This window comes from Meriones unguiculatus, chromosome 7 (genome assembly GCF_030254825.1).
Source record: "Meriones unguiculatus strain TT.TT164.6M chromosome 7, Bangor_MerUng_6.1, whole genome shotgun sequence".
NCBI lineage: Eukaryota > Metazoa > Chordata > Mammalia > Rodentia > Muridae > Meriones > Meriones unguiculatus.
The window spans coordinates 22,861,576-22,963,891 of NC_083355.1; the positions used below are offsets into that span (position 1 = coordinate 22,861,576).

Consider the following 102,316-nt stretch of genomic DNA (forward strand, 5'->3'; position numbering starts at 1 on the left):
CCCATGGAGGAGACTCACCTCCCTCAAGTGATCCACCCCAAAAAGCACAGGGAATGAAGGCCAGCCCCTCAGCATCCTTTCTCCGTTCTGGTGAACTTAGGTAGGACCCTGGCACCAACATGTTGCAAATTACGTAATCATTGATGCTGGAGCGGGGGGGCTTTAATCCTACTGCACAGACAAACCATGGCCAAGAGAGGAAGTTACTTGCCCAGGTCACAGGCCAAGTGACAGAACGGAGATACTCCACCTCTTTCCACCAAGGCTGCAGCCCTTGGTTGGGGTGTAAGCACTCGGTTCTGAGGAGGGGTCCTCTTGCTTAGGGGGTCCTTCGGCTGCCTGGGCAGACGGTACTCAGGCTTCTTCACCTGAGAAGTATACTTGGTTGCCCAGAGAGGGCAGCTTCAGGATTCCTGTTGCTCAGCCTTGGCAAGGAGACCATGCTTGTCAGAGATGCCACCTTTTCCCGTTTTGCCGGGGCTTGCTCTTCTTCTCAGCCCAGTCCCGTTCTCCTTCCCCACCCAGACCCCTTTCTGTTCCCGGGGCGGCAGCCCCCGGCCAGGCTCGGCTCGGCTCCTCTCTGGGGTGCTTTCACCCCGCCGCACCCGACCGGCCGCCGCGGGGCGCCGAGGGCCGGTAGCCCGGCAGCCTGAGCAGCGGCTGGGTTGAGGGCCGGGAATGGGCCCCGCAGATGCCGCTTCCCTCCCCCTTCCTTGGCCGGGGCCCCCACGGTGTCGGGGAGCAGGAGGAATCAATCAGGATAATGAAGCCACAGCCTGCCACGCACCGCGGGGGCACTGAGGAGCGGGGGCCGGTGCCAAGTCCGCCAGACGGTTCGGAGGAGCCGAGCCCGACACGGCCCGGCGGCGGCTGCGGCGGCGGCTGCGGAAACCCAGCGCCCGCGCGTGAAGGCCGGACGCTCTGCGCAGGCCCCTAGCAACCGCGCCTTGGCAACCTAGGACGCCCGGGAGAATCTTAAAGCTGCAGCGCCACTTTCCCCGCCGCGGCGGTGGGAGCCTGGACTCCACCGAAAGGGTCCTACCGAGGAGGACGGCTGGTCCATGTCAGCGTCTGGGGTCTGACTCATACATTCACTCGCTTATTTATCAAATATATGGAGCCTGCATGCCCAAGCACAGTTTTAGAGACGGGGGAGGGAACGGGAGGCGATTAAAAATGAACAAGATCCTGCCTAGAGGAGTTCACAGTCTAGTACACAAGGGCAATCCAGACTGGCTGAGGTGAGCGGGAGCCTGTGTTATCCAGGAGGGACGGGTTTGGGCTGGAGGCTGAAGAGGTGTGACAAAATGTTCACGCAGTACCTGCAGTAATTAGGTTTCCTTTTCCGTGGGCTGCATTACTATTGCTGTCATAGTCCAATGATGGGCATTCCCATCTCGGCACCATACCTATTCCATTTTAAAGATGAAGAATTTAAGCCAAGTGTAGGGGTGCATGCTGTAGTCTCAGCGCTCGGTAGACAGAGGCAGGTGGATTTCTGTGAGTTCTAAGGCCAGGCTTGTCTACATAGTGAGTTTCAGGACAGCCCCGGCTATGTAGAAAGACCCTGTCTCAAAACAAAAACAAAACAAACAAAAGAAAGAAAGAGAGAGAGAGAAGGAAAGGAAGGAAGGAAGGAGGAAAGAAAGAAAGAAAGAAAGAAAGAAAGAAAGAAAGAAGGAAGGAAGGAAGGAAGGAAGGAAGGAAAGAAAGAAAGAAAGAAAGAAAGAAAGAAAGAAAGAAAGAAAGAAAGAAAGAGGGAAAAGACTGGAGGTCCAGAGGGTGAAGAGACTTGGCTTTTTGGAGAACTCAGCAGGAGGACTTAGCTGGCGCTGACCAGCTTTTATTGTTCTGGTCTGGAAGGTTAGAACTATGGACACCTATTAGAAATTGTGTAACAAGTGAGGAAGGAGAAGGCGGCTGAAGAAAGAGGTGGCCACCTCACCTTTCTGTTGCCTACTAGCCTCTGTCTCTGTCTTTGTGAGCTTGGCTGGGTATGGGCACAGAGCTGGATGAGGTGACCTCCAGATGTCCCTCTGGTCCTGTGATTTGATATCTCCTGCCTGAATTCTAGGCACTGTGCCTGCCTCCATTCTGGGCAGGAGCTGTTGGCAGGGGGGTACAAACTGGGAGGGGAGATTCCAGACTTCTGAAAAAAAAAAAGGGTCAGGGTTGGTAGAGGAGGATTAGAGAGGTAGTGAGGCAGCCTGGCAAAAGAAAGCCAGAGTTTATGCCATGGCAAGGCTGGGTCTCACCTTTCCTTTCCCTGCCCACCAGCTTTCTCTTTCTGCATGTCCATTCAACCAAAATTCTGTGCCAGGGCCCTGGGTACAAGCAGAGGGCTATTGGTGACACAAAAAGCATGTTGGCTCTAGAATCAAGCTCACCTGGCTCCCAGCTCTGACATCTAACCGCCATGTGACCTTTGGCAGAGGACTGGGTCTCCCCACGCCTCGTTTACCTCCTCTCTAGAATACAGAGACCTACACTCCAGGGTCATTGCAAGACTTACGTAGGCTGAGAAACAGTCTAATCATACTCATAAAGAGGTGTCCATGTTCTAGTCCCCAGAACCTGTGAATGTTGCCTTATCTGAAAATAAATAAATAAATAAATAAATAAAGGCTTCATAGATATTATTGCAGTAGAGATCTTAAGGTGGGGAGATTATTCTGGATCATATGGGTGGGTTTAAAATGTCACCATGTGTGTCTTTATAAGAGAAAGTCATGCCTATAATTACAGCTACTAGGGATTCTGGGGCTAGATTATCTCAAATTTGTGGCCTGCCTGGGCAACTCAGAGAGGCCCTGTCTCAAAATAAACATGTATAGTTCAGTGTATAGTTCTTGCAAGCGATCCTGAGATGCTGAGTTCAGCCCCAGGACTAGAGTGAGATCACATGTGGGAAAGACATTATATTTATTTGTGTATATGCTTTGTGTGGGTGCTCATGGAGTACAAAGGGGTTGGATGCCCCTGGAGCTGAGTTACAGGCAACTGTGAGGTGCCTGGTATAGGGGTCGGGAACAGAACTCAGGTCCCCTGCAAAAGCAGTATGCTTTCTTAGTCACTGAGCCATCTCTTCAGCCCTAAGATTCAGCTTGGATCAAGATTGGGAAAGGACAACAGCATATAGACAGTGCTCAGAGGCATTAAGAAGCAGAACGTCTTGCCATAACTGGGAGCAGAGAGGACAGCAAAGCTTTGGAGCTGGAGTTTAGCTAGGGGGAGGGCTGAAATAGAAAGAACATTCCAGGTAGAGAATTTGCATTTGGCACTATGCTTTGGATCAGAGAATCCCAGATTCTCAGACACCATCCAGTATAATCTTGCCATTTCACACATAGGGAAACTGAGGCTCACAGATAAGGGAATTGAGCCCTGAAGAACACAGCCATACCATATCTGAGTAGTCCCATGTCTTGGGATTTTCAGATACTACCTGGAGGTTCCTGTACAATCCACTGCCTAAGAGCATAGGCCTGATAGCCTCAAAACAAAGAGTATGCTATTTGCATATTATTTGCATGTTGCTAATTAGATGAGAAGCAGATTCATTCAGCTCCTCCCATTCATATCCTAGCTCACTCACATTGAGTTGTTTTCATATATTTCTTGACCTTAATAACTCCAGCCCAGGCCTCACTTCTTAAGTCCCTTTATGTAACCCCAAATCAACTCCTACTAGATTAAGGGTATGGTCCTGCCTGGAGAAGTTGCCTGGTGATCTTTAACATCTTGATGAAGGATACTGGAGAAACTTCCAATAGAATGGAAAATGAGAGGCTTTCCAGTTCAGCATTTTCTCTGGGGATGGGGAACAGTAAATTCTGTCTCCCTATAGCCCAGGAGCCATTTAAGTAGGACCATGGGCATGGAGGATGGTGTTCCTGAGGGATCTGGCTGGCAGATGCCAGCTGCATGCTCCAGGCCTGCCCCAAGCACCTTGGCTGGCAGCCACACTAGCTCTTGAGGAGCCAGACTCTTCTTCCAGGGAGGAGAAATCTTGGAGAAGGTCTGGGAGCATCTCTTGGCTTGGCAGCATAGGGTCAGTCGAGGCCACCAAGTGAGTTACGGCAGAACCTCTACTGGATACACCATATCCAGATTCCTGAAGTACCTATCAACCTAGAAAACCATGAAGCCTTCTGCTAACATAAGCACGTGGTCTTGAGGACATATACTCAATGCCTCCTAAATAATAAAATAATATAAATAAAATAATAAAAGGGCTATCTGTAAGAAAAGGAACTCATAGGGGCATGGGCTCTGCTGATGTCATCTCCATAGACCCTCTTCTAATGATGGACCCAGCTCCCTTCCCAGATGATATGCTTGAACCTGTCTCCTGGTCATCACCAGAGAATGTACCATTCTGTGGCCAAGACAAGTACACAGGATGACCTCAGATACCTCCTGCTCCACTTTGGGCAGAGAAGTTGCAGGGTTCCATCACCATGGCTGACTCAAGACAGCTGCCAGGAGCTGAGAAATGGGGATACATGGAAGAACCCAAGGCACAGTTTAGATTAGCAAATGGCAAAAGCTAGCATGTTCTGCATTAGAATGGTGATGGTCTAGGTACTGAAGAAGGACTGCTGCTCTGAGTGCTTCCCTTCCACACACCGGTGATGGGTGAACTGTGTGGACTCATTCTGCATTGGCCTCCGCAAGCATCATAACTGACCTACACACCCAGCTCTGTGCACACATCTTTTGTTTTTGTTTTGGAGACAGGGTGCTGGGATTACAGGTGTGTGCCACCACGGCCTGCATGTCTTAATGCACTGGTGCATGTTGCCCATCATCCCGGACCCTGCTCCTCCTCCTTTCTTCTCTGTAGAGCAGGCCTTCTCTTCATGAAAGATGACCTCAGTTTCACCAACCCCAAGCCTTTGAGAACAGAGTCCCTGCCTCCATTTTCCCATAGGACTAAGCAATGAATGCCTTCTTGGTTCTAAGTGGGGGTTCCCAGCTCCTTGACCCCAATTTATACTAATTCATCTGTCCTGGTAGCTCCCTCTTCCCCTAGCATGTCTCATGTCACTACTCCTTCTAGTGTCCATTTCAAAGGAAGGAGGAACTTGAGGTGATGCTGTGGGTATGGGGGGAGAAGGGGTAGATCGGATACTGTTCAATGTTGCCTGGGTCCCCTTGGAGCACTGCTGCTCATTTAAAATTCCGATTTAAAGCCGAGCGGCTCTTTAAATTTCCACATTAGCATGCTGCCCTGGTGCCAGGCCAAGGTGTTGGGATGGATTTGGCAGGAACGCCTCCAACAGCGGCAAGCAGCAGCATTTGCCAGCAATAAAACAACACATGAATAAAAGAAGGCCGCTTGGCAACGGCAGCCCAGGTAGTTCGGTAAGACCAGAGGGGCTTTCATGTGCAGGGTCTCAGAGGCATGCAGGCCTGTAAGGGCATGTGTAGGCCTCTGTGTCTGTCTGGGTCCTCACCCACAATCTATACCTGCAGTGGAATCTGGTGTGAGAGCCCAGGCAAGATCGGGGTTTCTCCCACATGCCTGTCTCACCTCCTCCCCGCAGGGTTATCTTTTTTGGAGAAGGACAGATGCTGCCTTTGATGAGGATACAAGGACTTGGCCTGCAGCCTGAGTTGTCCTGTTTTATTAGAGACCCAGAGAACAAGTAGGGTCAGAGAGAGCAACACTGTCCAGAATGGCTTCCAGACCCAGGACCCCAGATACCTGGGTACTAAGGGGGTACTATCAGGAGCCTGGCTGAGAAGCTGTGAGGGCTGGGAGTTGGAACTGAGCTGGCTCTGAGTGCTGTGGACTGGAAGAATGGTAACTGTGTGTTTGTACAAGGTTAGGAATATGGAATGGCCAGGGGGTGCAAAGAACCATTAGGTTTGGCTCAACTTTAACTCCCCACAGACAAGGGAATGTTGTTTGAGGTCAGACAGGCAGCAAATGAATCAGAAAAAGTCCTGGGCTGGGGGCAATACACCACCCAGAGGTGTACCTGCTTCCCAAGGTCTGGGAAGATCAGCGGAGTAGGATTGGATGTTCCTGAATGTTATGTCCCTGTGCTCCGGTTGCCTGGCTGAGGTTCTACACTCAGCCAGCTCCCATTTCAAGGAGCAAGCAGCTCCCGTTTCTGCTCAATTGTTTATCCTTCCTCCTTGGTTTAAGCATTCCCTCCAAAGCCCAGAGAAAGAGGACAGAAGCAAACAGAGGGGTAGCACCAGATGGTCTCTGTAGTCTTGGCTAATGCAGAAAACGGGAATTTTCTTAGGGCACCCTATCCTGATGAAACTCCGCTCCCTAAAGCTCACATGACTGATTTCAGGCCTCTACATGAGGGGTGGGGTGGGGGGTATTACCCAGCCTCTGGGCTCTCTCGACATCTAAGAACTCAGGGGCCAGGCGGGTGTGGCTATGCTCTGGCAGAGTGGAACCAGGACTAGTGTTAGTCTATCCTGATGGTATTGCTAGGGTAAATGAGGTGGCCTGACTCCTCAGGTACCCCACTTCTTGGTTTACATGCTGCAGTGCCTCAGGTCTGGAGAGAAGTTGAGAAGTTAAGTTTAGGTGAGAGATGTATCTCTTTGTCACTCATTCAACAAATGCTTACCAAACAACTGTGTTATGTCACATACTGTGTTAGGTATTGGGAACACATAGGTGAATCTAAACTGCTATTTTGGAATTTATCATCAAAGTAAACAAAGGCTGTCACTCATATGGCTGCACAAAGGACTAGGGAGATGGCTCAGTGGTTGAGTGTGCATATTGCCTTTGTGGTGGACTTGAATTCAGTCCCAAACACCCACATTAGGTGGCTCAGGGCTGATCAGTTAACTCCAGTTCCAGGGAATCTGACTCCCGCTTCTGACTTCTCTGGGTACCTGTACTTATTATATGCACAAACCCACCCACATACACACAGTTTAAAAAAAAATTCAAATGGCTGCACAACCAAGTGTGAACTATGTGGAGACCTCAGAAAACGTATAGCACCATGCAAAAGCATAAATGGGGGCGGGGAGACCTAATTGAATCTAAGGAGTAGGGTAAACATACAGAGGAGACAGAAAAAAGGACCAGCCTGGGGGTAGAAGACTGGTGGTAATATCACAAAAGCAAAGGGTAGTTGGTCAACTGTGCTGTGATGCTCAGGGCCCCTGAGACAGATCTTCTGGCTCCTCCCTTACTGGTTGAGTGCAGGTATGGAAATGCTCTGGCACTGTGCCTGGCTCACAGTTGGTGCTCTGTAATGTTAGTTCTCTCTCCCTTCCCCAAGCTGAGCTTCCCTCCAGGGACCCCAGGTTTCTAGAACAAAGATGCTGCACAGGCTTAGCCTCTTCTTCAACTTGGGTCCTTAACCCCAGCCATCTAGTTCTCAGTGAAAGGCCATAGGTCCTCCACATTAGTCCTATCACATGGGATAGGACTGACTTCCTCCTTTGCACCGTACTTCCATGAGGAGGGGCTGGGGTCTAGGTCTCAAGAGGAAAATGCTATCCTAGGCCTGCTTCAGATGCTGGGCCTGAGAAGAGAGATGGAATCCTCAATAGCAAGCAGGGCTGCCCAGGGTGAATCTGAGTGTCTTAGGTGGGGAGAGGGAGTAGTGGGGAGATGGGGTGGGGGCTGCCTACCAAGGCGGCATAGAGCCCAGAGCCTTTTCCATTGCAGACACCCCATCTGTCTCCCACAGAAGGCTCGGGTTGGAAGAGGTTTGTTGAAGGGGGGTATGCTGGGTAAAACTGTATGTCTGTGAGCTAGCATGATGGCAAAGAAGGTGCTGGCCAGGGAAAGGAGGGTCATGTGTATGTGCGTGCGTGCATGTGTGTGTGTGTGTGTGTGTGACTGTGCGTATGAGAGAGAAAAAGGGGAGAAAGAGAGAATACAATTATGGATGTTGTATTAGTCATTTAGACCAAACCTTGGACTAGAAGAGGTCTACGGTTGGGACTGGGAGGGGAGGAAAATAAAAATGATACCACATGACTTTCCTAAGGGCCCTGTGTTTGATTTGAATTTAGTGCCACTGACCAGAAGGCAAAGAGTTGTACCCTTAATGTCAATAAAGTGATGGAAGCCATGCAGTTTGAAGGGCTGTGTAAAGGGCTCTTCTAAGCCCAGTAAGATCAATTCAATACATTACCCTCTTTCCAGGAACCAGGTGTTCTTCCTACCTTAAAATAATACTTAAGGGTGTGTGTGTGTGTGTGTGTGTGTGTGTGTGTAGAATTGGTTCAGTGATTAAGAGCACTTTTTATTGTAGCAAAGGATCCAGGTTCGATTCCAAGCACCCACATGGAGCCTTACCACCTCCTCACGAACCAGCACGTGTGGTGGCACAGACACACATGAAGGCAAAGCATTCATACACATAAAATAATAAAATAAATCTAAAAAAATATTTGTTAGGTTTACCAGCTTTCAGGGTGTTTTCTTTCCTATATCCCTTTAATTGGTTCTGCTAAGGTCTAACAAGGTGAATGTTGCTATACAGATTCAGCAATAATGGTACACATTAAGAATAACCCAGAATATAGGAGAGTAAGAATAGGTGAACCCAAACCTTGGTCTTAACTCTTTGTGGAGAGCGGGTTTTGCTATGTACCCCTGGCTGGCCTGGTGCATAGGCCTTGCACTCATGGCAGTCCACCTGCCTTAGACTCTGGAGTGCTAGGGTCAGAGGTGTACACAATCACCCCCAGGCCTGACTTCTAATGTAACCCACCTTGAGCCACATTTTTGGTGATATTATATAGCTTCCACTGTCACATCAGTTGAAAGTTTTCTGGTAAAGAGCTCTGGTCTTTCCTAGTGACCAGAAAGCTTTGGGTGACTCCCAGGCCCCCTGAAGGACTTCCTTCAGCATAGCACCTCTGACATACCAACATCCAGACACTAGGATGAATCTCTCAGATGTAGAAATATTGCCAGGCATGGTGGCACAAGGCCTTAATTCCAGCACTTGGGAGGCAGAGGCAGGTGGGATCTCTGAGTAGTCTGAGGCCAGCCTGGTGTACAGAGCCAGCCAGGGCTACACAGAGAAACCCTGTCTCAAAACAACAATAACAAAAATATAAGAGGGACTTGGACTATGGTCAAGAAGCAGTGGTGCAGTGGAAAATGAAAAACTACCTGTCCGGGATCATAGCTGCTAGAGTCTACTCCAGGTCCTAGCGCTAACCCAAGAAATGGCTACCTCCTCCTCACAGTTGTAATTCTTTCCCTCTTTCCAACTATACTTAGAAGAATACAGTCCCAGAGCTTGCTTCCTTTTCTTACTCTTCCCTGTTCTTCCTCAGGTGTAACCTTCTACAGGCTGCAGCCTAATCCTAAGAGCTCTCTAAAACAGGTGCCAAGGGAACCCAAGACAGTGCTTCAGTTATTAAATATAAATAGACAAGGGAAAGGAAATGATATAGAGACAGATATTATATCTCTCAGTCCCTGTGAGTTATTAGGAAGAAGGCAGTAGTGGTTGCTAAGCAACAGGTCTCCTCAGAGAACAAGGCACCAGAGGGGGAAAAAAAAGCCTTCTTTGACTGAATATTGGGGTGGGAAGGTAGGGAACATAGGGTCAAAAGATTTTGAATTGGCGGGCCATCTAAGAGGAATGGTTGGTTGTCCTCTAAAATGAGCCCTTCCCTGGGCCTTGGCAAACTCTGTCTGTACAACCTTCAGGATTGGTGGAAGAAGAGAGGACTCAGGCACTCTTCCTTTCCTACCAGGAAGAGGAAACCTGGTTTCCATAGCAACCTAAAAACAATCCTGGCCCCCCCCCCCTTTTTTTTGGTTTATGGCTTCTCAGTAAAGGCCCCCTTAAAGCGTGGATTATACAGACCCATTTTTCTGCCCCCCCTCCATTTCTGATCGTGGGGAAGGGCTCACACAGGTTAGGAGGGGTTGCCACACAACCTCTCTTGGCCTTAAAGTGACCTCTATTAAGACTCCAAAGGGCCTGTGATGGGGGCTGGTGGGGGGAGGAAAGAGGAGAGAAGAGGGAAGGAGAGAGGAAAGGGAGAGGAGGGATAGAGAGAGAACGACTTTTAGGAGAAGGGGTTTCTGGGTGTCCTTCTAAGGGGCTGCAATAGGCAGGGCTAAATGGTGTGTGTCAGCTGCAAACTGGGTTTATGCTTATTCCTCTTCCCCCAAGCCCCACCCCATAGTTCTGGCTGTCCTGGAACTCACTCTGAAGACCAGGCTGGCCTCAAACTCACAGCTGCCTCTGCCTCCCGAGGGAATAAAGGCTGTGCCATCATGCCTGGCCCACGCTTGTTTCTAAAGGGAAACAAGAAGAGACGGGTTGGAGGTCAGGAAAGAAAGAAAGATAAAGGATAGGCTCCTCCGTGCCTCTTGGCCACCCAGGCCCATCCTCCTAGACCCAAGTCCATCATTGTGAAGACCGGAGAATGGAGATATAGAACATTAACGTATGTCAAGTATAAGTGAGTGGCACCGAGGGGCATAATCTGTTTTTCTAATATGACCACAAGCAGAGTGTTAGAAGAATTAGGCCGACAGCTGCTGGTTTTTCCCCCCTTTCTCTCCCCCCTCCTCACTCTCCCTCTCCCTTCCTCCTCAGCGTTTGCACACACCAATGGCAGCCGAGCCCCACTCTCGATTTCTCTTAATCTTCCTCCGCCATCCTGCGCTCTTTCCGCAGGCGGTGCTGCAGAGCCGGCAGAGCTCCGCGTCACACCTTACTGCTCTCTGAGATTGCTCCACAGAGAGCTCAAGGAGATGGCAATTCGGCGCTGATGCCGGCTGGCAGCAGTTGGGAGAGGAGAAGGAGAAGAGAGGGAGGAGGGGAGGGGGGGAAAAGTTGGCACGGATACCAAGTTTTTCCCTAGAGAGGTGTGGGGGGGTGAGTGAGAGAAGAGAGAAAATGACACAGAGAAAAGGAAACAAGAAAAAAAAAGAGGGAGGAGGAGGGACACACACACACGCATGCATACACACACATACACACACACACACACACACACACACACACAGAATATGAAGTTCTCTCAGACATCCACATGTGGGTCTGCCCAGCCACCTGAGTCATGACCCTCTGTAGATCAAAGGTTCGCTCAGTTGGGGGTGTGCAAACCACCCCCCCCACTCTCAGTTAACCTAGAAGAGCAGCACAGGCATGTTGTGTGTATTCCTGTGTGTGTGTGTGTATGCCTGTATGTTGTATCTGTTTTGGATCGCAGTAGAATGCAGTATGTAAATGAGATGGTTATTACCGCAATGTTCATCAAGCTGAGCCGAGAAGACATTAATAGCCTGATGAATATGCATGTGAATTTGTTAATTAAGTTAATTATTCTGCTGAAAATGCATTCGTCTTCCAAGGACATTTTCCCAATGATTTTTACATGCTCTAGCCATTAGTCATGCTATATTTTATCAGGGAAATGAGTTTGCTTAAGTTGTTAAAAAAAAGAGAGAGAGAAAGAGAGAAGAAAGAGAAATAGAAAAGATAAAAATGAAAGAAGAAAATTTGTTGAAGTTGAGAGGGGAAGGCATCTAAGGCTGGCCTGAAGTTGAAGGCCCAGCTGGGCTTTTGAAGCCTGCCCTCGATTTTTATGGGTATCTCACTCTACATTTTTTTGCCCTTTTTTTTTTGATGACAAACTTTTTTTTTCCAGTGCCAAATTTCCAACACATTAATTAATTGTTGTAGCCAATTAACTGTAGTTGTGCAAATGAGTTTAGCACTAATTACCATGCAGTGCCTGTAATCACATAAAAAACTTGCTGAGAGAGAGAGGAGAAGAGAAAGGAGGAATGGGAAGGGAGAGGTGCCAGAAGAGGAGGGGATCTGCACTAGAGGATCCACCAAAGAGAGGACACAAGCAGGACTTTGAGATCTCCCAGCTAAGCAACATCTAGGCTTCAAGGAGGCTTACCTTCCCAACTACATTCGGGACTCTCAGTAAGGGAGAGTAGGCAAAAGCCAATAGTGATCTGCTTTTTGCTAAGGACTTACAACCACAAGACAAAAAGCTCAGAATGGATAGCTATAGTCATCTCAGTATTGCAACAAGAGCAATTTCAGTATTGCAACAAGAGCCCTATATATCCCTTTTAATCCCTGGCTGTGGCCTCAATGTTTGTCTTTCGTGGCTGGAATTATTAGGTGGCGATGGGACACCACTGGGGGACAGGCTATTCCAGATAAGCCAAGGAAGAGAGGAAAGATGGGGGGGAGGGTTAAGGGTTCAGAGCTACTGGAAAGAGCAAGGGAGCAATGGTAACATCGCATCACTGGTAACAAGAGCCCCGTCACCAGTAGGAAGTGAGAGGTGGCAGCCTTGACCTAGACGGGGGCTTTGAGAAGCCAAACCTCCTCTTTTGCAAGTTGTCCTCTTTTTGTTTGTTTTTGTAGACAGGGTTTCTCTGTATAGCTCTGGCTATCCTGGAACTCACTCTGAAGACGAGGCTGGACTCAAACTCAGAAATCTGCCTACTCTGCTTTCTGAGTGCTGGGATTAAAGTCATGTGTCACCACCGCTCAGCCAAAAGTTGGCATCTTTTCTATCCATCATAGGTTTCCATTTGCCATCTTCTACCTGTGTCTAGAGAATCCAGCTTCTCAAGACATCCATGATACTAGAAGAGAAGCCCAGGGGTAAAGTCAACACTACGAGATAGACTGGCATTTTTGCTTGTCCCCTTGCCACAGTGACCACAGAAAGTGTGTATGTGTATAAAGGAACTATAGTTCCCTTGTCATTAAAAGCAATGATTAAGTGCTACCCTATAGAATTGAGCTCACTTGCTATGGGCCTCCACTTTCTCAGGTTGCAGAGATCCATTCAACTCCCTATTTCTGAGGACGCCTTTGACAGGAATTCAAAGGCTAGATCTTCCTTTCCCACTTCAGGTCCCAGGTCTGTAAGGACATTGCTCAGGGACTACATTTATTTCAGCCTCTAATGTCAAGGGTGTATGTCATGTGTCTTCACCCTGTAGCACAACTGCTCTCTGAATCTACAAACCAAGGTTGTACAAATTGGACTCAAATTACTCCAAGAATATCCTTATCTTCAACCTCTCTCTCTCTGCCAGTACTGCCCATACTCTTCCAAGAAACCTTAGTTAAGTGTAGAGAGAATTCCTCTCTGAGAATGTCTGGTGTGGTAGTATCCTGGAATCCAATTTCTTTGCCACTTAACAGGATGAGATCTTGGGAAAATGACTATGGGCCTCAAGTTTCTTCACTTGCAAAATTAAGATATTAATGTCATACCCAAAGGGTTAGGAAGTTTAATAATTGTGACTATAAAATATTCCACCAGAAGAAATGGGCTATTTCATTCATTGATAGTGGGTAAAACTTAGTAATGTTAAAAACGTTTGTTTACCGGGTGTAGTGGTATAAATCTTTTGATTTCAGCACTTGGAGGCAGAGGATGGTGGATCTCTATGAGTTCAAGTCCAGTTTGATCTACATAGAAAGTTCTAAGCCAGCCAAAACTACATAGTGAGACAGACCCTATCTCAAAAGAAAAAAAAATGTATATATATATATGTTCAGTGAAAAACATGGACACCAATGTTGAAGAAGCTTATTTGTAGCCCAAAAAGTAGAATTAGCCCATATGTTTATCAACAGATGAATAGATAAACAATGGTATAAACAAGATGTGGGGGTGCACATCTGTAATACCATCACTAAGAAGTCCAAGGTCACTCCTGGCTATATATATATAGGAAGTTCAAGGACAAAGTGGGATATATGAAAATGTCTCAAAAACTGACTGGATTAGAATAAAACGGAATAAATTAAAGTAGTGATGGTCTATCGACACCATGGACTAAATAAAAGGGATAAACATTGGTACACACAAATGTTTGGATGGGTATCCAGGAATTATGCTGCATGAAAAAAGCCAAACCTAAAATGTTACAGTCTCTTTGGTTCCATCTTTGAAGTGGTAAAGTTTTAGAAGAGAGAATGTTAATGGAACCAAGAATTAAGACATAGGTAGATGGGCTGGTAAGATGGTTCAGTAGATAAAGGCTCTTGCTGACTAACAAGATGATGATCTGAGCTTGATCCCTGGAAATCATATAAAGATAAAAAAGAAAACTGACTTCATATAACACATACAATTTGAAAAAAAAATGGGGGATAGGTGTGATTTTTAAAAACTCACAGGGAATCCTGTGGTGATAGAACTACAAAGCATCCTTTTTTCCATTCTTCCCTTCCCTTCCTTCCTGTGGGTACTGGAGACTAAACCCAGAGCCTTGCGCATGTTAGGGAAGCAGTTTCACTGTAAGCGTGGGTATACAAATGTAACACAGAACACAGGAAATAAAACTATATTCACGTCCACCAACATGCACGTGGTTAGTAAAACTACAGATATCTTAGGGTTAGCAACACAGCCCAGAAGGTCAAGTTTCTTTGCCACCAAGTCTGACGACCTGAGCTCCATCACCAGGACCCACATGGTAGAAGGAGAAAATCAATTTCCATAGTTATTCTTTGAACTTCATATGCATGCTATATACCCCACCTCAACACACTCACATATGCACAAACAGCAACTGAAAATGAAAGAAATCTTTGCAAGATTAATAGACTCCATCAATATCAATATTCTAGATTATATTTTATTACAGTTTTACAAAGTAATATCATTCAGGGGCCTCTTGTTTTTGTATGTATGTATGTGTATGTACATATGTATGCATGTATACACACACAAATATCTATCTCTGTGGGTACATGTGTGATCATGCATGTAGATCATAGAGGTTGATGAGTATCTTACTCTATTACTCTTCACCTTATTTTTTGACACAGGATTACTCACTGAACGAAAGAACCATCAATTGGTCAGGATGGCTGCTCAGCAATTCTGGGACCCACCGGTTTCTACTCTACCCTACCCCCTAGAGCTGGGATTACAAACGTGTTTGTGGAAGATGTAAACTCAGGCCCTCATGGTTATATGGCAGACACATCTGCTCAGTGAACCATTTCCCCAGCCCCAGCCCCCTTTTTTTAGAGACAGGGTTTCACTACATAGCTATGACTAGCTTACAACCATGTACACTAGGGTGGCCTCACACTCATAAAATCCTCCTGAAGGTTGTGACTGAAAAGGTGCACCACCACACCTAGCCTGTTTTCTTTTGCTTTGTTTTTGTAATGGCAGGGTTTCACTTTACCCCTGGCTGGCTATAACTCATTCTGCAGGCCAAACTGGTCTCAAATTTAGGTAATTCTCTTGTTTTAGCCTCTTGAGTGCTGGGATTACAAGAATGAACCATTATACCCAGATCTTGGTATTATTTCTTAAATTGAAAGTCAGTCCATAATTATTTCATTTAAAAATCTAAAAAAGCAAGATATGGTAAAACACATCTCTAACTTCAGTACTTAGGAGGTAGAGGCAGGAGGATCAGAAGTTCAATATCATCTTCACCTGCGTAACAGGTCTGAGATAGCCAGGTCTACAGGAGAGCTTGTCTCAACAAAGGATCATGGGAGGCAAAGAGGCAGACAAGACTTTTGAGTTCAAGGCCAGCCTGGTCTACAGAGCAAGTTCCAGGATAGCCAAGACTACAGAGAAACCCTGTCTTGAAAAAAACAATAAATAAATAAACAAACAAAGCCAAAACAAAGGAAGAGAAAAAGAAAGGAAGGAAAGAAGAAGCAACCTATCAACTACAATAAAGAATGTCTCTACAGTGCCTTGCCCTTTCGTCTCCATCGTAGAATTCAAAAAAGGAAGATTAAGGCCAAACATGTTGGTGCATGCCTTTAATTTCAGCATGTGGGAAGCAAAGGCAGGAAGAACTCTGTGATCTAGAGGCCAGCATGCATAGTAAATTCCAGGACAGCAAGGACTCAGAGAGAGACCCTGTCTCAAAACATACACACGCAGAAAGAGTAAGAAATATTCTCATTACAAAAAGCAAGATTAATATTAAATATTATTCTCATTAGAATCTATCAGTAAAATAATCATAACAATGGGGAGTGGATATTTGTATCTGTAGGTCTAGTAATTCAACTATTAAAAATGCACAGGATGAGGGCTGACAAGATGGATCAGTGGTTAAGAGCACTTGTTCTTGCTGAAGATCTGGGTTTGGTTCCTAGCACCCATGTCAGGTGGCTGACATTGCTTATAACACCAGCTCCAGGGTATCCTGGGGTCTTCTGACCTCTGCAGGCAACTGCACTCAAGCAGACACAGATGTATACACATAATTATAAAACAAATAGGGGACTGGAGAGATTTCTCAGTGGTTCGGAGAACTGGTTGCATTTCTAGAGGGTTGGATTCCCAGCACCCACTTGGCAAATCACAACCATCTATAATTCCAGTTCCAGGGGATCAATGCTCTCTTCTGGGATCCGTGGCCTCTTCTGGGGTCCCTGCCCTCTTCTGGCCTCCACCGGCATCAAACACCCAAGTAGTGTGCAGACATACATTCAGGAAAAACACCTGTACACATAAAATAATAAAAGAAAATAAATTAAAAATAAATAAACAGGGCTGGAGAGATGGCTCAGTAGTTTGCTTGCTGTTCTTCTACAGAATCTAAGTTCAGCTGCCAGCATCCACATTGGGTAGCTCCAACTACCTGTAATTCTAGCTCTAAAAGATACAATGCTCTCTTCCGGCTCTAGGCCATCTCTCTCAGGGAATAAAGGCACTTGCCTCCAAAGCCTAACAACCTGACTTCCATTCCCGAAGCTACAGGGTGAAAGGAGACAACTAATTCCCCCAAAATATGCACTCAGAGGCATGTGCTTGCACACACAGATAAATAAAACATAATTTTAAAAGATGCTCACACAAGTAACTGCAACATTCAGGAAGTAGAGGGAGAATTACAAATTCAAGGTCTTCTTGGACTATAGTGAGTTTGAAGCCGGCCTGGGATGCTTGAAACCCTGTGTCACAAAAGAGGAAAGAGGCAGGTGGATCACTGTGAGTTCAAGGGCAGCCTGGTCTACAAAGTGAGTCCAGGAGAGCCAAGGCTACATAGAAAAACCCTGGCTTGAAAATTAAAAAAAAAAAAAAAAAAGAAGAAGAAAAAGAAAAAGAAAGGAGGGGGAGAGGGACTATAAGATGTCAGCTGGTAAAGGTGCTTGCTGCCAAGCCCAAGGACCTTAGTTCAATCTCTGAAACCCACATGGTAGAAGAGAGCCTAGTTCCACAAGCTGTCCTCTAATTTCCACATGTATCCAGACATGCACATGTCTCCCACCACCAAAAAGTTCAAGGTCACCCAACTACATGAGACCCTATCTCAAAAGAACAGAAGCAAAAACAAAAGTGAAAAGTTGCAGAGTGCCAGGCACGCAGCTCAAAAGTAGAATACTTGCATGTGCTATGCAAGATCCTGCTTTGATCTACAGCTAAGGAAAAGAAAAAGATCATGTCGGATTGGGAGGGAATGAGTAAGGGGGCCATAGCTGGAATGCAAAGTAAACAAACTGTAATTAATATAAAAAAATAAAAATTTAATTAAAAAAAAAAGATCATGAAAAGAGCATGAGGGATAGAGAGATGGCCTGCCAGTTAAACACTTGTTACTCTCAAAAAAGACCCAGGTTCAGTTCCCAGCACCCACATGGCAGCTTACAACTATATCAAACTCTAGTTCTAGGTGATCCAAGGACCTCTTCTGGCCTCTAGGGGGACCTGGAACACACTTGGTACACACACACACACACACACACACACACACACACACACCCAGTCAAAACATTCATAAACTTACTTTGGTAGTAAGTACTCCTAACAACAAAGTCATCTCTTCAATCCAAAAGATTTAAGAATTAAATCCATGAGTGGTGCAAGACTTTCATTCCACTCAGGAGGCAGAAGCAGGCAAATCTCTCAGTTTGAGCACAGCCTGGCTTACAGAGTGAGTTACAGAAAAGCCAGGGCTACACAGAGAAACCCTGTCTGAAAAGACCAAAATCAAAACCAAACCAACCAACCAAATCTCCCTTACGATTCCCAAACCAAACAACAACAGAACAACACCACCACCAAACAGAAGTCCCAGGTTTGTTTCCTAGCACCTACATGGCAGCTCACAACCAATGTAACTTGAGTTTCAGATAATCTAACACCTTCTTCTGGCCCCTGTGGGTGGGTACCAGACATACAAGAAAACATAAAACAAATCACAAAACATACACATAAAACAAATCAATCTTTAAAACAAATGAAAATGAGCCCTATACTTCAGCATTTCTAGGTAATACAGTACTTTAGAAATATGTACAAACAGTACTATGCTTGGTGTACCGTAGGATAATATACACTAATATATTTGACAAACTGCAATGCCTTATAAGTGCTAGTTGCTATACTTCCCGATGGCTATTGCTCTCAGATCTATCCTGGATGAAGCTTTACTTGCAAGCACACAGTGACTAATGTGCTCTGGAACAGTGGCTTTTCTCTTGGTTAGAGAGGTACAAACTGGAGAACTGATTTCTTAAGGAGTCTGAAAAGAAACTGTGGTTACTTCCTCTTCTAGGGGACTGCCACCCTTCACATCATGAAGAAACGTCTGGACAATCTCCCAAGCTTGGATACACAGACACAACACAAAAATAATCTTCAGGGAATCATGGAATCTTTGAAGCAATGTTAGGTCTTCTGGTCATAAAATCAATAGAGTTTGGGTCTGGAGAGATGGCTTAGTGGTTAGGAGCACTTGCCATTCTTGCAGAGGACCCGGGTTAACTTCCAGCATCTATATGGCATCTTATAACCATCTGTAATTGATCACAGTTTCTGACTTCTGTGGGCACCAGGTACAGACATGGTACACAGACAGACAAGCAAGTAAAATGTCCATACACATAAAAATAAGCAAAAACCCAACAGTACTTCTGCATTAATGACTGTCAACTGAGACCTCTTGAGGACCAGGCCTCACATACTCTTTGACAAAATTCTCACACTCTTGAGGAATAATTTATTTTGTAGTTTGTTTAATTTGCATTTTTAAAAATTTGTCTTGAAACAGCAGAGCTAGAGATTTTAATGTAGATTTTAAGCACTAGAGTTAAAACAAGGGAACCTGGATGAAAAAGTAAGACATGCCCAAGAATGTAGGCTTCTCAAAGAATTGTTGTAATTATTGTCTTTTTTGTTTGTTTGTAGAACAGACTGGCCTCAAACTTACAGAGATCCGCGTGCCTCTGCCTCTTGGAGTACTGGGACTATAGGCATTGTACCTCTGTGCTGAGCTAGGATTGTTGTCTTACTTGCATTTCAGACTAGGAAATGCATAGCTTGGAGTATCAGGTAAGTAGTGGAGCCAGCACCAGAAAGCAGGAATGCCTCTGAAACTTGTGATCTAACCACCATAAAAACGATTTTTCAAAGTCTCTAGTACTGCACTGTGTGGAAATTGTACTGGGGCTATGTGGAGGAGTTCTGGAAAAGAACCATGTTTACCCAATGTTCCCTGGGTAGGCACAAGACTTAAATTCATCACAGGCAGAAGGACTGATCTGAAGAAAAAATTTCATTCCATGAGTAAATTTTTTTCATGTTTAACTCAACCCTTTCTGCTAAAATCCAATCCCTTTTCTTCTCTTCCATTTCCATGTGGATGATGATAGGTACCCAGCTCTCCTCACGAAAAGTCCTAAGGAGACAGTGGTGGAAGAGCGGGGTGTTTCCTCTCCCTAGCTCTGCTGAGATTATTATTAGGATGTTTGTCTCTCTTCAGTCACTTGAATCTAACCCATGTTATGAAACCAAGAAGAATGCAAGAGAAAATGAACCACGAAAGGCAAGCAGAAAGGAGAACCCCAACCAAATCAAGAAGGCCAGCTGGGAGAATGCCTAGAATCTCTTGGGACCTTAGCAAATGAAGGTTTTTTTCGACAGGCTCAGCAGCAGGCTTCAAGTCGAACATCAACCCCACTGTGGTGGTCTGGCCAGTATCTCCCAAGCTAGTAGCCTTTCACTCCATGTGACATCTACAGTTACCTTGCTCAGACAAGAAGGAAGGGCTATAGGTTTTGCCACACTTCTCCCCTTCCATTCCGATATTACCTTGCTGGATTGAGCAAGTTAGACAATCCAGTGAAGGACTACAGAGATGTCTGGGAAAAAGGACAATTTTGGCAGGAGGATATCAAGATCCTAAAGCTAGGTCCAGAGGAGCTCTTCTGGGACCTCAAGGCCAGATCCAAAACTCTTCTTTTCTCCTCATACAAGAGGCAGAAGGACAACTGGGTCTACGGCCATATCACTGACCTCACCTGATCTCAGAAACTAAGCAGGATCAGGCCTAGCTAGTACTTGGATTGCAGAACAACTAAGGCCAAAAGACCGGACACAGAACACAAGAACATGTCTCATTCCTTCCTCTATTCTTCATACATTACTCCACTCGGGGTCCAAAGCATGTCCACATTTCACTTTGGTTTCCCTTGACCCATCTACCCTATGGACAGGATAGAGTTAATGGCATGATATGGGCAAGCTATAAATTTCCCATCAGTGTGGAGAGAACAGGATTGTTGGCAGGGAGGGGGCTGGGCTGGGGGGAATCTGGGAAAAAGCCAGGAGGTTGTCTCTAGGTAACAATAAACACTGCAAGCAAGGAGCAGCTGTTACACTTACTCTCTCTGCATCACAATGCTGAAATAACACTAATAAACCAGTGTGCCCAATGCACAGGCATACATACACTTAGGGCCAAGGCCCAGTTGCAACTCTAGGGCTACCTCTGCTCCAGAGCAGGGTCCTTGATGCCATAGACATAGCGGTCCAGGCCTGGTGTACTTGCGGGGAAGGATAAAGCTAATGCATGCTTCCCAATTCAAAGGCACTGATTTGTGGAGTCAGGTTGGGCAGCCAAGGCTAAGAATACAATTCAGGTCTTCGATGTTCAGTGGTAGAAACAATTCAAATTCAAATGTAGGGAAAGATAATTACTTAACATGTCTGGTCAGACTGGTAATCAGTTGGCCAAAAATTGAGCTGACCAGTGGGAAGTGAAAGAAAAGGGAGCAGAGAAAGGAATTTGAGAAGGAAGAAGATTCTTCATTCTTAAGAATGAAGAATGTGTTATCTCTCTTGGGGCTAGAGTCCCCATACCTGCCTACAACCTCACTGAAAATCTAGGCTTCCCTTACAATACAAGTTTTATAACCAAGGCTAAGTGTTCTTAGTGTTGGTTTAGTTCAGAACTAAGCTTTTCAGTAAGGGTCCCAAAGCTCCTTATACTGCCAGGAAGGAGGAAGAGAAAAACTGATCCTATCTTCCTGAATGAAGAACAGTTCATCTATAGCCGTGCACCATGGCGCACACCTGTGATCTCAGCACTCTAGGAGGCAGAGGCAGGTGGATCTCTGTGAGTTGGAGGCCAGCCTGGTCTACAGAGTGAGTCCAGGACAGCCAAGGGTTACTACACAGAGAAACCCTGTACCAAAAAACCAAACCAACCAACCACCACCACCACCACCAACAACAACAACAACAACAGTCAATCTGTCTTTCTTCAACAAAGCCATCTCTGGATCACCAGGAGTGATGGATATAGGACCCTTGCTCTGGTTAGAACGCTAAGCTTCAAGCCAGCAATAAAAAGAACAGAACTAGACAAACAAGAACTCATGATCTAACATCAAACACCTGCCCAAGCCTGTCTTCTATGAGACCAGAAGTCAGGGTGTTTATTATCATGTGCCTAGATATACTAGTATCCAAAGTCCCTGTTGTTCTCTCTCTTTGCCAGTTCCAGACACCAACTGAGATAGGAGATACATACTGCCCACCTGGCGTCTGAGAGAGAAGAACAGCAGTACTTCTGAATGTCCGTGACTACAGCCATTTCCCACCGGACCAATACCCTGTTTAGCAGTTTAAATGTCTGCAGCTGCACCTCTTTGGTCCAAGGTGCCTGATTCTAGTGAGGAGTACACTAAGCACAATCTTTCTTGGTTCTGGTCTTATATTTGTCTTGTTTTTGTTTTTTCTTATTAAATTTATATTGGCGATGGAGAGATGGCTCAGTGGTTAAGAGCACTGGCTGCTCTTGCAGAGACCCATGTTCAGTTTCCAGCACCCACATGGCAGCTCACTACCATCTGTAACTTCAGTTTCAGGGGATCTGTTGTTCCCTTCTGGTCTCCACAGTACAGTAAACATAGACATACATGCAAGCAAAACACAAATACATGAAATAATATTCAAAAAAGAAATTTCTTGACACTAGACATGGTAGTACAAGCTTATCCTTCCAGCACTTTGGAAGATGAGGCAAGAGGATTGAGACGTGGAGGCCAGCTGGGGCTACATAATGAGATTCTGACTCAACAACCACCCCCACCCCGAAAACTTTTCTGTTAGAGCACTAGGCAGGCAACTGAGGCATAACAGTACCAGTTGTTTATCAGGAAAACTTCTCTTTTGGAAGGTGCCCAGGATTCCTGAGCTGCCTGCCACAAATGGGTGTATAACATTCTCTGTGTAGCCTATAGAGATAGTAGGGCAATGTCTCAATCTTTATTCGTAAGACGCCTCACGGGGAAAACCCAGCTACTCCTGCTCACTTCTTTCCCATCTCTCCCTTTCTTTTCATAGTTGGGGCATTTCCTAATCTAGATGAGAGATTCTTCATCTACAGAGCTCAGAGTGGGCAGGACTGGGGCAAAAGAAAACTCTAACAGACTTGATCCCCCTTCCCCTCTGTTGTTTTCATGAACCACCCCCATTGCTGTGAGTCACCAGAACCTCAAGCTCTGCTGAGCTGCCAGCAGCCTTTTTCCTCCCCCTCTCACAGACAGGCAAATATGTACCCAGTGAACCCCAGTGCCCACTAATCTCCTACCATAGGACCATAGCACTCTATTTCATCCCTAGGAATCTGCAACACAGACACAGAGATGAGTGAGCAAGAGAGACCCTAGCATATGCTCTGTGCTGGGGCAGAAAGCAGGCTGCCTGCACAGTGGAACAGGACCACCAGCCAGGCGAGCTGGCACACTTGGGCATATAGCCATAAGCATGTAAAAGGAAGAATATGGGGTATAAATAATGTTCAAAATTAGACAATCTCTTGGTTTCATCTCAGGCCTGTTTTCTTTTGGGGGGCTAGTAGACTCCATGGCACTGCTACCTCTGTCAATGTCTTTCTCTGCTTTCCTTTCTGCTTAAGGCTTTGGAAGATGCAGGAAGATCTGCACAACAGCTTTCTAAGTATCAATGTGAGAGGTTCAGATTTCCAGATCTACCCTCAACCCATGGGAAAACTGAATAGAAAAGGAAAAAAGGGCCCCATTAGAATAAAATGCTAGGCCAATGCTGACTTAATCCCAGAAGGCAAAGAATTCTGGTTACTGCTATCTCGTCCTGCTGTGTGCACTTCATATCTAAGTATTTCCCTGCAAAGAGTCTTGAGTTTCCTTTGGACTTCAGAGCAGACTCTAGACTTGAACTTAAGGTTATAGATCTGGCACTCTGGGATTTGCTCGGGAGGGAACGCAGCTCTGTTCCTCAGAGAATACCTACAATGTCGAGTGAATGCTTCCTTATGCCTCCAATACACTGGAGTAGGGATGAACCAATTACCAAGAACAAAAAGTAGCAGGCTTGCATATAGAAAGAAGCTACCTTCCTTCCTTCCTTTGCTCTGTGAACAGCAGCCACATATTCCCAAACAATGTTCACTATGGCTGTCCTGGACTACACTGAGCAGCTAGTCCCACACGTATAACTATAGGTCTCAGTTCTAAAATGTCAATACTTCTCTTCTTCTTCATCTCCCTGACAGGAAAGCTTTTGGTACAGTGTCCTGATAGCGACAGTCCAAGGCCTTTGGAAGCAGGAAAGGGCCTAGAAGGACTTTTTCCAGACTATCCTAGGGGATACGAGAGCCTCTCACCCCCTATGCAAGAAACAGACTGTGACGGCCCCTGACAGTCTAAGGCAGATCAAGATATGGCTGGAAGCTGCAGAGGTGGATCCTGCTTTTCTCAAGGCCTGGAGGTAAAAACAGGTTACTAAGGTAAAAGACAGTTCTAAGGGTGGAAGGAAGGTAAGGATAAGAGTTGGAAAGTGTGGTCAATTCTATCAGTATTGCCTTCAAACCTTGCATCCTATCCTGCCTTCACCTCAGTTTAGCCTCACCAAGCACAGATAAAAGAATGTTGAAGATTTTGAGAAAAGAGGAGAATGCTGAGAAATGACATTTTTGACAATCTAGTAGGAAATCCCTTCATTACCTTCATTCACCCTTCTCTTCCTGGCCCTAGCATATGAGCAACAAAGAAAGTTAGGGAATGGAGATATAGACAGCTGGCAATATGCCCTGTTTTACAGGATGAACCATCAATACAAGAGCCAGAAGGGATCTAGGATACTACATGAATTCAGGAACATTTCTATTTTGTAGAACCTTGTATTTGAACACTGTCTCTATCGTAGTCATGCACAAGAGGTGTAAACAACTATTGACATTTTGGCAAAACTGTTTCTAATTGCTTATATTACAGCACAGAAACTTGTTATGATAAGATTTTCTTTTAAAAAAAATTTAGTCTTGCTGGGCTCAGTGGTCAAACCTATAATCCCAGCATCTGTGGAAGCAGAGGCAGGCAAATCTCTGTGAATTTGAGGCCAGAATGGTCTACAAAGTAGGTTCAGAACAATCAAGGCTACACAGAGAAACCCTGTCTCAAATCAAACAAACAAAAAATGTAGTCTTACTTGAGAGATTTGCCTTTTGGTTAAATAATTGAGGAAGCTGGGACATTTCCTTCCCTTAGACCTTAAAAGACATGGCAAAATTCTACAAAGGGGTGGGAGGACCAGAATGGATAGTGACCCCTGGAACAGGCTGCACAAAGGGGATGTTCCCTGTCACATCTCTTATAGGATGTACCTGCTGGGCTTTCCTAAACTGTTTCCAACACTCAGGAAGACAGTGACGTGCGACTTCAGGCAGTGGACAGAACATCCTGCTTATGCTTTTCACTTGACTTTCTTCCCTCCTTCCCTACCTACCTCTCTTGCCCCGTGATCCCAGGAACTCTCAAATCCAGAACATAAAGCAACTTCAGGGATGGATTCAACTCGTTCCTCCTCTCTGGGTCTTGGCTTCCACATCTAAATAATGAAGGGGTCAGGCAAAATGAGCTCCAAGTTCCCTTCTTAGCAACAGTAAGGTTCTAAGATTCAGACCCAAAGTCACCAGCTTTCATTTGCGTGCCATTTTGCATGTAACCTCTATGGCACTTATTTCCCACAGAAATGTATAGAAATGACCCCAAACACTGTCTTTTTCAAATCCCCTTTCCCACAGTCCCATGTCCATGTCACTAGCTCTTATCCTGTCTCTTCAGGGACTTCAAAGTTCTTCCCCATTTCCCTTTCGTAACCTTACACTCTCTGAGATCAGCCCATCTAAACAGAACTGCAGGAGAAAGAAAACAGCCTTACCTACTATTCTGGCTGCATATTTAGGCTGCAGACCTGAGTCAATCAGCACAATTCCATCTCTTTTGGAGGTCCTGGCAGTTGGGGGGAAATCCTGGCACCTTTCCCCAGTGCCTCCCCTCCTCCTCCAACCCGCTATTCTCCATGCCAGAACGCAAAGTGGCCAGTGATTGATGGGCCTAGGTTCCCGGTAACCGCACCCAGTGGCCCAATCCTCCTCCCTTATCCAATCCCTCCCCTGTCCCTATTCAGAGATCAGATTGTCTCATGTTGGTCCCTGAGGTCCCATTAATTAAAAATACATCCAATTAAATGGCAGGTGAAAACGTGCTATTGGCGCTCTACACCCCCCTGCCCTGGCTTGGTCTTTCCACCCCACCCCCCTTTAAGGCTCAGCTGTGCTTTGAGCTGAGGAAAAAAAAAAAAAAGATGTGGAGAAAGGAAGAGAGCAGAGGAAGACATAGGGTATGAGCATGACATGGGGGGGTACTTGAAACTCTGCCAGGGTAGCATGTGCCAGTCTGGGAGGGTGGCACCATGCCCTGGTGTCTAATTTCTAGAGGTGTGAGTAGGTTAAGTCAGTTGAGTATCCACCTCCATTTCTCTTAAAGGGACAGAGGGCAGTCAGAGGGTATGCCTAGCTATACTGCCCTGCTTCTGAGTTTGACAGGTGAGGAACAACAGTGTAAATGCCAGAGGGACCTTTGGAGTGGGTAAGATGTTCAGAGGCAAGAAGGGTCTGAGTCATCTTGGTATACCCCCTTCTGCTATTCCTCAAACTAGGAAGATAGAGGGCAACTGGCTGGGACCCAGGTGACAAGGCATGGTAATGTTCTAGAGCTTGGCTAGGTCTACCCATGCCTACAAGAGAGATGAAAAATGAAGAGAGGAAGGAAGATGCCATAATGTGGGTGGGAGTAGATGGGTTAATAGGATTAAATACACACAGATGCATGTTCATGTGGACACCAGGTCCCTGAGCGCCTGAGGCTCACAGGGACCTGTCCTGTTGGCTCTTCCTGTAAGCAAAGATAGCAGCAGTAGCATCATGTCACCATGGCCTGGCTGTCTAGTAGGATTTGCACAGTGCATCTCCTTGAATCACTGACTGATCTCATTTTCTCCAGTTCTTATGGAGTCCCAGCATTTTGCCAGGTAAGGCATCTGCCTCCAACCCACGTCTTCCTCTGGCCGGAAGTGACACAAGTCAAATGGACACTGACCACTGTTAGAAAGGAGCAAGTAAAGGAGTGACTAAGGGTGGCACACAGAATCAGGAAGCAGAGAGGGTGCCAACTCAGGGTTTCGGCCTGGCTGCCTTGGCAGCCTCAGCACCTCCTCACTTCACTTTAACGCTAATTGGAGATTTTAATCTGCACTGCTGCTCTGCTCGGGGTGCTGGGGGGAGCACCAGCTGTGCAGTAATTCCAGCAGCACCGACTGTTTAATCAAGCTGTCCTCCTGGGGAGGGGCCTTCAGGCATGGGGGAAGGAGGAAAAGGAGGAAGACCCTGTCAGCTCCCTGAGCCTGTTCATTTTGACTGAGGGCAAACTGTGGGGTCTTCAGTCTCATAGGACCCCAAACCACTTGGCAGGCCCAGCAGAGCCACGACATGGCATAGGATAGACATGAGGCTCTTAGCCATATCAGTCCCTGTCATGCTGTTTTCTGATACTTTTTTTTTGGCTCAGAGGTCACTGGAGTCTTGGGTGTGCTTTGCACAATCAGACACAAATATCTATTAGACTTGAATTCTGTAGGTTTATGTTTGGGGCTGGGGGTGGGGGAGAGGTAACCTACTTTCTCAGTCTCCAGTTTCTCAATTCTTTCTCACCAACAAAGACACTTTTCTTTGATTACTTGTAGAAAATGTTTTCCCTTCCAAAATCAAACCAACCCTACCCTCCTGAACTGGAACACAACATCTTGGAGGCAAGGGGACAGCTGGAACCAAATAAACCTTAAAGGGAGAGCACCTGGAACGTCTAAGTTCAGTGGGCACCCACTCAATCAGCAGGCCTGAAGGGCATTAAAAAACAACAACAACAACAAAAAAAAACAACAAACCAAACCAAACCAAATCAAGACAAAACAAAAACAAATGGTATCAGTTATTTTTCTGGCTTCTGGGCCCTGTTCTCAGGCTCTCTGGAAGTGTTTTTGATCCTATCCCTGGAAAGAGTGCCCTCATCCAATCATTTCCTAAAGGGCTTCGGTTTTAATTGGTCTGCAGTGCCCTCATGTGGTAGAAATTAGCACTGCAGTTGTCCCACTGGCCAGACTACTTTGAGGAATCAGGTAAACTGGCTGACAAACAAGTAGCAGTTGTAATTGTTGGTGCTCTCTACGCCATCAATGAACTTCACCCATACGTACTACCTAACTACTTCCCGGGACATTTCCTGCTTCCTAACATCTGCTTTATCTCTCTTACCCAGTCTGTCACACATGCTCCCAGGGAAGTAGCACCTGGCTCAGATCAGGACATAGTGAGGCCTGCTGCTTCTGCTGTCTGGGTTGCAGAAGTGAGAGAGGCACTGCAGAGAGGGGCCAGAGAGCCAAAAGGATAAGGCAGTATCAGCTGGGTGTGGTAGCACACGATTTTGATCCCAACGCTCAAGAAGGCAGAGACAGGTAGATCTCTGGTCTACAAAGTGAGTCTAGGACAGTCAAGGCTACACAGAGAAATCCTGTCTCAGGAAAAAAAAAAAAAAAAAAAGGCAGTGTCACCTCTAGCATCCGGTAGGCAGGAAGATGCTCTAATCTCCTGACAACTCTCCATAGGTCTTAAAATAAAGCAGACACCATATTTAAAAGAGTAACATCAAGTGGTTAACTATAACCTAGAGCCATTCCTTTCCCACTCCCTGGGGTATGTGGACCGTTAGGGAAAGGTAAGATGCTAGTCCTAAGGAACAGACACTAGATAAACACTCTCAAACATCCAGGTATTTTCCCAGGTAGGCCTTCAGACTTTCAGCATTCAAGAGAGAGGATATGGGGGCTGGAGAGATGACTCAGAGGTTTAGAGTACTGGCTGCTCTTCCAGAAGTCCTGAGTTCAATTGCCAGCAACCACATGGTGACTCACCTTATAATGAGATCTGGTGCCCTCTTCTGGTGTACAGGTGTACATGCAGACAGAACATTGTGTACATAAATCTTAAAAAAAAAAAAAGGCTATTTTTTTAAAAAAAGAATTTATTTATTATTTATACAGTTTTCTGACCGCATATGTGCCTGTATGCCAGAAGAGGGCACCAGATCTCACTATAGATGGTTCTGAGCCACCCTGTGGTTACTCAGAATTGAACTCAGAACCTTTGGAAGAACACCCAGTGTTCTTAACCTCTGAGCCATCTCTCCAAGAGATGGTATTTGTTACTGGGTCATTCTTTATCAGTATCAAAGTCTATTTGTTCATTGGTCCCTTCCATACCTGCTAAATTAGGGAAATGGTTCTGAACTCAACAGAAAAAGATTATCATTTGATGTACAGCAGAAGGGCATCTCTAAAGATTAGAACTTGGAAATACTGAGACAAAGAGTTGAGTTACAAATGCCTTCCCTTTTTGGGAAGGGAAATATTCCTCAACAAAAATATTCCTTGAGAAGCTAGATGTAGGTCATGTAGTCCTAGCTCATCTAGGTGCAGGGGAGGGAGAGAAACAAATACAAGAAACAGAGAGAAGGAGACAGAGTTCATCATTTGTGAGTTGTGTGAATAAGCATACCTACCAGCAGGAAAGGAAGCTGGAGGTGCCAGCTCTGGGCATTAAAGACAGGAAGCAGCCTGCAGTCCTCTGCTTCTGGTGTCTCATGCAGTGTCTGGATATGTGGAATCTTCCACTGAACCTAGAAAAAGGCAGTAAGAGGTCAGAGGCAATGAGAAGAGACAGTATTGATAGTATAAGTCAAGACTGTCCTATTTTGACTTAAAGAAATACAAAACAAAACAACAGCAGTTTTGGGAGAAAGGTGTTTATGTATGAAGGGGTGTGGGCAAGTGAGATAGTCACCCTAAAGGAGGCTGAAAATAACTGAATAATAATGCCAGTACTCCATTGTAGAGGCATATCCATTAACAGAGAAGGAAATAACTACTACTGCTGGCGAGGGGCTCACTCATTCTAGCTGGAAGAGAGCTTGTTAACTAAAAGGTAGGACACCAGAACAGGGCCAAATAAAAAGCTCAGGAAACTCTTCTGGACATTTTGAAAAAGGGAGAAAAAATAAAAAAAAATAAAAAAGACCTCCCTGACCATGTATGGGGTGCTACTCCATGTGCAATCAGGCCAGTGGCTTCTGACATGAAGGGCTTTAAGTCCCTACCTGGCTTCAAGTTTTGTAAATGAGACTGACAGGCTCTGGATGCGAGGTAACTGATAGATGTCCCTGAGTTCTTCAGGGGCCATCCCTGCTGCTGCCATCTGTAAAGAAAAGAGGCTACATCAGACACAAGGCAAGGGTCCAGAGAGCAAAGAGGGTCTTTGGTCAGCGTAGATTATTGTTGTTTCTCCAGTTCTCTTAGACCTGAATTCCCCAAGTATCAAATGAATCTAAAGAGTTGACTGTTCCAGATATCTACCTCCAAGAAACTAGCTCCTAGGCTGATAAGTGAAAAACCATGGCCCTGATATGTAGACACATTTCAGGAAATTCAACAGAAGCTGTAAAACATGGAAATACTATAAAGGGCAATGTACGTTAGTGTTGATACAAGCTTAATACAAAATTCTACCTTGGAGGAGGCAACCTACATTTAACCAGATCACCAGTTTGGAATTGAGGTTCTCTTGCCCATCAAAGCTTTGGTTTTTTTGTTTGTTTGTTTGTTTGTTTGTTTTTTGAGACAGAATTTTGCTGTGTATCCTAAGACTTGTTTTGTAGACCAGGCTGGCCTCAAACTCACAGAAACCTGCCTACCTCTGCCTCCCTGAGGGCCGGGATTACAGGCGTGTACCACCACGCTGGCCTATCAAAGCTTCTTTAAGAGAAGTTCTAAGGTAGAAAATGGCCTTAATTATGAAGCAGAAAGGTTTTCAGGAGAGCAGACTTGTTGCAATTTGGGCAAGTAGGTCTATCATGCATTTCCTAGGCAGGAACAGAGTCTTTGTCTTCTATTCTGTAAACTATAGTGTAATTGACTAACTGTAAACAATGTATAATGGGATCTACCCTTTGTTATCCACAGACAATATCCATTTGGCAGATCCCCTAACACAGGCCATCACAATCTCCAAGTTGCCTAGTGTTTCCCTGCTTCCTTCAGCACTTCCCTTTTTGCTATTACAGGCTCCCAATGTTTTATGTCCAGAGAAAGCCAAGCACAGGAAAGGGCAGTAGACCTAGCTCCAGGATGAGATGACTTACAATACCTGTCCCACAGGCCAACCATCTGATAAGATTATTTTGGATTCTGACCAATGTGAAACACTTTTCCTTATTTGGTGTCCAAGAACACCAAATACTGTTTCCTGCTTCCCATAAATAAGAGAAAGGCAGAAGGTCCCCACCAATATCCTTGAATCTGGGAGTAATCTGTTTTCCCTTGAATCCCACGATTCCATACACAATTCGGAGACACTCTCTCCCAGCTCTATTTTGATTCTTTCCAACATCACTTTATTGTAATGTCACAGAACCTAAGCTGAGATTTGTATGAGCTTTTCACATTGCCTCTGAGCAACTTTTCCTATGATCAGTCCCCCTTGCTTGTGGCTAAGGATTCCTTAAAAATTTGGGTAACTATAAGAGCATTAGATAATCTTTGGCTGTGGCTACCACTTTTTCCCCAACAAATCAGTCCTTCTATGAAAAAAAATATTTATAAAATTTATATGTCACTGCTTCTTTTAAATCACATTACTTATTATATGTGTATGTAAGGGGTTTCTGTGCCCCAGTGCATTTGTGGAGGTCAGAGGACAACTTGCAGGAACTGGTTTTCTCCTTCCATCATGTCGGTCCTAGGGATGAAGCTCAGTTTGCTAGGCTTGGCAGAAGGCACCTTTACAAGCAGAGCTGTCTTACTGGCCCTGAATGAGTTTAACTTCTTTAAGACAGGCTCTCACTGAGTAGCCCTGGCTGGCCTCAAGATCTGCTTCCCTTCACCTACTGATCCCTGGAGGGTTAAAGGTGTATGTTACCACACCTGGTCACTAAGAGAGTATTCTTGAAGGTAAAAATACATAGTATGGTTCTGTACTAATAACTTTAAATCTACTTTCCCCCCTCAAATTCTGTCCTCCCCCTATTGAGTCTCAGTTTTTTTCTTCTTAAAGTAACTCATGTAGGTTAATATTCTGCCTCTGGGAGCTAGTCCTAGATGGCTCAACAGTCTCACTGAATGACTACTGTGAATAAGACACTTTCCTTCTTTAAGCTTCAGTATCTTGCTCTATAAAGACAGAGGCTGGATTACATGACCTATTTTCTAGCTCTAAAAATTTATGGTTCTGTAAAGTGCAAGAACCAAATGTTCCTTCCACCCCATGATATTTGGGTTTCTCACCCTTCTCTATTCCACCGTAGGAAGCAGTACCCCTGTAATATATGCCTTTCTAGTATACTTTGACTGAAGGGGCAAATGAATCCTAAGAGTTTTTCCATTAAGTGCCAAGCCCTTTCTCCTTAGAAGAAAAGTTAAGGAATGGATCTAACTCTGATCTTGACAAAGCAGATAGGAAATTGCCTCTTCCCACCCTCAGATTGCCACACTTGACTTTGCCCTAGGGAATCTCATAGAAGTAGTGGCTTTGAGTCCGAACAACTGTGTGTAGATGGGAAGAAAGGACACATAAATACACACACAGCAGACACATAAATATCAAAACGCACACATTCCTGTTTTCTCCTACTTTAGGTCTGTACATGTCTGCAAGAAGCCTTAGTAAGATGGGACATAGCATCCCAGACTTCCTTCTCCCCAAAGTCAGAAAGGAAGAGACAGTGCGACAAGAGCTACTTGGCTTCCTATAAATTGTTTTGTCCTTCCTCACAGCTGCAATCAGAAGCTAAGGGCTCCCGCAGGCCTTGTTCTGATCTGCTGCAGGCAATGGAGGGTTTTTGAAATGGAGAGGACTTGGCTGCGGCCCCGATTCAGCTGCCGTTGGGGCTGGCTAATGGGCTCATTCGGGAAGACCCCCGCCTGCTGCACTAAAGAGTCCCCTGCCGAACCCCTCCCTAGTCCCAACCCAATTAATAAATGGGGGCTCCCACTTTATGGCTCTGGGAGCAGGAACCAGAGATACAAATGACCCCCAGGGAGGGACAGAAAAAGGCCTTCCAAGAATCAAGCCAGAGAATTGTGGCACATATTGCCACAGGCTAGTCATTTCCCATTCTCAAAGCATTAAAGGGGAAGAAACTGACAAAAACAAAACAAAACAAAACAAAAGAAACACACACACACACACACACACACACACACACACACACACACACAAACCCCAAAACAAAAACCAACTAACAACCAAAAAACACCTCTATTTTCTTTCCCAGATCCAGGATGAGCTAGCATTCTTGATGTATTTGCTACACCCAAGAGACTTTGTCTGTTTTTTTAACCTGGAAAAGGCTTGGCAGGGTGCACACAGATAGGGCCTGCTCCAACCATCGAGCACTGGACAAAGGTACACTGCATGTGGCAAATAAGTACCTGCTTCTTAAAAAAGAAAGCTGACACCTCTCCCCTAACTTTCACCATTACCTCAACTGTGTCCTGGAATTCTTATCTGGAAACCACCTCTCACTCCAGACCCCCACGCACACCCATGCTGTCAGCAAGCCTAACCCTGAGAATAACCCTAGTTTCTTTGGATTCCCCTGGTCTTACTCTAGTGCAAGTCCTTACAGCCTCAAGTCTGGGCAAGAACAGCAGCATCCTAAAGAACTGTTTCCTTGGCCCAACCAGTAAAGTTATAAAAGGCTTCAGCATCATTTTTAGCCCATCCTGCTTTGCCCCCTATTACTACTTAACAAACCAAATTTCAAATCCTAGTTCAGGCCAGTAAGATTGGTTCTCCAAATTCATTTCCTAATACATCTTTCCTGTTCCATTCTATTCAGTCAATTCATGGCCCTCTGTGTAGAACATACATATACCCTCTTCTCCCCTATGTTTCCTCCTATTTTATGTCCACAATGTTAGTGAGAAGCTCTTTTATGGGGCACAGAACCCATCTTCTCTCTTCCCAAAGTTTCAAAGAATGAGATAGTGAGACAGGAGCTACGTGGGTTGCTAAAAATCACTTGGGGCTACGCGCTGTGTCCTGCCATCTTAACAAGAGTCCTTCTGATTAACTCAGCCTTTTCTGCTTATTTCTTTGCTTTGGCTTCTTGTTGGGGCTACACTTACTTCATAACCTGCACATCCATGTACAGACTTGTAGACTCTTAAGTCAGCACATACCCATAACCCCCAAACTCTTGAGGCAAACTTGAGGCCATCCTGGACTATGGGTTGAAGCCAGGCTGGGTGACACAGTAAGACTTTGTCTCAAATAGAAAAGCACAACAAACTAAACCAAAAATATAAATTCCCTATACCTCAGCCAAGTGTAAGACTCACCTGTCTCCCTGGGCTCAGAAGCTTCCTAAAGGAAGGGCCCTATCATAATGTTCTCAGTTGTCATGACTAATGATATTCCAGTTCCTCAGCGAAGGTGTTCTGATGGCCTAACTCTTTGGATACAGTATACCATTGTATTTTGGGTTGCCACCTACTCCAAAGGACATTAAGTCTTTCCAAAATTACAAATCCAGGACAGGCAGCGGTGGCACACACCTTTAACCCCAGCACTGGACAGGCAGAGGCAGGTGGATGTTAAAAGAAAACAACAACAATAACAACAACAAAAAACCCCACAAGGCTACACAGTGAGAGCTTGTCTTTTTTTTTTTTAAAAAAAAAAACAACTTATAATTTATTTTTATTTTATGTGCATTATATGTGTGAGGGTGTCAGATTTTGGGGCTAGAGAGATGGCTCAGCAGTTAAGAGCACTGGTTGCTCTTCCAAAGGACCAGGGTTCAATTCCCAGCATCCACATGGCAGCTCACAACTGTCTCTAACCCCAAGATCTGACACCCTCACACATATAATGAACCTAAAATAAAAATAAATAAGTTATTTAAAAAAATGGATCTGTGAATTCCAGGCCAGCCTGGTCTACAGAGCGAGTTCCAGGGCAGCCAGGGCTAACTAGAGAAACCTTGTCTCGAAAAACCAAATAATAATTAAAAAGTACAGATTTCAGTTTCATGATTTCAAAGTGTTAAAAGAAAACTTAAAAGGGCAGGCTGGGGGGAAGGGCGGCGCAGATGGAGAGATGGCTCAGTGGTTAAGAGTACTAGCTGCTCTTCCAGAGAACCTGGGCTTGATTCCCAGTACCTACAAGATGGCTCACAACTGCCTGTTACGCCAGTGCCTGGGATCAGAGATGCCTTCTTCTGGCCATACAGCAGGCAATGAGCAGCAGGTAACCCACATGGTGCAAACATACATCCAGGCAAAAAACTCATACACACATTAGAAAAAAATATCTCCTTGACCCATAGTATTTAAACATTTTCTTTAAAAACAACTCAAGGATGAAAACTCATTTATTACATTAAAAAAAAAAAAGGAAATCTCTCAGGGTGCAGTGGCACACACCTTTAATCCCAGCACCTAGGAGCCAGAGGCAGACAAATCTTTGTGAAATCCTGGTCTATATGATGAATTTTAGGATAGCTAGAGCTACATAGTGAGATTGTCTCAAAAAACAAAACAAAGACCTATCTCAAACTGGCCTTAAACTTGCTCCAGTATGGCCTTGAACTCCTGACCCTCCTGCGTCTATCTATCATGTCTAAGATTATGAACAAGTTTTAACTACCATGTTTAGGCCTTATTCCCTACAACAGCTAAAATTAATCCTGTATTCCCAGATAAATCTGATTTTTAGATTGAAAATCAACTCCAATGCCAAGTAATCTTGCTCCCTTTAGACCTGCCTCTGATCATTTTAGAATAGTGAAGTTATGTGCTCCTTTCAAATGCCTAACCTCACTCTAAAATGCTGATTTTTCACTTCCTCTAGATTAGCCTTGTAGTTAAAGAAAAAGTAATCTACTATTCCCCTTATCTCTTAGATACAGCTTGATATCTTAAAAAATATTTGCCTTTTATTCCTTCCAACCTTTGGTTTAAGGGTGGCCAAAAATTAAGATGCCAAAGCAGTTGTGGGTGATGGCGCACACCTTTGATCCCAGCACATGGGATGCAGAGGCCAAAGCTAACCTGCTCAACATTGTGGGTTCTGGGTCAGCTAGGACTAGTGAATCCGCTTCCTAAAAACAATTTTAGTGTATGTGCTGAAGCAAACACCACTTTCTTAAAAACAAACAGCTACCTTTCATCAACTCAACTGCAGGATAGAAGCTACTTGGGCTCCTAAAACTTGTGGCTACATGCTGTGTCCTGCCATCTTTTCGTTCAGAGTCATTTTGATTACCTCAGCCTTTCCTGCTCATTTCTTTGCTTTGGCTTCTTGGGGTCACACTCACTTGTGTCAACGTAAAGTTTACTTTACCCTACACTAAATGCAAAGCAATAGCACAGTGCCTAACACCTGGTAGGTATCTTAACATGAGTTGCCCTTTTATTACCTCTTTATCCCAACATCATAGGTTTCTATGCATTTCTGGGGTTGTTTTTTCAGTTGTCAAAGTTGGCACCAAAATAATCAAGCTATGTTCTTTTGTAGCCCATTCATTTTGAGTCTATTAATTCATATACTCTGCTCTTCCATCCACTGTTCATCTAAACCAAGGGGAAGACTAACAGTTTGAAGGTTGATCTAAAATATGTATCATTTGCAATTTGAAAACTTTGTGCCAGGTGTGATGACACATGCCTTCAATCCCAGCACTTGGAAGACAGAGGCAAATGAGGCTATGTGAGTTCCAGGCCAGCCTGATTTACGGCCAGGAATAGAGAGAGACATAGTCTCAAAAAACAAAACAAACAAAAACTTGGAAAATACAAATAACTTTTAATGTTACTTCCTTATCCCTGGATTCTTGAACCATGTAGACAGTATTGCTATGCAAATGTCACATATTAGCTATTTACTCAATATTTTTATTTATAGGAAAGGCATGGTGGCATGTGCCTTCTTTAATTCCTGTACTCCAAGAGGTAGAGGCCAGACTACTATAACTAGGGAAGTCAAGAGTTACATAAGACCCTATCTCAAAAAAACACAACAAAAAAATTATACATTTTATTTTGTTGATGTTCTTTAGACTCTCTGAAGAAATGTCTTTAAGCTAGTCAATAGCTTAATAGTCTTTAGTAGTCTGGGAGTTCTGGGTCCATCCTCTAACCCTAAAGGTACTGGTGTGACCAAGGGAAATTCTTTACTAACAGAACAACCTTAATGGGACCACCCTAAAATAGTGAAGCTCTAAAGCAAACATCCCTTAAATTTTACTATCTCAGTCACAACTTCCCCTTCCCATAAACCACTGCTCTTCCTGCCCTATTTCTACCACCTGGTTATACTGTTCTTTGGGTCTGTGGACAAAGTCTATAGGACTTTGAGTCCTAATAGAAGTTGCAAATAAATACTGGTCTGAAGCAAAAGCTAGAAGTTCCTCAATTAAACCAAGGGCCATTAGGTCTCCTAAGCATCTGTTAAGTCCTGGGAGTTAGTCTGTTCATTCATAACTGAATAAACTCAATTGTGCATTAGCTGGATGCAGAGCGTTGTCTAACATGGATCCTCATTTGGCACCCTGGCAGTTCTGGGATAGCCCGTTCTGTACAGAAAAGATCCTCCAAGACTCAGGCTTTGTTCTTCATTTAGCACTGACTGCTACACTGTATCCAGGCAGTGATGGCCCACACCTTTAATCCCAGCACTCAGGAGGCAGAGGAAGGTGGATCTCTGAGCTTGAAGCCAGTCTGGTCTACAGAGTGAGTTCCAGGACAGCCAGAGTTACAACCCTGTCTAGAAAAAAAAAAAAAAAACAAATTAAAAAAACAAAACAAAAAAACCCAGTTCTTCAGTCTCTCTCAGGTATAGTTTAGTTTAGATACATTGTTTTCCTTTACAACTATCAACCAGAATTTACAGCTATCTTAGATCAAGATACCAAAAAATTCATTTATGGGGGCTGGAGGGATGGCTCACAGATACTTCCAGAGACTTGAGTTCAGTTCCCAGTACCCATATTATGTGGCCCACAGTTGCTTATAATTCCAGCTTCAGGGGGATCAGATACCCATCCAATTCTGCCATTCTTGGGCACCTGCATACAATATGGTGCATATGCACACAGAAAAAAAAAATTCTTAAAAAAAAATCAATTTATTTCCAGGTCCTAAGTGAACTTTATATCTACATCCTTACTTCAGAGAAGTATGCTGAAGCTGAGGACTGAATAACAGGAAAGCACCAATGATTACTTATCTACAGCTTATGAAAAACCAACTCCATATTAGTCTTTCTCAGTATTGGATTACTAATTTTTGAAATAAGAGATATGAGGGCAACCTAATGACCAGAACAGTTTGGCACCCTAGTGAAAATCACCAGAGCATCAAAACAACCTTCATCTACTTTCTACTCTATATCATCACCTTCTTCTCATCAACCTTTATTCCCTATATAGATAACTTAGAAATGTCACCAGCAAAAGCAACACCCTTAGGACAAGGGAGAAGATGAAGAGGTGAAGGTTGAAAGAGTGAAAGCAGAGATACTGAAAACGCAAAAATTCCTTTCATACCTTAGCACTAACAAAGTATGGTTATTTTCACTTGTTACCTTCCACTCCGGAAGTTAAAAGTCCCAGCTATTCGTTCTTTGAATTGCCTGTAAAATTTTTGAAAACTAGGAAACAGTAATAACTCTAAATACTCAGTAGACTTAAATCATCCTGGCAGGATCCTGAGTGGAACATGAAAGAGAAAAAGGTGAAGGGAGGAAGCAAGAAAGTGAAAGGAAGTAAGCAGAAAGGTGAGTAACAGCCTAGTGAGGAGGGGTAGGATGGATAGCAACAATGATTGCCACAGGTGTCTTCCAACCTGGGCTGGAGGACTCTTCTATTTATCTTGAGTAGTCTTAAGGTTGTAGAAATACTTTGGAAGTGTTCCTGCATATGAAAACCTAGCCAGACAATAAAAATCAACTAGTGTCCAAGACATCTCACTTTACTTCTCAGTTCAACTAAAAGACTCAGCAGACTGCCTCTCTGTTGAGATGGTAGAGTATTTCTTCACTAAGGAACTCCTCATTCTCATTTCACCAAGCCCTTCAGAGTTACTGTGAAAAGAGAAGTCACTCACTAACTTTAAAAAGCTCAGCTCCCAGGCAATCTTGAATAACAGAAACCCCAGCTTACCATGAATAACACTGTTAACTCACTACAGGCATTAGCCTTTTAAAATTAAGGTTGTGTGTCTGGGAAAAGAATGCTTAAGAAATTTGAGCACTGAAAAGGCTTTCCATATGAAAATGGTTCTGTGTATAGAGAAAAAAGTTCACGCTATATGAGTCCTCAGTCTTTTAGATTCAAAATTAAGACAGCCGCCACTATTATAAAAGGGAAACAATAGTCTCTGGTAGCTTGAAATTCACACCTAGTCACAAACATGCAATGCATAATGACTAAAAACCAATTCACTGTCTCTGAAGAGACCTGTAACAAGATTCCTGGAAATGGAACAATCTTGAGATCTCCATTCTCCTGCAGGCAAGGGACACCAAAAATGGAGAATCTAGCCCAGGTCAGCAACCTGCAACAGCAGCTTTTTAATCCTTCATTTTCCATGTCCCGGGTGCCTCTTAGGCTTCTAAACTTGCTCATCCCTCATACAGAGTTCAAACATTTTTCTTCTTTCTCCTGATGGATTTTATTTGCCTTCTTTCTAGCTAGATTGCACTGCATATTGTCAAGGCCTCTTTAGTGTTCTAAAACATTTCTCTCCTCTGGTAGAATTGGGAAAGGTTTTAGGAAGAGGACAGACTTAAACCAATATATAATAACCATGCTTCACTTCTTGGTTTAGTACTGTATTAGGAAATCTCAAAGGGAGCTGGATACAGTGACCCCATGCTGGCCCTCTTCTGTAACATTGCAGAAACCAGATTGGGGGGAATGGTGATGAGGCTGGTTTCAAGAGTGTCCTTTGGGTCTAAACAGCTTCTTACCAACTTTTGATGGGTGTTGAGCTCAAACCCACTTACCTCTCCTGCCAGGAGGAGTCAGTCAGGGTACATCAAGCTCAACTCTTGATGGCTTCATACTACCATCCGTTTTATACTTTTTTCTTTTTAAATTCATGTTCTTATAGATTTCCCTAACTCAATTTTTAATTCTCTAGTTTCTACTCTAGCATTTTCAAGTACCTCTCCAAACCTGAGAAATTTTCTTTGTTTTGGTAGTTTGAGTCTATAGCATTTCTGAAAGAGAACCCATAAGATAAAGGAAAAAATGTCCTTCATATATTAGATATGCTCAGAAATTAGAAGTAAATGCAATGGAGCAAAGTGGTATATTAACAGGAAATATTTAATTTTCCAATCTCCACTTTCCATCTTTATAAACTGAAAGAAAAAAATTTAATATATTACAAAATATCTGTACATAGACAAGGTACACCCAATGGGGGTCAAAAACAAGAGAGAGAAAGGAATACAGTGTCAGGAACCTATAAATCAGGGAGAATGAGGTGGCAACTGACACTTTTCCAATGCACCATTCTCTCTCAAAACCTGCTGGTAACCACTTTAGCACTGTACCTATATATGCATATTACATACACACACACACACACACACGTACACACTCACACACAATGTTGGGTGATGATTATGGCATAAACTAACAAAAGTCCTACACACAAATTTGTGCTAACTGTCCTGTTTTAAATACACAGATCTGATGTTACTTGTGAATCCTTATCACCATAGACTGATGAAAAACAACTAAGGAAAATGTGTTAAGCAGATCTGCTTTTAAAACCACATACAAAAAATGATCATGGTCAAGCCAGTTTTGCCTCTTATTCATGAACAAAATGAATTTTCATTTGTTCAAAATAATGTATTTAGTAATGGTACAATAGTTAAAACCCAAACCACTTTTGAATTGAATGAACTAGTTTCTACTTTCCAAACAGTCAGGGTGAAAATTAAGCCAAATTTTTACTTCCATTATATTTATAGATAATACAGCTGAAAAATGACCAAATACCCTTTCTTCCTCTGCACAGATTTCAAGATATTTAAATGAGTTTTTTTCTGCTTTCAGAAGTAATCAAATTATAAAATATTTTTAAAGGCTAGACTCCCCAAATGGGGTGGGTGAAATGGGCTCACAGACACAGGTTCACATACACTCTCCCCATTCCCCAACCGGGACAGGGGAATGGAAGCTTATGGAAATTATTTAGACTATTTGGCATAATTAAAAATATAGTATGACAGAGGGGAAGGGAAAACATTATTGATGACTGTTGATAACCAAAATACAATGAAAATATATAGAGAAATTTATTCATATTTGATGGGAAAACAATTCCTTTTCACTGAACAGATACTTAAAGAAGTATCCCAGCTCAGTTTCTTTAATCAAAAATAGGGGACTAGGGCCCAATACATTACATTAAAATATTCTAAAATAAGGCCCATGTCTGAGGACTAAGTAGTCAGCAGACTGAAGGTACAAAACTTTAATGCAATCTATGGATAGCATGTCAGTGTGCCTAGGATATCTATCCAGACATCCTGGCATAAAAAGCTATCAAGCCAAATGGCTGGAAGGTTCACTTACTACTAGTGTTTGGCCTATGGCAAAGCCAGACCAAAACCCAGAAAATAAATATACACACTGGTATCTATTTCAGTACCACAGGAAAATAATTTTTATGTAGTTCAAGAGGGTTTGCTAACCTCTTTAAATTTTTTAAAAATTAATACACCTTTCTATATATTTTTAACATAAGAACTTGGTATTGAAACATGAAATTTCACTTGAGTTCTGAAAACTATTCTCCAAGATAAAGTACATTTGCCTTTCTTTGTAAAAGGGAGCTTAACCTACATTTTACCAATGCCTAAGTCTGTGCAGATCAGTTATATGACATGTATGTTTTTAAAATACTCAAAATGCTGATACTCAGAAACGGCAGCCATAATGAGAAGCCTCTAGAGTTACTCCACTCTGAAATCCTTCTCTTCCACTTCTTGTTTTGATAAGGCAAAGTTCTTGTCAGGAAGTCACCCTTTACCACAATCAAAATGATCCCTCCAAGATGCTGCGATGTATCAATACTGTTCTTTCTCATGGTAAACAGCTTAAGATTTTTTCTTTAAAGTTATCAGGGATTGATACACCTTCAGATATATACCCTATATATACTAGGTTAAGTGTCCATGTATTTTCAGGTTTTTCCTCTGACAGTATCACAAGGCTTTGTTTGAAAGTTTTTAACATGAAAATATACATGTAAACAACATGCTTACTGATCTTATTACCCCTCTAGGTATAGAGGTATCATCTCTAACCACAGCTCAGCAGCAATGTCCTATGCTGTCCATTTACAAATCAACTTCCCCATTAGACCGTGGCTTAAAAACAAAAATGAAACAAAACAAATTTTAGAATTGAAGAGTTACAGAGAACAATGTAGGAGTTTGAATTTCCTTTCCTTTATTTAAAAAAAAAGAAAAAAGAAAAAGAAAAAAAAAAGGAAAAAAAAGTATTCCAGGTTCTTGGGCATCTTTACTATTTCTTTTCCCCAAACAAATGCCTCAAAATGATACAAGGAAAGAAGAATAGCGGTGGGCACACAGAGGAGGAGGAAGGAAAAAGAAAAGAGGACAGAAGGGAGAGAAGGGAAGGAGGAGGAAAAGTAAACAAGCAGAAAGCAAAGACTGGGTAAAGTCTACCTACTTGCCCAAAAAAATACCACTCTCTACAGCCTGCTGTATGTGCAGGAACAGGGACATAAATTTTGCCAAAACTGAGCAAACTTAAGGATGATTTATTTGGAAAAAGGTATGTACAAGATGCTTTACAGGGATAAAGGGGGTGCTCACTGAAGCAAAAAATGTGAGATGGTAGAGAAGGAAACATTTAAGCCAGCCAGTCCACTGTTTCCATTCTAGCAAAGGCCTAAGAGGAGCTCAGATTTTGTGAACACTATTCTTTTTAAAGGGGAATGGGTGTTGGAGGGGAACTAAATAAAAATTCCAAAGAAACCACACACACATACACATACGCACGCGCGCACACAGAGGCACACACAGAGAAGGGGAAAAAAAAAACTTTGAAAACCAAAGCCTCTCCAGAGTCATCCCAAAACAAAACTCTCTTCTGCCCAAGTGCAGGCAATAAGCTAATTGCAACAATTACTTTTCGACTGAATGTCTCTTTTTCTCCATATTTTCTAATATAGCTCCTACATAGAGCAGAGTAAATATTCTGGCTATTGCCCATCCAGGAGGAACTGGTGCCAACATCATTGTCTCGCCTGCTAGTAGCAAGTGAGCAAGGAAAACAACAGACAGCATTGCAGTAGCCAAATGCAGATGATTACCTTGCTCTGGCAAGTGATTTCATTAAAGGTTCAGAGGACTAGATGGAAAGACGGATAGGGAAGGAATCTTTCAGGGCACTGATGTCTCTGTGTTAATAAGGAACTCCTCTCCCTCTTCCCCCTCGTGGTGGGACTCTTGCAGCCCCCCTGTAGAGTTTTCCATAAGCAGAAGACTGAGCTGGGGCCCCCCACTGAAGAGCTGTTCCTGAGCTGTTGGCCCCAGTGGCTCCTGGCCCCAGCTCCCCATAGTTTTGCAATTTGGTTTCTGCATGTACCACAGAGTTGCTATTTCCCTCAGACTTCAGGAATGGTTGCCCAACTACTGAGTGTAATGCTAAGGGGACCCTGGTAAAACGGAGGTCCTGGTCCCCTGGGAACTGAACTGACCCTGTGCCCTGGTAACTGTTGGATTCCCCAAGGTGGCTCACAGAGCCTGAGAAGGTCCTGTTCTTCACCAGGGTCTGGACCAAAGATTCTGTCAAGGCTGGACCAGAACTGCGTTCATCAGTGTCAGTGGCACTGAACCCTGTTTCAGGCCCATCAGTGTTTCCGTAAGTCCTGTTTGGATGGGATCGGGTGGAGTACTCCATTGGTCTCAAGGCCTGGTGCTCATGTGGCAGGTGGCCAGGAGGCTCTGCTTCAGGCTGGGATAAAAGTTGCAGCAAGGCGGCTGTCACGGCGGGATTCAACTCCTGGGGGGCGCTGGAAAGATCGCCTTCAACCAGAGGGGGTGGAGGTGGCGGCGGTGGAGGTCCAGGGGGTTCAGGGGGCCTCTTCTCTGGTGGAAGAATGTGAGGAGGACATGCTGTGGAAGGGTTACTTCTTTTAAACACCATCTTAAAAATCACATGTGATTATAAACACAAACAAATACTGCCCAACATAAATAAATACCAATACAAGTAACCAGATATATTAAAGAAAAAAAAAAAACCCTTGGGATCAGGAAACTGAAATTTATAAATAAAATAATCAAGTGATTAGAAGTAAAACCATTGCATTCTGGATCTGACAGCTGGTATAAAAAGATGTTATGTTTCAAATGACTGTCCTGAATATTTTTGTCTGAGATTTCCTTCCTTAAAGAACTGTTCTAATATGCAGGCTGTTGGCAACCTCTCCATCCCTTCTGCTGTTAGATGAAAACATTATTGAAAATAAAGCAGAGAGAAGGAAGATGAGAAGGAACAATATACAAGCTGTGGTCACATTTCTAGAACATAATCTTTCTGAACAAAGTGCAAATCTGACTAACACATTTTTACAATATTTGATGATTAAGATTAATGTGAAATACAACTTAAAGAATATACAGGGGAGATGCAATCAAGAAAAAAACTCAACATGTATAAAAAGATTCTTTGCTTTTCTAAATTTTAGTCATTTTTCTCTATAATCATATCCTCAAGAAAGATATTAACCAACCACATAGTTAGGCAGGTTCCTGAATAATTGCAAAGACCAAAGTAATCCTATTATAATTTTCAATTTTGTTTTCTTACCTTCTGCATATATTTTAATGCTATGAAAAAGATAAATCACTCTAGCAGTGTTACACAGAACTGGACTGCTGAAAAAAATGTGCTCATCCGTGTTAAGAATTTACCATTCAGAAATATAATAAACTAATACTAGACTCAATTATCACTAAGATCGCTTTCTTAAACCATGTCCTCAGGCTTTTGCTTTTTTCCATTGCTGTCTAATTTTGTCTAAAAAAATGCACCTTTACCAAGGCAAGAAATGAAATAGATAAAATGACATGAGGCCATATAAAATTAGTAAAACAAAAACAGTAAGATTAATGCCCTCAAGGATTCAGATTCAACCTGATAAAGAAAAGGTAAAATGTTCTGTTCTTATCTTCCAAACAAAACAACTTTTCTTTTTCCCTAAGGGAATATTTTAAAACATCTATATGGTCATTCTTCTATTTTGCTAGTCAGTGAAGTAATGTCATTACTTAGTTAAGCCAAAACCAGTTTTTGGTTACCATTTGGTATTTCTGTAGTATAATTATCTTGAGTAGACTTTGTAAAGATAAGTAAATACAATAAGTAATTAAGTTTGCACTGCAGATGAAAGCATTCTAAAAACAATATACAAGCCAGGCCTGTCGCACACCCCTGTGGTCCCATCAATTGGGAAGCAGAGGCAGTTAGATCTGTATGAGTTCAAGGCCAGCCTTGGTTTAAGGAGTGAGGTCAAGGCTACATACAGAGAAACACTGCCTCAAAAAAACCAAAAATCACCACCATAAAAAAAAAAAATAAAAATAAAATAAAAAAAAAATTAACATTGTGCAGTGAAAAAAGAGGCCGGCTATTATATAACACAACAAACAGGGTAAACAGCTTAAGAGTTTCTGGGATTGGGGCACAAGCCAGGCAGGCAAGAGGATACCAACTTTCAGTTCTGAAATGGAATAGTCCACTTTATAATATGTAACTCCAAGTTACTTGTTGATTGGCTGGTCAGCTGAGTAGCAGGAAAAATTGAATTTAAGGCAGAAGAAAATCAGCTATTGAAAATTTACCATATGGAGAATAAATAACCTGAAAGGATAGAATAATTGAAGTATATCCATATATTACATATTTCATAGCCTTTTACTGTCAATAATACTTATCTCTTTTTAAGAAGATATTTAAGTATCAGCAACATTAAAAAAAACAACTTTTTAATACTGAAGAAAACAAAACAAAACAAAAAAGCAAACAAACTTTAAAAGGCATGGCTGTGAAAGTAGCAGTTTAGATTCTTCCATTTATATTACTTTTTCATTAAAGAAGTACTAAAGTTAATAGCGCTTCTTAAAATAATTAAAACTAAAAATGTAACTTATAAATCATAGTGTCTTCACATTTAAAGTGTTGATGTTCTCACTCTGTAATAGTTTACTACTAATGAACAGAGGTAAATAAATTTAGAAATAGCTTAAATTTTTCTTTTCATTTATTAGATTTCAACCATTACCCTTTCTTATCAAGTGCAGAAAAACTAAATTTGCCCAACTAAGAGCATCACCTTTCTGGTTTATAGTCTGCCCTCTGCTGGAAGTGCTAAATGAACAGTGAAATGGCCAAGGAAGAGGCCCCCAGATATGGTGGCACAAGGAAGGAGGATCAAAGTTTTGAGGTCAGTTTATGCTATAAAAACTGCAGAGGCACGAGATAATCTAGGAATGACTATAATTAGTTGAGAATTTTGGTTGTGGTGGTGGTGTTTGTATTTATTTTTTACCTTTTTTTTTTGGACCTGGTTGGTCTCCTGAATTCTGGGATCAAAAAATGTATGACATCATGCCCAACATTTGTATTTGTATTTAGTAATGGCATTTTTACATTCTTCTCAAAAAGCATATCCAATTTTTAGCTATATGTTATGACTTATTCTCACCTCAACTTTATTATGTGCTCTCTAGATTATTGGATCAACTGTTTGGTGACTATTTTTCAATCAGGATGTTATTTAATTTGACCAATATCTTTCAGGTATTTTTTGAGTTGAAAATTGTTATTTATTTTTTGAGGGATAACTAGGGAGGATCAGAATCTGAGACAAGAGATAAAAAATTTGCTTTAATTCAAATAGCCTTTCCTTTATTTAAATATATATCTTTATTTTTATTGTATGAATGTTTTGCCTTGGGGTATGTCTGTGTGCCACTAGTGTACCTGGTTCATGGTGGTCAGAAGAGGGCATCAGATCCTCTGAAAGAGTAATTTCAGGCAGCTATGAGCCACTGTACGGGTACTAAGAATTGAACCCAAGTTCTCTCCAAGAGTAGCGAGCGCTCTTAAGCTCTGAGCCTTTTGTATTACTATTAAATCATCACAATCAACACAGAGAATAGCAAAGTGAATCAAGACATGAGTGTACAAGTTCTAGCTTTGTCTGCCAATAATCAACAGCACAGACTTACTTAAATTTCTTAGGTTGCAGTTTTCCTATTCACCAAACAAAAGGTTTCAGTTTTAATAATTTTTAATAACATGAAAAAAAACAGGGTATGTATTTGACCTTGTGCTAGTGAAAATAAAGAATGTATTTTCTGTACCAACCCAGATCAAATGTAAATGCAAGGCCCTAAAGTTCAAAGCTAGTATACCTCTTCAGCCTCTGTGCCTCTTCTTATTCCCCAATTCATGGGATCTTCAGGCCAATGAGAATTTCCAAGGAGTTGAAAACATTTTCACATAGTAAGATTTTGCTAACAGATTGTGAATCAGAATTGATGGAGAATTTACAATGCATTTCCCTCTAATAAATTGTATGGTGTGGTCATGTAATACAAAGTATAACACACATTTTCTTCCCTTCAGTTTTTTTTTCTTTTCTTTTCATAATGCTTACTTCCTGATTCCACTGTCAACTTTCAGAAACACAGACTTAAACACTTTTAGGTACTATTACTTTTTGGAAAGAAAATGTAAGGTGTTTATCTTCTCAGAACAATTCCCCAATTATTTTCAGGAACTGATATAGTTTATTAGGGCTTTCTTGACTGTATCTTCCAGATAAGATTCTGGTTTCCAGGATCTACTCCACTAGAGGTAAAGAACAATTTGATGTTTATTTAAAAGTCAGATTTTCTAATACTAACTAGCTACCACATACATAGTGGTTCAAAATACTTCACTACCTATAACTTTGGCTTCCTTGGTTAGAACATAGGGTGTTTACTTACCAGTGCCTTATTAATTGAAAAAATTATCAGCATATGAAAGGTGCTTTGTAAATGAAAAAGCTGGATAAGATATACATCATTTGGTGCTATGTTCTCCTGTAACTAGATTACAGAAAACTGAAACTGAGACCAATGATGTAAAAAAGAAAACATTAAGAGATTTTTTTAAGAGGGTCAACAGCACCTGAGCTCAATGAGATTCATGACCGGTCTGTTTACCTGCTGCCTCCTCCTGTGGTATTGTAGGAGTTCTTCGGGGTCCCAGTGACCCACTATTCTTGTCACTGGTGTTTTCCTCCAGGTTACCTGCCGGCTCTTGGGTTTTCATCAGCTGACTCAAGAGAACTGCCAACATATTCTGCATGTCAGCTGGTGTGTTTGAAGCTTCAGGAGTTGTCTGTTCTGCTGAAGGCAGGACCACAGATACAGAGGGTACCTCCTTCAATGATTCCTCTGGGGCTATGGTTTCTGAGTCCTGATGCTGGGAATTGGCTTCAGTAAGTGCACTAATAGATTGATTCAAGGCTTCCAACTGCTGTTGCATCTCTGGATTGGAGTGGATATTAAGCAGCTGGGCCATTTGAGGGATACTCAGGTCAGTTTGGCTCTGTAGCAGGTTTAATAACACTGCCAATTCACTTTGATTCAGCTGCTGTGTGATGTCACCAAGGCCTGTGGGATGAGAGTAGAGCCAATATAAGATGACAAGGAAGGGAAAGGACCTTTGCCTTTTTCAACTGACAAAAAAGCAATTTATAATATTCAAAGGCATAGTTTCATTTTGAATGCCTCATGATTTAACATCTCATATTATTATATCACAGTTAATTATGTATTTCTGTATAAAACAGCAAAGACTTGAACTGGTGAGATGGCACAGTAGCTAAAAGGCACTTGCCACCAAGAATGTCAACTGTATAAAGCCCAGGACTCATGTACTGGAGAGAACCAACTCCCACAAGTTCTCCTCTGATCTCTACACAGATTATGTGGTACCTCCAATAAAACAAAAATTAAGACAACAAATAAAATACAAGGACTAACTAAAGCATCTTTACACTACATAGAGAAGGGACTATATTTTCGGTTAGAGAGATGGCTCAGAAGAGCACTCACTGCTCTTCCAAAGGTCCTGAGTTCAATTCCCAGCACACACATGGCAACTCACAACAATGTGATGTGCACACACTCTCTTCTGGTGTGCAGATGTACAATGTACATGTAGACAAAGCATCCACATACATAAAACAAACAAACACACAAATAAACAGTGACTACATTTTATCTGTATTCTTCTAGGTCAGTGATTTTTCAACCATTATTAATGTAAAAAGTGTTAGGATGGATTTAAGAATTCAGGTGCCTAATATGCCAAGAGAGTTGGCATTTATTCAAGGGTTTTTTATCTCCTGTATGGCAAACTGCCCTCAAAACTGGTGTGTAATGGAAAATAACCTTGAACTTCTGATCCTCCTGACTCCACCTCCCCAGTGCTGTGCTGCAGTTATTTGCCACCACACTGATCTGAGGGTATTTAAGTTTTCTGGATGATTCTAATATGTACCAAATGTTGAAAATAATATTGTAATCTCAGCTACATTGAAGGCTGAGGAAAGATCCTAAGTTCAAGGCTACTGAGTCAACAGAGAAGTGAAAATGAAAAAGATCTGTAGTTTAAAAAAACGTGATGAGAAAGTCTTTGTTGTAATGGTTATTTTGACAGTTTTATTATATATTATTATATAAGTCAATTAACAGTCTACAGAACCAACTACATTTAGCAACTATGACTTGATATGACTAGATTCTAAAGCCTTATCAAATCTAACATAACAACTTTAAATTATTGGTAAAAAGCCATGATTTAGAGGCTGGAGTGCTGGATCAGTGATTAAGGGGTTGCTTATCCACAGAACTTGGGCTCCATTCCTAGCAGCCACATCACAGTTAACAACTGTCTGTCCCAGGAGATTTGATATCATCTTTTGGCCTCGGCAGCCAATGAACACAAAAGGTGCACAGATGTACATGCTCACAAAACACCAATACACATAAATAAAATTAATAAAATTTTTTAATTAATAAAAAAGTCCATGAGTAAACTAACCATAATCTTATTTAACTGGCTAGTTTCTTCCACAAAAATCTAAATGAAATATAGTATTCCTCATTTCAAAGAATAAAAATAACCTATTGTAAATTTTCTAAACCAGGTGTAGAAAATAAGGTTTATTTCTTCTCAGAAATGAGAACATCAATGTCTTATCTAATGCTCCACTGGACAAAAGTACAGGGATATGAACATATATGCCTTTTTCCCTCAAAATCTACTAAGTGCACTTAATAGAAGCAGAAGGCTTCATTCCAGTGCTGACCTACTGCATCCACAGGACCAGGCTCTGCCTTGACAGGAGCAGGCTGAGGTGGTGCTGGGCTGCTGTTCTTCACAGGCTCAGCTGTTGTTCCTGAGGTAGTTTCTTTTCGAGAAGCTTTGGATGGAGGTGGCTCTTCTATCACAATTCCACTCTGTCGCTGCCGTCGACGTTTCTTACTCCACAATTCATGGCAATCCTGCCAGTGAGGTAGGCTGAAAAACACAAAACAAAGGAAGAGTAAATAGTGAGTAAATGGAAATAAAATTACAGTAAAAAAGGGAAATAAAGAACCATAAGCATTAGAATGCAGTATAAAAAGAGTCACGGCAGGTAGTAGTTTGTGGAAATAAAGGTCAAAAAGATAATGCAAACAGGGATCTTACTAATACACGAACCAACTCCTACATAGTCAAATATTGTTTTTGTTCATATCAAATGAATAAAGAGAACTTTACTGGTCAAGTTTCAGCTAAGGATAAAGAAAAGCACAGAGATGAATAGCTTATTAATAGTTATAAAAGCCTAGGAAAGAGGCTGGCACTTGGCACCAAGCATGACAACTTGAGCTCAATTTTGGAACCCATATGGAAAAAAAGAGAACCAACTCCCACAACTTTCCCTGACCTTGGCAAGAGCATGAAAACACACACACACACACACAAAAATGCAAAAGAGAGAGAGACGGTGCTTTAAATCCTGGAACATATCATAATTAGGCCGGGTGATGGTGGCACATGCTCTTAAATCCCGAGGCCAGGGATTTAAGGAATTTGAAGCCAGCCTGATCTACAGAGCTAGTTCCAGGACAGCCAGGGCTACACACACACACACACAAAAAACCCTTGTCTTAAAAAACCAAAAGGAAAAACAAAAATCATGACTAAGTCACCTTATACTAAATTCTCCACTGAATTTGTATGATTTGATATCAACTTTTTCATTCATGGAGTTAAGCTGGTTGTGTTTTCAATCCTAGGGGGCACAGGAAGGTGGAATCCCTGTTACAAGCCAGCTGGGTCTACTTAGTGAGTTCCAGATCACACAGGGAAAGACTGTGTCTCAAAAAACACACAAACAAAACTAATAGTTCCTAAATTTCAGTAAAAAGTTTATATATAAAAATTCTAATATAATAATCAATCTGGATAGATCTTCAGAGCAATAAAATTTACAGTTACCATATATTTATATACTTATTCATGTCCCCTCTTTTGTTTTTATTTGGGGGGAAGACATATCATCCCGTGCTAACATGGAACACTTGATTCAGCTACCATAGCCATCCAAGTGCTGGGACTGTAGGTGCCAGAAGTACCTGCCAGTACTTCTCTGGTAAGAAAATGCATCTAAAGAGGATCCCAAGTTCAAGGCCAACTTAGGCAAGTCAGACGGGTCCCCTAAAAAACCAAACCAAACCAAATAAAACCCAAAAACAAACAAACAAACAAACAAACAATACCCTAAAGGGTTGGAAAGACTGTTAAGAGCTTGTGCTGTTCTTGCAGCTCCCAGCAGCCATGTCTAGTGGCTGACAGCTCCAGTAAATCTGAAACCATCTCTCAATCTCACAGGCAACCACTCACATAAAGACATAAAAAAATAATAAGATATAGCTCATGGTAAAGCATTTGACTAACATGTATGAGGCCCATAGTACTGACATAAAAAACAAACAAATAAAAGAAATCTAGCATAAAAGCATTAATACTGCCACTTTAAAATAAAAGATCTTTTATGTGTCATAAAGATGAATTTGGGTATAGTCTCTAAAGATCCTCTCTACTGTACAGGGTATTTGTCAAACTGTGATGAAAGAGGGTTATAGAGGTGGAGGTAGCAAAGGCTCTTGTAGCTAGCAGAATCCTTACCAACTGAATTCTGTTATTAGATGCATAAAGGGAGAATAGAAGCACAGACTCAAACTTTATCCTCTGACCTCTACACAAGTGTTGTATCATGTGTATATGTGTGCTCATACATGCACATGCACACACAGATATATAAGTAAAAAATGAAAAAATAAAAACTATGAAAGAGATCCACACCAAGATTTACATAAAAATTCATGGAGACAAAGGGAGGCAGATCTCTGTGAGTTCAAGGCCAGCCTGGTCTACATAGTGTTACAGTAAGCGCCTGGTTTAAAAAACACAAACAACAAAACAAACCTTACAGACCTGAAAATGATGCAAACTATTTAAAATTAGAACTGTTCTTGCAGTGTGAGAAATATATAGTAACAACATAAATGATTATACTAGAAGGAATGGATAAGAGCAAAAAGTACAAGGAATATTTTCAAAGACATTGCTTAGCACAATATATATTAGAGATCCAGAAACTTAAAAAACAAAACAAAACAAAACAAAAAAAAACTTCAATCAAGTATAGTTAAATCTATTTATTATTTGATATATCGACAGTAACACGCCATTGGAACTGACATAATCATTTGCAGTTATTAAACTTTTTTTTTTAAGTTTCTCATTTTCTGCTTCTAGCAGGAAGTTTGTGGAGTCATTATATAGCCACCAATACTTACTCTGGAGGTGCCATTTTGCTGAGTTCCACATCTTTAAGGAAGTCACTTTGCAGGGTCTGCTCAGCGGTGCAACGCTTGCTAGGATCGAGTGTCAGCATGTGGTCCAATAAATCAAGAGCTGCTGAAGGAATGCTATAGAAAGGAGCAGAGATATCAAAACTCACAAAAACCCTATGTTCTCAAACCAGGAAGCCTGTATCAAAAGTTATTTGAATTTCCATCTCCATGTAAAACTGAGCAAAGAAAATTGGAAATTGGCTAATGCAAGCAACAGATCTCAAACATGATTTAAGAAATGCTTGGGGCTGGAGAGATGGCTCAGTGGTTAAGAGCATTGTCTGCTTTTCTGAAAGAAATGCTACAATGAAAACTAATGAAACCAAGAATTCTATTCTCTTTCCTTAGGAAGGTCAAAGAAGTGTAAGGAAATCCACAAATTGTTCAAAATAAAATGGTTTTATTTGTCCAAGGTCTTGATAAGAAAAAAATTAGAAATAGGGTCTAATAAAACAAGCTTCTTCAAAATTATAATTTCTAAGGATGTCTCACAGGGTAAGAGCACTGGCTGTTCTTGCAGAGGACTCTGGTTCAATTCCCAGTTCTAGGGATCCATCATCCTCATTTGGCCTCTGCAGGTACCAGACACATATGTGCATGCAGGCAAAACATTCATATAAAGAGACCCACATGGTAAAAGGAGATTGAACTCCTGAAAATTGTCTTCTGACCTCCATACCCACATCTGCACACCTTTACTCCTAGCACTCAGGAAACAGAGGCAAGTGGATCTCTAGGAGTTTGAGGCTAGCCTGGTCTATTAGTGAGTTCCAAGCCAGCCAGGGGTAGGTACATATTCAGGCTATCTCAAAACAAAACAAAACAAAACAAAACAAAAATGTTATTAAAATGTTTTGCTATAGTAAACTGGGATTAACAGCAAAAGTCAAGTCCCAACAGAAGCTAGAAATAGAAAAGAAATACAAGAAGACTCTGCGAAACTCACAAAGAGAATTCTTCTCTTAGGCGTCTCCTATATTGCTTCTTCGGTTTCATGGTGTTGAAGTAGGGTAGCTTGATAACATCAGGCCACACTGCTGGACAAGGGCTACCACAGAGACGACTAAAAAGAAAACAAAAGGACAAGTGCAATGAAGTGAATCATCAGCTTCATGACTTCTAGAGGTTCCTGAAGAAAAACTGTCATCTTCTAAGGTCTGGGCACTCTATGACTTATTACACTATTACACTAGTAGAAATTAAAAGAAAGAAAAAAAAAAAAGCCAAGCATGACACCTTACTTGCTCTAAAGAGAAGCAATATAAGAGAACTGGTTATAAAAAAGCATACTGGGAATACTGAAAGCCAGCAAAAAAAAAATATTGAAAATCTAATCCAAATTGATTTTATAAAGAATGTTTTATCTATAAATGTTCTCATTACCGATTTTATTCTACTCAAGTAGAATTAATTTATTTTCTTTTAAGACCAGGTCTCTCTATTATATAGCCCTGGCTGTCCTGGAATCACTGTGTAGATCAGGATGGCCCTGGACTCAGAGAAATAATCTGCCTCTTCTTCCAGAGGCAGGCTGAGATTAAAGGCATGTGCTACCACACCTGGCAGAATTAATTTCAAATAGTAAAAACTATGAATTGGTAGGTATGGCCTATAAAGAGACTCTGCCTCAAAATGAAACAAACCAAACAGAAACAAACCAAAAGAAAAAGAACAAGGGAAAGGAACAGTGAAAAGGAAAAGGAAAAAGGAACAACACAAAGTACAGCAAGAAAGAGGCCCAAATTCCATTCTAGTTTCAAGCATTCCCCAAATTGCCTATTATAGTTTACATTTTAAAAGTGTGGCTGGAGAAACAGCTCAGCGGAAAGATTGCTCCTGCCAAGGCTAATGACCTAAGTTCAATTCCCAGAAACCATGGTGAAAGGAAAAAGAAAATATGTACTCCACAAAGAATTAACAAAAGATAAAAAAGAAACAACCAAAAATTCTATTCATACCCTATATAATTAACTAGGCTTTAAGTTCTTTCAAAGCAAATTGTAATTTTATCTCCTCCAAAGTTCAAACAGAAACCAAGCTTTATTCATGATCTTTTTTTTGGGGGATGGGTCTCGAGACTGTGTTTCTGTGTAGACTCGGCAGTCCTGGAATTTGATCTGTACCCCAGGCTGGCCCTGAACTCACAGAGATCCTCTGCCTTTCTAGCCTCATGTATCCTTTATGATTTATGTGTTTGTGTGCATGTGCATATGAAGGTCAACCTCAGATGCTTTTCCTTAGGTGTCACCATCCTTACTTTTGAGACAGGCATTCTCACGTGGTCTGAAGCTTGCTGAGGGGGATAAAACTGGATGGCAAGATTACCTATTTCTGCCTCACCAGCAGTAAAGTCACAAGCATGTAACACCACACACCTGGCTTTTTGTACACAGGTTCTGGGACCAAATAGCTTATTATGACTGCAAGGCAAATACTTTACCACTGAGCCATTTACCAAGCTTTCATTTTACTTTTTATTGTTTTAAAGATTTCAATGATATTTAGTTAGTTTTTGTGTGTTTCTATGGAAAGTGGTGCATATGCCACAACTCACTAGTGGTTATCAGAAAATAATTTTCAACAGTCAGTTCTCTCCTTTTACCACATGGGTCCTGTAGATGGAACATATGTTGTTCGTCTTAATGGTAAGGTACGCCAGAAGCCATCTCACTGGCCCACTGCAGTCTGGCTCTATAAACACTGACAATAACAACCATCAGGACACATGTGAGGAGCTGACGCTCCTTAGATCTTTTTTCAAGGAGACTGGTCTTAAAAAAAAAAAAAAAAAAAAAAGTCTTTTTTTTTCAACAAAATTTTCTACATTTATTTAATTAGTGTGTGAATATATGTGCACAGGTAAGTCAGTGAGCAACTTTCAAGAATCTCTCTACCATGTGAGTACCAGTGATTACAATAAGGTCATCAAGCTTGAGAAAAAGTACCTGTTGACCCATCTTGTCAGGTTTTTCTTTTCCCCCCTTTCTTTCTTTTTTCTGTTTTTGAGATGAAGACTCAAGCTGTTGCTCAGGCTGGCCTTAAACTCACAAGCTTAAAAGATTCTTACTGCCTTAGCCTACTACTATACAGCTGGTGGTACAAACACCACTGTTCTCAAATACAGCATACTTACATATGACAAAGAACACAAAGGTAAGACTTAGACATTATAGAGCGAGGGAGGTGGCTTAAATAGGAAACTGCTTCCATCACCCACATGGCAGCCGCCAGCCTCTGTAACTCTAGTTCCAGGAAATCCAACACCCTCTTCTTGCTTCCAAGGGTACCACATATGCATGTGGTGCAATTACACACATGCAAGCAAACACTCAAATACATTAAGTTAAAGAGGTATATTTGGTTATGAGCTACCATGAAGGTAACTAGGAACAGAACATAGATTCTCTGCAAGAATAGCTAGAGCTCTCAACGGCTAAGCCATCGCTCCAGCCTTGTAAAACATACTTTCTAGGTCCACAGGCGGACACAGAAGAGATTGTAAGCTCAACTGAGGAAAAAGAAAAATATAGTATCATTTAGTGGACTAACTGAAAAGTGATGACAGAAATTGGAGGATTTCACTGCCTATTCATCTAGTTTTAAAAGTGTGGGTCATAACTAAGGATTACATAACTGGGTCATGAAAATTTGGCAAGAGTAATATATACAACAACCAAAAAACTAACTAAAAAAATCAAACGTGTAGTAAGTCTGAGATGTTTCCGGCAGCGACCCTTGGTGTTGTGTGACTTCACTGAAGTCTTGATTCTGAATATACAACAACCTTGTACTGTGAGTGGTATAATCCCATAAAATGCTGATAAAAACTGTCTGAAATACCTAAGCTCAGAAATTACACTATGATATTCTGAACTGCATTGTCTTACTATATACATAAAATTTTAGCTCTTTTAGAAACATACTGGCTTGCTCTGGAACACAGAGAAACCCTGTCTTGACAAAAGGGGCGAGGGAGGCTGGCAGGCAGAGACAGACAGAGGCTTTAGCTAGGCATGGTGGTATACACCTTTAATCCCAGCACTCAGAAGGATCTCTAGAATAGTCAAGGCTACCTAGGGACCCTGCCTGCCTGCCTACCTAAATGAATGAATAAATTTCAAGGGAAGGCTTTCAATATTTTCCTACCATCATTCTTCAGGATGTAAGTATCAATTTAGTCTATTTTTAGACTGTATTGTGTTAGAATGTTTGATTCTAGAAACTACTTGAGTTAATAATTTGAGCTTCATTGAAAAAATAAATCAATTTTCAATTATTTCATTGATTTACATCATTTATGTTGAGACTAGGTCTTACTATGTAGTCTTGACTTGTCTAGAGCTCACTATGTAGACCAAGTTATATCTAACTATGCCTGATCTCCTTAAAAAAAGTTTTTTTTCTTTACTTATTTATCAGTGTATATGTTGCACACGACTGTGTGGAAGTCATCATCAGACAAGTAGCGTTAGATGGTTCCATCCTACCATGGGGTCCAGAGATGGAAAGGTTGTAAAGTTGTAAGAATGACATCCATATGTGCATGCCCACACATAAATTAAAAATTAAATTAAATTTGTATGTAAAAATAAAGAGGCATGTCTACTTTATTAATTTGTATAAATTAATTTCATGTTTAATAATTATAAAATTATTAAGCGTATGTCAAAGATTAGCTTAAAATTAATTTATATTTATCATCTGTAAATGTCTGATTTATATATGTTATTATATACATCTATTACCCAGGGTTAACATTACCCAGGTAAAAACTTCTCAGGTGAAAGAGATTATGAGTGAAAAAGAATTTAAGAAATTTTTATTTATCACACACAGACACTTAAAAGCATATATGCAACTATACCTGATCAGCTCTAGCTGAGCCAGTTCCAAATTGGCTTGAAAAATAGGTTTCTTTGTGAACAGTTCCCCCAGGATGCATCTGGAAAAAAAAAAAAAGAATAAAATTCAGAGGTTAGGAAGAAATTCCTTGAGCCTATCTAAAGTGTGTCTCAATAAACTTTTATAGGATTCTGGATTACATGCACTATATCGGGTGGTAAAGTAGCCCAGAACTTCAGTGTTTGGGTTGCCTAAAAGATAGAAAAACAACTTCTTGTGGTGAAAACAGACATCAACACTCTACTGCCTATAGACAACAGTCCTCTTTATTATAAGCAAAAGGAGTTAGTTAGGAGTTCTTCATCTCTGTCACACCACAGTAATCCAAGGAAGTACAATTTTACAAGGATGCTTAGCAATTTCTACAAAGGGATTATTAACTTTCTATCATTAATTTGCTCTGTAGAACTATACAATACTATTATAACCCCTCGGGCAATATATTTACAAAGAAAAAAATGTATTATCAGCTAAAATCAGTTTCACCAAGACTTTTAAATAAATTCTATCCAAATACCTTTGTTATTTTGAAATGGACATTCAGGGCTAGAAGATGGTTCAGTAAGTAAAGCAAGTATTGAAGACCTGAGTTTGAATCTACAAAAACCAGAAGCTGGCCCTGAACTCCCAATTCTCCAGGCTGCACCTCCAAAATGTCAGGATTTCAGCCCTCTGCCACCATCCTGAGCTCTATACATACTTTTATTTAAATAGAATATTTTTACTAATTCTTTGAGAATTTTATACAATGCATTTTTATCATCATCACTTTAAAATAATTTATTTTTTAGTATTTGCATGTGTTTCTTGGAGGCTCCAAGTATTTTAACCCTTGGGCTGGAATCACAGGTATTGCTTGATCTATGTGCTAGGAACTGGATCCATGGTTGTCCTCTGGAAGAACAGCCAAGTATTCTTAACTGTTGAGCTGTTTCTCCAGCCCTAAGATTTCTATTTAAAATTATACATACGATGTGGGGGGGCATTATGCATGCATATGCACATGACCACAGAGGCCAGAGATATTAGATACCCTGGGACTGGAGTTAAGGATGGTTGTGAGCTACCATGTGGGTCCTGGGAACAAAACCCGGATTCTTCAGCAAGACTGTCAAGAGCTATTAATAACTGAGCCAACTTTATTGGCTCTAGCCTTCTTATCAGCATTTTCTTCTCCTCCTTCCTCTCCTTTTATCTTTTTTTTTGAAAAAGGTTCTCACTATGTGTACCTGCTTGCTTAGAACTTGCTATATAGACCAGTCTGGCCTTGAACAAAGAGATACACCTCCCAAGTGTTGGAATTAAAAGGCGTGTGCTACTATGTCTCATTCTATTAGCATTTTTAACCTCAAATGGCCTAATTTTTACTTCACCTATAATTTGTTTTATTAGCTTTTCTAGTGTCTTCCCTAATTTGATTAGAGGTAGAAAAAGTAAAAATAGAAATAAGGTTTGTTTCCAATATTAACTGTCAAATCAACCTCTAAATACAGTTTTAAACAAACTAATAAAATAAAAGAGTAGTAAAAAAGAAAATAAGGAATAAGTAAGTTTATTTCTTTGGAAGACCTAGAATTGTTTCTTTATTGTTTTTGATTTTCAAGAAAGGGTTTTTCTGTGTAGGCCTTGCTGCCCTGAAACTCACTCTATAGACCAGGCTCACCTCAAACTCAGAGATCCACCTGCCTCTGCCTCCCAAGTGATGCGACTAAAGGCATACACGACAATTACCCAGTTAGACCTTGGAACGCTTAATCCTCCTGACTCCACCAATTGACAATCTATTTTCTGCTCTGATTTGTACATCTAAGTGTGGTAATCCTTTGGTATGGAAGACTTCTTTATTATGAAGCCAACATTTTATTTATCATACTAATCTAGCAGATTGCACAGACTGAAAAAGACAAAACAAAAGAACACAAATACAACTATAAATTCTTGCATGTTTTTTCTGTTGTTGTTTGAGAGAGAGTTGGCCTCAAGGATGACCCTGAACTCTTGATTTTCCTGCCTCTAAGATCTTCCTCATACACCTTAATGGGTGGATTACTAACTTTCTAGCTTAACAATAATAATTTGGGTTACTACTGCTAAATACAAATAAATCCAGCTTGAGTCATTAAAACGTAACTAAAACACCATTTGATTTAGGTAGGCTACCATCTTGTTGAATTTTAAAAATAAAAACCATAGCACTCTTCTTAAAGACTTACAAAAAAAAGAATGGGAACAATGATACCCTATAACCAACAAAGGAATGTGGCATGAATTTGCCAAACCACATACGAACAAACAGATATGGCCATTTAAAATATTAAGGCCTCTGGTAGAGTGGTACATGCTTTTAAGCCCAGCACATGAGGAGGGACGGTGGCTGAGGCAGGTGGGTCCTGTGAGTTCAAGATCACCCTAGTTTATATATCAACTCCCAGAACAGTATGTGCTGGGTTTGTTTGGTTTTCTCTTCTTTCTTTTCCTTATTTTTGGTTTTCTCGAGACAGGGTTTCTTTGTGCAGTGTTAGCTGTCCTGGAATCAGACAGGGCTACACAACAAGACCGTCTCAAAAGAATTAATAAAAATAAAAACACTTTAATGCATAACATACAAAATATAGCTTTTGCATTTCATTTTCAAGCCAGAAATAGAGTAAATGTCTGTATTTCCAACACTTGGTAGTTGAATGCAAGGGAATTAGAAGTTGAAGGTCTTCTTGGGCTATATAATGAGTCTGATGATCATGTGGGCTAAATGTGACCTTGTCTTAAAAGAAAAATCATTTTCAGAGTAGCCATGTTGGTGCGCACTTACAACCCCAGCATTTGTGAGAAAGAGGCAGGAAGATTGCCACAAATATAAAGCCAGCCTGGCCTACACAGTAAACCAAAATAGTCAGGGCTACATATTCTCAGTAGAAAAATCAAAAGGAAAGGAAGAAGAAAAATGGAGGGAGGAAACAACAACAAAAAGCTCAAGAGAAATGACTGATTGCAGACAGAAGACTGGAACAAGAAAACAAGACTATTAAAGATTATTAACAATATATCAAAAATAGGAAGAACTACATTAAAGACTAACTAGAGAGACGGCTAGAATGTTAAGAGCACTTGCTATTCTTGAAGAGGACCAGAGTTCGGTTCCCAGCACCCAGGTCAGACAGAGTACAACTGCCTACTACTTCTAGCTTCTGGATACTCGGACACCCCTTTCTGGGTTACATGGACACTTCCACACACTTGGCATATGTTTCCACACTCTCCTCTTTCTGTCTGTCTGTCTGTCTCTCTCTTTCACACACACACACACACACACACGTTATATAAAAATGAACCAAAACATATCAAATATGAAAATCTATCAGATCTTAATGAACTGAATAAACAAGAAAACCAATAAACTATTATTTTCTCACTGATCATTTTTAAGAGAACAGTAGAAAAACCACCTCACTGCTTTCAAAATTTGGCAAACAAAATGAAATAATTAGCTTTTTTTTTTTGCAATACTGAGAAATAAGCCCAGGACTTCACACTAATATTGTATTAGGTGGGTAAGACATTGAGATCTATCCCCATTCCTAGCATTTTCTTGTTTTTGTTACTGTAACAGTGACAACAACAACAACAACAAAAAAACTAAAACTATGAGAAATAATAAATGATTTAGTTTTCTCTCAGGAGATTGTAAGTAAACAAATGAAAATCAAGAGAGACTGAAAGAAAATGTTAACTAAAAGACTTCACATAAGCTAGGCATATTGATCTATAATTGTTATCCCAGATAATTGGGGCTCTCAGAAGCATTCCCAGTTTTAAGAAAGCCTGGGCAACTAAAACAAGTTGCTAAGTTATTTTCTTTTTTTAAACTAAGACTTATTTTTATTTATATTTATGTATGGGTGTATAAGTGTGTATATACTTAGAAAGAAAGACAAATACCTAATATAAAGAAGAAACAATACATGTTAATACTATGTGAGTTACAGACAAAACAAAAGGCTAAGAAAATCTTACCCACAGCTCCAAACATCAATGGCTGGTGTGTATCTTTCCTCCCCAAGAAGCAGCTCTGGAGGTCGATACCACAGAGTAATGACTTTGTTTGTGTATGGGCGACTGAAACATAAAACCGTCAGGATGTAAAATTTGTGTGTATTCTTTTCACATATTTCTGCTAAGTATGTAACACAAACAAAAATAGCTGCCAATTTTAGATAAGATTGTTAAAACAATTCCAAAAGCAAATTAACAGGCCAAAAGTAAGCTGGACAGAAGTTAAAGATGAAGAAATCACTTCTAGCACCTTGGGTTAACTTATTTCAGTAGAGGGCTAAATGAAGAATCCAGATAGTGTCTAAGATTTAGGTGCCCCAAGGCCTTTAATGCCAACGTCCACACATACATGGAAAACACTCAGACATAAATGTATACAAATACACATAACATGCAACTCCAGCTTCAGGAGGATATCTCTGTAGTCAAGTGTGTGTGAGAAACACACACACAAAATTACAAACAAAAATCTTTTAAAAAAAGAATTAATAAAGGCTGGATAGCTCATGCCTTTAATTCCAACACTCTGCAGGTAGAGGCAGGTGTATTTCTGTGAGTTCAAGGCCAATCTGGTTTACAGAAAGAGGTCTAGGACAGGAAATGCAATATAGAGCAACTCTGTCACAAACACAAAAAGATCTAGGTGGTAACACAGTCAAATAACTTGAGAATTCTAACAGTCATAATAATTTATAGAATTTGAGAGTATCAGAAAATTAAGATTCTTCTCAAATTCCCACAATCAGTTTTACCTTTAAAAAAATTGTTTTTTCAGATTGTGTTTTTGCTATGCCAAAGTTGGACTTGAATCATGAGACATAAATACACCTTCCCATATGTAGTGTTGATGAATGTCTCACCTCTCTTCAGAGTTATAGAGCCGAGCGAGTCCAAAATCTGCTAGTTTGATTTGCCCGCTGTAAGATAAACAAACAAATAATTATTTTCGTAAGTAAAAGCAGCAGCCCTCTTAACTACACTTGGAAATTTAAGTGCTGATTAAAAGGCTAAAAGGATTATAAAAATTATTTTTAGTGCCTGTTCTCTATTTCTACTATTAATGGTTACCTCCCCAAATGTAGCCTCTTCTGACAAAGTATATAAAACTTCACAATATTTTTCCTTTAGCTATTATCACATTTTAAATTTTGATTTCTAATCTTTCTTTTTCCTTTTTACCATGGTGTCTGCATACATTACCCAGCTTGGTCTCCAACTCCTAAACTTAAGTAATCATCGTACCTTATACTGCCAAGAACTGGGTCTATAGGTACACATCTTCCCTGCCAGCTCTAAATTTTTGTTGTTGCTGTTGTTGTTATTTGAGACAGGGTTTCTCTGTGTAGCACTGGCTGTCCTGGATTTGCTTTGTAGACCAGGCTGGCCTTAAACTCACAGTGATACACCTACCTCTGCTTCCCAGGTGAGTGCTGGGATTACAGGCATGCACCATGCATCCAGGAAATACCTATTTTTGTTTGTTATTATTTTTTATTTTGAGAAAAGGGTATACCACATAACCTAGTACCTGCTAAAGTGTTATTTAATGATGAAGAGGAAATAAAAGGAATAGTCTGCTCAAGACAAAGAGGTAGTTAAGGCCAAGTATAGTGGCATACACCTTTAATCCTAGCACTAAAGCAGAGAGAGGCAAGAAGGTCAGGCTCATGGGAAGTCCAGGCTTCAGGGTGAGATCCTGTCTCAAAGCACCAAAGACTGATGATGAAGCATGAAGCCTAAAGCCCTAAGTTTGATCCCTCACACTACACATAAACAAACAAACAAACAAACAAACAAAAACTTGCCTGTGCTTCATTCTCATAAATGATAAATCCAATAATAGGTCTCAGTTTATGAATCTGTACTTTTTACCCCTTAGTGCTGGGAACTGAACCTAGGGCCTCATACATACTAGGCAGTACTCAGCCATCCCCAGTTCTGAGTCTGCATCTTTCTTCCTTTTCCTCCTTCTCTTGTCTCTGTCTTTCCCCCTCTCTCTTTTATTTGAGACAGGGTCTCCCTCAAAACCCAGGCAGGCCTAGAACTTGAATTTGGCCTGGCTTCAAATTCACAGTAATCCTCCAGTTACAGGTTCCCAACTGCTGAAATTACAGGCACATGTCATTATACCTGGCTCTGAATGTGCATTTCTCATTTCTAACAAGCTCATATATGATGCCAATATAGGTGACCAAAAATTCAAAGCGCAAAGCAGATTATGGTCTGAAAACCATAATTTTATAATAACTCCTTTATTTATTAATATTATTATTTTGAAACTATATGTTGCTATGGGCTGTCTACAAACTCATAATCTTTATGCTTCTGCCATTCAGCTGGAGACTCACTCCTTTAAAGGAATTACAATCACCTTTGACTCTGTTCTCCCTCCATGTCCTCTAGTTCTCTCCCTCCTCTTCCTCCTCCCTCTCTCTTCATTCTCCTCATCTCTTATAGTACTTTAGGAATTAAACTCAGGTACTTGTGCATGCTAAATGCTCTGCTACTGAACTACATTCCCATCCCTCAGTATATAGTGATGCCAAAGAATATTTTAAGAAAATTAAACATAAAATCAGGGGAATTACTTAAAAAGTATAAACTACTCAAAATTATGTTTATCTTTCTAAATTTATGTATCCTATCTTAACATTTATACTGATGGCATCTGAGGTACCTGACAGCTCAGTTAACACAAAGCTTAGATAGTAAAGAGAGGAGGCTATCCCAGGAGACGTTCCATAAATATATAAGCAAAGGAGCAGATATAAACTAAGAAAAGCAACATATTTTTACATTAAATCTACCACTATCATTCCTGTTAAGTCTACACACCTTTATCCACTTGCCCTTTTTACCAGTTTGAAAGTCTTGCCTTGAATTCGTAATAATCCTCAAATTTTAGCTTTCCAAATGTGGTATGAGCCACTTTATCTGCCTCATTACAGTTTAAAGTTTAAGTTCTAAGAAAATTCCAAAAAAAAAAAAAAAGAGAAAAGTAAAGGAATAATTATCCAATTATCAAGAAAAAGAGTTCTTCAAACTTCTCTCTTTTTTTTTCCAAGGCAGGGTTTCTCTGTGTAGCCTTGACTATCCTGGACTCGCTTTGTAGATCAAACTGGCCTCCAACTCACAGATATCCACCTGCCTCTGCCTCCCAGAGTACTGGGAGCCAGTGAGCCTAGCTTCCTCAAAGTTCTTGATCATTGTTATTTCTGAGGGCCCAAATAACCCAAAACTCCAGGCACAAAGCAGATCTAAAAATGGCAAGAAGCGTAGTTATGGAAAATTGACTGGCCTTTAACATCACCAGCAGCTAGTGTATTTGCTACATGACCCATACTACCTCTACACTTGTTTGGTATGTGCGGGTGTGTAGGTCAGAAACAACTTACAGGGGTCAGTTCACTCCCTCCAGCCTGTGAGCTCTGGGAATTGAACTCTTGTCTTGCTAGGCAGCATGTGCCATCTTACTGTCCCTTATTTACTTTTTGTGGTGCTAGGAGTTGAACTGAGAACCTCATATAAAGCTACGCAAGAATTCTTAACACTAAGCTATATTCCTAGCATATTTATTTGCTTACTATTTATTTAATAGTAAATTGTTTGTTTGTTTTTTGAGACAGGGTTTCATCCCTGTGGCCTTGGCTGTTTTGGAACTCACTCTCTAGACCAGGCTGGCCTCAAACTCAGATATCTACCTAATTCTGCCTCTGTACACCACGACCACCTGGCAAAGGTAAGGTCTTACAGTTCAGGCTGGCCTGAAACCCTAATGAAAAAGTACTGAGAAACTTTGGCATATACAACAGAACAAAAAACCCTATTATTGCTTTATTTATTATATCTCCATGACAGGAACAAAATACATGCACATAGATGCAGAGAATCCTTTCTGAGACTGTGATTTTAAAATGTCTTTTGACATACTCAATGGTTTTATTTCTTCCAAATTTAAGGGTCTGTCACATCATACTTCCATCCCTTGACTGTGCTGCATATTCGCTTATTCCTCACACTACACTAATATTAAGTGTACTTGGCAGACTTTTTTAAGTGTTATAATTTGTAAAATGGCATCCATGACTACTCCCTTTGTAAACATGGCCATATTATAGTCAATATTTTTATTACTAATTTTTTAGCTATTTCTCTTGGACTTTGCTCATGTTATTATTCAGACAGGGTCTTACTATATAGACTAGCTGAGTTTCAACTACAGAGACCCACCTGCCTCTGCCATCACCTCTGCCATCACGCCTACCTTAAAGGAAACACTTTTCAATCCAGTGCCAACTGGATATATGCCTTTACTCCCAAAATCGGGGAAACAGAGGCAGGTGGGTTACTGTGACTTCTAAGCTACCAGGTTACATAGTGAGACCATCTAATTATAAGCATATATATTATTTTTATATGTACGTGTGTGTGACTGCCTGACTTTGTGTACACCACATACATGCAAGAAGGCCTGAAGGCTAAAAGAGGGTACTGGATCCCCTAGAACCATAATTATAGCTGGTTGTTAGCTCCTCTGTGCCAACTAGGAACCAAACCTCAGCTACCTGCGAGAGCAGTAAGTACTCTTGAGCATTAAGCAATCGAACTAGCCCCTATACTTTTAAGAGGTTTCCCTGCCTTTAGTCTCTCATCATATAGTATTAGTGCCCTTTTAAAATAGAAAACTAGGTCTCTCCAAAACAGTATGACTTGAGTTGGGAATGAAAGTTTACACCTCAGCACTTAGGAGGCTGAAGCAGGATTACTGTGAGTTAAAGAACATCCTAGGCTACAGAGTGAGATACTTGTTCATAAATAAAAACAAAACCCAAAACCAATTAAGTCTTTTTATACTTATGAAATGAACAGCATGGAACCCAACCTAGCTCTGCTCTTTCTTTTGTAAATAGTTCTTTGCCCCACTACTCACATTTTCTCCTGGCAATCCCTCATACTCCCACTATGGGGACCAATATGGCCAGACTTCACCTTTCTCAAGGAGGACTTGACAAAGGTGCCAGTGCTGGTAGTGTTCATCACCATAGGAACTCACTATAATTATGCACCCACTCAGCCCCTATACCAAGTATGCCGCCACGATCATCCAGGCTACACCCTACAACCTAGTTTGACTGTGCTAAGCAATGGGAATATGCCCGATATACACAGCCATTCACAGAACCCTCTGGGTCAAGCATGGAATGGTTAAAAAACTGGTGACTACTTCTACTGATGGAAGAGGCACCTAATAAAAATATAAAAACTGAGCCAGATATGATGGTGCAGGCCTTTAATCCCATCACTTGGGAGGCAGAAATTTCAGAGTTTGAGGCCATTCTGGTCTACAGAACAAGTTCCTGGACCAAAAAAAAAAAACAAACAAACAAAAAACGTATATATGTGTATGTTTTATGTGTATATGTTTTTCACAACCCCCCCCTATGTATCCATGGCTGGCCCAGAACGCATTATGTAGACCAGACTGGCCTTGAACTCAGAGATCCATCTGCCCCTGTGTCCCCAGGGCTGGAATTAAAGGCAAGAGCCATTATGACTACATAGTAGACATTTTTAATGGTTATAAGGCCTCAACTTCTCAAGTAACTGAGACTACAGATGATAACTATAGATGTAGACTTAATAGTAGTGAATCTTCACCTTTAGTAAGAGATTTTGAGTTAGTGAGAGCAAGAGGAGAAAAAAAAAAACCCACAAAATTTTTCTAAGTGGTGTCTTACTAAATTGTTCAAGCTGGTATCAAACTCCTGACAACTCTCATTTTAACTTCCCTAATAGCTAGGATTGTAAAAATATACCCACAGTTCCAGTTTAAGAACTAATCTTTTAGCCAGGCATGGTGGTGCACACCTGTAACCCCAGCACTCACAAAGTCAGAAGCAATTCAAGGCCAGCCTGGTCTACAAAGTAAGGGCAGGACAGCCAAGGCTATCCAGAGAAACCCTGTTTCAAAACAAAAACAAACAAACAAAATCTTTACACATTATGTTTGCCTCGCAATAAAGTCATATCATTTTAAATAGTGCTTCAGACCTTGAATGCCCTCCCTACTGGAACGGTAGATACAAGTAAGCTACTTAGTACGATATACAAGATCTTAAATTGGTTCCTAATAACAATTCAGCTTCATCTTTCACTGTAAAGTGCTTTACTTTTGCTCTAGCAATGTTATGTTTGTAGTTAGACATATTACACTATTTCATTTTTTTCTTTCTCTTTTTCCTTTTTTATTTTTTGGAGATAAGAGTCAAAAGTTTCAGGCTGGCTATGAAATTGCTATGTAGTACGAGGAATCAAAAACTCAGGTCTCAATGCACACTGGCAAGTAGTCTACCAATTGAGATACATTCACAGCTCTACTTTGAAACCGTAGATCCTCTTCCCTTAGCTTCTCAAGTGCTATATTACAGGCATTTTCTCTGTCATGTATATGTGCTTTTGTATAAGCAATGTCTTCTGCAGAGATTTTGATTCTTCATTGTCAGTTTTTCTGATAAATTTCTATATATTCCTGAAAGCTGAACCTTTCCAGGTGATTATAAATTAAACAAGAAAACAATATGGGTCCAAGTGTGGTGGTGTATGCCTTTAATCCCAGCATTTGGGAGGCTGAGAAAAAAAAGAATCAGAATCACAGGTCAAAGCCACCTGAACTACAAACTGAGACTCTGTCTAAAACAACAAGTGAAAATGCTTATTGAACAGTTAATAAACTAGTTCTACTCTGGCTCTACTACTGGCTTCAGCTGTACAATGAACACTAACAGGCTTTTAGTGTTATAATTTGGACAATCTCAGGTAATCCCACATGGCTGCTTATTCCACCTTCTAGCAAAACCACCACCACCCTGGGTGTGTCCATGTGTGTGTGTGTTGAGGTAAAGTTAACTTCCTCTAAAAGTCTCAAGTGCAGCTAACGAGGCAGAACTGGTTCTTTCCACTAAAGAATATTAAGAGCCCAATGGATAACAGACTATTTATTGACTATATTGCCTATATGGTATATTCTCTACTAGATCAAGCCACTAAAAGTTTAGCAATTAAAAAAAAAGCTGTAAACCTATCATTAAATCTGGAAAGATGATAGAAGAGGAAGGGGAAGAGGGAGACAACAAAAAATGAATACACTGAACATGTATGCAAAGAGAAAAAAATTACACAGCTTATAATCCTAATTATCTAGACAAAATCAAAAGACAAAAAAGTGATTAGCCTTATTTAGTTACTATGTTACCTGTTATTCAGCAAAATGTTAGAACATTTAATATCTCGATGGAGGAAATTCTTTTTGTGACAGTAATCCAATCCTTCCATTAGCTGTTTCATGAATGACTTGATATGGTCCTCAGAAAAATGCACCAAACCTGATTCTAGCAGTCCCATTAAGTCATGGTCCATATATTCAAACACAAGATAAAAGGCACCTATATAACAAGAAAAAGAAATTTTTAAATGTTGACATAACAATACTCAAATTCAAATATATTTTGAAGTTAACCAGATTCTCTCAACCTGTTAGTTTTATAGATGAAGAACTAAAAGTTAAACTAATAAAATAATTTGCCCTTTCTAATGATAACACTATTGGAATAAATCTTGATTCCTATACTAGTGTTAGGTGGACTATTTACATTTTGAGACAACTGCCACAATTAGATTATATTACTATACTTCATGATCAAAGTCTCTTAACAACTGCAGACCCTGGGACAAATCCAAATCCAATCAGCTGCCTATTAATGTTTTTCTAGTTTTACTTTATGACAACCATGGTCATTTGTTACAAATTATGAGTCCTTTTCTTTTTTTCATACTTATTTATCTTACGTGCAAAGTTTCGCCTGTGTTATCTGTGTACAACACCCTTGCCTGGGGCCAGAGGAGGCCAGAAGATATTACTGGATCCACTGAAACTGGAGTTAACGATGGTTATAAGCTGACATGTGAGTACTGAGAAGGCAAACGAGGGTTCTTTGAGCCACCTCTCCAGCTCTGCCCTCCCTACTCCCTTTTTTAAGACAGTTCTTGGCTGGCCTAGAACTCACTATGCAGACCAGGCTGCCCTCACAGAATATGCATAGGCTGCCACCGCCTCCAGGTCTGGCACATTTTGGTCTCAACGGGCAAAAATATACATGTGCCATAAAATTTAGGTAAAAAATATTGAAAAATGCTGTCAGGATAGGTCAGTGTACTTGCCATGCAAACCAAATAACCTGAGTTTGATCCTCAGAGCCCACTGTAGAAGAGAACCAACTAAAAATTGTCCTCTGAACTCTACATGTACACAATGGTACATATGCATTTGTACTAATATAATGATGATGATGATAATAATTTACAAAAATAATTCAGAAGTACAAATCATTTAATCATAAAGCTTCTACATTCATAAATAGATAAAAATAGTGAGAAGAACACTAAAAATAGTTGCAAGCAATTTGGAATTTATCATACTGACATTGTAACATGAAATACTAGACCTGCAAGCTAAGGATGTAGCTTACTTGGGAAAGTACATGCCTAAGACCTTGGATTTGTTTTATATAAGCCCTGGCTGGGCTGGAACCTACGTAGAACAGGCTAACCCTAAAACTGCCTATGTCTCACAAGTGTTCAGATTAAAGACACATATCACCATGCCAAGAAAAACCCTGGGTTTGCATCCAGTCCTTAGAAACATATAAACCAAGTATGGTAGAAAAATTAAAGGCTGTCATTAGCTACAGAGTTTTAAAACAGCTTGGGCTATATGAAACCCTGTCTTAAAACGAAACAAAACCCTCCAGGTTTATGATTCTGTTCACTACTAGCATAAAAAAAAAATCCAACCCAAGGTCTCAAATGCATTAGGCAAGTACTCCATAACTTAGCTATACCCCCAGTACAGGCAGGGATTCTTTATATAGAGGGCAGACTTCAAGAAATCTCTTACATTTACCAAATTGTGTACTTTTTTATTTTTGAGAGAAAGAACGTGTGTGTGTGTGTGTGTGTGTGTGTGTGTGTGTGTGTGTGGTGTGTGTGTGCATGCACACACATAAAAACATAGGTGGACAAAGATACTCTGGCTCATAGGTACACATTCTGTGTGAAGGCTAAAGACTGACTTCAGGTCTTCTTCCTTTTCTAGCTTTTTGAGACAGGTCTCACTAAACTTAGAGCTTACTCTTTCGGCTGGCCAGTGATTCCCAGTGATCCACCTGTCTCTGCCTTGCACAGTGCAGCATCAGAGACATGCACTGGATAACCTCAGCTTTTCCTTGGTACTCAGATCCTCATGTAAGCACTTTACCCACTGAGATATCTCCTCAGCCCCTTCACATTTCTTTTTTCTTTTCTTCTTCCTTTGCGGTGCGGGTAGAAGGGTGGGGGACAGGATGAGGTCATTAGCATTGTCACAGCTCCAATAAAATTTTGAAAATACTCCATAGTTCCATTAAAGATTGCATTAAAGGAGTACCTTGGAGTAGACCTGATAACTTAAAAGACAGAGAATGGAGAGATGGCGTAGAGCATTGGTTGCTCCACCAGAGGACCAGGAATTCAGATCCAAAACTCACATTGTCTTTACTGTGGTTTGTATTGTTTACTCATATCTGTGATTTTTCTTAGAAAGAGCTAAAAGATGGCTCAGCTGTTGAGTGCTGTTTTTCTTTAATTGTATATATCTATGTAATGATATATATGACTGATTAAAAATGTACTTGGAGGCCAGAAAAGGTTATCAGATCTCCCTGGAGCTGGAGTTACAGGTGGTTATAAACTGCCTGATGAAGGTTTTGGAAACTGATTTCATATCCTCTACAAGACCGGTATTCACTCTCCTGGTCCCTGAAAAACAATTTTTAAAAGGATGTATAAACCAGGCATGCTGGTTCACACCTGTAATCCCAATACTCAAGAAACTGAGACAGGAAGACAATGGCTTTAGGCTGGCCTGGACTACACTATGTGAACTTGTCTCAAAAGTAAAAGAAACAAAAGAACACATTCTAAAACATACACTTTTAGGTGGTTTCATAATTTTTATGACCAGCACAAACTATACACAAACATAAATAATGTAGTTCATTATATACCTGTAACAGCAGTCACACACAACCTATTTAGCTACACGGTGTGTGACTAGGGGATGGGCTCAAATTAAGACCACATAAATTTTTACTGTTTCTTAAAATCAATCTCAAACTACCATGAGCCAGGTGTGGTGGTGCATGCCTTTAATCCCAGCACTTATGGAGGGAAGCAGAGGCAGGAAGATCAATGAGTTCAAGGTTCAAGGACAGCCTGATCTACAAAGTGAGTCCAGGATAGCCAAGGCTACACAAAGAAACCCTGTCTTTAAAAAAAAAAAAAAAAAAACTTACCATGAAAATCCTCTGACTAAGCAATTTTGCCTAAGATGCTGTATTTTAACTCACAGGTAAAGAATTTTTAGAGGGCTGAAGACATGGCTCAGCTGTTAAGAGCACTAGCTGCTCTTTGAGAGGAACCAGATTTGATTCCCAGATACCATATATCTGTAATCCCAGTTCTAGGGGATCTGATGGAATTGGGATTCTTCTAACTCCAAGTTCAAGGCCAGCCTGGTCTACACAGTGAATTCCAGGATGGCCAGGTCTACACAAAGAGAAATCCTGTCTCCAAAAAACCAAACACACAGAAAGATTAAGTCTTCTATAGATTAGCCTTGGTTGGCCTCAAATCTACTATGCAGACTAAACTGGCCTTGACCCTGTGATCCTCTTAGCTCAGCCTCTAGTTGTGATTATAGGAATAACACCATACCTAGCTTAACTGTTAATATATATTTTATGTCAACTGCAGGTGTCACTTTGTTTTTTTCTTGTTAATTGTGTGTGTGTGTAGCATGCATGCAGAGGTCAAAGTAAAATTCCTAGGAGTTGTCTCTACTGTCGCCTGTGGGATCTAGGTTGTCAATTCTGAACAAAAACACCTCCACCTACTAAGCCATGTAGACAACCCCACCTTTATATGAAGCTCACCAAGGTCAATGGGATGACTGACCACCAAGTCCAAATGATTTGCCGGTCTGCTTTCCTGGCGCTGGGGCCTCATGTGCACATCACCATGCATGTTTTGTTATTGTTGTTGGGCTCCCTTTCCCCCACCATGGGTTTTAGGCGTTTAATTTATGTCCTCACATTTGTTCAACACAAACTTTAATGACTGAGCTACCTCCCAGCTACCAAGCAAAGGTCCTGATTCAGATTACTCACAGATTAAGAAAAAAAGAAGAAGAAGAAGAAAAGAAAAGGAAGGCAAGCTTAGGGGCTCTAAAGAAGACTAAGCAGTTAACAACAGAGGATTTGGATTTGATTCCAAAACCCATTGTGTGGCTCACAACCATTTATAACTGTCTACAAATGTCCAGTTTTAAGCCCTTTATCAGCAATGGATACATATGGTGCTGACATATATTCAAGCAAAATATCAATACATATTAGGTAAAAATAAAATAAATGCGTTTACATACACACATACACACACATCTGTAGAGCCAGAGAAATGGCTCAGTGGTTAAGAACACTCATCTTGTAGCAGAACTGAGTTCAAATCCCAGCACTCACACAGTGGCTCTCATAACCACTTATACTTTCAGTTCCAGGGGATTTGAGGTCAACCTGTCAAAAAATTCACACAGGCATAACTACACATGGTGGTGTATCATGTTAATCCTAGCACTTGGAAGGTAGAGGAAAGAAGAGAATGAGTTCAATGTCATCTGTAGCTATATAGCAAGCTTGACGCTGCTCTGGCTACATAAGACTATAGCCTAAAAAGTTCACACAAGCAAACAAGCTAAGAAAGGAAAAGTAAAATGGTGTTACGGTAGCATACACCTATAATAGTGTTATTTGGGAGGCTGTTGAGCAAAGAGGTTCTCAAGAAATTGGAAACCAGCCTGAGCTACATAATAAGAATCTGTCTCAAAACATAAAATATGAGCTGGAGAGATAGCCAAGCACTTAAGAGCACATAATGTTCTTCCAGAGGACCTGATTTTGGATCTCAGCAACCACAGTAAGTGGCTTACAACCACCTGCAACCAGCTGTAGGAGATCCTGCCTGGTCTATATACAAGTTCCAGAACAGCCAGGACTTGAGAGACCTTGTCTGTAAAAGTAAATAAATACATACAAAAACAGAAACTGTATGTTTCAATAAATAGGAGCACTTGAAGCTCTTGCAACAGATCTTTGTTCAATCCCCAGAACCCACATGGCTGCTTACAACCACTAATAAACTCCACTTTCTGAGCATCCAGTGCCTCTTCTGACCTTCATGCAGGCAAAAACATTTATACACATAATAACAAATAAATCTTTTTTTAAAAAAATGTAAAACAGCATTCTGGAGTCAGAAGCAGGCAGATATCTGGTTTAAGGCTAGATACCTGGTCTACATAGAGATTTGCAGGGGAACCAGGGCTACAAGAAGACTTTGTAAATCAAAAGTAAATAAATGTTGGGTACGGTGGCTCATACCCTTAATCCCTGCACTCAGGAGGCAAAAGCAGGTAAATCTGAGTTTGAAGCCAGCCTCATCTACAGAATGAGTTACAGAACTGTCAGTGCTACATAGAAACCCTGCCCACCCCAACCACTACAAAAAAAAAAAAAAAAAAAAAAAAAGGAGATGAAAAAAATAGCTCCATGGTTAAAAGGAGATGGAAAAATGGATCCATGGTTAAAAGAACTGATTGTTCTTGCAGACACATTGCACACATTCTAATAAAACCTCATACTCATGAGATTAAACAAATTTCTGCTATTACCTTTGTCCTTCTTGAAATCCAGTGCATCTTGTTTGTCTGTGACAATTTCTTTCATGTTAACAACACTTCGGTGGACTAACTGACGAAGAATCTTGATCTCCCTGATGGCTGTGATTGGGAAGCCTTCTTTCTCATTGTCTAGACGAACCTTCTTCAGAGCTACTAGTTCTCCTGGGGAGGAGGAGGTTGTGAGTAAAAGGTGCAAACTATCACTGTAATCAACTTGCATTTCTTAGTAATAAACTAACATTACATGTCCTCACCTTACAGACTTAAGCATTTAAAAAAAACAAAAACATAAAATGTGTTTCCCCTCCTTTTTTTAGGGGGCTGAGATAGAACTTACAACCTATGCTAAGCATGCCTTCTACCATTGGGTTACACAACCAGCCCTATTCCTATGTTCTCAAATTTTCAAATAGATTCATGCTGATATATAATCTCATTCTTAAGCTGGGCATTGTGGTGCACGCTTTTAATCCTAGCCCTCATGGAGGCAGAGGCAGGCAGATCTCTATGTGTTTTGAGGCTAGCCTGATTTACAAAGTAAGTCCAGGACAGTCAAGGCTACACAGAGAAACTTAGTCTCAAAAATCCAGATAGGTAGATAGGCAGGTGGGCAGGAGGTAGGTAGAAAGGAGTTAAGTAAGTAAGTAAATAAATTCCTTCTTTTCCTCCCTGGCTTACTCATTTCTGAAACAGGGTCTTGCTAAGTAGACTGAGCTGTCTCTAACTTGCTATGTTCCTTCCTCTGCCCACCTAGTGAACTCACAGAGTAGAATGAGAGTTTATAGATTCCTTGCAAGTTGTCCTCTGACTTCCCAAAGTGTACATGACACAAATATGCCCAGAGACAGAACAGACAAATACATTTGTACTCAATAAATCAATAAAATACAATACTCTCCATCGCCCCACCAAAATTGCAGCGAGCAATGAAAAGTTTGTAATAGATAACAAAGAGGACTAGGATTATATTAGAGCCTTTTTGACAGTGCTAGAATAAGCTGTAGGTTCAATTCCCAGCATTAACACACAATATAAAACCCACCATCAAGTCAAAAAAATAAATATTTAAAATATAACAAAAAGTAGAGGATTTAAGCTTTGAGATTATAATGCTAAAATCAAATCCAGGACTTCACAAATGTACCCAAGCAGTCTACCACTGAACTATATCCCTAGTACAAAAAGGAAAGCTTTAATACAATACTACCATACAGTCAACTCAGTGGTCATTCAAGAAATCATACAACTGCAGACTAAAAACAGGTGGCAGATGATACTGTACATGTTTAGACCTTGTTTTGTCATTAATTCGTGAATGATACAAATGTTTATTCAGAATTTGCCTTATTAGTACTATAAATATTCTAGAGATGATATAAACTACAGAGGAGGATGGACATAGGATACATTTAAGGGAATTGGTGACCAAACTATTCTTTTGAAGCATTTTAATCTAATGAATAGTAATAAAAGAACAAATTAAAGCTTATAACTTACTTTAGTATTATTAAGCTTCTGACATCAAGAATTTTATTAAAATACCTGTGTCTTTGTCCTTGGCTTTATATACTTGGCCATAGGTTCCCTCTCCAATAATCCCAATAATGTCAAACTTGTCCACACAGCGCTTCCCCCAATCACTTTCTGTTTGTCTTCTTTCTCCATAACGAGGACAACAAATTCTAAAAAGAACCCAGTAAAACAGTTACTTTTTGCCACTAAGTGACTGGCTTTTTAATAAAATTTAAATTGAAATGGCAGAAATGAGATAATAAAAAGTATCTACCAATGGCTATTAAGGCATTCTGGCTTCGAAAGGTACAAGATGCTGGTGGGATATATGAGTGCTCACTGAACACATGGACTGCTTTTTAAAAAAGAAATATGGTTAGGGCTGGGCATGTGGAGTTTGCAATTTTGTTTTTTTTGTTGGTATGGAACGCATACACTTCCGTGTATTTTTACAGTAAAATGCATTAAAAAAATCTTTCACAAAAATATGGAACGCTTCACGAATTTGCGTGTCATCCTTGCGCAGGGGCCATGCTAATCTTCTCTGTATCGCTCCAATTTTAGTATATGTGCTGCCAAAGTGAGCACTTGTTTTGTTTTTTTAAAACAGGGTCCTACGATGGAGCTAGTTGATCTCAAACTCACATTATATACCAGTCTTTAAGCTAAGAGATCAACCTGCTTCTGCCTCCCAAGTGTTGGGATTAAAGGCATGCAATGTTGGTTAAGTTCCAGGCTAGGCAAGAATACATAGTAAGACCCTGTTTCAACACCTAATTATCTATGGTGGTTTGAATGAGAATGGCTCCCATAGGCTCATATGGTTAGTTTGATGGTTAGTCATTAGGGAATGGAGCTCTTTGATAGGATTAGGAGATGAGGCCTTGTTGAAAGAAGTATGTCACTGAAGGAAAGGCTTTGATGTTTCAAAGGCCCAGTGTTGCTCCCACTATCTGCCTATGGAACATAGCTCTTAGCTACTGTTCCAGTGCCTGCTTGCATGCTGTCATGATCGCTGCCATGGTAATGAACTAAATCTTTGAAACTATAAGAAAGCCCCCAATTAAATGTTTTGTTTCATAAGAGTTACCCAGGTAATGGTATCTCTTCATTTAATAAGACAAGTAAGTATCTGTAGGAACAGATGACCATCCTTCCAAAGAAGGCTTTTTTCCCATAAAATTTAAATAAAAGATGTATTTGTTGGCTCTCACTTCTGAGTTGTAGAAAATATACACAATTTACATCTAAAACAAAATACTCTTAGATTAGAAAAGATCCCTAAGGTGCTGGTGAGATGGCACAGCAGTTAAGAGCCATGAACCAGAGTTCAATTCCCAACACCTACATGGGGTGGCGAACAACTGACTCTAACTGCAGTGCCAGGGGATCCAGCACCCTCTTTTGGTCTCCTGGGACACAAGGCATGCATGTAAAGTACAGACATGCATAATGTTAAGTTTACACACCCCTGTAAAACTTACTTTGGTCTCTTTTTATATGGTTGTTGAGGTGGTGTAATCGCCTTTGGCTCTGGAGAATCTGGGGGAGATGGATCTCCACCCGGTAGCTCAGGAGGAAGAGGCAAGTCTGTGAGTAAGTGGCGGGTCCTCTGCTCCTTCTCTTTCTTTGCAGGCTTTGAAGGAAGCATTTCTTTTGGACTAAATAAAGATGAAAATAAAAAGATTATCCAGAGACTATACAAATAAAACCTTCAAAAATTTTAATGCCTGCCTATTAAAAAGATTACTAAAAAGTTACTTATGCGAGCTAGTGGTTCAATAGTTAAGACACTGGTGGTTCTTTTAGAGGACTGGGGCTCAATTTCCATCACACATTTGACAGCTCACAACCGTCTGTAACTCCGGTCCCAAGGAATCCCACCCCCTACCCAACCCCCCCCCTTTTGTTTTTCAAGACAGGGTTTCTCTGTGTAGCCTTGTCTGTCCTGGAGTTGTTTTGTATAGAACAGGCTGGCCTCAAACTCACAGAGATCTGCCTGCCTCTGCCTCTCAAGCGCCAGGTTTAAGGTGTGCAACCACACCTGGCTTACTTGCCCTCTTTTGACCTCTGTGGGCAACAGGCACACACATGGTGCACGTACATAAATGTAAGCAAAACACTCATACCCATAAAATAATAAATCTAAAAAAAGGTTACAATATGAATGTACTTAAAATTAGTATTTGGGGTGTACTTTTAATTTAAACTTAATCTTTAAAAAATTTTTAATGTGTGTCTCTGCACTACATGCATACAATGACTGTAAAGGCCAGAAGTGGGCATCACAGCTTGGGACTGTTGTTACAGATGTGTGTGAACTGCTATGTGAGTGCTGAGACTTGAACTCAGGTCCGCTAGAGGAACAATCAGTGCTCTAAACCACTGAACCATCTCTCCAGCTCATCATGGTAAAATTTTTGCCTAGCAGGTGTCTGACCCTCAATTAAATACTCAATACCTGGTGAGGAAGGGTAGAAAGGATGCAAACTTGCTAAGGTATAGTGAGGAGGATCAGGAATTACAAGAGGCCAGCCTCAACTACACAGCAAGTTTTAAAGCCAGTAACTTTATGTGATACTGTTTCAAAAATTAAAACAATACAAAAACTCTCCTTAATGGCACATCTGAAACTCTAATTTGAGATAAAATAAAATGTACAAAGTGAGTTTGAAAAGTCATAGCTTATGAATGAAGCTCATACAATTCACGAAACTTTGTAACAAAAAACTTAAATGAAAAGAGGTCACTAATACTACTTAGAATACCAGAAAGATACACTCAAGAAGTGAGAGGCAGATGGATCTCTCTGAGTTCCAGACTAGCTTGGTCTAGAGTGAGTCTAAGATAGCCAAGTATATACAGAGAAACCTTGTCTTAAAAAAAAAAAAAAGACTTAAAAGAACTTAGGAACAAGAAACACTATAAATCCAGTGTTTAACAGCTAAGTTCGAAATCAAAATTGAAAAAATATGTGTAAATATTTTCCCTGTTTAGGAACAGGCTACAATGATCTGTGACTGACCACACAAAATGCAAACTGTCAAACTAAAAAGGTAAGAAAGTTCGAACGGCAATTTCAGACTTATTAAAGCCTTGAAGGTCTCACAATAACCAGCAAATTACAGTAGTCAATATGAAAATAGAATTAGTTTTTAGAAATCAGAAAAGTAGTCAAATTTTGTTTTTTTTTTTTTTCACTTTTTTCAGTCAAGGTCTCACTCACTATGTACTTCTGCATGGCCTGAAATTCACAGAAATCCTCCTACCCTGGCCTCTTCTTTAGTGAGAATAAACACGTGCAAAAGCCTGGTTAAAACCAAAATTAAAAATAGATTTATTTTAAAATGGTATGTGTACTCCTGCACATGTCTGTATGTATGTAGTATATATGTATGTGAGTATGTGCATGTGAGAGTGGACAAGCAGGCAAAGTATCAGATTCCCTGGAGCTAGAGTTAAAAGGGATTGTGACCCACTAGACATGAGTGCTAGGACTGAACTTAGGTGTTCTGCAAGAGCAGCAAACACCTCCAACTACTGACTTCTATAGCCATCCTAAAATTTTTTTTTATTCATACGAGTACTCTGCCTACATATGTATGTCTGTGTACCACATCCATGCCTGTAGCCCGAGGGAGTGGTAAGCCTCCATGTGAGTGCTGAAAATTAAAATTAGGTGACCTACTTCGCAAGAACAAGTGCTCTTTTTAAGCACTGAGTCTACTCTCTTAAAACACTCAACTTTTTTTTTTTCCAGGAGGGGGCGATAAGACAGTGTTTCTGTGTGGCCTTGGCTGTCTAGGCACTCACTCAGACTGGCCTCCAACTCACAGGGATCCAACTGCCTCTGTCTTCCAAGTGCTGGAATTAATGGGATACTCTACCACTGGCTAGCCCCTCAAATTCTTTAAAAAACATTTTTCAAACCAATTTCTTTATAACCAACAGAAGGATTTTGTGCTGCACATGTCATCAGAAATGATAAGAATTTATTTATTATTTTGTGGGGACAGGTTTTCTCTGTGTAGCCTTGGCTATCCTGGACCACTTTGTAGACTAGGCTGGCCCCAAACTCACACAGATCTGCCTGCCTCTGCCTTTTTGAGTGCTGGGATCACAGGTATGTGCCACCACAGCCAGTGATAAAGGCTTCTTATAGGCAGCAATTCACACTTACAAATTAGCCAAGGTAGTCTTTGGTATTATCTTTTCATAGTATCAGAAGATACAAAGTATCTAAAAATTCTAACCACTCCTACAAGGTCTCCCAATATTTGATGCCTTACAGAAATACTTCTTAGAATCTTAAGAACTGATCTATCCCTTATAATATTACTTTAAAGAAGACTGCTAAAGCCTGCGCTGGTACCATATGCCTTTCATCCAAGCACTCCAGAGGCAGTTGCAGATAGAACTCTGTGAGTTCAAGGACAGCCTGGCCTACATAATGAGTTCCAAAACTATGTATAGGAACCTTGTCTCAAAACAACAACGAAGTCATAAACCCCCACAAGAACATGATTCTAAGAGGTAATGCTTCTAATTGTTACCATTTTAATCCCTTCAAAATGAGACAGAGTAAGGACTCTACTCAGTTTGTACCATGCGAAGCACAACTGAGAAGTCGATGAAGTACAATAACCTTAACCTCCCTATTTAAATACTCCTACTAAAGATCTGCACTCAGATTTTTCTACCAAAGAAGGGTTTTTGATTTTGTTTGTTTGTTCTTAAGATAGGTATTCTCTGTGTAGACCAGGCTGGCCTCGAAATTACAGAGATCAGGCTGCCTCTGCCTAGAAAGAACTGGGATTAAAGGCATGCACCACCACAATCTGACCCAAAGACAGTTTATTAATGAAAACTGAGACAGAATGGGAATATAAGCCTTTAAAGTTTCTTTAACTTTTAAATAAGCTAAGGAAAATTATAGAAATACTGTCAAATATTCACTATAAATCTCAATTGTCAGGAATTAAAAGAGTTTCTTCAGTTGGGCACTGGTGGTTCATGCCTTTAATCCTAGCACTCAGGAGGCAGAGGCAGGAGAAGTTCTGTGAGTTGGAAGCCAGCCTGATCTACAGAGCAAGTTCCAGGACAGCCAGGGCTACACAGAGAAACCTGGTCTCAGAAAAAAAAAAAAAGAAGAAGAAGAAGAAGAAGAAGAAGAAGAAGAAGAAGAAGAAGAAGAAGAAGAAGAAGAAGAAAGATGTTCTTAGTTCTATTAACTAAAGGAAAAAGAAAACTCAAAGTATCTGAACTGTCTCACAACTATCACTTAGGTCTATTGTTTTACATTTAGTCTTTTTCCTCAAAGATTTACTTCATGGCTTCAAATATAGTTTATTACCATTGAAAAATATCCATTCTGCCAGGCATGGTTGCATATACCTTTAATCCCAACACTCCAGAGGCAGAGGCAGAAGGATCTTTGTGAGTATAAGGCAAGGATAGTCTACATAGGGAGTTCTAAGACAGGCAGGACTACACAAAAATAGACCTGGGAAAGGGGGGGGAAAAAAAAAAAAAGACATCATTCTACAGGAATATTCTATTTTAAGGAAGTGTTTAAGAAGGAATGAGTCTTTAATAGGTCATGTTCTATCAGTTCAGGCCAAACCAATTTGAAGAGGTCAAAATCTTGGTTCAATAAATTTTAATAGATTAAAAACCTTGAAAATATGGGAAGGCTACATAGAAAAACCCTGTCTGGGGAATGGAGGGGAGTTAACAAGGGGAGAAAGAGGGAAGAGAAGGGGAGGGGAGAAAAGAAAAAGAAAGAAAAAAGAAAAGAAAGCAAGAAGTAAATAGAATGACCATCCATAAAATCCAATGCTTAACTAACATTTCAGCTTTCACTGTAAGGCACTAACTGTGCCAAATATGCAGAGCCTGACATAAAGAAAGAGCTATTATATAGCAAAATAATTACCAGGAAATACTGATGTACATATACACTTTGTCTTCATTTCTAATAGTTCCTGGTTTCTCACTCACACTTTTTTACAGGTTCACATGTAATGATTAGGTTGCCTTAACTCTGTGTTGACTCCTACCCAATCTTGAAATTTACCCAAGTTACAATCTTGAAATTTCTGCTGATGAAATTTAAATTAACCTGTAAGTACAATGTAAACATTTCTTGCCTAACTTGTTGGCACACCCCTTTAATCAAAGCACACAAGAGGCAGAAGCAAGTGGATCCACAACCAAACTTCAGGCCAATCAGGCACTACATCCTTTATTGTTGTTGTTATTGTTTTAGAGACAGGGTTTCACTATATTGTAATGACTGTCCTGGAACTCAGGATGTAGACCAAACGACCTTGAAATCAGAGATCTGCCTGCCTCTGCCTCTCAAGTGCTGAAATTAAAGGCCTGTGTACTCAGCTATATGTTTTGTTTTGTTTAAGATAGTTTCTCATCCCGTATCCCTTGAAGGCTTGGAATACAGACTAGGCTGGCATCACACTTCCTGTGATACTCCTGTTTTAAGACTACTGAGTACTGGGAATAGAGGCATGTGCCATCACAGCTAGAGTGTCTCTTGGATGGGGGAAAAGAAATCCCAGTTCTCAGGCTATGAAGTAAGAGAAATTCCAAGTGTTCAAGGTCAGATAGGGTTACACAGTAAACTCCAGCTTGATCTGGTCTACTAGTATATTGGAGGCCAACCAAAAAGCTACACAGTGAGGCCAACCCTGTCTCAAAAATAAATAATGAAAAAAAAAAACACAAACAAACAAAAAAACCCTGCAAATAAGGGGCTGAAAAGATAGATTAGCAGTTTAAAGCGCTTGTGGAGAATTGGCTCACAACCATCAACTCTAGCTCTAGGAAGATCTGACACCAAAGGACTCCTAGGGCACCTATACTCATGTACATACTCATGTACAATACGTGGCCACATATACACATATAATAAAAAACTAAATCTTTAAAATAAAAATGTTTTTTGACCCCAGCTGTTGTGTCATACACCTCAGAGGCAGAGGCAGGAGGATCTCTGTGAGTTTGAGTCCAGCCTGGTCTACAGAGTGAGTTCCAGGACAGCCAGGGTTACACAGAGAAACGCTGTCTCAAAAACCTAAAACAAAAGCTTTTGAATTATCATTAACAAAATTCATTTTCTCTGTCACTAGTATAAGCTTTATGTTATCAGAATGCTATTTTTTTCTAAGTATTTCAACTATTTTATTATTTTGTGTGTATGGGTGTATTCATGTTTATATGCCAAGTTCATGTGGTGCCTGCAGAGGTTAAATCCCCTGGGACTGGAGTAACAGTTATAAACTACTATGTGGGTGTTTGTAGGCATAAGGTTATTGTGTAATTCAAATGCTGATTTCTGCACCCCACCCCATATTGGGTTGTAATCCTTGTTCTGAGAATCTCCCATCTCAAAGTTGTATCAACATTGCTCCCCAGTTGTTCCCTGATATGCCAAAAAAGTAGCTAACAGCCAATCAATGGGCAGGGGAGTGAATAAGGCTGGACTTCCTACCAGCAAGGGAAAAACAGGGAAATGAATGAACCATGGGCAAGGGTACAAGAGACACAGGGGGAGAAAGCTGGAACAGAGAAGGCTACAAAGCACAAGTATCTTTGGGATGCACAGCTGGGAGGAAAACAGATAAGCTTACAGGGCTAAGAATAGAGTAATAACTGCTCAGTTATTGTGTTTTGAAGCTTATTATTAAACAAATATAAAAGAGTTCAATTATTTGTGTGATAGCCAGATTAAGAGAGAACCTGAGAAACAAACAGTTTTATAATAACTGTAACTGGGAAATTGAACATTGGCCCTTTGAAAGACTAGCCAGTGCTCTGTACCAGTAAGGCATTGCTCCAGCCTCCCAACTGTCTTTATAACTATATGCCCATTCATTTCACTGAATCCTGACCCTGATTCCTTGAGCAAATTTAACTGCTCATTTATTCAAACAACCAAAATTAAAAGGGCATCGTGATTTACATCTATAATCCCAGCTTTTGGGAGACTAAGAAAAAAGTTTGTAGAGTTCTAGGCCAGTCCTCAAACACTAAGCAATGCCTCTATACCAGCCTTTTGAATGTTGGGTTGTCAAGTGACCACCAAGCCCAATTTAAAGGTCTCAGTCAGGATGTGTCTGTCTCTATCTTTTCTGTCTCTTGTACTGTTATGTATGTAGTATGTGTACTTGCTAGTGAAGGTCTCTACATATGTGCACAAGGTGTGCGTGTGGAAGCCAGAGATAATCATTAAAGGTCTGTCTTCGCTTGTTCTCAAAAAAAAAAAAAAAAAAAAAATTGAGACAGTTTTTTTGGATTTTTGTGTTTGTTGTTTTCAGAGATAGGGTTTCAGAGGACTGGCTGCCCTAGACTTCTTTTGTAGACCACGCTGGCTTCTAACTCTCAATGACTCTCCTACCTCTGACTCCAGAGCACTGAGACAGTATTTCTCAATGAATCTTAATCTCATCTATTTACAGTCTTGCTGGCAATGAGCTACCGAGACGAATCTATTATCTCTTTTCTGTCTCAAAAAAAAAAATAGGCAAAATTTTCATTTTCATTTCCTACCTTTAATAATTTATAAATAGGAAACAACTAATTGTCAAACACTTAAAATAATGACACTGAGTGGGGTACAGCTTTTAAACCCAGTGCTCTGGAATTAGAAGCAGATAAATCCCAGCATTCTGGAGGCAGACTGATGAGCTCCAGGCCACCAAGGGATACACAGTGAGATCTTGTCGTCCCCCCCCCACAAAAAAAACACCAAAATACATAAATATTTAAAATTAAAAACAAGAGAACTGGCTTTGTGGTAAATATATCTAGTCTGAGCACATGGACAGCTAAAGAAGGAAGATGAATAAAGCCCAGGAGTTCAAGATCAGACTTGACAACAAAGCATGGGGTTACCTCAAAAACAAAACACTCTCCACTTCCTGTTACTTCCACCTACACTAGCACATTTTTAAGGTTCACAGAAGGTAGACTGAAAGAATATAGACCTTAAGAACTAAAAATAATAAACAGGACTGGAGGAAAAGTTCAGTAAGTAATGCATTTATTACCCAAAGAAGAGGACTTGAATTTGATACAAGACTCACATAAAAAATGGGCCCAGTGGCAGAGGCTTATAATCCCAGCACTGGGGAGAAGCTCAAAAAAGAAATTCAAAAGGCTGGAGAGATGGCTAAGTTATTAAAGGCACGTTATTCCAGAGTCCCAGAGTTTTATTCCCAGCACCTACATGGTGGCTTACAACCACCCATTCCAAGGAATTTGCCACCTTCTGAAGCACATACAAATATGCAGGCAAAACTCTTTTGTTAAAAATACCTTTGATAAAATACCTTTGTTTGTTTGAGATAGGGTTTCTCTGTGTCACCCTGGCTATCCTAGAACTCACTCTGTAGACCAGGCTGGCCTTGAACTCACAGAGATCTGCCTGCCTCTGCCTCCCAAGGGCAGAACAGGCAAGGCTATACTAAGAAATCCTGTCTAGAAAAACAAAACAAAAACAAAAACAAAAAAATACCACAGTTCATTACATAGACCTGGGGTCCTGGAGCTCACTATGTAAACCAAGCTGACCTCTAACTAAGGAGTTCTGTCTGCTTCTGTCTCCTAAGTGTTGATATTAAAGGCCTACACCCAGCTAGATAAAATATATTAAAAAAAAACCACGGTGAATGACTCTTAAGGAGCAACACCCAATGTTGACCCGAGGCTTCCATTTGCATACCTGCACTCACATACAGAATCATCACTCAAATTACTGGTATCGCCTAAAAAGTATTAAGGTTGAAAATTGTTTTGCAATTTAAGATAAGCAGTACTTGTTTTTTTTTTTTTAATTTACAATGACATTTACAAAAGAAAATACAACTCATCCCCTAGCAAATGGAGGGCAGGATCTCAACAGCAACAACAAAAACAGTAAGACTACACTCCAACCCATGTCCCCAACTAAAGCATATGTTTAGAGGTGTTGTTCAGCCAGTATAGTCAACAGATTTAAAATGTTTCATGAGTAATCAACACTCAAAATGTATCCATTAGAACGTAAGATCTTTTCATTATCCTATTGTGCGTTACAGTCTAATTAGTAGATTCCTCATACTGCTCTTATTTTACTATAGGATAAGTGTTGTTTTGGCTTGGTTTTTTGTTTTTTTTTTTTAAGGGGTGGCAATTTTGGAGATGGGTTTCTCTGTGTGGCCCAGGCTGTCCTGGAACTCAATCTGTAGACCAGGCTGGCTTTGAACTCAGAGATCCACCTGCCTCTCTCTGCCTCCCAAGTGCTGGGACTAAAGGCATATGCCACTACCACCTGGCAGGATAAATGATTTTTTTAAAAATCCCTCTACATATTCTCTGTAGATACTAAAACATTAGAAAAAGAAAACAGCTGGCAAAATGGCTTAGTTGGTAAAGATGCTTGCAATTAAATCCTGCTGACCCGACTTCCATTCGGAATCTATGCAAAGAACAAAGGCAAGAACCAACTCCACAAAGCGGCCCTGATTTTCACATGTACATGTGTTCACACACACATACATATGCATACCATAAACCTTAAAAATTAAAATAAAGATGGGGGAGAAATGTGCCTATGTAAGACCTGAGGTATGAGGGCACCCTCTGGGCTTCAATGTACACATGCATGCATGCACACGCGCGCACGCACGCACGCACGCACGCACACACGCACACACACACACACACACACACAAATAAAACTAGTACACTTGGGCTCAGAGGTTGAAGAATGCTTATTGCTCTTCCAGAGTACCTGGTTTGGCTCTTAGCATTCACATGGCAGCTCACAAACTCCAATTTCAGGAGACTCCAATAACCTCTGGCATCCATGTGGTACACATACATTCGTACACATGTACATTACATACACATAAATAAAAAAACATTCAAATATAGTGAAGATAGGGCTGAAGATATGGCTCAGTAATTAAGAGCACTTGCTACGATTCTAGAGGACTTGAGTGCAATCCCCAGCACCCACATGGTAGCTCAGAATCATCTGTATGGTTGGATCCCATGGGATCCACCTTCTGACCACATGTAGTACTTATACACATGTGCAGGCAAAACAGTCATACATGCACATACAAAAAACAAATCTAGGTTGTGCAGTGGTGCTGCATGCCATTCATCCCAGCACTTCGGAAGCAGAGGCAGACAGAGCACTGAGTTTGAGGCCAGCCTGATCTATAGGGTAAATTCCAAGATAGCCAGGGCTACATGATAAAACCCTGTCTCAAAACCTCCCCACAAAAAACCAAAACAAAACAAAAAAAACTTTAAATTTACACTAAGAAAGACTTATCAAGCTTTAAATTTTACTCCCTGTCAGGCATAGTGGTGCATGTTTATAATCCCAGCATTCAAGATACTGAGGCAGGATTGTTGCTAGTTTAAGGCTGAGACTATATATTGAGTATAACAAGACCCTACCTACCCCTGGCCCTAACCCCAATAGATGGCCACTGAGATAATCCAGCAAGTTAAGGCACTTGCCGCTAAGCCTGATGACTGATACTTGGGATCCACAGGGAAGAAGGGAACTGATTCTTACCAAATTCTCCTCTGGCCTCTACACTAAGACAATAATATACACACTCAAAAATAAACAAACAAATGTAATTAAAAAAAAATCAAAGAAAAGAAAACCCCACAAAGTTCTAATTCTCTATTCTTAAGCAATCCAAGAATGGAATTTTCCACTAAAAAACAAAAAGCAATTCCTAATCATAAACACATAATGAAAAGACATTCTTAATAAAAATATATTATACATCAAGAAAACTGACTTCTCTCTTCCTACTATGGAACTTACCTATCCATGTCATCATCTCCAGGTAACAGGGGAGGGAGGGGCAGAGGAGGCAATGTTGAAGTTTTCAGGTGTGGAATAGCAGCTGTTACAGACACTTGAGTCTTCACAGAAACCTGTACAGGGGGCTGAGAATTTATCTGAGAGGATAGAGTAGATGTCCTTGGGTGAGGAGAAGAGGGCAAAGTTGAAGTACTGGAAACAGGAACTTGACTAAATGGTGGTTGGGGAGGAGGCAGAGGTGGCTGCAGTGGAATAGCTGGTAGTGGAGGTAAAGGTGGCAAAGGGGGTGTCTGAGGTGGAGGGGTAGTAGATGGTAAAGGGGGTGGAGAAGTAATTGTGGGGAGAGGTGGAAGGGTCTCCTTTTCTGATGCCTCTGTCTCCTTTGAAGTAACAATTACCTCCTTCAATGTTAGAGGTTTAGTGTCCTTTGTTCCCTGTGCTTTCAAATCCTTAACAGGATGGTTCTGCAAGTTCTCATCCAACTTTACTTTCCCTGCATCTAAACAATTTTTTACCTCTGTGTTTGAATGTGCTACATTTACCAGTTCAGTATCTGGAATAGATTTTTCTGACTTTCCACCTCTGGGTAATTTTTTTGAGTCTAATCCTGACTCCTTCACGTCAAGTTTCTCTTTTTTAGGCAAAATTATAGGTGAACCCTTGGATTCTTTTCCATCCATTTTTGCTGCTGCAGCAGCTGCTGCTCTTTCCTTCTTTTTTCTACTGAGTTCAGCTCCCAGGCTGGAATTCAATGGAAGCCTGACAGGTGAGATACTGGAATGACGGCTGCGTGACCCGGATCGCTTCTTTTTACTATGAGAAGATGAGTGTCTTGAATATGCAGGACTTCTACTTCTGGACTTCATGGATTTCCTACTGAAAGAAGAAAACAGTCAAATTAAAATACATCATAAACAGAGATATAAAGAAGACAATAGGTCAGCAAAACTGGGTCTAGAACTGTAAATTTAATCCCATTCTGAGTTATCAATCCTAAAAATAGATTAAAGCAAGGCATAGTGGCACACTACTTTAATCACAGCACTAAGAAGGGAAGGGAGAGGCATAAGAATCTCGAAATTCAAAGAAAAAGTGGTCTACTGTTTCAAAAAAAAAAAAAAAAAAGCAAGGGAGGAAAATGAGGTCAGGAGGGGCTTGCTCAGTGATTAAGAATAGTGGCTAACTCTTCCAGAGGGCTGAGGTTGTAATCCCAAAACCCACAGCATGGCTAATTGTTACTCTAGTTCCAGATGTTCCAACTTCCTCTCCAGGTCTCCCCAGGCACTGCAAGTACAAAATGTACAGGCAAACCACCCATACGAGATAGACAGACAGACAGACAGACAGACAGACAGACAGATAGATAGATAAGTAGGTAGGTAGGTAGGTAGATAGATAGATAGATAGATAGATAGATAGATTAAAAAAAATAAGCAAGCAAGCAGGCAAGCAAACAAACCAGGTCAGGCATTGTGATGCATGCCTTTAGGCTAAGCACTGAGGAAGCAAGGCTAGGTGAATCTCCAGCACTGAGGAAACAAAGACAGGTGAATCTCCATGAGTTCAAGGCCCAGCCTAGTCTACAGAATGAACTCCAGGAAGCCAGAACTATATAGTGAGACCTTATCTCAGAAAGCATAAAGAAAAACAAAAACAAGCAACAACAACAACAACAACAAAAAAAACAAAAAGAAAACAGAACAACTACCCCCCTCAAAGAAAGGTTCAAAGTTAGGACTAAAGAAAAGGGTCTGTGGTTAAAAGCACTTCCCATCACCTACTTGGTGGCTCAAACCATCCAACAGCCACGTCTTGCCTCCTTAAGCACCAAGCATGAATATGGTATACATACATGCACACAAACACTCATATACATAAAACAAAGTATTAAAAAAAATCAAAGTCATGCTCTGTTATATGGCAAACTCAAAAATAGCTTGGACTATGAGACTGCATCTAAAAAAAAAAGACAAAACCTCGAAAATCTGCATGAATACTTGTTTGTGAAGCAAGTAAAACTAAATATTCACTTGGCTAGGGTTTGGTGGTTCCTTTTTGAAAGCCTAGCGTTTAGGAAACCAAGGCAAGATATTACACAGACTAAGATGCCAGTGTGAGCCACACAGTAAGTTTCTGCTAGCTTGGGTTATATTCAGACCTTGCTAAAAAACAAAACAATAAATTAAAAAATATATATCAGGGGCTAGAGAGATGGTTCAGTGTTGAACGTATACTCATCTAGCAGAAGGTCCAAGTTTAGTTCTCACCACCCATACTGGGCACAATGACCTGTAACTCCAGGATCTGGGGATCTAGAGCCTGTGGTCTTCTTTGGCACTTGCATTCATGTGCATGTATGCACACAGACACATACATAATTTAAAATAATAAAAAAAAAGATCCACACATACGGGTATAGTAGGTTTATGCCTTTAGGATCTCTGTGAATTCTAAACTGTTTGCTCTACAAAAGAAGTTCCGAGCTATAGAGTAAGACAGTCTCAAAAAAATAAACAACACAACAGAGCTGGCACCATAATGGCACAACTGGTAATCACAGTGGTAAGGAGGCAGAGGCAGAATTGTGATTAAAAAATAAATAAAACAAAAATAAACTGGGCAATGGTAGCATACACGTTTAATTCCAGCAACAGTCAGGCAGATTCTGTATATTTGAGGCCATCTTGGCCTACAGAGTAAGTCTAAAACTGCTAAGGCTACACAAAGAAACTGTCAAGAAAAATAAACAAAGTTACCAAAAATTGTCCACTACCTATTTAGGTTGTCTCTCTTTAGTTGGTTTTTGTTGTTTTTCCAGACAGTCTTTCTATAAAGTCCTAGCTGTCTTGGAACTCACTCAGTAGACCAAGCTTCCCTTTAACTCAGAGCTGTGCCTGCCTCTATCTCTCAAGTGCTGAAATTAAACTTATGTGCCACCACCACCACCAAGCTTGCTCACTACTTAATTAAATGGAGGAAGATGGCATACTTCCCAACATCAGAATATAGTCATATTCATGCTTACTTTGAAAAACTTTGTTTTATAAATATTTAATAACGTGGAAACATCAGGAAGTATTATGCTTCAATACCTTCTTACTTTTTAGTCTTTTAAGATGTATTTTTTAAAAAGATTTATTATTTATACAGTGTTCTGTCTGTATGTACACCTGCAGGCCAGAAGAGGGCACCAGATCTCAGTATAGATGGTGGTGAGCCACCATGTGGTTGCTGGGAATTAAACTCAGGACTTCTGGAAGAGCAGCCAGTGCTCTTAACCTCTGAGCCACCTCTCCAGCTCCAAGATGTATTATTTTATGGGCAGGAGTGCTTTGTATGTATGTATTTACATAAGTGCACCACCTCTGTGCCCAGTGTCCACAGAGATCAAGAGAGGGCATTGTAATCCCGGGAATGGATTTAGAGATGTTTATGAGCCACTGGCCGGGAAATCTCCCTCTAGGAGTCCTAACCACTTAGCCAACCCTGCCTGCACCTCAACTTCTAACTTTTTAACTAGGATACTACTTTATAGCCTTAGCTTATAATAAAGTTGTGTCTATAATAAACAAATTTCCATATACAAAATTTGGAATTTTAAATTTAAAATTTAGAATTTATAAGCATATAGAAAACTTTTCATATTAAAATAAAAAAATTTAAAACTACAACAGTTCTTGAAATATTTTATTTTTAGGTACTGAGGTCAGAACCTTCCATTTGCTAAGGGAACACCCTACTACTAATCTATAATACCAACCATAACACTTCACATTTTTATTTTTTAGTGTTCTGAGGCATAGTCTTGCTACATAAACTAAGTTGGCCTAATACTCTTTAGTCTTCTGAGTGTCAATTTTTAAGGTCTTTCTCAGTTTAAGAGAAAAATGATTCCCAATCGATTTTTTAGGACACAGAAGACAAGATATTACTGCATGTACAAATAAACTTGTTTTGTTTTTTGAAGCAGAATTTTACTATGTAGCTGGCCTGAAATTTGATATGTAGACCAGGCTGGACTCAAACTATGCCTGGCTACAGTCAATGTTCTTAACTGCCAAGCCATTTTTTAAGTCCCACAAACAAATTTTTATGAGGAATGATTGTGAATAAAATATGGGAATCTATATAACTGATTATTCTAAAGTCTCATTAACTTATCACTTTTTTATTATAGCCCTGCTCAAGAATCAGTGTAAGGAAAACCGACAACTCAAACCACAAAAACTATGACTAGAGCCAGGCATGATGGTCCATGCCTTTAATTGCAGCACTTGAGAAGAAGAGGTAGACAGTTCTGCATTTGAGCCAGCCTGGTCTATATATTGATTTTTCAGGCCAGTCAAGACTGTATAATGAGACCTGTCTCTAAAAAAAAAAAAAAAAAAAAAAAAAAAAGGTACTGGACTTGGGTATGGTAGCAACACCTTTAGGCAGAGGCAGGTTAAACCTCTGTGATCAAGGCAAACCTTGAACTAAGTTCCAGGACAGCCAGAGCTACACAGAGAAATTCTGTCTTGAGAAAAACAGACAGGGGCTGGAAAGATGGCTCAGAGGTTAAGAGCACTGGCTGCTCTCCCAGAGGTCCTGAGTTCACTTCCCAGCACCCACATAATGGCTCACAACCATCTATAATGAGATCTGGTGCCCTATTCTAGCCTGCAGGCCTACATGAGACAGAACACTGCATACATAATAAACAAATAATCTTAAAAAAAAAATCAAAATCCACTTGCCACAGCTTTTCAAACACTAGGTTTATATGTGTTTGTCATGCTGCTCAGGCTCTACATTCAACAATTTATTACTTACTGCTAAGAAGTCCAATAAAAATATACAATGTATGCATACAAACAAACAATGCTACAAGCCAACAAAGAAGTTCATGTTTCCAATAATATTTGCTTTTATATCTGCATCCCCACTACCAATATTGTCTCCACTTCCTCCTCATTTATATCTGCCATTACTGGATTAATTTCAATTAAGAAACACAACTTGGAGCTGGAGAGATGGCTCACAGGTTAAGAGCACTGGCTGCTCTTCCAGAGGTCCTGAGTTCAATTCCCAGCAACCACATGGTGGCTCAGAACCATTTATACAGGGGTCTGATGCCCTCTTCTGGCATACAGGTGTATATACTGCTCTCATCTACATTAAATAAATAAATAAATAAATAAATCTTTGGGAAAGGAAATTGTTAAAAAAAAAAAACAAAACTTTTTCAATTCACTTAAGAGAACCTTGATACCTGCTATTTTCTCTAAGAATCTAAATAAAATAATTTCAAAACAAAAGTTCTCACCAAAAATTGTTTTAGTTTTTAATTTTTAAACTCAACAGTAAAAAATTTTCAAGTAACTTTCACAATGATGCTCTCAAGAAAACAAATATTTTGCCTAATATGACAGCACATGTCTATAACCCCAACAGTCAAGAGTTAAAGGAGGATTGCTGGAGATTTCAGGACAGTTTGAGGTTAGCATAGGCTACATAGTAAATTTCAGGCCTCCCTAGGTTACAGTGTGAAACCATGACTAAAAAATAATGGTGTATGCACGCCTGTGATCCCAGCACTAAGAGAGGCAGAAGCATTCAGATCTCTGTGAATTCGAGGCCAGGCTGGTCTACAAAGCAAGTCCAGAACAGCCAAGGCTACACAGAGAAACCCTGTCTGGAAAAATAAATAAATAAACAGAATAGAATAAACTTCTAAGAATACTTTAAAACTGTGCAACATTATAAATGATATATTTATGACTTATGCATTCCACTATACAAAAATCTTACCTCTCCAAAAAATACTGAATTCTAAGAAATGGTATACATGCTAAAAGTTTACAAAAGTATGCTTATTGCTACAACTCTGAGATGAAGCTTTAAAAAAAAAAGTAATGTAGATAAACATGAGCCAAAATATGTCACAAATATTAATTACAGAATTTAGGTGTTAGGTACATACATGCATTTTTGTTATAATTCAATCTAAGTTTGAATTTTTTTAATACTATAATGAGAAAACAATAAGAAAACTTGAGCACTGTATTTAGGCAAATACACTTTAGCTGTAAGTAACTTTAAGTCAGTGAAATATACGCTGACATAAAACATGCATGAATTAATTTTTCTTTCAGTGGTATTCACTTGTAAAATGTACTGAGTCACATTATGCTCAAGGCACAGTAACATGCTTCATATTTATTAATCTTCACAGCCTTGAAGTAGGTAGTTTCTATTCCTATTTTCCAAATGAAGAAACTCATGTGTGAACAAATTAAATCATTTGCCAAAGGTCACAAAGAAATATCAAGATTCCACTCAGATAAAACTAAAGCTACTGTTCTGGTTTTGTGGACAAAGATAGGTCCACACACAAGAGAAGAACAATTTTCTATATATAATTTCAAATTAAAACATCTTTCTAACAAAAATATCAAGCAGAAGGCATTATTAGCACATATTTCAAGTAAGATTTTGAAAATTTCTAGTGTTAACAAGGTTAAGTCAACAGTGGTGTTAAAAAAATCAATAAGCTGTCTTTGTAACTGTTGTTAGGCTGCATGTCAAAAGAAAATACTCTCACTAGCTCAAATTTCACTAAAAAGTTACAAGATAGGACTTTTCCATAAGTTAAAAGGGTGATAATAGATTTGGGGACATAGTAGGCAAAGTTGGTAGGCTAACTTTGGCAAACAAACTCAAACAATAGAAATGAAAATTTGTAGTTTCTCAATTCTCTTGTGAGTTCCACTAAAATTTAAGCACTGCTACCTATGACTTTACAAAATTTTAGGGCAAAACAACAAATAGCTAAACAAATTCTGGGTGATTTCTCACAAGTGAAGATTCCCCATTATTGAAAAGTACCTACCTACCTTGCTTGAGCAGTTGGAGGCACGTGAAATCTTTACTTCTCAATTTTGGGTTTGGGGAAAGCCAGACTTACCTAATTGACTAGCCAACATAGTCAAAGTTGAACACTGCAAGCTTGAACACAAGCTTTAATGTTATAAAGACTAATTGACAGTTCCCCCCATCCCACCCTACCTTAGGAAAAACAGACAACAGCTCACCTGGGGATTGGACTCCGACTCAGAGACCTCTTGCTCAAGAAAGGGCTGCTAGATCGCCTTCGACCATAGGGACTGGGTGATCTCCCGCTGTAAGAGCCACTCCTTTCATAGCTGGACGACCTTCTCCGGCTATAGGGACTCACAGACCTCTGCCGTCTGCTGTAGGGACTGGGTGACCTAGTGCTGGACTGGTAAGCAGACGGCTCTTTGTAAGGTGGGCTGATTGACTGCCTTCTTGAGGTACTTCCAGGACTCTTCTTATACGAGTCGTAATTGCTAGAAGTGTGAGACCTTGGGGGGCTAAGGTCATAATCTTGGCCGTAAGAAGCTCCCGAAGGGCTGTCATCTTGCTTGGAACTGTCAGACCATTTCCTATGGGGACTCCTGGATCTCCGTTTAGGACTGTCCACCGTTTTGTAACTTTTGGGTGTTTCCCTTTTCCGATGGCTTTTACTCCGGTCTTTGTGTCCAGACTTTAACTCACGTTCTTTCCGGGTCTTCTCCTTGTGGAGTTTGGACGACCTGGATTCCTTGCTGCTGCTTTTGGATATTTGTGTCTTCCCATAATCATCATTCCCCTCCACTGAACGTTTTGAACTTCCTGATATCCGGTCCTTCGTAGATCCAGATTTGGAGACTTCCTGGTTTTTTTCTTTCTCGGTCTGCTTAGTTTTTACCAAGTCTCGGGACCGCCGGTGCTGGTGATGACGATGTCTGTGCAGGCGGTCACTCCGATCCGTTCCGCGACGTTCATCATTCTCCCTCCTGTCTAATTTGAAGGCCATGTCATCTGAGAAGGTATCTGAATCAGAGCTGATGTCGTCATACTCCACCAAAGGTTTAATTATTGTACCCAAAGATGCTGCTTCGGGGGTTACCAACCCCATGTCTTTGGAGTGTTTGGACTTATGCCGCTTGTGCTTCGACACCAAGCGGTGACGCTCCCTGCTGTTGGAGCTGCCACCTCCCGATGACGGCTGCGAAGTTCCAGAAGCTCCTCCACTCCCGTCCTTCTTGCCCCCATGTCTCTCTGAATTGGGCATTCCCTTTCCCCGAGCCTGAAGAAGGGGAAAAAGTTCCCCAGCACTCCAAAGAGCCCCACCCTCCCCCCCAACCCCACGCCCACCAAAGCGCCCCTAGAAGGGGGTGGGGAGGGAAGGGACCGTAGGCCAGGCTCCTCCTTCCTCTCGCCTCCTCAAGCGCCCTCCTACATGAGGTGGGGGGGTGAAGAAGCGAGGGAAGGAATGAGAGTTCCTCAGCGGTGGAGTAGCGCGACACCGGTAGCTGCTCGACTCTGTCCCTCACCGCCGCCCACCGCAGCCGAACCAGTCTTCGGGCCCGCGAGCCCGGGAGGTCAAGGAAGTAGGAAGCCGACCGCCCGAGCCTGTGGGGCCGACTCCGGCTCTGGGGCCCTGGGAGGACTGCGCGGGCCCTTCCCCTACCCGGTAGCCCGGCTCGGGACGGCTTCCTGTCGCCGGGGCTCCGCGGCCTAGGTTGCCTCACCTCCCACTTCGTCCCTCGTTCCAGAGGGAGCCCCTTTTCTAACCTCCGCCTCACGCCAGTACCTCACATACACATTTCGCTCCCTCACACAGACTCAGTCACACACTAGATTAAACCGAAACGGCACTTGGGGGGAGGGGGAGGGGCGAGCTCCAAAATCATCGCGAGATTCCGCTAGACTCCCGCGATACTTCGTGCTTCCTTTTCGGCTCTACCCATTACTTCACGAAACAACGCGAGAACAGGACCCAAGGCACAAATGCGTCCCGTTAGACTCTCGCGATAAGTTTCCAACTCCCCTTTTGAGAGCTCTGTAGAAGCGGAAGTTGCAGAGATTACCTTTAAAACTTAAACCTAACTGGCAACTGTGAGTAAATATTCCCAGGTTTCGGCGGAAAAGCATCCTAACACAGCCTGTAAGAAGTCTTTTGATTATCACAAATTTTTAAAACAAGTGAACACTGGGGACAGTACAACTCAAACCTGACTGTTGGGTTTTTTTGTTTGTTTTGGGGGGGGGAACGGCTGAAACAGGGTTTCTCTGTGTAACCCTGGCTGTCCTGGAACTCAACCGTGTAGACCAAGCATTCCCCGAAGTCAGAGATCGGCCTACCCCTGCCTCGCGGGTCCTTCAAGTCTGAACGTTTAAACAAAGCTTTCTACTAATGGCATATACTAAGTGTTAGGCATCTTGCATTCATTTTCTCTGCCCTGACCACGAGACACTGTCATTGCGATTTTACAAGTAAGGAATTCCAGAATGAGAAAAGTCGGTTTAGGGGTAGAAAAGTTAGTGTAGAGTGTAGTGCAGAGTCAAACTGTTTGCAACAGGTTCTCTAAGCCAGGCTCGTGACAAAATTGCGGCTATTCGACCTCAACCTCCCTATTTCTATATTATTTAAAAATTTTTGCAATCATATTTATCTTTTTGAAATAGAGTCTCCCTAGGTAGCCCTGGCTAACCTGGAACTCAAAATATTTGAAAGAGGCCTCTGGCCTAGCCTTAGTGCTGGGAATTAAAGGTCTGTGCCACCACACCTTGCTTCCACATTTTTAAAAATAAATTTAAATGTCAATTGAACGAATATGTGAGCTAGACACAACTAATAATGATTGGAAATGAGACAATGATCATTTAGATGGTTTGCTTAGATCCAGATTCTGAAGACCTTTTAAGAAAAGTATTGAAAAATTAAAGGGTGTGGTGACACACCTTTAATCCTAGCACTCTGCAGATTGAGGCTGGAAATCTCTTGAGTTCCAGGTCATCCAGAGTTGCATAAGTGAGACCCTGACTTAAAAAAAAAAAGAATCAGTTTGGCTGAATGTACTGTGCAGGTTCTTTTGGTGTTTGTTTGTTATTTTGATTCTGTTTCTCAAGACAGGGAAGTGTAGTCCTGGCTGTCCTGGAACTCACTCTATAGACCAGGCTGGCCTCAGAGATCCACGGGCTTTTACTGAGATTAAAGGCGCGCACCACCACTGCCCTGCTACTGTGCAAGTTTTATACAAGGGGCGGATAGATGAAAACTCGACAATAGACTACACATAAAACAGATGTTTTAGGGCCTGGAAAGATGGCTCAGTGGTTAAGAGCACTGTTTGCTCTTCAAAATGGACCCCAGTTCAATTCCCAGCATCCACATCCACATGGCAGCTCACAACGGTCTGTAACACCAACTCCAAGGGCTCTGACACCTTCACACTAATGCACATAAAGTAAAATTAAATAAAACATTTTTTAAGACAGGTGTTTTGCCAAAAACAAAAGTCAAACTTTTACAGAAAAGAGAAAAAAAAAACAAACAGCTCAGAAAGCATGGATTTGAGCAGGTTTTCACTAGGTACAGAAAGTACAGTATAACCCTGTCAGGAGCATGAGTATTGCTCTTTTTTAGGTGGATAAAATTCTACCCTAGGAAATCTTATATTCAAAGTTTCATTTTTTTCTCTCTCTTCCTCTCTGTCTTTCCTTTTCTTTCTTAGCTCTCTCACCTTTCCTCCTCTCTTGGAGAAGGTCTCCACTAGCCTGGAGCTCACTTTCATCTGCTCCAGCTAAAAAACATTGTAATTATAGGCATGTGTTGCCCTGTAGGACTCTCACAGTTTTAAAGACAAAATTTGTAAACTTGATGATTTCTCACAATAACCGGTGGGTGAGAAGAGGGCTTTTGTAAAAATAAAGATTGCTCTCAAAAATAAAATGAAGAAAAAAGGGGGGCGGTGCTTCATTTTGCTGACAAACTGAATTGAGTGATTCCAGGAGTTTCAGTTGCATGATTTGCACAACCTGCAGGGTAGGGTATGAGAGCTCTGGGATGACAGTCCCTTGCCCACCAACCCCCCAAAGCAGGTCAGAAAGTTTCTATTTAGATTATACAGACAGGAAGTTATGGGGCTGGAGAGATGGCTTAGTGGTTAAGAGCAATAACCGCTGTTCCAGAGGACCCAAGTTTAATCCCCAGAACCAACATGGCAGCTCACACCTGTTTATAACTCCAGCCCCAGGGGATCAGATACCTTCACACAGATAGGCATCTAGGCAAAACACCAAGGCACACACAAAAGAAAGAAATAAAAAATTAAAATAGATTATATAGATAGGAAACTTAAAGTTACAGTAACTTCAACACGTGAACTTAATAATTTAGGTTCTTGGTTGTAGGGTGCTCCCCCCACCTTTGGTTTTTCGAGACAGGGTTTCTCTGTGTAGCCCTGGCTGACCTGGAACTCTTTCTGTGGACGAGGCTGGCCTCGAGATCAGAGATATGCCTGCCTCTGGTTCCCAAGTGCCGGGAATAAAGGGGTGAGCCAGGCTCTCACTTTGCAACCAAGGCAAACTCCTGGCAGTCCATCTCCACTCTACAAAAGTAACTGGGAGACAGGTGTGAGTCAGCGTTAGGTTTAAAGAGTTTTCTTGAGTCTAACAGGTGGCACAGGAACTCAGAGACCAACCTGCCTCTGCCTCCCCAGTACTGAGACTACCACACTGGATCTTACTTTGTTTTAATTGTAGTTTAAGGAAGCCTTGAGCCAAGTATGTCTGGCTTTGACACTCCTGATTCTTGTTTCTATCTCCCAAGTGCTAAGACAGCAGGTGTGCACAACTAAGCCAGGCAACACTTTTTGTTTATATCTTGAAAACCTTTCTATTCCAGTGTTGTTAAACATTTATCTTTCTTTCCAGAGTGCTTCTTTAATGTTTTGTTTTATTTGTCTAAGGGTTACCATGTGACCTTGGCTAGCCTGGATTTATAGATTATAGATAGATTTATATAGATATTATATATATTACAGATAGAATATATAGATTAGGTTGGTCTAGAACTAGAAATTTGTCTGCCTCTGCCTCCCAAGTGTTAGAATTAAAGGCTTGTGCCACCCACCGCAACCAGCTATTTTTTTTTTTTTTTTTTTTTTACACAAAGTCCCATATTACTGAGGCTGGCCTCAAACTTAGAAGTTTATAAACTTTGTAAACCTTATATTTCCCTAGCTACACTTCATATAGACATTAGTGTTTATTTGTGTAGAAAGTTTCTGTGAAAAACCTGAAGACAAATGGCTAACTGAGGTGCTTATTTAATATATCAGAGGGACTCTGGCCTCTCTTTCACTCCCTGCCTGTATCAGAGTCCTGGCTCCTCAGCACTTCTCATGCGGCCCCCTTCCTCAACCTCTCCAGCCCCTAAGCTTCACTGCCTTTCTTTTAGTTGGTCTTCCCTGTATAACCTAGCCATTTTGATGACAGTTGTTTTTATCTGTTTGCCTCTTGGCTGCCCACTCTTGGTTCCACTCTCCTGGCCTCTTGGCTTCTGGCTTAACCCTCTCCTTCTTCCTCTCCTCACATGGCCCCATTCAGTCTGGACTCTCCCAGCTTAGAATCATTTTTATATTATGAAATATCTGGGATGTACTATTATGCTCAAAATATTCAACCTGGACATCTTCCCAGGACTTAGGAGATGAAGGCAAATCCAGAATTCAAGGCTAGCATTGGTTATATGAGACCCTGACTCAAAAAGAAAAAAAAAATGAACACTGTGTAACAAAGCCCCAGACCTTAGCACAACTCACAGCTAGGTCCATGATGGAAGTGACATTCAATCTATAAAACTCAGTGCATAGGCAGCATCTGCCAAAAACAAATACAAATCAAAGTCCCTTCTTATGGGAAAGTCTCTAAATGTACTTATCCTTTCCTTTTGGCTTCTGTAGTTCAGCTTCTGGCTAACTGTTCTTGTTAATTGAAGTATATTAACCCAAGACATAGTTTTTGTGCTTGAAAGCTCACCCTGAGAAAGGCTCAGGGCTACACTGGGATCCTGAACACCCAGTATAGTTGACGGCAGTATATAAGACTTGCTTTTGGCTTAAACCCATTTTGAGAAGTCTCCTCTCACAATAGTTTTGGAAATCCCACCAAGATCCCAGAGACCAGACTTCAGGACACTAAGGGTCTCAGAACCCCTTAGAGTAAAAAAGGGTGTGGTGGTCAGATGACTTCTAGGGGTTGTACGAACTGAGATGTTCCAAGTCCACAGGGATCCCTTTGATCAAGGGATGCCTAACTCTTTGGAAGTGGCTAATACTTCCACCCCCAAAGGAAACAAATTAGAAAGTTGCCTGGTATGTAAGTCTGGTTAAGGTGCCTTCTGTTTGGATGCACAGAAGAGGTTTAATGCAGCTGCTAATCCCAGTGTCTAGGGTCTACATGAGAGGACACTGTATCCCTCTGTTCAGGTATATTAGTGTGTTGTGGTCACCCCTAATTTGTCTCCTGTTGCTGTTTCTGTCCTGTCTGTCTCTCTCTTCTGATCAGCCTGTTATTTGTTACTGTGAATTAAGATCCAGAGAGTGAAATTATGGGCAGTTTTGTTTCTAAACAGTTCACACTTTTGGAATGTTTCCTTCATTATTCTCAGGAGGTGTATTAAAAATGAAGTGGAATGTAGGTCTTCCAGGGGAGCATTCCTTCTGCCCTGTACCTGCTCCGAGCAGCCCATGGGAGGGGTAAAGTTCCCCTGGACTGAGCCCGAAGGAAAAGAGAAAGTTCCACTCCTCTCTCTCTCTATTTATGTCTCCTTATTAACCAATGATCTATATAACTGAAAAACTCAGGACCCACCATTCTCTGAAAAGGGGGGGGGGGGGGAATGGTCCCTGGGCTGGGCAGGAGGATTGCTACCAGATAACCCAGCCTGGATATAACAGATTTTCCCTCTGTCCAACACTGACCAAAGAGATACTACACAACTTTTTGCTAGCTCCTTTTTAAAGGATTAAAGACAGCTACTAAAAAGATTTCCTTTGGGGCCGGGTGATAATGCCACATGCCTCTAATTCCAGCACTTGGGAGGTAGAGTCAGTGGACCTCAGTGAGTTTGAGGCTAGCCTGGTCTGCAAATTGAGTCCAAAAAAAAAAAAATTAAAAAAAACAAAAACAGGGCTCTGTTATACAGAGAAACCTTATCTTAAAAAACAAATCAAAACAAAAAGATTCCCTTTGAGGCTAAAGAGACAGCTCAGCAATTTAAGAGCATTCTCTGCTCTTCCAGAGGACCTGAGTTCAATTCCAACAACCATATGTAATGGGATCTGATTCCCTCTTCTGATACACATGAAGACACAGGACTCATATTCATATATATATATATCACATATATTTTAAAATATTTCCTTTGTTACCCCTTCTGCCCTAGATATTAAAAAAAGTTATAAAACTTAAAAAGGTCACTGTGGTGCATGCCTATGGTCCCAGCACTCGGAGGTAGAGGCAGTTGTATCTTTGTGAGTTCAAGGTCATCCTGAGAAAGCAAGTCCAGGACAACCAAAGCTACAGAGAGAGAAACCCTGTCTGTCTCGAAAAACAAAAACAAAACAAAAGTTCAAGGTATAATAAGCAG

At 41.0% G+C, this 102,316-nt stretch overlaps 1 protein-coding gene and 1 non-coding gene across 9 annotated transcripts; both read right to left on the reverse strand.

Moving 5' to 3' along the window:
* Positions 1–14,584: 14,584 nt before the first annotated feature.
* Positions 14,585–96,552, reverse strand: Cdk12 (cyclin dependent kinase 12). 8 transcript variants are annotated; one of them, XM_021659882.2, is made up of 19 exons: positions 94,908–96,552; positions 87,835–88,710; positions 77,468–77,644; positions 76,014–76,153; positions 74,463–74,633; positions 68,895–69,084; positions 62,503–62,559; positions 61,604–61,705; positions 57,555–57,632; positions 53,637–53,753; positions 52,634–52,765; positions 50,092–50,303; positions 47,936–48,388; positions 43,414–43,831; positions 29,763–29,860; positions 29,169–29,285; positions 25,000–25,101; positions 16,803–16,901; positions 14,585–16,449 (listed from the first exon to the last, which is right to left on the reverse strand). In XM_021659882.2, exons 1-16 carry the CDS (start codon positions 95,948–95,950, stop codon positions 29,248–29,250), a joined length of 4,302 nt encoding a protein of 1,433 aa, XP_021515557.2. In that variant the 5' UTR covers positions 95,951–96,552; the 3' UTR covers positions 14,585–16,449; positions 16,803–16,901; positions 25,000–25,101; positions 29,169–29,247. The 8 variants fall into 8 exon arrangements, with proteins under 8 accessions (XP_021515557.2, XP_060242788.1, XP_021515559.2 ...); XM_060386805.1 differs by lacking the exon at positions 25,000–25,101; XM_021659884.2 differs by lacking the exon at positions 16,803–16,901.
* LOC132655717 (U6 spliceosomal RNA) lies at positions 76,465–76,571 on the reverse strand. The gene has a single exon (XR_009593501.1). It is a non-coding gene; the product is annotated as a U6 spliceosomal RNA (small nuclear RNA).
* Positions 96,553–102,316: the final 5,764 nt, after the last annotated feature.

Coding starts and splice junctions, on each gene's coding strand:
- Cdk12 (XM_021659879.2), bottom strand. CDS start 95,950: ATGCCCAATTCAGAGAGACATGGGGGCAAGAAGGACGGGAGTGGAGGA. Junction 74,634..76,013: donor AGCCAAGGACAAAGACACAG/GTATTTTAATAA, acceptor CCTCCTCCCCAG/GAGAACTAGTAGCTCTGAAG. Junction 48,389..50,091: donor TGGTCCTGTGGATGCAGTAG/GTCAGCACTGGA, acceptor CTCATCCCACAG/GCCTTGGTGACATCACACAG.